This window comes from Hemiscyllium ocellatum, chromosome 13 (genome assembly GCF_020745735.1).
Source record: "Hemiscyllium ocellatum isolate sHemOce1 chromosome 13, sHemOce1.pat.X.cur, whole genome shotgun sequence".
Lineage (NCBI taxonomy): Eukaryota > Metazoa > Chordata > Chondrichthyes > Orectolobiformes > Hemiscylliidae > Hemiscyllium > Hemiscyllium ocellatum.
In genome coordinates this window covers 41,274,217-41,418,395 of record NC_083413.1, presented here as the reverse complement: position 1 = coordinate 41,418,395, position 144,179 = coordinate 41,274,217, and positions in this window count along the sequence as shown.

The window sequence follows — 144,179 nt, the reverse complement described above, 5'->3', positions numbered from 1 at the left end:
AAGAAGGAGGCCATCTGGGCTGTACGGTATTGGAACTGGTCCTCCTGGGAGCAGATGCGGCGGAAACGAAGGAATTGGGAATATGGGATGGAGTTTTTACAGGGGGCAGGGTGGGAGGAGGTGTAGTCCAGGTAGCTGTGGGAGTCAGTCGGTTTATAGTAGATGTCTGTGTTGAGTCGGTCACCCGAGATAGAAATGGAAAGGTCTAGGAAGGGGAGGGAGGAGTCTGAGACAGTCCAGGTGAATTTGAGGTTGGGATGGAAGGTGTTGGTAAAGTTGATGAACTGTTCAACCTCCTCGTGGGAGCACGAGGCAGCGCTGATACAGTCATCGATGTAGCGGAGGAAAAGGTGGGGGGTGGTGCCAGTGTAGTTGCGGAAGATGGACTGTTCCACATATCCTACGAAGAGACAGGCATATCTGGGGCCCATGCGGGTGCCCATGGCAACTCCTTTAGTTTGGAGGAAGTGGGAGGATTGAAAAGAGAAGTTATTCAGGGTGAGGACCAGTTCAGTCAGTCGAAGGAGGGTGTCAGTGGAAGGGTACTGGTTGGTGCGGCGGGAAAGGAAGAAACGGAGGGCTTTGAGTCCTTCGTGATGGGGGATGGAGGTGTACAGGGACTGGATGTCCATCGTGAAGATAAGGCGTTGGGGACCGGGGAAGCGAAAATCATGGAGGAGGTGGAGGAACGCCTCAGGTGTCTCCACCCCCACGCCATCTTTCGTCACTACACGTAACCCTGCCCTCACGCAAACCTTCGTCACCACGCATAACCCCGCCCCCACGCTGTCTTTCGCCACCACACGTAACCCCGCCCCCACCCTTACTTCCGTCACGACACATGACCCCGCCCCCACACCGAGCAACGTCACCACGTCTAACCCCGCCCCACGTCGATCTCTGTCCCCGCCCCTAACCCCGCCCCCACCCCCAGCTCCAGTCCCATACCAGGTCCTAGCTCCCAACCTTGCCGGATCTTCACCATCCCTCCAGACCTCCCCCTCTCTAAGGATGAAAGATCAGTCCTCAGCAGAGGCCTCACCTTCATTCCCCTATGCCCTCGGATCAATGAGTTCAACACGGGGTGAGATATTGAACAATTCTTCCGCCGCCTTCGCCTCCGTGCCTACTTTTACAACCAAGACTCCCGCCCACCCTCTGACGACCCCTTCTCCCGCCTCCAACATACCTCATCCACCTGGACACCCCGTGCTGGCCTCCTACCCGCCCTCGATCTATTTATAGCCAACTGCCGCCGCAACATCAACCGACTCAACCTGTCCACCCCCTCACCCACTCCAACCTCTCACCCTCAGAACGTGCAGCCCTCCACTCCCTCCGCTCCAACCCCAACCTCACCATCAAACCGGCAGACAAGGGAGGCGCGGTAGTAGTTTGGCGCACCAACCTTTATACCGCTGAGGCCAAACGCCAGCTCGCAGACGCCTCCTCTTATCGCCCCCTTGACCATGACCCCACCTCCCACCACCAAACCATCATCTCCCAGACCATCAATAACCTCATCACCTCAGGGGATCTCTCATCCACCGCCTCCAACCTCATAGTCCCACAACCCCGCACCGCCCGTTTCTACCTCCTGCCCAAAATCCACAAACCTGACTGCCCCGGCTGACCCATTGTCTCGGCCTGCTCCTGCCCCACCGAACTCATCTCCCAATACCTCGACACGGTCCTGTCCCCTTTAGTCCAAGAACTCCCCACCTACGTTCGGGACACCATCTGAGGAGAGGAGAATTGACGGTTCGGGCGTAAGCCCTTCATTAGGATTGACAAAGCTTGACAAGAAACATAACATTCACCAGTAGTCTGGAGATGTCATTGATTTCCACAATTCACAGTAACATTGTCTGCTATTCTTGTTTGTGTTGTCAAGGTTTTCTTGTGGGACTATCTGTTCCAGAACAGACCAAATGTACTTACAAGCAAGATTTGCAACAGACTAGTTATTGAATTATCTTGTTCTTCAAGCTGCATTGAATAGTTCAAATATTCTTGGCGATTACTATTGTTTCTGAAGAGGTTCCAGCTCAGTTTGAATCTTCTGGTTTTTACAGACTAGACTCCAGTAATTCTAACAAAATGTTAACCTTCTGTTGGTCCACTATATGTTTCTCGTTCATAAGCTGCTCCAATAACCGTCCAGTTTCATCAACTTTATTTTCTTATTCTTTTTATTGAAATTGGGGTCTGTTCTATTTGCTGCTTAAGAGGTTGTTTAGTTTCCTTGATTTTATTCTTGAGTTCTTTTACTGCATTATTATTGCTGGCATTTATTTTGAAAGGACTATTTTGTGAGTGATTTGCAGCTCCTTGTGTGTGCTGTGCATCTTTGCCTGCTTTTAGGGCTTTATCATTTTCTCCAGCACTGCTTTGAGCTCAAGCCAATGTTTTTGTAGCTGCTTCTACTGAACCTCAGCCTGATCATGTGAGTTGCTCCTGATCTTCCTGTGGACCCATAATCTTTCCAGTGCACTGATGATACAGACCTTGCTGTTTATCCTGCTCCAAATTACCTTCTTTCAGATTTTTGTTCATGTTTGTGGGCTGAACAGATGTTTTCCATTAAAAACCACATCATCTCAGTAATGGCGTGATCAAATCTGGATTTATCCTGAGCTAGTAATTCAGCATGAATTTGTCTCTTGAAGTTTCATTCTTCTCTCCACAGCATAGAGCTGAGATTATAATTCCTCTAATGCAGAAAAAAATTGAAATGCTCGATTCTTCTTTCATTTTCTGTTCTCCCCAAGTGTTTCATGAAAAGTGTTCTTCAGTTTTATCGAACTGTGATGTTATCTGACTGAGTTAAATGGATTGTGAGTCATGTAAAATCATGGAATGCTGGGATACCTGTGATTTCTGGTCCAGAAGCTACTACAATGAAGGGCATCTGCAACATCCAGGCAGATTGACTATATCTGTACTTTAGCTCTTTTGATCCTGTACATGAAATCAGTGCACCATTTTATGCTGAAAAGTTTTGCGTTTGTAGATTTTGTCATGGATTGATATGACTGTTGATATATATTTTGTATAATTTACAGAGGTAATATATTGGCACTCACCCCTCTATCAATCTTAGCCAATATTGAATATTAATCAAGTTTCTGAATTTTTGCAAATACTCTGTGATGACATTGATTTTTTTTCCATGAGATTAATATATGAAACATGTATCCACTACACATTGTTAAAAAAATTGAAATAAAATGCCAGACCGGCAGTGTCAACATTGTTTTTCTCTCTCCACAGATTTTACCAGATCTGCAGAGTTTCTCCAACACTTGCTGTTTTAATTTCACTAATTTTTGTCTCATTGTGTACTTCATCAGATTCTGGCATGTTGAACTAGTCATGCGTGTACTTTTTATGGGACACCAGATGGCCTTTTATTGTTGCTTGAAGGTACTCCTTGAGTGCTGGTTGGATGGCTGCATGGCCTTTTGTAGTTACATTAGTCTTTGCCTTCATGTCATGTCTCTATTGATGAATGTATTTGTCACAAGCCTTGAAAAATTAATTTGACATCCAGGTATTTCTTTAGTACATGCAGACCTTCCAGAGACATCCACACTTTCTATACATCTCAGTTCATGTTTGAGTGTTTCAGTGTTTGAGTTTGTCCTAAGCACCTGTATGCTTTGTCACTCTACAAGGATCACTTTCTGCTTCCATTCATCTTTCATTAATTGTTCAAACCTATAATGCTTTCATTTGTTTCATAAATCTACTTAAAAGCTTTCATGAAGATGGATGTGATCACCAGCTCAATAATTCAGTTTCGTAGCTCCCATCTGAAAAAAATCGCAATGTGTCTTTGGCTCTGTAACTGTTCACAAAGTGGTCCATGGATTCTAAATGGCATTCATGTCTAAATGACATGAACCCCAACTAATGAATATAGAATTTAATCTGACTCTGTATTGCTCTTTTAATGTGTTCCATATCTTCAGCTGTTAATCCTAATATGTTAAGTCTCTGAAGATAACTTGTCTCCAGTAATTAAGCAAATTTAATATTGACTTAGCTGTTTCAGATGACTTAGGATGCCTTGCTCTGTATTCTGTTAAAACATTTGAATTCGCTAAGGAGGTCTGTTGTGTTTTAACTTAAACTGGGAGTCATGTAGCCATTTTGATAATATGCCTTTGACCTTACCTTGCTTATTATCAATATGATAAACACTGTAATCACTTGCCTTATTCAACTGAGTTAAATTGACCTCTCATTAAGAATTTGTCTGCTTACTTTTCTACCATGAGTGCAACAAAGTATATGGGCAAAAGGGAAAAAGGAATCAATTAAACCCTTTCTGGCTGGACTATATGTGACTGGGTTGCCTGTGATTTGGTGTTATAGTTTTTGAACTCACTGTCAGAGGAATTAATGACCAAAGGATAGCTTCTCTTTATCTGCCAGCATTCTGCATTGGCTTTCTAGTGCTGCTTCTGAGAGCCTCCCTCTCTCTGCTGTGTTATTTGATCAAAAACATACTGGTAGAAGACTGTTCAACATCTGCTTCTTCTAAAATGGTGCTTACATTGGAAACCATTGATATAAATTAATCAGCCATCATGCCTCTTTTCAAAATTTGCAGTCAATTTGGTTTATTAACACCATTCCTTTCCATGCAGTACTCTGCCAAAGGAAGGCCTTCAGCTCGTTGTCTATTGATGCTTTGTCCTGGCCACTTGGCAGTTAGTTTCAGTACAATTACCTTCCATTCTTGGAGCAAAGTGCAGAGGCTGGTCTCCAGTCTTTCTTAGACAAAATGGGAATCAAACCTGCAGTGCTGGTATTATTCAGAACCATACATTAAACAATGCTAACTATCTTAGCTCACTGAACTAACCACACCCTCCCTGAGATGATATTCACTTGCTTTTATTTATAACACAAGACCATTTTACTTTTGACAAGCTGCAGGCTTTCTTTCGAGCTTAAGTGAGTAAAGACGTCTGTTCCACGATTCATTGACATCATTCAATGAGGTTTTCTGTCTGATGTCATCTGTACAAACAGTAGAAACACTGAATTACTGTTAGAGAAAGGAAATTGACTATGATGTGATCCAGAAATGCATGTGCATGAGGCATTTCTGAGAAGCTACATCATGTGTTTTATTTTTAGAATTGATTCCTAGGCTGGGATTTTGAGTTCACTCCAAAGTGAGGAATAGTGACAGTTTCTTGCAGAAGTTGCTGATAGCTGCAATACACAGAGTGGACTTTTTTCATTTGTAGTTACAGTGTTTTGTTGACTGAGTTTCATGACACCCAATCAGCCATGGCTTGGAGCAAATTTTCTCAAGCAATCTGCTCCTCTTTACTGTTTTAATATTAGCAATTGCACCACCGCCCCCCACCCACCCACCCCCGCTGTTGCCTTTCTTGAGAAAAGACATAGTTGGTCTGTTCACCACTGATGGGAACTTTCAGCATTCTCATATGGTTCCCAACACCACCACCCCCAACACATGCACGCGCACGCACACTTCAGAGACAGGGACTTTGAGGTGCAGGTGGATAGGAAAGGATGATGAAGACGAGCACCAACATCTTCCAGCTAACTGCCACATATAGTAATATGATATACAGCACAGAAACAGACCCTTCGGTCCAACTCGACAATGCCAACCAGATATCCAAACCCAATCTAGTCCCACCTATGCTATCAGACCTATCCATGCTGGAACCAGTTAGCAGTCCAAAGAGTGAAGCAAGATGTCCAGAAGTGTAGAAAGGGGTCAATGATCTTCAATTTGGAGATGCCGGTGTTGGGCTGGGGTATACAAAGTTAAAAATCACACAACACCAGGTTATAGTCCAACAGGTTTAATTGGAAGCACTAGCTTTCAGAGCACTGCTCCTTCATCAGGTGGTTGTGGAGTATACAATTGTAAGACACAGAATTTATAGCAAAAGTTTACAGCATGATGTAACGGAAATTATACATTGAAAATTATCTTGATTGTTTGTTGAGTCTTTCATCTGTTCAAATACCATGATAGTTTCACTTCTTTCATGTGTAAATCACAAAACCTTTTTTTAAAAAAGTTGCATTCTCGGGTTAGCTGTTAACAATGGTGATAGCTAGACAATATGTTGAAGGTGTGAGCCCCTGTGTTCTCTGTCTGTGCCATAATGTTTAGATTGATTCTAACCTAAAAAGTGAGATAACAGAGTCTTACATGAATTCATGCAGTTTTTGAGCAAAGCACAATGTAACTCTGCAAGTACAAATTCACCCCACAAACGTATATGTATATGTGTGCATGTGGGTCTTTATGTGCGTGTGTCTGTCTGTCTGTCTGGGTTGGGGGGTTGTGAGTATGAGAGAGAGTGTATATGTGTGTGTATGTGAGTGTAGGGTGTCTTAAGTCTGTAAGGGGGTGCATGTGTGAGAGTGGGAGTGTGTGTGTCTGTCGGAGAGTGTGTGTGTCTGGGGTGGGGGGGGGGTTGTGTCTGTGAGAGAGAGTGTATATGTGTGTGTGTGAGTGTAGAGTGGTCGAAGTCTGTGAGAGGATGCATGTGTGAGTGTGGGAGTGTGTGTGTCTGTAAGAGCGTGCGTGAGTGTCTGTGTGCATATCTGTGTATACATGTGTCCGTGTGTATGTGTGTGTATAGGAGTGCCTGTGGAACAGATGTCTTTACTCACTTAAGCTCGAAAGAAAGCCTGCAGCTTGTCAAAAGTGAAATTGGGCAAAAAGGGCTGAGGTTAGTGTCAGAGGTGGGTATAAATTTGTATACACCCACAAGCAGAAAACATTGGATTTGGCTGGGGAAGAGCTTGACTATTCATCTGAAGGGACACTTCAATGATCAACCAACCCAGAAATCACATCACACTAGGTTACAGTCTAGCAGGTGTATTTGAAATCTTGGAAAGCTTTTGAAGTGCTGCTCCTTCATCAGGTACTACCAACATGAACACATTTTTAATCTGCACAAACATTTATCCCTCTCAGATAACAAATTCCCTTTCTTGATTTGTGTAGGTGGTACTGCAGGTTTTGGGAAATTAACAGCATCAGAGACTTTCAGCTCCATCTTTAACTATGAGCAGGAAGTTACTCAACAACAGAGGATGTACTGGCAAAGCTTTTACCAATGCATTACACCAAGTCAGACTTTTTCACTTTAGTGAACATTCAATCAAGGTTAGACCCAGGATTCAATGTAGGGAGCACATCACTGACAAATCTCCACAGCTGGTCAAGGAAACAATGCCCCAGACCTCTGGCACTCAGATAACTTTGTACAGTTATTGCACAGTTGACATTCAATCTGTCATGGAGGAGAAAGTGAGGACTGCAGATGCTGGAGATCAGAGCTGAAAATGTGTTGCTGGAAAAGCGCAGCAGGTCAGGCAGCATCCAAAGAGCAGGAGAATCGACATTTCGGGCATGAGTCCTTCTTTCCTGAAGAAGGGCTCATGCCCGAAACGTCGATTCTCCTGCTCTTTGGATGCTGCCTGACGTGCTGCGCTTTTCCAGCAATACATTTTCAGCTTTCAATCTGTCATGGCAATATTCCAACCAATAGCAGTCTTGGAAAAGCTCATGTCTGAGAATGACCATCATTATATTATATCGCAGAGGGAATAGTGACAGTGAATGAAGGAACATTCCATATTGAGCTCCAAGAGGATTTTTTTTCTTTTCCTCACTGACTACAATCAGTCTGGCTTCTGTATGTAAAAGATATAAGGCTGATGAGGGTCTGGAAATTTTTAGTCTTGAGTTCTGAGAATAAGCTAATTGTAATACAAAGGGGCTCAATAGAAAAGTGAGAAGAGGCTAAAATGTCATCAGGACTACAACAGAAAAGGAAACATGAAGGCTGGGGGCAAAATCTTGTATCGCAGACAGAGCCTACAGCTGGCTCACATGGACATGAATTTGGAATGTTGCTTTGTCGGATCAAAAGTCAACTGCACAAATTGACTGACAGCATGTGCGAAGTCGGCAGAATAAGTTACTCTTTATTTCGCTGGAGCGAAGTAAAACATTTGGTATTTGAGGTCCTGCCAGAGGCAAATGCAGTAATCAAACCTCCACTGATTCAGTACTGTCACCCATCTGGCTACACTTTGCACTTCATCAGCAGGTCATTCATTGTCCAAGAATGCATGTAAAGAATTATGGCCTCAGGCAATCCTGAGCACACAATGTGTGCACTAATTTTATCCTCATCATGTCAGCTAAGCAAATATAATCAGACAAATGGATGAAAAGTATCACCTGAGCCAAAGTGAAGCTGACAGTGAGCCTCCTTAAGATGAGCTTTTGATACCTTGACTGTTTTGGTGGAGTCTTACAATGTTCCTAAAACAGAATATCCCTGATGACTGTGGCATGCCTCACAACTAGAGCTGACAAATATGAGGACAGGATGACCTGGATACGGCTGAAATTGAGGAATGACAACCATCTACTGAGGATGAAGATCAAGGCTTTGAGGGGGCATTCAATGCATGATGAGAAAGCAAAACATTGTTAACCATGAGAAGACAGAGATAACTTCTTTAAATCCTGGTTCAAAGATGAATGAGTTGGGTTTGGACTTTGTTTAATGGAGTGGCATGATGGCCCCATGGTTAGCATTGGTGCTGTGCAAAAGCACATGTGAATCCAGTTAAAATTGATGTAGTCCTTGATATTTTGTGTTGTTCTATTCCATCCTTGCATGACTGTGTGCAGTTTGCACATTCTCTCTGTGTCTGTGTGGGTTTCCTCCAATTTTCTAGTTTCCTCCCGCAGTCCAAGGATGTGCAGGTTAGGCACCATGCTATAGCGCCTAGGAATAAGATGGGGGAATGGGACCTTCTTCAGAGGGTCAAACTAGGTTTGATGGGCTGAATAGCCATCCAAACTGTAGTGATTCTACGTAATTGTTTAACATTCTGCTGATAATCTGAGAAGCAGTCCCTGTGCTGTGCAAAAGTACATGTGGATCTAGTTAAAATTGATGTAGTCCTTGATACTGTGTGTTCTATAAATGTCTCATTATCCATCTGATTGATACGTTTGATATCACTGGGTAATCACATTTTACAGCATACCTTACATGTTCTACATACTGTTGGGCAAAAAGCTATACATCACAAAGTGTGAGTTACCGTAACATGGCATATGGTTTTGGAGCTCTTAAGACTTCAGTCAGCACATCATATCCAAGTGACATCCCTCATAATAGCCAGCAGATTATAAAGAATCCTGAAGAAGTTCCTTCAAGCCTTCCATCATTGGTAACACTTCAATGTTTGAGTGTGCAAAAACTGTTAAGTTGACCTTGTCTCCCCATCCTCACAGCAACAGACAATCCTCTTCCCTCATCAAATTGAATATTTTCTCCTCAAAAGATGGGAGAAGGCTTATGTTTGATGGCCCTACCAGTCCTGCTGTCTCAGCCCAGTAGTGGGCAACCTTTTCCTGCATTGAAACTAGGAAACCTTGAGTCTAATTGAAGAGAATGAAAGAGCAGTTAGTTGGTGGTGCAGGAGTATGAGAGATAGTGAAGTGCTCCCATTCAGTCAGTAGAAAGCATAGAGCACAGGAACGATGAGCAACTTGGGACAATGAGATGGGTGATAGCCATTGAATAGACATGATGCAGGCAATAGTAAGAATTGTAATCCATGAGTTTTAGTGAGATGTGTGTGCAATTGCAGAGTTAGAAATAGTGGTGGTCCTGAGAGTGAGGTAGCAGAGAAAACATCATAGCTCTTATTCCTGTGGAATGCAAGCCTCCTTCCTGTACTTGTGCGTCTCTTTTAAGTTGGGACACAATCCTAACTGGACTGTAATCTGTATCCAGATTTACTGTGTCTCATGGCAAGGCCATTTTTCTCAGCCTGCAGAAAAAGAGATAGCCCTCTTCTCCAACATCCATCCACCAACAGCTGCGGGGCCTGATTTGCAAAGTAAAGTGCTAACGTGCATTTCTGGTTTAAGTCCTTGTAAAGAGTGAAGGACGACAATGTGAGAGCGAATTCCTGGCTTCGAACATCTGAAGTAACTGGATATAGCAACATTAACATCAGAAGGCTCCTGTTTTAACCTCGCCAACTACATTATCCCATAAGAACTTTGCCAAGAAGTCGGGTTGCATAGGCAGTGAATGGAAGAGTGGAACATTTTATGAGAAAAGCCATTCCATGCCATGTTGACTGGGTGCCATGCATCTTACTTGACAAAATGCTTTACACAAAATGGGAAAACACCACCCTTTGTGCCTATATTCAAAAGGGAAAATCTCCCAGAAATTGTAGGGAACTGAGGGATTTGTGAAAATGAAAAACTGAAAGAAATTATTATTAATAGAGAGGTAACATTTTATCAAACTGCTATTGATTTTTTTAATGCCCTGGACCCGATAAGCTATCTCCCAGAAGTGCCTACAGAGATAACAGATGACTTAGTGGTTAACTTTCAAAATGCTTTAGATTCTGAAAGGGGTCCAGTACACCGGGGAGTGGAAAGGGTAATGTCACATTATTTAGGAAGGGAAGGAGAAACCAAATAGAACTACAATCCTTTTAGTTTGACATCAATAGTAAAGAAAATGGTTGAATCTATTACAAAGGCTATGATGACTGCACAGTTTTAAAATAATGATATGATTAGAAAGAATTAACATGGATTACAAAGGGGGAAACATGTTTGTGAAACCTATCAGATTATTCTGAGGATGCTACTTGTAGCATGGATGAAGCAGAGTAATTGGATTCAGTTTATTTGGATTTTCAGAAGGCTTTTGGTAAGATTGGAAGCTAACACTGTAGGTTAGTAAACAAAATTCGAGCACATGTGATCAAGTAGATATTTTAGAATGAATTGAGAATTGGTTAATTATCAAAAAACAGAGTAAGAATAAATTGATCATTCTCAAGATAGCACACAAGAACATAAAAAACAGGAGCAAAAGTAAGCCATTCAGTCCCTCGAGTTTACATCTCCATTCAATAAGGTCCTGGCTGATCTACCCCATCTCTTCAGGGCAGCTCCTTGTAGCCCACACCTTCTCGATATTTCAAAAATCTATCTCCTCTTGTGGTCTTGCCTCAACAACTCTCTGGGCACATTCATTACCCTCTGAGAAAAGAAATTCTTTCACATCTCAATTTTTAATGAGAATCTCCTTGTTCATTAACTATGTCTGATAGTTCAAGATTCACTTCCAGTGGAAACATTTTTCAAACATCAAACTTAACCATCAAACCCTCCCAGAATCATGCATGTTTCAATAAGGTCAGCTCTTATTCTTCTTAACTCTGATTAATAAATAACTAAATTGTTCTGTGTTTAATCAGACACAGAAGCTGTTTTTACATCCAGGGAATTATTTGGGTGGAACTGAGAAATAAGAAAGGGAGGATCACCTTATTGGGATTGTATTATCGACCCCCTACTAGTCAGAGGGAAATTGAGAAACAAACTTGTAAGGAGATCTCAGTTATCTGTAAGAATGATTGGGTGGTTATGGTAGGGGATTTTAACTTTCCAAACATAGACTGGGACTGCCATAGTGTTAAGGGTTTAGATGGAGAGGAATTTGTTAGGTGCGTACAAAACAATTTTCTGATTCAGAATGTCGATGTACCTACTAGAGAAGGTTCAAAACTTTACCTACTCTTGGGAAATAAGGCAGGTGTCAGTGGGGGAGCACTTTGGAGCCAGTGAGTATAATTCTATTAGATTTAAAATAGTGATGGAAAAGGATAGACCAGATCTAAAAGTTAAAGTTCTAAATTGGAGTCAGGCCAATGTTGACGGCATTAGGCAAGAACTTTCGAAAGCTGATTGGGGGAAAATGTTCACAGGTAAAGGTGGCTGGAAAATGGGAAGCCTTCAGAAATAAGATAACGAGAATCTAGAGAAAGTATATTCCTATCAGGGTGAAAGGGAAGCCTGGTAGGTATAGGGAATGCTGGGTGACTAAAAAAATTAAGGGTTTGGTTAAGAAAAAGAAGGAAGCATATGTAAGGTATAGACAGGATAGATCGAGTGAATTCTTAGAAGAGTATAAAGGAAGTAGGAGCATATTTAAGAGAGAAATCAAGAGGGCAAAAAGGGGACATGAGATAGCTGTAGCAAATAGGGTTAAGGAGAATCCACAGAGCTTTTACATTAAAGGTAACTAAGGAGAGAATAGGGCCCCTCAAAGATCAGCAAGGTGGCCTTTTTTAGATTAGATTACTTACAATGTGGAAACAGGCCCTTCGGCCCAACAAGTCCACACTGACCCTCTGAAGAACAACCCACCCAGACCCATTCCCCTACATTTACCCCTTCACCTAACACTACAGGCAATTTAGCATGGCCAATTCACCTAATCTGCACATTTTTGGACTGTGGGAGGAAACCAGAGCACCCTGAGGAAACCTATGCAGACATGGGGAGAATGTGCAAACTCCACACGGACAGTTGCCTGAGGCAGGAATTGAACCCAGGTCTCTGGCGCTGTGAGGCAGCAGTGCTAACCACAGTGCCACCATGCCACATTGTGTGAAGCTGCAGAAAATGGGGGAGATACTAAATTAATATTTTGCATCATTATTTACTGTGGAAAAGGATGTGGAAGATATAGACTGTAGGGAAATAGATGGTGACATCTTGTAAAATGTCCACATTACACAGGAGGAAGTTCTGGATGTCTTGAATCACATAAAGGTGGATAAATCCCCAGGACCTGATCAGGTGTACCTGAGAACTCTGCAGGAAGCTAAAGAAGTGATTGCTGGGCCTCTTGCTAAGATATTTGTATCATCAATAGTCACAGGTGAGGTGCCGGAAGATCGGAGGTTGGTAAACGTGGTGCCATAGTTTAAGAAGGCTGGTAAGGACAAGCCAGGGAACTATAGACCAGTGAGCCTGATCTCAGTGGTGGACAAGTTGTTGGAGGGAATCCTGAGGGACAGGATATACATGTATTTGGAAAGGCAAGGGCTGATTAGGGACAGTCAACATGGCTTTGTGCATGGGAAATCATGTCTCACAAATTTGATTGAGTTTTTTGAAGAAGTAACAAAGAGGATTGATGAGGGCAGAGCAGTAGATGTGATCTATATGGACTTCAGTAAGGCGTTCGACAAGTTTCCCCATTCAAAGTTTGTGAAAAGATTTGTAGCTCGGGTGCTCATTGTTGGGAGACTGATTAGCAAGGTTAGATTTCATTGAATACAGGGAGAACTAGCCATTTGGATACAGAACTGGCTCAAAGGTAGAAGACAGAGGGTAGTGGTGGAGGTTTGTTTTTCAGACTGGAGACCTGTGACCAGTGGAGTGCCACAAGGATCAGTGCTGGGTCCTCTACTTTTTGTCATTTACATAAATGATTTGGATGCGAACATAAGATGTACAGTTAGTAAGTTTGCAGATGACACCAAAATTGGAGGTGTAGTGGACAGCGAAGAGGGTTACTTCAGATTACAACAGGATCTTGACCAGATGAGCCAATGGGCTGAGAGGTGGCAGATGGAGTTTAATTCAGATAAATGAGAGGTTCTGCATTTTGGGAAAGCAAATCTTAGCAGGACTTATACACTTAATGATAAGGTCCTAGGGAGTGTTGCTGAATTAAGAGACTTGGAGTGCAGGTTCATAGATCCTTGAAAGATGAGTCACAGGTAGGTAGGATAGTGAGTAAGGTGTTTGGTATGCTTTCTTTTATTGGTCAGAGTATTGAGTACAGGAGTTGGGAGGTCATGTTGTGGCTGTACAGGACATTGGTTAGGCGACTGTTGGAATATTGTGTGCAATTCTGGTCTCCTTCCTATCGGAAAGATGTTGTGAAACTTGAAAGGGTTCAGAAAAGATTTACAAGGATGTTGCCAGAGTTGGAGGATTGGAGCTATAGGGAGAGGCTGAGGGCTGTTTTCCCTGCAGCGTCGGAAGCTGAGGGATGACCTTATAGAGGTTACAAAGTTATGAGGGACATGGATAGGGTAAATAGGCAAAGTCTTTTCCCCGGGTTGGGGAGTTCAGAACTAGACGGTATAGATTTAGGGTGAAAGGGAAAAGATATAAAAGAGACCGAAGGGACAACTTTTTCACACAGAAGGTGGTACGTGTATGGAATGAGCTATCAGAAGAAGTGGCATTTGGATGGGTAAATGAATAGGAAGAGTTTGGAGGGAAATGGGCCGGGTGCTGGTATGTGGGATTAGTTTGGGTTGGGATATCTGGTTGGCATGGACGGTTTGGACCGAAGGGTCTGTTTCCATGCTGTACATCTCTATGACTCTCTGACTCTATGACATTTCTGCACCCCAGGAATCATTTCAGTAAATCTCTTTTGAACTATCTCCAATACCAGAATGTCCTTTTAAATATGGAGGCAAAAACTGTACATGATAATCAAGATGTGGCCTCCCCAACATCCTATACAGGTATAATAGGATTTCACGATATTCTAGCTCTGTCTCCATGATAATAATGGCCAAAAGTCTATTTGTCTTCTTAATTGTTTGCTGCATCAGCATGCTAACATTTTGTATCTTGTGCAAAAACAAACCATGTAGATTGCTCTGTATTGCATAGTTGTGGAGTGTCTTTCCATTTAAATATTAGCCTGCCTTTTGATTCTTCCTCCTAAAATGTTTGACCTCACACTTTCCTATATTAAACTCAACTTGCCAAGTTACAGCAAGGATCAGTTCTTGGACCATGGGCTGTTCTCAATCTTTTTCAAATGATTTGGATATGGGGACCAACTGTAATATTTCCAGGTTTGCTGAGTGGATAGGAATATGAGGTATGAAAAGGTTCCAAGCATGCTCAAGGAGATTTGAATGGTGTAAGAGAATGGGCAATCACGTGGCAGACTGAACGTAATGTAGAGTTATTCAGGTCATAAAAGCAGATAGGTGGAGTATTACGCAGTATTGACAGGCTGGGAAGTGTTGATGTCCAAAGGAACCTGGGAGTCACTATAAACTAGGACAGAGGTACCTCAAGCTTTCATTGCATGGGGATTTAAGTAAAGAAATAAAAATGGCTTGCTGCAAATATGTAATGCCTTTGTGAGACAGCGCCTGAGTTATTGTGTACAGTTTTGGTCTCCTTATCTAAGGAAGGATATACTTGCCATAGAGGAGGTAGAATAGAAGATCGCCATACTGATCTCTGAGCTTATTTAGAGCTGCTACCTGGCCAACTACAAAGTAAATGACAGGCGGAAAGGTCAACTCTGAAAAGCCAAAGGAATTCTCTCCAAAACTGCAGATCTAGGCCCAATTACAGATTTTCCATGGACAGCAGATTGGGTGGCTCAAGAAGATTAAAATTATAAAATCTTTTCAGAAGAAGATCTGATTCTCCAAGTCCCATGACCATGGGCCGCCATCATCCGTTCCACTACCTCTTCCAATCCCCAGGTATGATTTGCCTGCTGAACTACAGAAATCTGTTTCAGTCATGCCAAGGATCATGGTTCCCTGGAAAGATCTTCTGCTCGTCAATTTCAGTGCCCTTCCAGCCACTTCCCATTGACCTCCTGGACTGTCCAATTGGCAAGCAGCATGCTTAATGTGATCTAGCTTCTAAAATCCATATGCCTTCCAAATCAAAAATACCAAATTTCAGGCTACAACTTAAAGTCAAGCCTGAAGATCTCTCAGCCTTATGAGTGATTGATAAGGTTCACTTTGACTTATGAGAATGAGACAGTAAATAAAATAAAAATAATGAGCATTGCTCCAAGTTAAATTATGATTACAAGGCTAGGGGACAGTGTGAAATATTCAAAGATATGTTCATGACTGAGTTGGGGAAAAAAATCCCCATACAATGAATCAGTAATGTCAGGAATGGTTTCACTGATAAGGTACTGATGTAAAACCCCTGGAATCATTCAAGAGCTGGTTTGCTGCTATTGCAACCTCACTAAAGATGAAAAATTGTGTAATAGCTTAGGAAATCCATTTGGATGAAACATTGTTTATTGTTTAAAAAAAACATTTAAGAGGCATTTGGATGGGTATATGAATAGGAAGGGTTTGGAGGGATATGGGCCGGGTGCTGGCAGATGGGACTAGATTGGGTTGGGATATCTGGTTGGCTTGGACGGGTTGGACTGAAAGGTCTGTCTCCATGCTTCCGTAGTGTCATCTTTATGACTCTATGTTGACCATCAAAATGGAGCTATGATTATGGCGTACACAGGCTAGTCCAAGCCAAGACAAATTTATCTCTGGTTTTGCTTTATTTTTGAAAATTTTATTCAGAAGTGTTCTTCCACACAACTGAACATTATTTCTTTCTCCCCATCACTAAATCACCATGATTTTTTTGTTACACCTTCTATAAACCAACATAGTAAATCACCCGTGTAGCCAAATGGATATTTATATGCAAAGCCAACTAAAAGCAAAGCAAACCATCAAGAGGTGAGGCAGATGTAGGGAGAGCAGGAAGGGACTAAATCAAATGGAGTTGGAGAGGGCAATGTATTGCCGTGTGGTGCCCAGTTCTCTCAAAAAGTGGGTCTGCTTTTTGAGTGTGTTCGTGCACAGAGACACTGGTCTTTGTCCTGGTGCATTTGTGGATGTCATTGTCTGGAAAGAGCCATTGTGCTAAAATGATCTTTGTTGGAAACACAAGGAGCAAAAAACGTTCTTATGTTTCAGAAGGATTATTGGTGGCTGCCTAGACCTGCAAGTGAGGGCTGCACATACTCCTCCCTTTATTGATACATGCTGCATCCCAGTAACAAGGACTGTGTCTCCATCATTAAGTCATCTTCAGCCTCAGCTTTTGCACTAACCTGGTGGAGGTGCCATGCCAGTTCCTTTCCATCCCAGGCACACATCATTCATTCAAGTTTTCATTGCATTCAGGGCAGACAATTATTACAAATGTATAACACATGAGAAAGGAATGGTCTCTGCCTCGCACAGCACCCTTGGAAGCTACATGAATAATGGTTCATCTTTAAACAGCACTGTATTCCTTTTATGTCATTGCTGCTAACTTTAGCATCATTGAGTTGCCAGTGTTTATTTTACAGGAAGCAATGTCATGATGCAAATCGCCTTTTAATTTAGCACAATTGCAGATGCATGCAGATTGAATTTGCTTAAGGTTCCAACACTGATCAAAGGTGATTGTAGCTGTGGGCTTGCATTGTCTACTTCATGTATTTGCCCTTTCAATATCCTAATGTCCAGAAGATATGGAAGCTGTGCTTTCACCCTTCAAAAATGATTCTGACTCCACATTCTCATGTCATTTCCAGTTCCACTTAACATCTAGAGAATGGCAATTGATGGGAGGGAACGCATCCTGCCAAGGGTACCATCAGTACGGGGTTCTGCATGTCTGCCAGGGACTCCCAGCCCCACCATATTCTTTTATACCTCACAGTCTCCCAACAATCCATCTCCACCCATCCACCATGTGAACACTACATTGAATTTCAACTCCAAGTGCCCTCCCTGCCTCCCTCTGAACCCCAGCATTACATTTTAATAATGCCCACCCTGCTCCTCCATGACCCCACTGTGAATGGCCTGGTGGTAGTCACTTCAATAACCTCAATTCCTGTAGCTTACCATACTCTCTGATGCTCTTCTGCATACCATGTCCTGAAACATCTTTCTTGATACAAAGTCTCCATCTTTGTCCCCATGTCTATAAATGCCTCTCTTCCTCCATGCCTTGACTCTCCACCACTTGTGGCAGCGATTCCCCTGCAATCCCTTACAGGCCCTTGAACTCTTCTTAATGATCTATGTACTGACCCTTCACCTCAGACAAATCACCAAATAAATCAAGAGGCCTGAGGACATGTCTAACCAAATCCTTAGCTGCTGATGATACAATTCCCCTGATTGCTGGTGCTGACCCCACAGGATTAACCATTGCCCACTCCCTTTCTGTAATTGGACAGATTTCCTGACCATGAAGACTCTGAATGGATGACTGACTGTGGCAAAGCCTCTGGTCCTAGTGTGGACTGTGCCTGTGACCTCTGTTACTGGGATCCTCTTTACTGGACTGAGGACTAGCCCTCACCCAGATACCGACATAGCCATTTGGTTGAAAAATGTGCAGTAAAACAATGTCACCCATCCGAATAGCCACAGATGCAGCTGTACCCACGGTAACCACCACAGACATTAGGTCGGCCTTCTTGAGAGTGAACACACAGAAAGTGACTGGCCCAGATGGAGTCCCTGACTGTGCACTCAGATCCTGTGCAGACCAGCTGGCCAGGGTATTCATCGACATCCTTCACCTCTCTTTATTATGATCTGAAGACTCCAACCACTTCAAGGAGACTACTATCATCCCAGTGCGAAAACAATCATGTAGCATGCCTCGATGACTACTGCCCACTGGCTCTGATCTCCATAATTATGGAGTGCTTCAAGAGGTTAGCTATGCCTTACATCAACTCCAGCCTACCAAATTACCGGGGCAGCAGGGCCACAGCAGAAGCCATCTCCCTGGCCCTACACTCATCCCTAGAATATCTGATTAACAAGGGCACCTACATCAGGGTCCTGCTTGTTGGCTACAGTTCTGCCTTCAACACCACAATTGCAATCAAACTCATCTCTAAACCCTGAAACCTAGGTGTTGGCTCTGCTCCTCTGCAAATGGATCCTTGACTTCCTAACCCATAGACGGCAAACAGTAAGAACATTTCTTCCATGATGATCCTCAATGCTGGTGGTCTGCATGGCTGCATTCTTAGCCCATACTATACTCCCTACATACTTACAACTGTGTGATCAAATTCCATCCCAACTCCATTTACAAGTTTGCTGATGACACCACTGTTGTCAGTTAGATCTCAAACAACAATGAGACAATACAGGAAAGTGACTGAGTGCTTAGCATCATGGTGCAAAGACAACAATCTCTCCATCAACATCAGGAAAACTAATGAGCTGGCTATTGACTGCAGGAAGCGGAGTGGAGGGTACACCCCTGTCTGCATCAATGGTGCCGAGGTGGAGATGGTCGAGAGCGTCAAGTTCCTGGGAGTGATGATCACCAACAATTTGTCCTGGTGTACTCACATTGATGATGTGGTCAAGAAAGCAAAACAATATCTCGAATTCCTCAAGAGGCTAGGGAAATTTGGCATGTCCACAAGGACTCTTATCAATTTTTATAGATGCACCATAGAATGCACTCTATCTGGATGTAACACAGTGTGGTATGGCAACTGCTTTTCCCAAGACCGCAAGAAACAGACAGTTGTGAACATAGCCCAGTCCCACTGCCTCATGAAAGCAATCTACATAATCAGAGACCCTCTGACCCCAGTTATATTCTCTTCCAGCATCTTCTGTCGGAAAGAAGATATGAAAGTTTGACTGCATATACGAGTAGATTCAAGAACAGCTTCTTCCGTGCTGTTATCCAACTTTTGAATGGACCTGTCTGTCTCTGCACTTTCTCTGTGGCTGTAACTTATATTCTGGAGAACCTCCTCGACTAAGTCTGAATGACACAGATCTACCAATGTTATCTTCAGGTAATGTAAATAGCTATACTAACTGTGCATATTATTATTCTCAGCTTCTGGATCTAGCCATTGCCTTTCTTCAGTCTGCCAACAATATATCACAAGATTCATCAACTACATCTGAGCTTGGGCTGATCTGTGTCTTTTTATATGCTTTTAATTAGGTTCAGTCTTCCTGGAAGCTTTTGTTTCCAACCACAGTTTGTTTTCGTTTCCTAAGAAATACGGCAGGTCAGTTTATCATTCTCTGGTTCCTTTCTTTTGTTTTTTTCTTCAGTTTGGGTCAGGCTTAAGTAATGCAAGCTTGAAACCACAGATTCCAAGGCAATGCAGTGATGCAGAAAATACATAAGGAATTTTACTGGCCTGCATGAGGTAGAAAAATCATGCTGGGGGTAGTGGGAAAATGGCAGGGAGACAAGGGAGATCAGCTTCTGGTTATTTCCCACCATCACTGAATTTTACTGATACTGGGAATGGGACCAGACAGGCTGCTTTCCACAAGGAGACAGGAAGACAGTTTAAATACGTAAATGCCCTATTAATGACCATTTTATCAGGCTGTTGGTGTCTGCTAATGGCACATTGATCTCTCTCATGTGGGAGTCTGCCAGTTAAATATAGGTGGTCTGTCAGGGGAGAAGGATCTTAAAATCAAAGAGAGGCCTGCAAATTGGGAAGGTAGTTCCTGCAGCCCCATTGATTTCCCAAAGGGTTTTTGCTCCAGCAATTAGCTTCACTATTTTGTACATTATACTGAATATAGCATTCGCTGCAATACCACCATTTCTGATGGTGCTGCTGAGCTGTACAAGAGTCATTGGCTCCTGTTAAAATATTCTGTGCATCAGAGTAAAAGTTGTCATTGTGTTACCAGATCATAGGCCTACTCTCTCACTTGAGAGAGATAGCTGCTGGTGTGTTAAACAGAGGGCCACTACAGGGAAGGGGAGAGACTGAGAAGCTGGTGTGGGAATTGGACCCATGCTGTTGGCATCTCTCTGCAAACTCTGAGTTGAGGAGCCAACTGAGCTAACTGACCTCCTGTTAAACATCTACTGTAGCTCAGTGGATGCTTCATGCTGTTGTCAAAATGCTGATTATAGTGAAGGTGTTGCTTGGTCATCTTGTATATGGCCATTTCAGCCTTAGCAGGCAGCTGTCAGGGGTGGGCAGTTTTAACTATTGCTGTAAAATTTGAAGGAAAGTCTCACTGGACATCTGTGTATTTTAGAGAGATGGACTTCCAGCCAGAGCATCAGCAGAGTTAATTAAATCCTGCACAATATGTTTCCGTAGATGGATGTATTCATCTGCATTTTTCTTTGTTCTCAAACTAAATTCACAATGTATTAGTTCCTGCACCACACCTTTCCATCAGCTAATGTGCCAGTGCTCCTTTGTGTGGTACCACAGTGCCACCCAGCAGTCTTCTCTTAGATATTTCAATATGCTGATAGAATTACCATTTAAGTGAATCTGTTATTACCACTGCTAGCAATAACTGTAACAGAACTAGAGAGAGATTAGAAATTAATCTCCAAGTATTTTTTTTAAAAGGTAAATAAGAAAAAGCAAACTCAGATATAACTGTTACATTGCTATTGTGGAACTCATGAAATGCACCCCTCTTTACCCAGAAAGATATTCCTGTCTCTATATTACAGGTTGGCATGCACACACAACTACATAAGCAACTAAATGATAATAGGCTTTTTTTACTGAGTTGAAAAATATCAGGGAGACATCGCAATTTAAGTATTTGACCATATAAAACACAAAGTGCTCTGCTGAAAGAAATTTGCTAATTCCATTTTGAAAATTCATATACTATTAGTTACTAAAGAGTCTATAATTTTAATATAATAATACCTAATCTAATTCAGTCCTGTACATCTGATATTAGTTATAGATCCTGCACTTAAAAATAAAGTCCCCACGGAGCTTAGCTAAGAAAAAAACATTCTCTGGAATGATTGTTCTAACCTTGTATCCTGCCTAACCCTGGATAGTTTGTTATAGCAGAATTTTACACACTTTTCCCCTTTGGGTATCTGGGTACTTTGTTTTGCAAAGTTTCCGATTACTTGGGTCAATAATGGTAACATATTCTGACAAATGTGGCACAAGCACATGTATTGTAACTCAAAGTAAATTGAATCCCTCTGAAACTAAAGTGCCACAACTCACAGTATGTTCTAAATCATGAGCAGCTCTTTTCCATTATCACACCCATGAAGTCAGGCCTGGACATTGTTTTCACAGCACTTAGAGCTTCCAAAGACAGTCATTTCAATGTTTTTCTCAAGTATTGTTGGAAGAATGATCAGGTTGCAATAAATTACCCATCTCATTAAATTCATCCAATGTTTAGTCACATGATTACCTAACTAAGCTATTCATACCAATCCCTAAGCAATATCATGGCCACATGAGCCATATCTTTAATTCCAAGTGAGTCAATCCCAAAGTATTTCTCAGAGTTTATGGTGATGTTTAAAATCAATCTATAACTACAGACTTCCTAAGTGAATCCCAGAAGACATCAAGGGTAGTCTCAGAATGGAGACATGTTGGCAGAATGCTCTTTCATTACTACTTTAGAATGCAGGCATGTTGGCAGTATGCTCTTTCATTACTATTTTTGCAGTGATTGGAGTCTAATACCTATGGTTTTAAAACCAAACAATGTCTGTCCTCCATAAGAGAATTTTATCAATTTTCACATAGGTTTTGAATGAATTATGTTTGGATTAATTTTTGATTGGGTTTAATTACCAAACTGGAGAAATAAAATTCTGTTTTATAATAATTAGGATGTGCAGATCTAAGAGCAGCTGGGTGAAATATGAGCAGTTATGTAAATTCACTCTATAGCTCCAGTCTGTTATCAAAACCAAGCTGTGTCGATACAGTGAACATTTCTCTCCTAGCTATAAGATACATATATGGAATTAATTTGAAGAGTCTTGGTATATAAGCACACATCAAGTGGATAAACTAGCCACAGTTCAGTATAAATCATCAATAAATTACCAGTTCAACTGGAGACGGCCATAAAGATAACTGGCATGAAAATAAAGTATACCAGATACAAAAGATGAGATTAATTTTTGTTGCAGGATCGATTGGAGGAACTAATACTGTTTATTGTTTACTGTATCATTTAAATTATGATTAACAATAGGCATTCACTGGATGACAAAATAGAAAAAAAATCCATTGCCCTCCTTACAGCAGTTCATTTATTTATAACCATAAATGGACACTAGTTTCAGAAATAAATATGGTGAATGTAATTGTAATCTTGAATTGAGCATAACTGACAACTAAAAGTGTTTACAAAGTCCAGATCATCTTTCAGGATTCCTGTCTGCTCGTCACTTCCTGGATTCTCAAGTTGTGTTTTTGCTTTTGGCCGACTTTTGTTCCAGTAAATTGCCTCTTCCATGCAGAGGTAACTATCCCAGGGAACTCTGGAGCAGTAGCAGTCTCCTGCTTTAGCTTTGGTGTGGTATGTCCTAACTTCAGCTTGTTGATCTTTGCCAGTTCACCAGCTCTAGATTTCAAAGTGCCAATAGCACTACACCTGATTGCTGATAAGTCACAGGTTTGCTGCCTGCTTTTGCAGCTGGTTAGCCTGATTTTTTTTTTAATATAAGGTCTGTGTCTCTGTAAAGGAACTGAAATCACTTGGCTATTCAGCCACACTCCTTCAGCAAATTCAATGGTTGTATTTCAGAAAGGATCATCATTCTGAAACTTATATGTGTTAAAACTCCCACATGACATTTACAAGGCCAGATACACCAAGGGGTTGTAGCCAGAGATCAGATGGTCACCATGTGAGGACTCATTTGTCATCCTTATAACACCAGAACAATGTGCAGTGTCATTCAAGAGGTAGATCCTGCACTACTTTATTGTTAGAGGTGACAGGAAGAAGCCCTTGATAGACCATTTATGAGTCTCCATTGGCCTCCATCCAGAAGGGACATCTGCCAACATCTCTACTACTTGCAAGATTTCATGCCACCCCTCTGCCTCTCCTCCATTTTCAGGAACCCCAAACCTCCCAGTCCATTCTCACAGGGCTAATAGAATCCAACAGTTTTTTGATGGAAGAGGTGGCATCATGGTAATTGCATTGGGCTGATAATCCAGGTCCCCAGACTAATGTTCAGGGGGCATGGATCTAAAACCCATCCAAACAGATGGTGAAATTTGAATTCAATAAAAAATAATCTGGAATTGAATGCTTGTGTAATGGCAACCATGTAACTATCATCAATTGTCATAAAATAATTGGGTTCACTCATATCCTTAGGGAGAAAAATCTGCCATCCTTACCTTTTTTTGGCTATGTGCGACTCCAGACACATAGTAATGTGATTGACTATTAACTGCCCTCTGGACAATTAGCATGGGTAACAAATGCTGGTTAGTTAGCCACATCCACATTTTAAACTGATAATCTGTTATCATTAAATGTCCAAATACAAAGCATTGATCATCCTTGTTCACCCTTTGTAATTTTAAATCTTTTAAATTTTTCTGTTCTGCTCCAAATAATATGCTAAGTACATTCACAGTATCTCATACTTCTCTTCAGAACTACTTGGGACAAAGGTACAGAAGTGAGAGCTTGGGCTGAATTACACTATATGGCCAAAATACTTGTCACTACTGAGACCACCTGGAATTCATGCCCCGGCACTATTTTTAAATGTAGGTATGCTCCAGATCATAGAGTCGTACTGCATGGTAATAGACCCTTTGACTCAACCAGTCCATGCTGAATATAATCCTAAACAAAATTAGTCCCGCCTACATGCATTTGGCCCATTTCTCTCCAAAGATGTATTTATTACCTATCCAAATGTCTTTTAAATATTGTAACTGTACTCACATCCAACACTTTGTCAGGAAGTTCATTCCATACACCAATACTCTGTGTAAAAATATTTCTCCTAATGTCTATTTCAAATCTTTCTCCTTCCACCTTAAAAATATGACTCCAGTCTTGAAATTCTGCACCCTAGGGAAAAGATAGCTCACTTATCCTTCATTATTTTATAAACCTCCATAAGGTAATCCCTTAATTTCCTATGTTCCAGCGAGAAAGGTTCCAGCCTATCTCGCCTCTCCTTCAACCTCAAGCCTTCCATTCCCAGCAACATCCTAATGAATTCTTTCTGAATCCTCTCTAGCTTAATAATATCTTTCTTATAAGAAGGATGCCAAAACTGCACATTGCATTCAAGAAGAATCTTCACCAACATCCTGTACAACCTTAACATGACATCCCAAATCATATTTCAAAGGTCTGAGCAATGAAGACAAGTGTTATAAATGCCTTCATAACATGTGGTGGAACCTTCAAAGAATTATGGGCCTGAACCCCTCAGTCTCTCTGTTCTATAACACTACCCAAGGCCCTACTTTTAATTGTACAAGTCCTGCCTTTGTTTGTATTACCAAAGTGCAATATCTTGCATGCATTCAAATTAAATTTATATCTGCCACTCTTCAGCCCATTGGCCCTAATGATCAAGATCTCTTTGTAATTTTAGATAACCTTCTTCACTATCCACAATGCCACCAGTTTTGGTGGCAAACACAAACTTACTAACCATGCCTTTTATATTCTCATCTAAATCATTTATATAAATGACAAACAAAACTGGACTCAGCATTGATCCCTGTGGAATGGTTACAGACTGGTTACAGAATGATTACAGGCCTCCAGTCTGAAAAGCACCCTCCACCACTACACTCTGTCTCCTGCCATTTAGCCAATTTTGTATTCCCATTGGCAAGCTCACCCTGAATTCCATGTGATTTAACTTTACTATTAGCCTACCACTCAGAACCTTGGTAAAGAGTCAAAAAGTGTGGCACTGGAAAAGTACAGCTAGTCAGGCAGCATTTGAGGAGCAGGAGAGTCGACATTTCAGGCCTACGCCCTTCATCAGGCCTTCCTCACTCGCTCTCTCTTTCTCTCAGAATCTTAATAAAGGCTTGAATAAAGTCCAAATAAAGATCAAACTCTGCCAATCAGGAGCTGCCCTTTGCAATGCACTTAGTGGATAAGAACATAAAGGAGAAGCTTGCAAGGGGACATAAGAGGCATGGATGACAAGTCATTGCAAACACAATTTCACATTTGTAAATGTGTTGCTATTGTGCATTATCACCTGACTTATCTGATGTCATTGTATATGCAGCTCTAAGAATCAAACTACACAGACTACCCATTCTTAGCATTATCTTATCTTGCAACTCTTACTAAAGGAGTGCTAAACTTTTCACTCTGCCCAGAATAGCATAAAATCTCATTGTTCACTGTAAAAATATCACATACTGGAAAGTCTTCAAATCATTGAAAATATTCATTTCTATTTAGCAACAGCAAACGTGAAGAAATGGCAAGCAATGAAAATGTGTTATGTCTTAGACCATACAGGGACCATTTGTTTTTTGCGCGGCAAGAAATTTGCAGTCAATGAATGATCACTTCACCAAGCTCATATCCATTGGAACTGAAAGTCAATTAAGCACTGCTAGGCTTTGAGTGCACTGCTCTGTCATGCTGAAGGTGATGTTCCTCCTGTTCGACGCCAAATTTTCTTTCTCAGAAGACTGTTACGATGTTTGCAGCTCTTCAGAGTTCGTCATTCCTCCTCATTGCCTGCTCCAGCTGTATGCATGCTAAGATATTATGGCTCACCCTGTCTGCCATGTGTTGCATGCCTCCACTAACCCACACATTTTCAGTAGACCTATTGTCCACTCCACCAGAATGGAAGTGGAAGAATGGACTGCATTCTATCTATGCTCAGCCTTAGTCAGGAGCTCACAGAGTGGAGTCATCAATCAGGGTTGGAGAGGGAGCCCATCAGTAATCTGTGTAAGGTTTCTGGCTCTTGAAACAAAGCTGCAATGTGGGAGTTCTCAAGGATATAGTTATTGTGGCAGCTTCCTAGGTACCTGGCACCAGTATCTGAAATGTCATACTGATGATTACATATACATTGTACATTGATGGAACTGATCCTTTTCCTTTGATGAAGTCTGCTGTGGCATGGTACGGTGCTTGTTACAATGTACAATCTATAGCACTCTGACCCTGGTGGAAGCCACCATTGTTGGCAATGTCTACTGCCTGGGGTGCAGCATGGCGAAATTAGATGAAATTATGTTATCTGGCTCAAAGTATATTGGTAATAGTCTTAATACTTTTGTGAATTGAGAGCTGTGAAATTCCATACAGGTCACCAGTGGAACATTGGAAATAATAAGGTACGTAAAATTTTACCAAATCTGTCACTTTGATGGTCACTGGCAAAGGCTGGCACTAACCTCTTCAGGTCACAGGACCTGTTGCAAAGGTTAGCACAGTTCTGAGATGGTCTCAGTCTGTGGCAACACTCCACTTCATTCTTCTGGAGGAAACAGCATCAAAAACAATGGGATCTAGGCTGCCTTTACCTCCTCTGCATTCTGAGGGGACCTTTAAGGGAGGAAACTGGAGCACCCAGAGGAAACTCATGCAGACATAGGGAGAATGTGCAAACTCCGTACAGATAGTCGCCTGAGGCTGTCTCAGGTATGATCCATGAGCAGCGATCAACTGCACTAATTTCTCCATGCATGTATTTCTCCATGTGGACATTGCTTGCCAGCTGCTGGAGATTGCTATTGGTCTTGGATTTTTTGGAGCATCTGTTCCACCTCTATTTTTCTACATCGATGTTGCACCATGGCCACAGCAACAAGAAGACCTACTATAGTTTGATCCATTGTTCACAGTTCAAAGTGGGGAATATTAGAAACAGAATAGGTCTTTAGTAATGTGAGCTGCCAGCATTTACATCATACACAAATTTCAGTTTAGCATAGCCATCAATAGAGCAAGATAAGACAGAGCTTTTATGTTTGGAATGAGAAAGCAAAATGTAAAAAGCCAAGACAAGACAGAGTTGTTCTGACCATCCAATTAACTACAAACTGAATGAGAGTAAGTGAACAGTCCGAAGGTACATTTGAACCATTCCATGAGATGAGTGCTTATCTAAGTGAGCAAAGTAGCCCAGTAGTGGCATTACAGTGAAAGGTGCTGCTGAGCTCAAAAGTGCAGTATTGACTTGGAGAACTGTATTGTAGACAGGCCGGAGATATGCCATGATGATTTGCTAAAGCCTCTAAGTGTCTGATATCAACCTCTGTTGACATTTAGTGCAGTTGATCGCTGCTCTTGGATCATACCTGAGACAGCCTCAGGCGACTATCTGTACGGAGTTTGCACATTCTCCCTATGTCTGCATGAGTTTCCTCTGGGTACTCCAGTTTCCTCCCACAATCCAAAGATGTGCAGGTTAGGTGAATTGACCATGCTAAATTGTCCATAGTATTCAGGGATGTTTGGGTTAGGCGCATTAGTCGGGGTAAATGTAGAGTAATAGGATAGAGGAATGGGTCTGAATAGGTTATTCTTGGAGGGTCACTTGGTCATTTGTTGGGCCAAGTGGTCTGTTTCCACACAGTAGGGATTCTATGATTTTATACTGGAGACTGCTATCCAAGTTGGAAGTTTAGAGGAGCAAGCAGCAAGCTGATGCCACAAGGTACTTACCTCAACTTTCATGTTGAGAATTGTCACTGCCTAGTTTCTATCTGGTGTGTCGATGAATAGAAAATGCATGCCCTTGAGACAGGAATAGGTATTAATGAACAGTAAATTATCATCCAATAGGCTTTTTGACACTCACTGACAAGATTCTCATTTCACTAATCAAAACTTGGTTGCACAGAGTCTTTGTTCCTTGTTGCAATGTGTTCCATGAAGACAGTAGCTTGGCTGCTGGAGTGAAGAGAAAGAGGGTGTCTTGATTATAGCAAACATTAGATACAATCCTAAAGGAATACAAAATCTGCCATGAAGCAAACTAATTCAAAGGAAAACCTGTGAGAAACTGTCTTCTTTAAAGTTTAAATGATATTCAAATAAAGCTGTTAATGTTTCACTGATTACTGAGAACTAAATCAATCTCAAATTCTCCCCCTGAAGGCTGCCAAAATCCATAGCAATTTTTGTTTCTGTACTTTTCCCTGCCTTTAAAAACCTGCTTGAGAACATACTCCTGCATGTTCCTGTTCTTCTTCACCTTTGCCCTTTGTAAAATTCTCCTAGATGTCTGGCACCACAAAGGGGTATCATATGATGCAAGTAATCATTGTTGTTGCTTTTGGCATAGCACCAATATAAAATAACTGATGGAAAATTACCCAAAATTAAGCAAAGGCTTGAAGAACTTCAATACAAAAGTTTAATCTATCATATACATTTGGACAGGCCATATTCATGGAAATGATAATTAGGTACTTATGAGCATATGGACATATGAATTAGGGGGCAGGAGATAGCCACATTGTTCCTCGCTGAAAATGTGTTGCTGGAAAAGCACAGCTGGTCAGGCAGCATCCAAAGAGCAGGAGAATCGACATTTCGGGCATAAGCGCTTCTTCAGGAACATATTGTTCCTCGACCATGCTCAGCTATCTAATGAAATTCTGACTAATCTTATTACTCCATATCGCCAATAACTTTTGACATCCTTGTTTATTGAAAGTATACTCATCCCTGTCTTAAAATTATTCAAAGACTTGCATCCACCAGCTATTGACAATGAGTCTTCCAAAAACTCACAACCCTCAATGAGAAATACATTTCTTCCTATCTCTGTCTTAAATGAGCAACCCCTTACTTTTAAACAGTGATACATATTTCTTCATTATCCACCAAAGGTAATCATGGTTTCTACATCCACCCTCTGAGTCAAGAGTCCTCTGAAATTTATACTTTTCAATTGAGAAGCCTCCTGATTGAAATTATTCTGAAACTCCAGTGGATACAAGCTTCACCTTTCCAACCTTCCCTCAAAATCCATCCATTCAATCTATTAATCCAGTAAGCCTTCTATTAATGGCTTCCAAAGGATTTACATCCTTAAATAGGAGACCAGCACTGTCGAGGACTAAAATTACATGCAAACAAACATTTTGTGAGTTCTGCGATCTCATCACTTAGATAATATGCTGCTTTCATATGTTACCCCTACACCATGAGTTTCTACTTTCCACAATCAACCTTTGATTTGACATCATTTCAAATGTCTTTTGGAAGTCTAAATACAATATATCCACCAGGTGTCATTTATGCAAAGCCCAAATTGCTTCCTCGAAGAACTTCATCAAATTGGTTAAATATGATTTCTGTTTTGTAAAGCCATGTTACTTTTCCCACAACAGATATTAAGCTAAATGATCTATGATTTCATATGCAATGTTTCCCTCTTATTGAATGAATGAATTACATTCACTATTTTCCAGTCTTGCATCTAGAAAACTTTGGCAAATTAAAAGCATTACATAGACTAATCATTAGTCACTTACTTTAGGAACTTAGGGTGAGATTCTTAAGAACCAACGAATTTGTCATCACGTTGCTCTAAAGATTTGCTCAGTACCATTTTTCTGGTGATTTTAAGTTTTGTGATTCCAACTTTCCTTCGATCATCTTTCTACAGTTATTTCTGGGATGTTATTTGTGTTGTCCACAGTCAAAACTGATAGAAGTACTTGTTCAATACATCTGTTGCCTTTTTATTTGCCATTATTGATGTTTCTGACTCATTTTCTATGCAAACAACATTCATTTTGCTAACTATTTTCTTTTTAAAATATCTATAGAAATTCTAACCATCATATTTAAAAATGTTTTTAATTAGCTTTCTCTAATATTCTAAGTTTTCCCTACTTGTACACCTTTTGCTTATTCTTTGGCATTTTCTATATTCTTTACCTTGCCATCCATCATTGGATGATAATATGATGACTGTTTAAGTCTGAAAATATCTTTAAATTGTTGGTTAACCATGAATGATGTGTCCTCATCTTGGAGTTTTTCTTTTTTGTTGAAATGTACCCATTCTGCTTGTTCAGAAAGATTTCTTCAAATGTCTACCACTACATCTCCATTAATCTATCCATTAACCTAGTTTGGCAGTTCACTTAAGCTGGTTTTCCTTTCATTTCCTCATAATTGTCCTTAACGAAGTTCAGAATTTTTGTCTTTGGTCCTCTCTTCTCTTCCTCAAACTAAATGTAATATTCTATCATATTATGACTAGATTCCATACAGTATGGAAACAGGCTCTTTAGCCCAAACCAACCCTCCATAGAATAACCCGACCAGACCCATTCCCCTACTCTATATTTATCCTTGACTAATGCACCTAATACTATGGGCAACTTAGCATGGCCAATTCACCCGACCAGTACATCTTTGGATTGTGGGAGGAAACCCACACAGACACAGGGAGAATGTGCAAACTCCACATAAATAGTTGCCTGAGGCAGGATTCAAGCCCAGATCCCTGGCACTGAGCCACCATGCATCACTGGGTGCATCTTCATGTAGGGATCATTGTCCTACCTCATTGCACAATATCAATTCTAGTATATATTGCAGTCTGGTTAGCTCCCATATGTGTTGTTTGAAGTAACTATCTTGAAACATTTTGTGAACTCATTATGTAGCTTACCTTTGCCTAGCTGACATTTCCATCTATATGTGGGTTGTTTCCCTTATGATTATCATCAAGCTTCCATTATTTCTTTCTTTTATGTTCTAGTCAATCAAGTGGTTATGGTTTGGGGGCTTGAATACCACTGTGAAATGTAACTTTCTGCCTCTATCATTTGCCCATCTCTTCTCTCTCCCAGGTTAATGACTGAGAAAGGTGTGTTCCCACACTATTATCTTATCTTCACTATTTTCAAACATGACACTTTCATTAGTTTGCATAATATTTTTAACCAAGACAATTTTCATAGAGACACTTTGATGAGCCTAAAAGTTCACTGGTAATGGATCATGTTACAAGTTGCAACAATATATTACTACAACAAATTCACAGATGCACAAAAGGGTAATGTTACCATAGAGAAAGTGAGGATTGCAGATGCTGGAGATCAGAGTTGAGAGTTAGTGCTAGAAAAACACAGCAGGTCAGGCAGCACCTGAGGAGCAGGAGAATCAGCATTTCGAGCATAAGCCCTTCATTAGGAATTCCCGATGAAAGTTTTATGCTCGAAACGTCGATTCTCCTGCTTCTCAGGTGCTGCCTGACCTGCTGTGCTTTTCCAGCACCAGACTCTCAGCATTGTTACCAAGCCTACAATTATTGTAAATTTTTAAAATATTTATGTAGATACATTCCTTATTTAAAAATCAGTTCTAGTTTCAATGATTTTCCTTTAATTTTATTGCAGAATACGTAGAAATTATAATTGGATATAAGATGTAAAAATGTATTATACTTAACTTCACAAAACAAATTTAAGTTCTATTACCTTTGATGCAAAATGTTAACTAAAGTGTGCTACCTTTTCATTTGATGATAGTCTCACAAAAGACTGTGATCACCTGTCCTGCGGATGAAGAGCTCCCACATAAGGACACAAATGATTAATGAGTGGTTGATGCTGAACCAGTTAACTTCACATCAATAACAAATAACTGTTACAAGGTAAGTGAGTGTACCAACAGACTAATAACATGAAGTAGAATGGGTTCAGAGAGTGAAGCTGCAGTCTGTCAACATAATTTTCTTCTTTGAAGGATATCATTGATGACAAATAGTGACATTCCTTATGATAAAGCTCCTTTGGACTTTCAGAGCCTTGGTAAACTTTTAGTTGAAAAATGTCCGGTTAAACAAAAAGGCTGGTGTTTCATATTAAAATGCGGAACACTGTATGAGAATATTTCCCGGTTTAAAAACACATATAATACCTCTAAGCACTTCAGCTTGAAAGGTTACTCCAATAATGATTTCACAATTTAGCATCATATTAGCTTTGTTTCAAATTGAGAAACAATTCAATACTATTAAAAAAAAGTACTAAAATTCTATTCATTCATCAGTTCATGTTTACACAAGCTTATTTCCACTAAGGTTGTATTTACATGGCATCATAAATGTGAAGCTTATAAATTTCATGAAATTGCTTCCTGCTCACTGTCTCAATTTATTTAGACAGGATGAACTTGCTAATGGTTAACAACAAGCCATTATTATCTGGTCTGCCGACCCTAGTGGTGATGTATGACGACAATCAGAAGTGAGAGCTTGTAGGCCATGCTGTTATTTAGGAACATCCATTTGTCATGCCGATGTGAACTCTCAGTAAAAATGAGAGATTATTCTGCCCTTTGGCTGTGAGCCAGGAGTCACTGCTGAGCGCTCCAGAAGACCCGCTTTCATGTGGAACTGATCAGTGTATTTCTCTTGCTTCTTGACATTTCCTTGATATTTTGATTCCAAATATTTCAGCAAATTTAGGAAGATAAAAGGTTTGTGAATGCTGCTGTGGGATGATTTTTTTTAAAAGCCTTATCTGTTCAAAGTAACCAAAATTGGATCAGATTCACTGAATGTAATTCATTTAAATGATTTCAGCATGTTGGATTAAAAAATGCATTGACGTGCTTTATAATATTTTGTTCATTGCCATCTGTCCTTTTGGTCTGTGTACGGCAATAATTAAACAACAAAACACAACAATGGCTCAAAAACTGCTCAAAGAACAACCACAAGTTTATAGCACTCAGAATTATTGCCCAGTAAAACATAAGAATTTGTAAATCACTTCTTTGCAATGTGTGTCTTTCCATTATAAACCAAAGGTGAAATCCTTATGGAGCACTGAAGTATGGCCTGTTTGCCAGATAGCTAACAAAAAACCGTCACTGTTTTCTTGGGAAAGCAATCCAAGCCATGTGCCACGGGATGAGTGTCAAGGTCACCAGCAGGCTTTCTCTGGATTCAGAACCCCTACAGGTCCCACCTATCAAGAACTGCTAGCCAATCAGAGACCAGCAGCTCTTGGGCTCAGCAGCGTCGGGGAGGGCATGGCTGCTCCTGGAAAGACGGGCTTTGGAGTCCCAAGATCATCAATTTATCCGGGCCACTGTTAAATAACGTGGGGGAGAGAAGGGGTTAAAGGGATGGACATTGTGGGCAAGGGGTGTTGGCAGCAAAGAGATGGAGATAAATCTCAAAAGCAACATCTTCAAAAGGAGAATCAGCCCTTAAGGGACTACTAATTGACTAATAATGTCCTCACTTAGTAACATGGCAGGAAAATCAACAATGGGCATCCCCCACTCATAATATTTGGTGAAGATGGAAGTGTAGCAGGGTTGATTTATGTCAATATGCTACTGAAATTAAAAATCCTTTCTGCTTTAAGTTTCACTATCAGAAACAACAGAGTTTCTTTCTTTATGAGTTGCTTCACCTCAGTTCATTTACCTTCCACTTTCAAACTCTGCTTCAGTTTAAGATGATTCTGACGTCCAAGTGCAATGCTCCTGCAGATAGGTAGCTCTGACTGAAATTTTCTATCAACAGGATATAAAACAAATGAACTAATAACAGACAAGTAAATGTATTTTGACCCATCCAGCCTCTCCTATGACTAATAGTAACAAAGCTTTAAGCAGATGACAATTTTAAGGTAAAACACACTTTAAATAACCCCCAATACACGTTTTGTCATAGACAAAAGCTCTTAAGGGTTAATATTCACTTTACATTGGCTTCAACCATTCAACAGATATGACCCCCAATTCAATTGTAAAACAAATAAATCCTCACCCTTCTACCTATTTTGGCTCTTTTTGCCCTGTTATGGAATGTTTCTTCTGCAATGAGAGATGAGGGGATTGAGTGAGGTGGAAGTGGTTCTCAGAGTTGCTAGCGCTGGTGAGGAATTCGAGGTGGGTGAGTGTGTAGTGGAGTGGCCATGCACATTTAGTAGCCTGGGGTGTTGTGGAAAAACGAAAGTGGGTGAGGGAAGATATTGCATGCAATACAAGTGCCAGAGCATGTCCCTTGGTGTAAGGTTTGCAATAGCAGAGATAGAGTGTGAGGTATCAGATCGAAAAATGTAACACTTACCCTCTACATTATGTAGAGGTGACAATGGCAACCTCAGAAGCCTCCAGATCACACTTTGTGAGGGCATAACATGAGACTTCATCATAATGGATGTGAGGGTTGGTGAGTTCATTCAATAAACTTGCATCATTTATACTCCACATGTTATGTACTCATGGATTTCACATGATGATCACTGTTACAAATATACTAGCATCATGCTCCAAAGGTTCCTAATGTGTGAGGCTAGCGACAGTCAGATAGTTAGCTGCTTGTGAGAAATGAGCAATGTATGGCTATTATGACCTTTTTCATCCTTGAAATGTCTTAGCAGGTTGCCCATCTCTTGCATTGGTGTGATTTAATCAATTCCTATTGTGAAAATTACACTAAAGCGGTCATTTTAACAGCACAAATGTTACCTGTGCCATCTATGTGCCCTGAGTAACCATTTTCTTCCTCTACCTCCTACTAACTCTTAGTGCAGTCCTGACCTCCACAGCTAGGGTGTTGGCAGGCTGCTCAGAATTTGGCGCAGTTGGTAAGTTTTGCATCATCCTTGAATGCATGTGGGCCTCGTGGCTCTGAGCCTGTTGAGAGCATCCTGCTCATCGCCCCCAGCTTGAACTTCTGAGGTAGATCCTTATCGTCTTTTTTTTATTTCACATTCTCCTCATTTGGCTGTTTGATGTCCTGTTTTGTCCCTGGTCACCAGATTTGCAATTGCATGACTTGGAGATCTGTTTCTTCCTTGTACTAACAAGACCAAAATTACAGATGATTTGCCTGTGGTCTTTTTGAGAGACTGCTTGTCATCTCAGGACACAATTGCTGTTTATTCCAGCTTACACACGATTCTTTTTACTGGTTTTAATCTAATCGAATGTTTAAAAAGCCACTAAAGAGATGCGAAATATAAAGCACATCCTTATGGCAATAAAGATGCCACAAACATTAATGCACTGAATGTCATTTCATATACTATATACACTGTAACGCCAATGAAGATTCCCTTAATATTAGAATAACTAGCAGTATGCTTTCATAATAAAGGTATAAAGGCTGCATAGACATTAAAACCTATATTAAAATGATGTAAATATTAGCAGAGATGGCTTAAACTATGTTTAGAAACTTTGAAAAGAGGTGTGCAATCTGTTTCGAACAGTAATAGCAAAACAAACGTTGTAAAAATGTTGAAGCTTCCTGGTGCATGGTCTCAATGGATGAAATCTACCAGATGGGCAATTTCGTATTTAAATTTCTACTTCAATTACAGCAATAGAGAAAACATACATTTGGGAACTCATGAAATTTCTAACAATTTTAATCGCTTCAGCAAAAATTATGCTCATGGCAAATAAAGAACAGAAAGTGCCGGAACAATTCAGCAGAGTCAATTGACTCTTCTCCAGAAGGGTTTGGAAGAAAATTGATTGGACTCAAAATGTTAACTCTGTTTCTCCCTCCACAGATACTGCCAAATCTGCTGAGTTTCTCCAACACATTTTGTTTGGATTGCCAGAATCTTCAATATTTTGCTTTTATTATGCTCATTACATCTTATAGAATCATAGTCATATTCTTGGTTTCTAAGAGTAAGGTAACATATATTAGAGAACCGCATCATAAGTGCAAGAGTTCTTTTGTTAATCTTCAATCGTTAATGTAAGAAAGTAAAGCTCTTGTTAGAAGACAATATTTAAGTCATATCAGTTATTTATTTTTGGCTTTAATTTCTTTGAATGCAGCCTGGGATATGTGCTATCAATTACAGCAGAATGATAAAACTGAAGCTTCTGATTAACAGATATGTTTCATAAGTTCGTTAAATTGTCATTTCCTGCCTTGGAATGTTTAAGTAGCTGTTAGATCCAAAGGATTTCCTCAGGATTAACAGCAATTCCTGGCTGGATTTTAGGATGGAGCGTACTGAGTAATCACAGCAGATTTAATTAATTTAATATATTTATTTCTTCCAGTACATCATATCTCATGTTGAACTAGTCAAGGACAACAATTAAAAATTTATCTGCTTTGAACAGTTATTTCCAAAATTGGAAGTGGGAACAATAGACAAATTCTAGTCTTGCACCCTCTTCTCCATGCCACCACCATCTTTGGACAAGAATTGACTGGTTCTCTAACTTGTGAACTGAGATAAAAGTTAACATCCATCCTCTTTGACAATGGAATCTTTATTTCAATTTACAAATTTCAGACTCAAATGCATCAACCTGCCTGATGACTCCTGGTGGGTCATTAGAAATGAACACATGATTAATAGGTCGACCATACAGTCAAAAGAGTAAGGTTTTTCTGTCTAATGCCAACTTGGAGAATTTTAAAGTTGAAAACCTTCCAGATGAATTCATGTAGATTAGGGTTTTATTACTTCACTATGACTTCAGTGACATTTTAACTGTAGCTTGAGCAAGGAAGCTTCAAGTGAAAAGGAAATCTTCCACATAGGTCAAAAAATTTCCTTTGCAATGTATGTTTGGAGCAGGGAGTTGGTTGGTTGCAAACAATAACAGTTCAGGTGGTCTAGACCCACTTGTTTTCATGAGGTAATACACAGGGAGGAGCTTTGTCAGGATTCTGTACTTTATGACTCTGTGACTTTGTGACTCTAGGATCTCATAAGTGGGAAAAAGAGAGGCTGCAGACACCATTCTATTCTTATGAGGCTCAGAGAATCACTCAAAAGCTTTAAAAAAATTATTAGAAATACTTATCAGGTCAGGCAACATCTATGGAGGTGAAAAACAGGGAGGATGGACAAATGTGGGTACCATCTTGGTTGGAAGAGAGTCCTCAAGGGCATAAGGACATACTCCTTTCTATTGCCCAGCAGGCTATTGAGTGAAAACTGCACAATTCACCATGTTCCTTCTGCTTTTCCCCAAAAATCACAAATTTGCAGTGAAGGCAGAATGAGGCCCTTAAATGACGACTGATTGACCACTTCCGGGCCTCATTAGGCTAAGGGATATGGGGGACAGGTCAGAGTGGACAGGAAGGCAGTGCACTGACAACCCTTCAATCCTACAGGGTGAGACTGTGTCATACAATTTGCCACTACTTTTTTGTATCTATAGATGCTACTGTCTTCATTATAGCATGAGACCACAAACTACACAATGTACTGATTTGCCCACTGGAATGACATAAATGCTTAGTACAATGAGCTTCCATGAGATGAGCTGTCCATTTCCAAAAGGTCGCTACAGGTCCTCCTGCGGCGGATGTTCTAAGTCTACAACAGCCTAATTTAAGATGAATATGCTGAAAAGAAAAGTCTTGTTTTTACCATATCAAGCTGTGTGTGGAGAAGTGATAAGCAGGAACAGAATTGTAGAGCCTTCATTGTTTGCCTGTCAAAAACACTTCATGTTTTCAATTGTGCAGCACATTTGGAGCTCCCAAATGAATACCAGTCAGACTTTGTATGGTGCAATTTAAGTCGGTGCAAGGATAAGATTATTTAAAGGTTGAAGCAAAATATTGACAGGAAAATAACTATAATACCAGTAGATTCTCCAACAAAACAAACAAATATATGGAACAAAATGTAACAAACTCACTTTAAACAAAATTAAAAAGTGACTTAGTTCACTTGGCAAGGTAAATGTATGCAGTCTGATAGCAATCTCGACTTAGTGCTTGCTGACTATACCACCCTGTCAAGGTAGGTTTTGTCCATAAAATGCACAATAAATCTAACCTGGCCAATCAACTTCCTCTCAACCATCAGTAAAGTGATGGAAAAATTAATAAATCATGATACTTATTCACCAAAGTTGTACTCACTCATGTTTGGCTCGAGTTCCAAAACAACTCTGCTCAAGCCCTACTTAAGCTTTCATAAGGAAAGGAATGTAAGAGAAAACGTAAGTACTGCAGTTTCTAACATCAATGCAACATTTGACCAACCATGTAACTGTCACAAATTTAGAGTTGATGTGGGTAATGAGAAAACTGTGCGGAGAATGAATCTGACACATACAAAGATGGTTGTAGCAGTTACTTTCCCAAAGTGTAGCTATAGGACAACATTCCTGGACTAACCATCATTATCATCAGCTGTTTTATCAAAGACCTTCCCATCGTTAGTATTGGAGCTTCTGATGTTCCTGCGGCATTCAGCTCCATTCTTAACGTCTCCAAAACTGGGATAACCCAAGCAAGCCTACAGCAGGATTTGAACAAGACCAAGGTTTGGACTAAAAAGCTGCAGATCATGTTCACACCACTTAAATGTCAGGAGTTAACTGTATGTGATTGGAATATTTATCATTTTTATGCATGACACAGTAATGTAAACATTCAAAACGTTCAAGATCATTAAGGAAAGAAAATAGGTTTGATTTTTACCCTTGCCACTGAATTCAAATTCTTCCTATCTAACACCAGCATTAAGATGGCTGCAGAATGAACAATGTATGTATTCAACAAGTTTACAACAAATTGAACAAAAATTGCGTGAATATAAAGTCATAAGAAATGGAAGGCTATTCGGCCCTTCAAGCCAGTTCCACTATTTATCAAGATCATGGTTGAGGCTCAGGCATCAGCTTCAGGTTCCTATAACAGCTTGGTGACCTACTGCAACAAACTAATTAAAATTCAGTTGTAGTGATTGGAATGAGGTCAGGAAGGTAGACTTCATGGAGAATGAGCTTCCTGATTGGGGCTGTTAATCTTGTCCTATCAGGGATCTCTGGCTGGCAGATTTAACCAGGAGTGTCAGAGGTTTTGTTCACTCTGACAGCTCATAGAGTCATAGAGTCCTACAGCACGGAGACAGGCCCTTTGGCTCAAACTGATCCATGCCGACCAAAATATCCATCTACGTTAGCCCTATTTTTCCACTCTTGGCCTATATCGTTCTGGTTCGGGGGGAACTCGGTCAGTGTCAAGGACTTTTCACATGTAAATAAAGGGGTAAATGATGGGAAACCAGCCTTTGAGGGGTAATTTTACCAGTGAAAGTAAACATTACTCTTGTATTGAAGCCAACATTATTCAGGATTTCATAAGTCAACTCAGCCGTTATCAGGTATGTGCTTTGTCCTTTCCTATTAGTTCATTTCCCATTTCTTGGGAAATGGGAGCAATTGTGTTGAAGAAGATCCTGGATTAATTTAGAAATGATTAGTTGTTTAATTTAAATTTATTTTAAATGGACTGTTGTGATGTTATTTTCAGATTGGATGTTCAAAATTGATTAAACATCTATTACTCATACAAACAATGTGCATGCATTTTTTATTTATGCTGTACCCCCAAGATTGAACAAGTTGATAGGACTATCAGGAGAGAGCAAGGCAATGAAACTGCTTAGATCACTCTCTCAAAATGGCAGCCAGAAGTAAGATGAGCTAAACAATTTCTTTCTGCACTGTATCTATAAAATGTGCATCCGACAAGTTTGTATTCAGATCTGGCCTTTGAAATTGAAGTAGGTTGAAACATGAAAGCATTTTAGTTTCGTATTTGTTAATGTTTACACTCATCTGAACTCTTTGCTGCCTATTGGACAGAAAAAGAAGAGATTTGCAGTCAATTACTGAGGCAGCCTGCAAACTAACTGGTTCAATGAAAATGTACTCCTGGATTCCTTGATCATGCTCGCTGTCATCTGCTCTTGACAGTTCACTTTCTAATTAAGATTCAGGATGACTGGTAATGCTCAGCATCCAAGTGGTGCAGTCATTTTGACTTAGATACTGAACAATAGCTTACAGTGAAAATATTACTTTTTGCAGGCACTGGGAAAGAAAATACTTCATTGCAGTTCACTGCACCAAAGATCAAAGCATAAAAAGCACCTTGTACTGGTGAGTCAGAACAGCTAATTTTCTGATCTGATCAAGTCAGCAGTGACAATGTTGGCATATAGGCACTGTGCCCATTCAAGGGATACAAGGCTGACCTTGATGAAAATGGAAGAATTGCATCTAACGGGTCCTCCACCATTTAAACTACCCCTTTATTATGAGCGGACTGTTTTGGGAACAGTGCACTTGACTCTGTTGCAGATGTTTAAAGGTGTTTTTGAAAGAAAGGCTTTCTGTTACACATCTCCAGAGATGTGTGTTAGAATGCCAAAATGTTACAACATAGCAGGACAAGCACCTTTGAAAGAAAGGATACACAGAAGGATTAGTTTATTTGACACTCCCTTTTCTCTTCGGAAGAGATTTTCCAATTTGAGGATGCTGTGATCGAACATCCATAAGATCTGACTTCAAATGCAGAAATTATGTAAAACCCTGACACAATTAGCCAGCGAATCAATCCAAATTTACTCAGAGAAAGTAATTGGGAAAAACAAGCATAGCAGAAAGTGTGTTTATTTAAATGTCAGCCTGCAAGCCTATTCTGCTGCATGGCATAAATTGTAGCTGCAGTTTTTCTGGGAAATGTTCCAAAGCAATGATGTATGTGCAAGTACGCACATCAGTGAGTGTATGTTGTGATTATATAAATGAAAATTGAGGATACATGATTGGGTGTTCTTTTATATGCTGCAGCTGCTGCCAATGTCTCGATATTATTCATTTGCTAAACAGGATAGGGTGAGACATCACAGAAAGAAACAGACATGCATAACAAGAGGAAAATCATTGCTATAAAGCAAGGAAGGTATTGGGAGATGTTAAAAGTTTCTTGAAAGTTGACAGCATGTAAAACAAAATCTGAAGGGGACTGATGTAGCCAGATTTGGACATATTGACCCCTTCTCCTTCAGTAGGCATAGTTCAAGAGGCAGTGTGATATCTTGTGTTTTCCAACAAACCAGTTTCTCATTTCAACTAATGGTGCTTACTTGATACATTGTAAATGCAAGCTAAACTATACCCACCCTGGTGAGTTTGAAGACTTTGATGGGAGAGTGTCTGACATTAACTGTGAGTTGGTATCTGCTGAGTAAGTACAGGTATAGATTCTGGTGATAACAGAGGAGACACAGGGAACTGCTGCTTGAAGAGGTGAGCTTGTGTCCATCCTCAGCTGACAAGATCAGGAGACCCACGTGGAAAAGAAAGGTAGCATCTGAGCAGCAATAGTTTACACAGTTGTTTGAAAGTATAGAAAGCACTTTGAGAGTGAAGTAAATAATGCATCACCTGGCTCCTTCAGCAACAAGTCATTTTATTGCACAGACGCTTGCAGTGTCAGGGTCAAAGGCTATCAATATTCAGTGGTCACAAGATAGTCTATTCAAAGGCAGTCAGGCTTCTTGAATTCAAATACTCAGTGTTAAGGGCAAAGGCACACAATGTTCAGCTGCTCATGAAAAGACCATTGATAGACAGTCAGACTTATTACAATATGATTATAAAAAATGTTAGGCCTTTAGCCTGCACAATTTAGGAATCTCCACTGCCTTAATAAAAAAAATCTGACTGGGGCAGTCAAGTGTGCCTTAACTAACAAGAGAAATGAACTTAAATGACCCCATATGTGGTGCAATTAAAAGGGGCATCAATTTTTAAAAAATATAAGGCTGGTCAACAGGAAAGGAAAGAAAAGCAACTTAAGAGGTGTGGTTGTCAAGGGCATTGGAACCATCCTTGGCAATGGAAATAGCAAATTGAGACTGAGGGGAAAGAGACAAAGTAATAGAGGCAAGTGGGGCAATGAAAGGTGAGATCGAGACATGAATTTAGGGGAGGGAAGGTGGTCATTTGGTGAACTAAAGAGACAAAAAGAGCAGTGGAATTGAATGAAGGGCTGAATTGGTGAGGCTGGGCATTTCTACAGGGAAAGGTCAGAAAAGTAATGAGGGCTAATTTAAAAAGTATTGATGAAACAGAGGGGAAGAATGGTGACATGACTAAGCCAAAGTAGTACAGGATAAAAGTCACAAGAAAAGGGGAGGACAGAGGAGAAATAATCTAAAGAAAAGCCACCATCTTTCCAAGACTCCAACGCTAAACCAGGAATTCTGACAATGCAACATGCAGAAGGGAGGCGCCCAGATTTCTTTGCATGTGGTAAGGCATAGCAAGCATATTTCCAAAAGAAGCAATCAAAACAAAATTGGAAGTATAGATTGCATGAGCTCGGTGTTAATGAATTTGTATTGAAGGAAAGCCATCAATGCAAATTAAAGACAAATATGGTGTAAAAGCTACAAACAGCTCCCTCTCCACCATGTTGAGTTAAGTATTAAGCTTTTGCAAGAAAGGTAGCCAAGATTCACCAGCAATACTAATGGTTTTATTGGGGGAGATTAATTAACAATCAGCCATACAGAACCAATCAAAGGCCCCCGCATGTGAAAGTTAACAACACCGTAATGAAGCCTTTGTGCTGCCTGATCATTCCAATGTGCAAGGATTAGATCACAGGTGATAATGAAGGAGAAATAGATGCACATTTTGCTGTTTGGCCCGTGTATGCAAAGCAATATGATGTGAAGGGAATTTGTGGCACAGTTGTAGTGTACCTATTTCTGGGTTAGGTGGCCCATCTTCAAGTCCTATCTGCTCCAGAGGTGGTAATAACACTTCTGAACAAGTTGATTTGAAAAAAAATCTACAATTCTGGAAAAAATTGTTAATAGATCAGAACTTGGGAAATAAAACTTAAGCCCCACGTCAATGGTAGGGAAACTATTGGGGAAAATTCAGAATGAGAGCATTAACCTCCATTTGGAGATGCAAGTTTTGATCAAGAATTGTCAACACAGCTTTGTCAGAGGGAGCTCTTGCCTAACAAATTTGATTGATTTTTTTTTGAGGAGGTGACTAGCGTGTAGATGACAACAGAGTAGTTGACGTAGTTTATATAGGTTTCAGCAATGCTTTAACAGGTTCCACATCAAAGACTGATAATGAAAGTAAAAACACATGGGATCTAGGATAACTTGATGAATTGGATCTAAAATTTGCTTAGTGATATGAAACAGAGTGTAGTGATAGAGGGCTGTTTGTGTTACTGGAGACCACTGTCCAGTGATATATTATTGGGATCGGTGCTGGGTCCCTCATCGTTCATGATATATATATATTATATATATGAACTATACAGGTGAAAATGTAGGGGAGTATGATAAGTAAGTTTGAGGATAACACAAACATTGGCCGGGGGATTGACAGTGAGGAAGAAGGTCTCAGGTTACAGGATCATCTCCACAGATTGGTCAGATATGTTGGTCAGGTGGAATTTAACTCTGACAAACGTGAGGTGATGCACTTTGGAGGAAGTAACAAGACAAGGGACTTTTTTTTTGGTAATGAACCTGGTTCCTCTCATCATGTGCTGCTTACTTATCCACAGCTGCAGCACCTTGAACTTGTGTCTCTGATTCTGCTGGCATTGATCTTGTCTTCTTCTCCTTCTTTCCCTTCTTAGTGTTATCAATGCTAAAACTGCTGCTGAGTTCAGTGGTTCCAACATCTGGTATGGGATTACTGATATGTGAATACTGAGCAAGAATTATGTAGAGCTTTGCACTTGACATCTTATCATAGTCAATGACAACTTTGGGCTATTAATCAGTCTGCTCTGTCTTAAGCGAATGAAAGGGCACGAGAAGGCTCAGAGGACCAGAGGGATCATGGGGTGCTTATTCACAGATCTCTGAAGGTGGCAGGACAGGGTAATGATGTAGTTAGAAAGGCATACAGGACTCATGCCTTTATCAGTCAAGGCATAGATTATAAGAGCAGAGAGGTTATAGAGTCATAGAGTGTTGGAGCCTTGAATAGACCACAGCTTGAGTACTGCGTTCAATTATTGTCCCCACACTACAGGAAGGATGTGATTGCACTGGAGACATGCAGAGGAGATTCACCAAGGATGTTGCCTGGGATCGAGCAGTATAGCTGTGAAGAAGACTAGGTAAACTCGGGCTGTTTTTTTCAGAACAGAGAAGATTGAGAGGTGACCTGATAAAGGTGTATAAGTTTATGAGGGGCATAGATGAGCTGGATAGAAGGCAGCTGTTCCCTTTGTTTGATGGGTCAATAACAAAGAGGCATAATTTAAGGTGGAAGGCAGGAGATTTATAGAGAATTTGAGAAATTTAATTTTTATTCAGGGAGTGGTTGGAATCTGGAATGCTGTGCCTGGGAGGGCAGTTGAGGCAGGAAAACTTACAAACTGCAAAAAATACTTGGATGATGATTTGATGGCTCATCTATTGGAAAGTGGGACTAGTGTAGATCTAGAATAGCTTTTTGTTGTTACAGACTTGATGGGCCTCTTCTGTACAGTATGGTGCTATGAAGAGCACCGTGTTAGGAAGAGGGAAGAACCAGTCATGGGTTATGTAGGCTGCATCTCTCCATGTACAGGGGGCAGTAGAACAGTCTGTCGCTTAAGACAGAGCAGACTGATTAATAGCCCAAAGTTGTCATTGACTATGATAAGATGTCAAGTGCAAAGCTCTACATAATTCTTGCTCAGTATTCACATATCAGTAATCCCATACCAGATGTTGGAACCACTGAACTCAGCAGCAGTTTTAGCATTGATAACACTAAGAAGGGAAAGAAGGAGAAGAAGACAAGATCAATGCCAGCAGAATCAGAGACACAAGTTCAAGGTGCTGCAGCTGTGGATAAGTAAGCAGCACATGATGAGAGGAACCAGGTTCATTACCAAAAAAAAGCAGTCAACAGAGAATGGATGCACAGAAGTGATCCAGCTACATCCAAATGAGCGAATGGCAGTGGAAGAGACAATTTCACTTGACTAGACAGGTTGTCATCTATATCTTCCACCTGCAGCAGGTAAATCTGCAGACAGTGGAAGAGTTATGCCCATGGCACTGAAGATCACAATGGCCTGGAGCTTCCTAGTTCCTTTCAAAGTTCAACTGAAAACACGGTGTACCATCTTCCAATTGGTAGACCACAAGTGCATTTGTGTGGTTACTAATGTCCTTTACAGGAGACCATTTCAGTTTGTCCAGTTCACCATGGACCCAGATAGCCACGCTGTCCGAGCTGTGGAAGTTACAGCTAATGCTGGGTTCCTTCAGGTGCAGGGAGCCAGTGACTGCAATAAGTTTGTGCCATATCATCATCCTGTCAGATCCCTGATCAGGAAGAGTTTTCAGTCAACGCTTTTGTGATCACAGGCAACAACTCCAGCAGATGTGCACCCATTACCCATGGAGCTGTCATACACTTACATACTGAACAATTTCCCAGACACTTTCTCCACTCAAATCATCTGCAGGGCTGGCTCATGGATGACAAGGTACACCCCAATGCAAAATCCTTAGATTAACCATTAACAATGCTGCAAAGCAGCACATGCATCATTGAGCAAACAGTTGGTCTTATGAAGACGCATTTCCATTGCTTGGACTATTCAGGAGGAGCACTCTAATACTCACTAGAAAGGATCTCCAGGATCGTGAGTATTTACTTTGCACTGAACGACTTTGCTCTACAATGGATTGGAACATTGAAGAGAAGGAGATGGAGTACCCACCTGCATTCCAGAATGTGGAAAAAAGAGAATCTGATTGTTGCAGAAGGTGTTAATACTGATGCTGAGGTTGGTGAGGAAGATAGCACAGTAATAAAACCAGGTAAATAAGCTCAAGAAAAACTGATAGCAGCAGGATTTGAGAACAAATTATTTGTGAACACTAAAGATACATCTGACATGCTGTGATGTTCAACATTTTCTCAAGGAAATGTTCCTTTTATAATTTAAAAACATTATGCAACTCTATTTGCCTTAAATTTTACATTCTATTGCTCCCTTTGTACCAATAAACTCCTTTTGAGTTTGCTGGCCAAAACATCAGTACAGAGTTCTGACAGCTTAAATGGAGCCTTGCATGGATAATACAAAGTGTAGTGCACAAGGGCCACTCATGTGTCAACGACATGTAGAGAGTCTATATCTGTCCTGAAGCACAGTCATGTAGTTTATGCTCCAGCTTTCTAGAGGCTAGGTTTCTCTCAGCTGACAGCTCTGAAATGAACCTCAAATCTCTTCATAATGAGTACCTGATGTGCATATGAGAATAAAGGGGCAGCATAACCCTCTCAAAGTAGTCTACAATGAAATGATAAACAGTTAGAACTCTTAGCAAATTGAACAAGATCGAAGTAATGTAGATAAGAGTGTTATGTTTGTTTCCAATGTAATGGTTTGCAGTAGGTTTACACCCATGCACCTGAAGTGACTTCAATATTATATATTCTTTCCTTTCTTGACAATACACTGGTGCTCTGTTGGCAGCCATAGTAGAGTCTGCGGCAGACTATTGATTGCTATGCTGTCTTGCATTAGGTGACTTTGGCCAGCACTCACTGGGTCCAGTCTACTGGGTTCTCCTGCTTTGCCTGATGTTGGTGCTACCTCCTTGGGTGGAGCTCATGGAGGCACCTCGGTCTCAAGCAGAGTGCAAATAGAATATCAAAGTACCTCTAGAGTTTCTTGAGATAATAATTCCTGCAGGCTTGTCTACTGTTCCTCCTCCCTGCGGCGGGGGTAGCTGGAGGGTGTTTAATATCCCTCAAGCCTTGCTCACTGAACCAATGAATAAATGCACCCTAGGTTCAAGCACTGGTGTGAAAGTCTGTGTGTATATCCAGCAGATCAGACAGAATAAGAGCAGACCCCACTACCCTTCACTCCAGTCTGCACATGAGCTCTGGCCCCATTACCAAATATTCCAGCATTTGCTTTCACATCTCTGTCAACTCACTTTTGTCACCAAGTTTAGAGTCTGTACTCAGCCTAGCAGAGGGTTGCATCCAGCAGTTCTCTGTGTGGTATGCTTGCAATGTTTGGCACCTGATGAAGGAGCAGGCTCTGAAAACTAGTGCTTCCAAATAAATCTGTTAGACTATAACCTGGTGTTGTGAGATTTTTAACTCTGCTTTATGAAAGCATTAATATCAAATGTGGGCCTCATAGCACTTTTAATATTAAAAACTCAAGAAAATCTTTTTCACCATTTTTATTTTAAAACAGCTTTTGAAGAAATAAATTTATTTTCCATTCAAGCTCTTTTATTAATCAGTGACTTCAAATTGTGTGGCAAGTCCCAAACTTGACATGAGAGGGTGAGGAGTGGTTACAGTTATCCTCATTCTTAACTTCTTCTTGGTCAATTGTAACAAATGCCATGTCTTTCTTTTTTTAACATGAAGTTATCACACTTCAATAAACTTAGCTACCCAAATCAGAAATGAAGCAGAACTAATTCAAAGATTTGCTAGAGTGAAACAAAGAGTTTTTTTTAGCTGAAAGCAATAATAAAATGTGACAAAAAACACATACAGATACAGATAGTAAGCTTGCAAAGACCAGACTGAAAGATAGAGGCAATTGCAGTTTGCGGAATTTTTTAGAGCCTTTGTCTTTCAGGAATAAAAGCTGAGTCCAACTATTTAGCTGCTGTTTTGTTTCATCTTTAATGGTGAAACTACAGATGTCCAGATTTCTCAGTGAATCACTGCTGTTGTTTCAAGTTGCTTTTCATTGGCTGGCGCCTGACCTTGAGAGAAAGAGAGATTTCCAGCTTTTGTTCACAAATCCATTTATCCTTGTCTCTCTTCTGCTGCTCAGAAGCAGTTGTTGATGAAGGTCCATTTGTATATTCATGAGTTTCAGTGTTTTCCTGAGTGGAATATGCCACAAACAACCTTTCATCTCAACCTGTTTACTTCCAGGAATGTGTGAATCAGCCAGGAGACATGGATCGGAGTATCAATGTCCTTCTATATGTTAATTGTGAACTCAAACTGATCCTTGTTCAGGGATAAGTTAGTCAGGTGATCACAGGAATCCTTCTCAGTCAGTATTTCACTGAATCACAAAAATGATAGCACAGAAACAATCTATTTGTTCTACCCTGTCTCAACTGGCTCTTCCAGTGAGCATCATGACTAAATGCTATTCTCCTGCCTTTTTCCCAGACCTTTGCACATTAAATAATTATCTCATGCTGTCTTGAATGCCCCAGTGGGAATCTGCCTCCACTTCATTTCTATAAAGTGCACTCCAGATTCAAATCACTCATTCTTCCTCACATCTCAACTGCTTCTTTTCTAAATCACTTTACACTGTGTTCTCTCATTCTTGATCCTTTTATGAATATGAACAGTTTCTCAGTTTTCAATCTGTCCATCCCCCTCATGATTTGGAAAACTTTTATAGATCTCCTTTAAGCCTTTTTCCTCAAGGAGAGCAGTCCCAAACTCTCCAATCTATCCTCTTACATTTCCCAATCCAGGTACAATTTTTGTAAATCTCTTCTGAAGTCTGTCCAATGCATACACATCCTTCCTATAGTGTGGTACCCAGAATTGTTCACAACACTCCAGCTGAGGTCTAACAAGCATTTTGTATATATTCAGCATTACTTTTTATGCTCAATGCTCCAATTGATAAACCTGATGACACTGCATGCTTTATGAACTGCTCTCTCCACCTGTCCTATCATCTTCATCGACCTATGCAAATATACACCCAGACATTCTGCTCCTGCGCCTCCTTTATAATTGTACTCTTTATTTTGTATAGGCTGTTCATGTTCTTTGTACCAAAATGCATCACCTCTCACACTTCTTCACATCGAACGCCATCAGCCACATATCCACCCATTCCATCAACTTGTCTGTCCATTTGACATTCTACATTTTCTTCCCCACTCACAAACTTTGTTTCACCTGCAAACATCGAAATAGTTTAGATTATTAACATATATCAAGTTAAGCAAAGATACTAATACTGACTCCTGGGTAACTTTCTCCAGCCTGAAAATATTCATTGATCATCATTCACCATTTCCTATTACTCAGGCAATTTTTTATCTACATTATTGCTGTTCATTTGATTCCATGAACTATAACTTTTCTTGCAAGTTTGTTGTGTGACTCTGTACTGAGTGCCACATCAACAGGGTTACCCGCATCAAACCTTTCTGTTACTTCTTCAAAAGACTCCAACAGGCCAATTAAACATGATTTCCCTTTTAAAAATCCATGGTGGCTCTTTCTAATAAACGTACCTTTCCCCATATAATTATTAATTTATTCCCAAATAATTGTTTCAAGAAGCTCTGCACCCACTGAAGTTAAACCGACAGCTCTGTAATTGCTTGGCTTATCCGAATGAAATTATTTAAACAAGAATGTGATAGTTGCAATTCTACAGTCTCAGGCACCATGCTAAATCAAGGAAAGACTTTATTTTAAGGGCTAGGGCCCCTACAATTTCCATTATCACTTCCAACAATACCCTGATATGAATCTCTCTGGTCCCAGAGCTTTATCAATTCGTATTAGAAATAATCTATCCAATACTTCCTCCTTATCCATTTTGAACCCTTCTAGTGATGAAGTCTCCTCCTCTGACACAATGACCTGGGAAGCATCTGTCACTTAGAGAAAGACAGATGCAAAGAAGTAATGTTACATCATAACAATATCTCTGCCTCCATTTGTAAATCATGTTTTGGTATCTAATTGGCCCTACTCTTCTTTTTATTTTTCTCTTACTATTATATCTCCTTTATGTCGTCTGCTAGCGTTTTGCCATCATTTTTCATTGCTTCTCGAACATACTTTTTTCACCTTCCACTTAACCGTCCGTGTCCTTTTGGTTCTCCGGTGTATTTTTTACATGACACCTGTCCGAAGTAACATTTTTCTTTTTTATCTAAATTTTTAACTCCTTTGCTTTCCAGGGGGCTCTGGATTTGTTTGTCCTACATTTTCCTTTTGTCAGAACATACTTTGAATCTGGTGACACCATCTGCTCTTTGATGCCCATTGCTCAGTTACATGTTTTCTCTCCAAAATTTCATTCAGGTCTATTTGGCCAACTTCTGTTCTTGCTCCATGCAAGTTGGCTCTCTGCCAATTGATTTTTCCAACTCTGGGTTAACTAATTTCATTCTCCATCTTATGATGTAATGATCACTATCTCCTAAATTTTCCCCTACTGACAGTAATCTTCATTTATCTTTCTTTTACTATTATATACCTGTAGAAAACATTGAAACTCTCCTTTATGTTGTCTGCTAGCGTTTTGTCATAATTTTCCATTGCTTCTCGAACATACTTTTTCACCTTCCCTCTTAACTGTCCGTGTCCTCTTGACTCTCCAGTGTATTTTTACGTTTCACTTGTCCTAAGTATACCTTGTCTTCTTGATCTCACCTTGTTTTCAAGAACCAGGTCCAACAGTTTCCTGTTGTTATATATTGCTGTAGCAACATCTCCTGAGAACAATCTAAGAACACTTACACCTCACTGCATCTTACAGTACCATATCTCAGTACCATAAATTTTAGATAATTGCAGTTCCCTGTTAAAATTACACTGGAATATTGGCATCTAATTGTGATTTTCCTGTAGATTTGTCTTCTACATTCTTAGATGGGGGTCTATGGTCTACAGTGAACAATGTACTTGCACCTTTTTTCTTAGCTCTAGTCAAATCGATTCTGTCCTTGAATCCTCTAAGACATTCTCTTTCTCCAGTATTAAAATGCTCTCTTTAAACAATGCTGCCACCCCTCCTCCCTTCTTATCTAGTCTATCTTTTCTGAATAACTCAAACATTTAACACCTAAGCTTGCCTTTCCATGGGCTAATTTTCTGCTATCACAACAAATGTGGTTCAGGTTTTTCGAAGAGTGGCAATCTCAAGCAGATATTTTTTACAAATGTCTCCCCATTTCTTACATGAAATTCCAATCAGGGATCTTTCAGAAGTGCAGAACTATACTTCCATTCTGACAGTTTTATCATTGTGCAGTCGGTCAGAGGAAGGCACTGCCTTTTCCATAGCAACCAGTTACTGAATTCTTACATTTAACAGATCAGCATCACTGATGGTCATGTTGACAGTTGCTATCAAATGGAAAGTAAATAACAGGTGTGAGGTTAGGATCCCAGCTGAAGTGTAGGATGCCTGGTAAATTTGGTGTCAGGTGGAATAGTATGCCAAGTAGATCGGGGGTAGTTTGCTAGAGGGTAGGGTGACATGTGATAGGTTGTCACATGGGTCAAATGTCAACTCGGTGGGATACTAAGTGAGTAGGGGCCAGGATGCCAGATAAGTAGGATACAAAGTGACTACGATACCAAGTAGGTAAGGGATGTCAACTGGGTGGGATGCCAAGTGTATAGGGGCTAAGTACCAGGTGGATAGGATTTCAAGGTGCAAACTGGGAAGGGAGCCTGATTAATGTGGCAGTAGGGTAAATTGCAGGTGACTGGGAGAAATAAGATCTGCTGAGGGTGTATGGGAGGTTGGGTGTTGGGTGTCCGGTAGACAGAGTGGGGTTGCTTTCCAAGGGAGCACAGAGACTTACCAGAAACAGCATTGGGGAAGGGAAAGTGACGGCTTCAGAACAGCGGAAAGGGTTAGGGTGGACTGGAGGGGGAAAGGGAGGGCAGTTCCCGTGGGAGGAGCGTGTGAAAGCAGAACAGGGAAAGTGAGTACTCCCAAGTAGGGGAGGGGGCAGATCCCATGTTAGGGTTAATGGAAGGCAATTCCCAGGGTGGTGGGGGACAGATCAAGCTTGAGACTGGTGAAGGGAGTTAAATCCCAGGGTGGGAGAGACATATCAGATCTGGAGTTGGAATGGCAGATCCCCAAGTGGGGGCAGAGCATACAGAGTCCAGAGCAGGGGAGAAGGATATAGTGCACTTAGGGGCAGGAGACTTATATTAGGTCCAGAAGTGGGGTCCAGTCATGGTGCTGGGGGAGGCAGGATGATAGGTCCTGGGGGAAGGGAGGTGGATGTCAGGTCAGGATCTGGACGATGTCAGTTGTGTAGGGTAGCATCGTTTGGATTCTGTGAGGTAAGTATGAAGTATGTTTAATAGTAATACCGAAGTTAAACTATGCACTTAATTGTACTACTTTTCCTGAGTAATCTTGTATTTCATATCTTTAGGACCCTCCAATGCACCCAATGTAAGTAGATACATTCAGAAGGTTCCAAGTGTGGAGGAATTGCCTCAGAGTCTGTTATAATGGCAACAACTGTCTGACCATCGGAAAATCTGGGTCATTATATTTGCTTGTGGCAATCTAGGCCTCAAGCTGCCCAATTATATTAACTGCACTGCATGCACATACATGCATGGTAACCCTGAATTAAACTTCATTGCTTTCCCTCTTACTTCATGTATTAACATTATATTCTCTACCCTATTGCTATCTTTCTAAGTCTTTGTGCACCCTGGTAATCTTCTTGAACATTGTCTCTTGCCTCCCAGGCATCTGCCAAGTTAGTTTAAAGCCCTCCCAACAGCACGAGCAAAACAGCCTAGAGACAACTCTGTCTCAACTCTGTTTAGATGTATTCATTCCATCTTATACAGATGCCATACTCTCCAGAACCAATCCCAATAGCCCAGGAATCGAAAGCCCCACTTCAGCACCATCTTTTCAGCCATACAGTCAACTGCCTTCTCCTAATTCTGTTTTCACGTGCATGTGTTACTATGAGTATTCTGGATTATCACGTTCAGACGCAACACTTTTGATGATGAGTCAAGACATTAACTCTGTCTCTTTCTCCACAGATGCTGCCAGATCTGGGAAGTTTCTCCAGCACATTCTATTTTTATGTCAGATCTCCTGCATCCATGATAATTTGTGTTTATCAAATTCATGCTGTTTGTTGATTTGCATGACTGTTTTCTGAATAGAATTCAACTCATCTCTTTCCTTGGTTGCACCCATCAGCTGGCTGTCTAGCATATTAAAAATTCCAATGAATCATCAGCATAACTTTGGGGCATATTCTCTCATTTTATTGACCCATGTTGAAAAAGTCTTGAAACTTTTTCCTCACACAGCTTCCAACAGCCACAATCCACTTTCTCTTAAAAGGTATGGCCACCTCTAAGTAGTGTTAGCCATTGCAATATTGGGTCCCATCTCTTCCCTATATCTCAATGAAAAAACAAGGCAGCAAAAGTCAGTACTTCACCCTGCACTTATTACAAAATAATTAGTGAGTTATTAAAGGGTTAATTCAATAAAATTGAATAATGATGGCTTGCAATAATGATCTACATTGGAATTCCAGTTTTCATTAGATTTCTGAATGAGAAAACTGGCTGAAGTCAACATATTTGTCCATATTTCTGATTGCAAATAATTCCAACATCAACATGCAATTTGGAATTCCCTTCTTCATTATTATATCAGAGTGTTAACATATTTATTTAAAACAGGTGAACACCACTGGAAAACTTTCTGTGTTGTGTTTGAATGTTTGTAAACCACAGCATAATTTCAATTAAATCATCAATTTCCCTTTAATTACATACCAGATATAAATTTAATGTTAGTACTTCTAGTCCATGGCTAAAACAAGCGTGGCTTTTTGGTGATATTAATTCTGAGTTGTTATTTTGTTATATTGTTAGTTTTCCTCCAACTAATGTTACTTGGATGCTATTCTTTAAAAGGTGGATAAAAGTGCCTCCTGTATCCACCTTTTAAAGAATAGCATCCGAGTAACATTAGTTGGAGGAAAACTAACAATATAACAAAATAACAAGACAGAATTAATATCACCAAAAAGCCACATTTGTTTTAGCCAAGGACTAGAAATACTAACATTAAATTTATATCTGGTATGTAATTAAAGGGAAATTGATGATTTCATTGAAATTATGCTGTGGTTTACAAACATTCAAACACAACACAGAAAATTTTCCAGTGGTGTTCACCTGTTTTAAATATGGATAAATATGTTGACTTCAGCCAGTTTTCTCATTCAGAAATCTAATGAAAATATAATTCCAATGTGGATCATTATTGCAAGCCATCATTATTCAACTTTATTGAATTAACCCTTTAATAACTCACTAATTATCTTGTAATAAGTGTGGGGTGAAGTACTAACTTTTGCTGCCTTGTTTTTTCATTGAGATATAGGGAAGGGATGGGACCCAATATTGCAATGGCTAACACTACTTAGAGGTGGCCATACCTTTTAAGAGGAAGTGGATTGCCTTTGGGTGAATATCAGTTCACCAGTTTTTTTTTCACTTTTTCTCTCCAAAACAGCAAAATGAATGAGTAAGTCAACAGTTGACTTACCAGAGTTGAAAATTCTTCAGTCTACCAGAGTATTGAAGTCACACCAAACTGTTATTAAATATTCAGGAGGGTATAAAATAAGAACTCAAAGTCATAGGATAGCTTTCATATTCTTAGAAGGCTTTGAAGTGCTGCATCGTGAATGAATTACTTTGAAGTGTTGCCATTGCTCTTAGGAGGTAACGTGGGCAGTCAATTTGTCAAGAACTCAAAATCAACTGAGGTAAATGCACAGCTGCTTCAACTCAGGTACAGAATTCTGCAAGCCAAATCTGAACATCATTTAGTTTCTAAATTATAAAATAATTACTGTTATTTTGTTTTTTATTAGACCCAAAGATGCTGGGAGAAGTTGAAGTGTTAAAGTTTAAAAGTTCATCTCACACCAATATCATGCTTACTGCAATCAATTTGAAGCCACCCAAAACCTTCCCCCACACTGCCCCTTTATCTGCAGCTCCCCTTACACCCACTCCCAGTCCTGAAGAAGGGTTACACCCAAAATGTTGACTTCTCCAAATTCTGATGCTGCCTGGGCTTGCTGTACTCTTCTATCCACCTCCTTGTCTGCCTTGGACACCAGCATCTGCAAGTTCTTTTTGTCTCTCACAGTAGTGAGAGCTACCCTTTTTCAGTTTTACTTTGGACAAATCAATCCACATTAATGCCTTAAATTAGTTATGCCATAGGCTATTTTGAACGAAAAAGCATTTAAACATGCAAACAAAATTGGCACCTTGAAGGTTATTGTACTTTAATATCATACCAAATATTTGTATAATTTTTATTTCAAAAAGACTCATGATTGTCATGCAAAAATATCAAGGATGAAGGCTTTAGCTTGTAGTGCTCTTTTCTTGTTTGAGAAAATTGATGTTAATCCAAAATCATTCACAACATGTAAACATGAAACAAAAAAGTCAGATATCATTGCTACCTGAACTGTCACATTGAGGACTATTCGATTGATAAACCATGCAGATTCATGACAGAGTGTTTTCAAAGTAATTTGGGTGCGGTTTTGTAGCTCCCTGCACTTGGGAGAAGTCAGTGATGGTAGGGAAATCACTGCCCAGGCTTCTGAACACTCTGCATCACAGGGGAAGGATATAAAGAGATGGAATCGAGAGAAAATGGCATCAGAGGCATCCTAGATTTATTTGTAGTCCAAGAATTGGGAGAGACCACATCTTTCCCCATTTGATCCTTGACATGAGCTGCTGGCATAAAAATTCAATGCAACTTTAATGTTAATGGACACGAGGATAGGATGGCCACCCATTCCTTCCTGAGAGAAAGTCCTGCTTTAACAGATGTTTGATTATGGCAGCCCTACATATCCTTAGTGTTCACCTACACGGGGGTTTCTGAGAGTTGTAGATAATAACAGTGAAGTCTGTAGGTGCCTGGTCATGTCAATCTTCTTTGCTTTTTTCGGGAAACTTCAACTACTGCTCTCTCTCTAGGTGCTATCTTCACTTCAGCAGCAACATCACAAGGAAGCTGTCTACTGAGAGGTCCATGTCAGATGCATCAGCAGATAATTTGAAGAAAATGTTGAAAAGAGAATAGCATTCCCAGTTACGCTGCTCCTGAGCACTCATATCAATTGCAATAAGGCCCTACGGTCTGACAGTATACCATGGTGGCTTTGTTAGGAAGCCAACATTATGCTTCCATAAGGAGTTTTGAGCTCTATAACCTTATCCAGATATATGTTGCAGAATCAAAGTGCAAGTGCTACATTCAAAGATTGCAATTTAGCATTAATCCACTGGAATCCCCTTTCAAAACAAGCCCTTTGGACATCACATGCTATGTCCTTGCATTCTTACATTTCAAAGTGTGAATGTAGCAGCATGAAACATTGTCTTCCAGTATCAGGTGTGAAACATGATTCTGGAATAGCAAATTCAGGTAAGATTTTTGAGTTACTTATCTGCCTATCAGTCATGATAATATGGTGATTAATGTAGATTGTGCAATGGCCATGATTGTTTGAGAATATAACTTATAATGTTAATTCTTGTAAAAAGAATCACCTGCTGATGAAATGCATTTTGATGTCAGGTAGCTTTACTGAATCAGTACCTGAGTGCTATAATGACATTAGAGTAAGTAAAATATAATGATTAATGCAATTGCTGCTAGTATGATGACAAATTCAAAGAATTATACCCCTCCAAGAAATAGCAGTAACTTATTCTGCCCACTCTAACTGCAGTGACAGCCATTTTCTCTTGTCATTTACTAGAGATTTTAGAGGCAAGGTTTCTAATTCCTGTCCTCATGGGTGCCTTGCAACTTCTGCCTGAGACATAGTTTGATCCCTGCCTTTTATCTTGTCTCTTGTGTTGCTGTCCCTGTAGCTACAATGACTTTTCACCCTCCCCACATTTTTGTTCAGCCCCTATTAATGACCCTAATTTACTCCCTTTGCCCATGACGTAGTGAATTACAATGTGCTATTTGGTCATACCCTCTGCTCTTGTTGAGGCCAAAAAGTACAATGAGCATGAAAGCCTTCCAATGGTCTCCTCCAATTCTCTATGAGATCCTACTCTTTGATCATAAATTGCCCCTTTCATGCCAGTCATTCCCTCAGCAACCCAGTGCAATGGATCCCAATCTCAACAATGATCTTGCACATTTCCCAGCACTCCATAATAGGCCCCCTGACTATTAATGCCCAAAGCCCTTGGACTGACTGTGGCCCACCTTGAGACTCACTTGGGCCTGACTAAGATCAACCCTGACTGATGTCTTGATAGCACTCTGACTAATATTGATGTAATCCCCAAACTGAGTACACTTGATCTGGAGGACTGAGTATGGCCTAGTTGCCAGATTGCAAAGCTATGGACCTCCAGATTATAGTAAGACCAAGCACCTGGCAGATTGTAGGAAATCTCCTGGATTGGAACTGGCTGAGCACCATGATTAGGGCAGCATCTCCTGACTAAACCAAGGTGGACAAAGTTAAAAATCACACAACATCATTTTATAGTTCAGCAGGTTTATTTGGAAATATCTCCAAATAAACCTGTTGAACTATAATCTGGTGTTGGGTGATTTTTAACTTAAACTGTTGACCCCCTTGACAATAGTTGCCTCCTTTTGATTTTCAGATGTGGCTATTTGGTTGAAACATAAATGGTATGTTTGCCATGTAAATGACTGGCATGTGTTGTAGGTGCAACCTTGACATTTCAAGGTGCTATTAGTAATATATCCTTCCTTTTGACTGTTCAGTGCTCTAAGCTATGACAAACTGTTTAGTTGCAGTACAATCCATGGAAGCTGACAATTGTAACTTAGCACTAAAGAATGTATGTGCTGAAATACAATGCAAGGCAAGAGGCTGTTAGCTTTCAAGTAAGCTCAAAGCGAGTGAGCACTAAAAAAGTTAAGAGCCATAAGATATATCCTGTACAGATGCACGTGTCTCTGCATGCAAAGCAATCCAGCAGAAGCTGGCAAGTCATAAGTCTCCCTGATCTCCAAAGCAAAGTTCTGGAGGTTGAAATGCAGAGTGAGTTGGCCAAAAAGCAGGTTGAGGCTGGTGAGTTGCCGATGCCAAATTGTCTGAATAAATGAAGGGTGGGAGAGGGCAAGTTCACAGAGCACTGTGGTGAAAATAGATTTGGCTGAAGGCCCAGACAGACATCTGATCAAGTTGCTGGCACCAGGTAACTGCTCTGATTTTCATGTCAGAGACTGATGTCACCTAGTTTATTTGGGAAGGAGATGAGAATTGGAAGTTGCAAAGAAATTAGGAAAATTTTGCTAATAATGAGCCACTCATTAGTGGGATTCTGAACTCTCTGCTTAAAATGTGCACTAGAGATTGGAAATTTTAACTTTGGAATCATGAATCTGATCGTTTCTTTTTCCCTATATTTTTCCAACTTGCTCATCATTACCTGTGTATCAAGGGATCAATAAACTCCACTCCAGTTCATAACCATTTGTCCATTTCTTCTGGAATGGAGTATCATTCATGGTTCTGTTGTTGTTATTTCAACCTCCCCTACAGCCACACTTTATTTTTTAACTATCTCATTGCCACCTCACTGTTACCTTACACCAGAAAGCAGATATATCTTTAGCAAAACGTCAATGGTCTGGTAAAATGGCTCTTAATAAGGCCATTTTTAACGTAAACTGTCTGAAGCTAGTCGTGCCATTAATTGCCTGATAATGAAACATGTTATGATGATAATGAAACATGACCTGATCTGACATGACTCACAACAATTTTACCAACACCATCCTATCTCCATTCCCACCTTCCGTGGGTCAGGAGATTTCTGCACATCATCTCCATAGCTATATTCTCATTCTCTTCATCATTTTAAGGAGCAATATCAGGTCACCTCTCAGCCTTTTCTAGAGAGAAGAGGGTTTAATCTGTTTAGATTTTTGTAATAGCTCTTGTACTATCCTTGTAAATGTATCATGCGCCTTCAGAAATGTCTTCATTTAATTTTATTTCTTATCTTATAAGATCGGGTCTGACCAAATTAGTGAAGTCACCTTGAAGTTGAGGTCTCTTACTCCGAGTTGTAATGTAGGCTGCATTGTGGCTCCTTCCATAACTAGCTAACACTGAAATTAGTGAGAATTTCAACTTCTCTGCTCTTGCATTGCTGACAACTCAAAAAAAATGTATACCTTGTTCAATCAAAAGTAACTGGGTTTTTAACAACGGTATGTTTAATCATTTTGGTGAACAACAGAACTTGTCCTGAGAAAGTAATTTTGTGATCGTGGATCCTATTCTAACTTAAGTTTGTGTTTTTATTTTAGATTTCTCATGGTTGCAATGTTTTACTTTGGTTTTAGAATTAAGTAAAAATGCCAGTATATTTCCCAATGATTTGCTTGTTAATTTCAATTTTGTCCAATTAAACTCAAATCCTAAAGTATCTGTGATTAATTTTGGAAACAATAAGTGTCTAGTAGTCTGATCTAATTAATTTGATCAAAATTGCAGTCCGTAGAAACTTGGTATAAGTAACACATTTTTGTATTTTCTTTTATATGTGGAATAAGCTTCTGACTTCTTTTTCCAAAAGAAAATAAAAATTATTTTTCCATTCTGCAGTCTGCATATTTTAATTTTATGTATGCTCAATTATAAATAACATTTTTAAAATATGTTCTGAATATATATGTATACGTTAGGGCAATTATTAGAAAAATATATTACTTTTGTGGATGTCAAATCAAGAACTTGATGGAATTGGTGACCTTCAAACTAATCTCATGCTATGGAAACAATGTTGCACATCTAGTGAAAGCATTCCATGAACAGCTGAATATCTTTTGACAGCTGAGTGTCTCAGTATTCAGTGATATAGGTGACAAAGCAGCTGTCATCTCTGGGTTATGTAATTCTTCCATTATGAACTTGAATTGCTCTTTACAGTTAATAGATTGTAGCAATAATGCATTTATATGATGAGACTGATGATAATTTTGGTGACAATTCTGTATAGTGAATAAGCCATTACTAATGCCTCTGGCAATATTGAGTACATTCTCAAAATACTTTGCCTCACACCACCAAAAGTATTGCACTCCACAAGCAAACCCAAAAGGGTGTCATTGTATACTGGCTCCAGGCTGGCCTACTGTAACTTAGCAGCAATATTGTTGCTATATGGCCTTCTGTAATCCAATGTTGCTTCTATATAGATTTTCCTAGCCGTTGGCACATTTCTCACTGAGAAATAAAAATTATAATTGTATTTCCTCCAATTTTCTTCCACTTTTTTTTTCTTCCTTCTCGGTCTTATTCCTGAAGGCATTGATCGCTTTTTCAGGGACAGTCCACCAGGAACTGTACATGCCTTCTGAAATGTAAAACTAGAAGCTATTCCTTTTGCTGAGTCTAACAGTGAATGTCAATACATCATTCAAATATAGTAGACAGAACATCTTAGCTTAATCCTGTCCACACAGCATGGACTACCCCAGTGAATATGGTTATGCAGTTTAGAAACAATTTTCCCTTTCCTAATTCACGGCTGCTGCAAATTACTGCATCTTTCATATGTTTGTTCTTTGTTCTAACTTATCACAGGTTGAGGATTGAGCCTGAGTTATTCCATATCAATACAGAATCACAGAATCATACAGTACAAAAGAGGTTCTTTGGCCAATCAAGCCTACACTAACAAAAACAACTCTAAATTCACACTAGCCCCACTTTCCAGCACTTGGACTTAAACGTTGTGACTTCTTAAGAGCTCATCCAAGTACTTTTTAAAGGTTGTGATGTTTCCGGTCTCAACTATTCTCCCAGACAGTACATTCCAGGTTACTAACACCCTCTGAGTGAAAAAGGTTTTTCTCAACTGCCCTCCAAACCTCTTACCTTTCATCTTAAAATTTGGCTCCTGGGTTATTGACCTTTCAACAATGGAAACAACTGTTTCATATCCACCCTGTCCATGCCCCTTATAATGTTATTGCAACAATAGTTTTATATTAACACAGTTAAATAAAATCTAATTTCAAATATTCACAAGCTTTCAAATAAAATAAAAATTCCTAATCACAGTCTTGGTTGAACCTGCTATATGCATACAATCTTAATTAGTCATCAGAACATGTGAAACTGAGAAACGACTATGTAGTATTCCCAAAGATGCCCTCTCATATCCTTTCTTGTAAATAACATTACAAATAACAAAACCTCTTAATATACACTCACCTGAATGTAGACATGATCTTATTACGGAACTCTGAAGACTATGCATCCTAGTTTTCAATTCTCCAACCAAGAAACACCCTGTCAGCACCCACTCAGCCAAGGCCATTAAAAATGTTATATGTTTCAATTGTATGACCGACCATGCTTCTGCATTTTTAGATTAGATTACCTACAGTGTGGAAACAGGCCCTTCGGCCCAACAAGTTCACACCGACCCGCCAAAGCCCAACCCACCCAGACTCAGTCCCCTATATTTTACCCCTTCACCAAACACTAGGGGCAATTTAGCATGGCCAATTCACCTAACCTACACATTTTTGGACTGTGGGAGGAAACCATAGCAAACCCACATAGACACAAGGAGAATATGCAAACTCCACACAGACAGATGCCCGAGGCAGGCATTGAACCCGGGTCTCTGGTGCTGTGAGGCAACAGTGCTAACCACTGTGCCGCCGTGCCACCCACCATACTGCTAGAGAGCATTGATCCAGTGTACTCAATCTTTGCTCATGGGACAACTCTCTCATCCCTCGAATCAATCCAGTGAACATTTGTTGCCTTGCCTCCAGGATATCCTTCCTTTGCAATATAATGTATTATATACATAATTATATATGTATTAACTAAAGAAAGCCAAACAAATATCTGCACGTATTAAAACAATTTAATTTGTCTAAGCATGTAGTTCGATCACTGCACACCGAGACTGCAATGCATAGAAGTTGCAATTTACTCCTGGCTCTTCAAAGTATTTACTTTAGGAATCCCTAAAGACTTCTGTTTTAACTATAGGATTTGCCAATATAAACACGAGAAAATAATCATGCACTTGTCATCACTTTACAAATTTATCTCGAGGTAAATCATGTAAGACTAGGAATGTAAATCATTTGTACACATGGAAGGGATATCATAATGTTGCTACAGCTACTAGGGGAAGTTCACCCTACAAACATAATCTATGGTATTCTAATAAGCAAAGAAAAGGTTTGGTTCTAACAAGCAAGCTTGAGTTTTGGATTCAAATTTGGTACAAGTCTTGCAGTATTTTTTTCTTGAAGCGTGAAAGTAATACCATATTTTCCTTACTAAATTTAAATATTTAATCAACAGCCATCTGCCTAAAAGTGAAAATGAATCAAAATGCCTTTAGGAAACACAAGAAATAATTGCTTTCAGATTTTAATATATTCAACCGGAAAATAAAGTATAGTCATCTATTCAGACACCTTAATCCAATGATGGAATCTTTAATTCAAACCTTGTAAATCCTAACCTCATGCTTAGATCTGATCCAAATGGAGAACTGCTGATGACTTCAGTCGCTCCATCTCAACAACAACTTACACTAATATTGCACCTTTAAGGCAATTAAATATTCCAATGTGTTTTGCACAAGCATGTCAAAGTAACATATGATACCAAGCCACATTAGGTCAAAGGACCAAAAACATTGCCAAAGAAGTATGCTATAATAAGTGACTTAAAGGAGCCAACCAAGGTACAGAGGCCAGGATGGGACAGGAGAGAATTGAGGTGTAGGCAGTTGAAGACATGGTCACTATTGGTGCAGTAATTATGAATTGTGAATGTTCAAGAGGACAAAGTTAGAACAACGTGGTGTCTGGGAGGGTTATGGAAATAGTGGAACTTACTGAGATAGGGAGCAACAAGGCCATCTTCCACTCAACATTCCATTTAACAACAAAAACAATAAAATTTTAAAAATTAATTCACTGAATTTCAAAGTTATGGGTGGGAGTTTCCACAGGTATGGGGGAGGTGGTGGGAATGTGGTAGTTACAAAACAGACAGTGCCTATGAAGTCAATGGAAAGGAAATATTGGTTTTGTGTATAATAATTGACTGATCCATTACATGCCAGTATGGCCCAACAAAGTGAAACAATCCATTGTAGAACAGATAAGAAGGTCATTCAATGCAGGCTTGGACATCAGCTCACTCTCCAACTAAAGATGGATACTCTCAATCCATTTCCTACCTCTTTCATGAATTACCTTCTGATAATCATGTTATATATTTGCTCTTTAACCTTCGTTCAAGCAAATTGTTACTGTATTCTTTCCATGCTTATAATATTTTAACTGATGCACCAAACTTTTTTAACTGTAGATTAACCAATGTCTCAGAAAAAGTTCAGCACCACTTCTTTCTTTTTATTTTAAATGTGCAACATCTTTTCAGCTTTCTCATGGCCTTTTCAATCTGTATTCCTACTTGAAAGAACTTTTAGAATTCATTTTAACTCCCTGTGCTCAGCATATACAGTGCTTTAGAGACCTGAAAATAATGTCAGGCTACATACTGCCCAATTTACATGAAGAATTATCTTGATAGAGGTGCTGGCAAGGGTAGTCAGAGAAACTAACAGTTTCAAATTGGAAGTGCACATGTAACATCTTAACTGGGGTTTTAGGATATACAGATAATCCCAATTGCAATTTGAATTATGAGTAGGAGTAACACTTTCCCTATTTGCTTCAGATATTGAGCTCTCTAACCAAACAGCCCTTAAAGTTCAGCTGAAATTAATCTCAGCTGGAGAAGGTGTGAAGGATGATGTGAGAAAAAATCTTTTTCACACAGAGAGCAGTTAGGGATACAATGTACTACCTGGAAATGTGGTAGAGGCAGTTTCAATTGAGACATTCAAGAAGGCATTGGATAAACATTTGAATAGAAATGGTGTGAAGGGAATAGGTAAAGGCAGAAGGTTGGCACTAGGGAATAGAATTGGATATAAAGGGCAGATTAGCCTCATTCTACACATTGATAATTGTGATTCTAGGCTCTTTCTGGACCAATACACAAAATAAAATAACTTCCAGAATCAACACTTATCCCAGATCATGGACTTGCTAACTAATAAGGAGGAACGTAACGGGTACCTGGAAGAACTCAAGGATGCCCTCATAAGAACAGGGAACGATGCTCAACTTGTCGACCACCAGTTCCGCTGAGCCACAGCGAGAAACCATAATGACCTCCTCAGAAGACAGACATGAGGTGCAACCAACAGAGTACCTTTCATTGTCCAGAACCTCCGAGGAGCCAAAAACTATGCCATGTTCTTCGCAGCCTGCAACACATTATCAATGAGGATGAGCACCTTGCCAAGACCTTCCCCACAACTCCCCTTCTCACCTTTTAAAAAAACCACCAAACCTCAAACTGATCATTGTTCATAGCAAATGCCCAGCTTTCAGGACAACTTCATATAATCTTGTCACAGTGGACGCTGCAAGACGTGTCAGAATGTCGACACAGATACCACCATTATGCATGGGGACACCTCCCACACGTATGGGGCATATACTCTTGCGATTCAGCCAACGTTGTCAATCTCATACACTGCAGGCAAGGATGCCCTGGGGAATGGTACATTGGCAAAACCAAGCAGAGGCTACAGCAACGGATGAATGCACACCACACAACAATCAACAGACAGGAGTGTTTCCTCCCAGTAGGAGAACACTTCAGTGGTCCGGGACATTTAACCTCAGACCTTCAGGGGACCGTCCTCCGAGGTGCACTTCAGGACAGGCAACAACGAAAAGTGACCAAGCAGAGGCTGACAGCCAAGTTCGATACCCATGGGGATGATCTCAACTGGGACCTTGGGTTCATGTCACACTACAGGTGACTCCATTGCATTATACAGACAGACAGACAGACACACACACACACACACACACACACACACACACACACACACACACACACACACACACACACTCTCTCACAGACACTCTTAACCACCACATCTCCCCCTCCCAAATACACACCCCACATGCACACATATACGTACAAGTTTGTGAGGTGAATTTGTACTTACAGATTTACATTTTATTTTGCTCAAAAACTGCATGAATCCATGTAAAATTCTGAATCCTTTTTTTAGATTAGAATCAGTCTGACTATTGTGGCACACATAGGGAAGCTCACACCTTCAATGTATTATCTGGGCTGACATGACATCAATTGTTAAAGTTCACTTGAGAATGTAACTTTTAAATGTTCTGCGACTTACATATGAAAGAACTGAAACCAATATGTTCATTCTAAAAGATGAGACACTTAACAAACAATCCAGGTCTTTTTCAATATATAATTTCAGTTACATCACACAGTAAACTACTGCTCTAAATTCTGAGTCTTACAATCTTATTTTTTACAACCACCTGATAAAGGAGCAACACTCCGAAAACTAGTGCTTCCAAATAAAACTGTTGGACTATATCCCGGTGTTGCGAGATTTTTTAATTTTCCAACTAACCTCATCATGGCACCTCTGACCGACTCTTCATTTTTACTTACCTTACCAGGAATCATTTCAATAGGTTCATGGTGGTAGCCGGATCAGCCACTAATGATTTGTTGACACCTAGACTGCTCGCCATTCCTGATGAAGGACTCCTGCCTGAAACGTTGATTTTCCTGCTCCTCGGATGCTGCCTGATCTGCTGTGCATATCCAGCATCACTCTAGTCTTGACTGCTAGCAATGGTGTGAAGTGCAAAAATAATCAAAAAGGCATTTACCTTAAACAGTTTACATTTAAGGGTGAACATAATGTTTCAATTGTACAGAGCCTCAATCAAACCTCATCTATTCTACTGCGTTCAGTTATTGTGAATAAAGCAAAAGAGTTAGTCACCTTGCTAGGAGAACTGAGCAGATTCATTGGAAAAATACTGAGTTCAAAGGACTAACTTATAAGGATGGTGTATAAATTGTTCCATTTATTCCTTTGAATTGAGGAAGTTGAGGGGAAACTTACTTGAGGTATTCAAAGTGATAAAGAATTCAATAGAGAAGGTAAAGGCAAACATTCACTGCTTCTAACAGCCGCACAATTGTTACAATACACACTGTTTACAAATGCACAAATGCAAGCCACATTTTCTTCAAAACCACCCTCCAAATATGATCCTTGTGTCACCTAAAGTAAAAAAGCAACAGCATACTGGAACACCATCTAATCTCCCCTCCAATCTATACACCACCCTTTTTAAATAGTGATAAATGGTGATACTGGTGCAATATCTATTTTACATTTAAAAAATTTACAAACTATTTACTGTAGTGAATAAAATCCAGAGCAAAAGATATAATCATAAGATTAAACTGAGCTAGTTAGGGATAAAATTGAAAGGAAATGTATTGCACAATGAGTAGTTAAAAAAAATTAAAACTGTATTCCCAAAAGCCTGTGGATATTGGGTCAATTGAAGGATTCAGGACTGAAAACAACAAATATTAACTAAATAAATGTATCAAGGAATGTGGAACAAATATGATGAACAAAAGTAAAATAATGGTAACTATGATCCTTGAGAGTATAACTGCAGCTTCTAGATTAGAGTGGTGCTGGAAAAGCACAGCAGTTCAGGCAGCATCTGTTCAGGCAGTTCAGGCAGCTTTTTGCCCAAAATGTCGATTTTCCTGCTCCTCGGATGCTGCCTGAACTGCTGTGCTTTTCCAGCACCACTCTAATCTAGAAATCTGGTTTCCAGCATCTGCAGTCATTGTTTTTACTGTATAACTGCAGCTCAGTACAAAGCTGTCCTATCAGATGTTTCATCTGTAGTAGCAAATGGGCTTGGAAGGATTAATGTCCCATTAACCTCCTGTTGTGATAATGTAAGAAATCACATGAAAGAGAGAGATTCAGCAAGAGAAGCATCATTACTTCAGTAATGATAGTCATACTTCTATAAAGCTTTATGTTGTTATTTAATGTGTTAAAAACTAGTTCAGCTTATAACTTACTGAAAGCTTAATAGTGTCTCCTAATTGGACTAGCCAAACATATAAAACTCACGGAAGATGTTATACTGTGATCCATGACAGTTTTTAAAGAGCAGTAGAATTCATCCAGTGCTTAACCAATTTCTCACCCATTAAATCACCTTATCTGGTTACCTAGCTAATTGCTGGTTGTGGTATCTTCTCAATTTCTATATTACAGTAATAATAGGAAGCCCCAAAGGTACTCAGTAAGTGCTTTGGGACATTTTGAGGTCATGAAGGACACAACATAAATGCCCATTCCCTTTTTTGGCTGAATATAAGCATGGATCCTTGTCTCCCAAATGCCTGTCTACCATCTAAAAAGCACAATTAAGGATTGGGATGGAATACTCTCCACTTGCCTGGATCAGTGCTGTTCCAACAAGAATCAAGGGGCTAGGCCTGAGTGGAACTCTATCCACCTTCAAGGTTCATTCCCTTCATTACTGGTGTACAGTAGCAGCATTGCACACCACTTCCAAGATGCACAGCAATAATTCACAGTGATTCTTTCAACAGCACTTTCCAAATCTGTGACAACCTCAAAGGACATGAGTAGCAGATGCACAGTAACACTGACACCTGCAAATCTCCTTCCAAGCCATACATTATCCTGACTTGGAACTGTAGTTGCTGTTCTTTCTATTGTTGGAACACACTCTTGTAACTCCCTTCCTAACAATAATGTGGGAGTACTTACACCCCAAGGACTACAACGATTTAAGAAGGTAGCTCACCACCACCTTTTTTTTTACACAATTAGGGATATAAAATAAATGTTGGCCTAGCCAGTGACACCTACATTTCAAAAGTAAATAAAAACAAACATATTCTCCTCTCAAAATGTGTCAAAATTGAACCAATACAGATATTTGTTAAAATCCAATTTCCAAGATGTTCTGGTGCTTCAGGAGTTACTCTCCTACTGTTAATGTGATCCTTCTACTTTTGCATGCTCTTTATGTTTTACAGTAAGGCCTGTTGTAAAACTAAGTTATGGATTGTGCAGCAGATGTCAGTGCTTCCTGAATACCTGAACTGCAATACACCCCATGATCTGTCAAGACTGTGAAGTGTTGCTTCAGGATTCCAGTTGCATGCTCTATAATTATCCTCACAACAGCATGAATCACATTGGATCTGCACTCTGCATCTGTCCGTAATTTGGCACAAGTGTAGTTTTGGTCTCTCATGAGTCATAGTTCAACTCTTCCTTTCTTTTCAAATTAGGCTAGCACAGATGATTGGTGTAAGATAAAAGCATTGTGAGGCCATTTGGAAAGTATATAGATTCTGCACTTGTGACTACATATTGACAACACACAGATCGAGTAAAAATCCTTCTGGTTCATATAAACTACAGCATTAGGCACAGACAGCAGAATGACCATTAGTGTGCAATGATTGATCCTCTGTACTCATGATTAACCAGCAGACTGGAATATTTTGCATCCCTTGTCTGATGCGGTTACTGGCCAGTGAATTGCATATTGAAGTTGTTGACTAAGTTACACAACTACAATTTATTTGATGGATTTGAATATGGAAAACAAATTGATTTTGCAAAATTCACAAGTGCTAACCAAGAACAAATTATGAATGTTTACAAACAATGAGCTACGGTGGGCTTAATGTTTTTCAAATCTTCCTGTACGAGATGACCATGTATATTTTGCAATGCAAATGTAACTCCGACTGGCCAGGATATCCATTCAAGCAGAGATACCTTCCAAAACTAAACAAAGTTCTAGTTCTGGGGTTACTTAAATGCAGATGATTTCCAAAGCTCTTACCAGGGAGTCCCACTGTGTAGATGTTGGAGTATGGTGAGCAGTTTCTAGGAGATTAAAACAGATGAAGGCTTAACTCAAAGTTAGCGCAAATCATTAACTATCAACTATGTCCTGGAGCATTTCAGATCAGGCTTTTGCTAGTGCCTTGTACCATCAGATTTCAGTCCCACATGACCTGATATCATCAAGAAATTGCGACCAATCAAATTTAGACAACCCTAAACTCCACCTGTGACAAAGTTATCAACTATTCCCACCAGCAGAATTCTATAGGATATCTAGCAGAAGGATATCCATGATAATCTGAAGTTCCAGTTTGGTAAATGTGGATTAGTTGAATGTATGTACACTCTCAAATGACCACACCAACCAGAATGGAGTCAGCTCATACTAGTGCGCAAAATCACTGGCAAGCTTGCAGTGATAACTGCAAAATGATCTCATCATTCCTGAATGCAAATACACAAAAACATTTTTAAAGTGGATGAAATTAGACTGTTATCAGAACGTTCTTTAATGTTTAAAGATGAAACATGTAGCAAACAGTATAGTGTGAAGTAAAGAATCTGAAACTGCTATGATCTGTTCCTACGCAGATGGCACCAAAACACTATGGCTTCTCCTGATGGGAAAGTTCAAAAATCCATGGTACTTTGCAAATGTCAAGACACTATCCACGTGGTTTGAGAGTTGCAAAACTGTCTGGATGACTTCCAGTATTGTTGAGGCAGGACCGGGAAAGTAGATAAAATGTATCAATGCAAGAAAAGAAAAATTATCACCATGATGACCCAGAAAAGTCCATTACACTCACCAGTCTGTTTCACCATTTGAAGCTGAAAAGGTCAAACAGGATTTCATACACAACTCAAAAATATGGAAAACATGTTTGACTACATTTATGACATGAGCGAATGTATAGTATTCATCCAAAGACAGCATGCTACACAGAAAATGATTACTGTGTTTTTCCAGCTGCCTTTTGATGCCCCTTGCTGTACAATGTCAGATCAAACGAAGCTTGAGAAGCACCGTGAATCTTGCAGCTGCTCCTGGGACTGCAGGCTCAGTTAAAGATTTATTATAGTTTTTTTTAAATTATTACAGTCATTATAGTTTACTAATATAAGATTTTAAAAATAAATTTGGATAGATACATGAATTGGAAAGGTTTGGAGGGATATGGGCCAGGAATAGGCAGGTGGGATGAGTTTAGTTTAGGATTATGTTCAGCATTGACTGGTTGGACTGTCGGGTCTGTTTCCTTGCAGTATGACTCTATGACTCTGACTGTATAGTATAAGACGTGAACAAAGTAAAAAATAGAATAAATGAACTGTATCTGTGAAATCACGAATAGTGAATTCACCTGATTACGCCCAACGATCATATATCCATGGTATTTTTAATCATTTTAATCTACGTTTAACAAGTTCCATATTTTCGAATTTCATCATTTGTAGGAGTTCTCAGGAATGGAGCCCTTGCGATTATGGAGGCAGGACTGTCAAGATATTTTTCATATATTTACTTCATAACTGTTTTTGTTTGGTTTCTTTTTGACAAAAAGTGTATTTGCAAGCAAATCATGTTACATTGGTACGTCATTGACTATGAGGAGAAAGTGAGGACTGCAGATGCTGGAGATCAGAGCTGAAACTGTGTTGATGGAAAAGCGCAGCAGGTCAGGCAGCATCCAAGGAGCAGGTGAGTCGACGTTTCGGGCATGAGCCCTTCTTCAAGTGTGTCCAGCAGGCTAATATAAAAGGTAGGGAGGAGGGACTTGAGGGAGGGGTGTTGGAAATGCGATAGATGGAAGGAGGTCAAGGTGAGGGTGATAGGCCGGAGTGGGGGTGGAGGCGGAGAGCTCAGGAAGAAGATTGCAGGTTAGGAAGGCGGTGCTGAGTTCGAGGGGTTCGACTGAGACCAGGTGGGGGGGAGGGGAAATAAGGAAACTGGAGAAATCTGAGTTCATCCCTTGTGGTTGGAGGGTTCCCAGGCGGAAGATGAGACGCTCTTCCTCCAACCGTCGGGTTGCTATGGTCTGGCAATGGAGGAATCCAAGGACCTGCATGTCCTTGGTGGAGTGGGAGGGAGAGTTGAAGTGTTGAGCCACGGGGTGGTTGGGTTGGTTGGTTGGTCCGGGTGTCCCTGAGGTGTTCTCTGAAACGTTCCGCAAGTAGGCGGCCTGTCTCCCCAATATAGAGGAGGCCACATCGGGTGCAGCGAATGCAGTAAATGATGCGTGTGGAGGAACCCCAAGGGATCCTTCCATATCTTCCGCCTCAAGGTTTTCTTCCACATCCACCCGCCCCAAGGGATCCTTCCATATCTGCCAATTTACCTGGACCTCTCAGACTCCTCCCTCCCCTTCCTAGACCTTTCCATTTCTATCTCGGGTGACCGAATCAACACGGACATTTAGTATAACCGACCGACTCCCACTGCTACCTAGACTACACCTCCTCCCACCCCGCCCCCCATAAAAACGCCATCCCATACTCCCAATTCCTTCATCTCTGCTGCATCTGCTCCCAGGAGGACCAGTGCCAATACAATACAACCCAGATGGCCTCCTTCTTCAAAGACCGCAATTTCCCCCCAGACATGATCGCCAATGCACTCCACCGCACCTCCTCCACTTCCCACTCCTCCGCCCTTGAGCCCCGCCCCTCTAATCACCACCAGGACAGAACCCCACCTACCCCCCCACCAACCTACATATACATCATTTCATTCGTCATCGTTTCCACCACCTCCAAACGGACCCCACCACCAGACATATATTTCCCTCCCCTCCCCTATCAGCATTCCAAAAAGACCACTCCCTCCATGACTCCTTCGTCAGGTCCATACCCCCCACCAACCCAACCTCCACTCACGGCACCTTCCCCTGCAACCGCAAGAAATGCAAAACTTGCGCCCACACCTCCCCCCTCACTTCCCTCCAAGGCCCCAAGGGATCCTTCCATATACGCCACAAATTCACCTGCACCTCCACACACATCATTTACTGCATCCACTGCACCTAATGTGGCCTCCTCTATATTGTGGAGACAGGCCGCCTACTTGCAGAACGTTTCAGAGAACACCCTGGGACACCCGGACCAACCAACCCAACCACCCCATGGCTCAACACTTCAACTCCCCCTCCCACTCCACCAAGGACATGCAGATCCTTGGACTCTTCCATCACCAGACCATAGCAACATGACGGCTGGAGGAAGAGTGCCTCATCTTCCACCTAGGAACTCTCCAACCACAAGGGATGAACGCAGATTCTCCAGTTTCCTCATTTCCCCTCCCCCCACCTTGTCTCAGTCAAATCCCTCAAACTCAGCACCGCCTTCCTAACCTGCAATCTTCTTCCTGACCTCTCCGCCCCCACCCTCACTCCGGCCTATCACCCCCACCTTGACCTCTTTCCACCTATCGCATTTCCAACGCCCCTCCCCCAAGTCCCTCCTCTCTACCTTTTATCTTAGCCTGCTGGACACACTTTCCTCATTCCTGAAGAAGGGCCCATGACCGAAACGTCGATTCTCCTGCTCCTTGGATGCTGTCACACCTGCTACGCTTTTCCAGCAATGTCCTTGACTATCTCAAAGCTCCACTTAACACAAGTTTCAGGTTAGGCCCCCTGAGATTTGACTTATCATGATTTTACTCTAACTTCTCATGAATATGTTTAATAGCTATTATTACAATATTGGTACTGGTAACCCTTTACCCTGGAGAGTTAGGCTAGTGAACAAAGTATGAGTTATCCTTCATATTGCTGTATTATCAATAATCATCTAGCTACCAGTGTCAGAACCTTTTTTCATTTTTTCTAAATTATTAATGGCTTTTCAGAGGGTCTATGCATGGGAGGACTTTTAAAACAATTGCTTAAAACACTTCCGGACCTCACAGAAGGTCCCTGCTGGTGGCACAGAACCAGCGAAGTTGGATGGCAGCAGAAACTAAGGACGTATTTGTGTGACAGAGGATGGAAGTCAGTGATAATCAAGGTAATTCCAAGTTTCGATTTGAGGGAGACCTCCAACATTCCCCACCTTTCTACAGCCTGAATATGAAATAGCTTGAGTATCATTTCATCACAATAACTGAGTATTGTTGATTGTGGGGCCATCCTGTCCAATAACTTTGTTCTAGGAATCATGTGTCACTATGTCTTAGTAACAGAGAAGCACAGGTAGAAATATATACTGTTGGAAAGAGAATCAGAAATAAATCTTTGTTACTGAGCAAACATAAGACCTAGGAGTAGGAGTAGACAGTTTCACGCCTCTAGCCTGCTCTTCCATTTCATACGACCATAGCTGATCTCACGTTCGCCTCAACTCCACCCACATGCCCACTCGCCATTCCTGATGAAGGGCTCTGGCCCGAAACATCAAATTTCCTGTTCCTTGGATGCTGCCTGACCTGCTGTGCTTTAACCAGCAACACATTTTCAGCACTCTCCATAACCCTTCAACCCATTACAATTAAAAATCTGTTTATCTCCTCTTTAAATTTACTCAATGTCCAGGCTTGCACCACACTCTGGGGTAGTGAATTCCATAGATTCACAATCCTTTAAGTAAATTATTTTCATCACTATTTTAAATCTGCTAATCCTTAAACTATGATCTCGCATTCTAATTACCCCACATGAGGAATCATCCATTCTGTGTCTAATTTATTGATCCCCTTTAGCATCTCATTTTCTCAATTAGATCTGCTTTCTTCTAAACTCCGGAGGGCATTTAAACTAAGGAAAACCAAAAGAAAACCAAAATTATACACTCAAGGTATAGTCTCACTGAAGCCTTGTATAGTTGCAGTAACACTTTATGTTCAATTATTTTAGCAATGGACAATCAACAATGGAAATAATTAGATCATGTAGTTGTGATGGTAAGGAAAGAAAGTAATATGGACCATCTTAGCAAGGTTACAAATTGCTCAACATCAGGTTCTAGTCCAACAGGTTTATTTGGAAGCACTAGCTTGTGGAGCGCTACTCCTTCATCAGGTGCAAGAAGTTCACTCTCTTAATGCAACACAGAAACACAAAAACTGGATTCAGGAGGAGTCATTCAGCCTTTCAAACCTGCTCCATCATTCAACATGATCATGGCTGATAATCCAATTGTCCCTGTTTTCTCCCCATACCTTTTGATCCTTTTATATCTAACTCCTCTTAAAAATAATTTTTCGCTCAGTATTTTCCCTCCACCCATCACATTTAATGTTATTGAAGTAGTCCATGCAAACACATTATTATCCATGACCAACTACCTTCACATTAACTATTATTTGTGGTAGTGTGGCATGGTGATTCAGTGGTTAGCAATGCTGCCTTATAGTACCAGCCTTGAGCAACCATCTGAATGGAGTTTGCACATTCTCCCTGTGTCTGTATTGGTTTCCTCCCACAATCCGAAGACATGCAGGTTAGATGAATTGGCCATGTTAAATTGCCAATAGTATTCAGGGATGTTTAGGTTAGGTGCATTAGTCAGGGGTAACTATAGCGTAGGGGAATGGTTCTAAGTGGGTTACTCTTCGGAGGGTCCGTGTAGACTTGTTCAACTGAATGGCCTGTTTCCATGCTGTAGAGTTTCTAATTCCCCTAAAAACTAAATCAATGCATGTGAAACCCTTAACTCTCATTTTTCTACCAACATATTCCATGACTACAAATCTATACTGCTTGTATTTAGGACTTTTTATAATAATTGTTTGCATTTTGATGTTTTACTTGTGAGAAAAAGAAGTCCTGACAGGTATAGCTGGAAACTACACATTGCTAATAATTGTTATCTTGTTGATATTTGCACTCATCAATTTTCAGATTAATCCAATTGTAATAAAGCCCAATTTCAACCCAATTTGCAATTTTCAGCATCCAAGCTTAATAACTGTGACTTTTACGGATTAAATCAAGATGAGATGCTATCATAGCAAAACAAGGTTTAGGGTGACTTTATTTAGAATGTAAAAATGGATGTAAATAATGTAAACAAACTATTTTACTCAGAAAAATAATGTTTTGTGGAAAAATAAATTAAATAACTCTGATGCAAATATTTAAAAACATTCTCAGCCACCAGTAAAAATTCCTGTAGAAAACAAAATGTATTGAAAAAGTGTTTTTATCAATTATTCTGTTTTAAAACATTAGCTAAATGTTAGATTGTAAATAATGTAAAGTTTATGTTCAAACACAAGGTAGGGGAAATAAGGTGGAAATGAGGAAGATAGATAGGTGTATTTCAATTTAGTTCAATTGTGTTGGTGAACAGAGAGCATTTTTGGAGAACTTTAGCTCAGAATATTCTCTCAGTTCATGAGAGAATCATAGTTACATGATCTGTAGAGGAAACAGATTTGAAAGATCAACTGGTCATTCACATTCCATACCTTATGCTAGCATGCTAATTCCATGAGATTTTCCTTGTTTCTGCTTCCAGTTGAATACCTGAACTCCTGCAGCAGCCCATTTACTTATCCAATTAGGGTTTCTACAAACATCTCTGACATGATGATGTCTGATTGAAAGATAATTGAATAAATTCCCAGGAGTGATATCCATTTGTTAAACTCATGGGTGCTACATTGGAACACTTTTCATTGGTTGGCTTTGAACAGCAAGTAACTCTCTCAGATTGTTCATGCCATTTTTCTATTAATCACCAACCTCATTTTTAGAGGTAGAAGTGTTAACGTTCACAGTAGCTCTTTTGTTAATACATTTCAATGAAGGCACAGAATGTTATTTGCATAATCATCTGTTTAGGCCTTCTTTCAGCACTTTGTAATTTTATCCTCAGAGCTTCAAGTTTGAATTCATGCCTATTTTGTATTTGATTTGATAAAGTGAAAGTGACAAAAGTGCATACACCTTCATTAGTGGGGAATTAATGAACTTCAGTTTCCTATCTTACTGATGTGTAGAAATTCACTAATGCATTTTGTGCTCCTGCTCTTTTTAAGAATTTCCTGCAGCTTTCAAGTTCCTAAGTCGAAACACTGCAAATTAATTTTTATGACACATTGAACCGTGGAGAGCCAAATCTTTGTGATCTCATAAACTGATCAAGCTTCCATTCTCCTTATTCTGCAAAATGGACATAATTCTTTATCTTAGAAGATTGTATTATTTCATTAATAAAGTGCATTTTAAGTAGGCATAAATTAGAATGAAAAAAATCAAGAATTCAGTCTGTATCAGTTCCTGGAACTTACAAATGGGAACAAGTGTTCTGGTACATATCAGTTTCCTTCCTGTTCATCTTTACTTGTTTGCTGGAACAATTTATACTGCTGTTCTATTTTCATAGTTCTTCGCTAGAATTGCAACTCATCAATAACTGTACCCACAAATAAAACCACAATCAATCTACACACTTTCATTTCTTACAGATGTAAAACCTCAATATATGACTGTGTTCATCGGTTCCAAATCTTTCCTCACATCATTAATACCACTTTAAGCATTCCACGCACACATGCAATGAACATTTCCTTTCCAACAAAATTACTCTGACCAATTATCTATGAGACTTTCCATTGTACTTACAACAGAAGTCAGTTCTATTTACATATATGTTAATCAACTGCCATGAATTTTGCAATGAATATGGAATCTCCTTCACATTTGAATAATGCAATACAAGACATCCAATTGGAAAAATACAGTGGGTATGCTTTATATTCCATTGTCATTTCATGTAAATCTATTGTGAAGACAGGTAAATTAATCTTTTGTGAAATTTTCATACCAGTCAGGTTCATTTCACATGTTTGACAAGTTCTTTGTCTCTTAGTTCCTTAATAAGAAAAGGACATAATCAAATTAAAAGTAAATTTTCTAACAGCCCACATCTTAGACACAGCAGATGGTCCATTGGAAAATCACATATGGCCTGCATACCATTACATTGGAAAAGGATTAAGCTATTTAGCCTCTCAAGCTATTCTGCCAGTTAAATAAGACCTTTGAACTACCATCTAATTCCACACATTCACCTTTTCTTTATACCACCTAATTTGTTTGGTTGAAAAACTGTTCATCTCAGATTTAACAGTTACCCTCTGTAAGAATAAGATGAACATTTGTACCACCTTTATGTGTAGAGTGTTTTATTCATATTTGGGATGTGGTCATTGCTGGCTGGGCCAGTATTTATTACCTATCCTTAGTTACCCTAGAAAAGGCAGTAGTGAACTGCCTTCTTGAACCACTGCAGTCCAATTGCATTCTGGGAATGAAGCAGGGTAAAATGTGAATAGAATTGGATGCGAGGATGGCATAGTGGTGGGGTAGGTAGTCAATGAAGCAAATTTGGTAATATAAGCATTGCAGTAAAAATCTCCTGAAAATCTCAATGCATCTTGCACTTAGCCTGGGAAAGTATGAAATTCGGTGCAGTAAGTATACTGTATATTTAATAATTACCAATTTGTGAAGTGATATAAAGAATAGGCCACCACATGGTAAAAACAGTACATTTAAATGTGGAAAGAAAGTACAAAATTTAAATCCTGGAATAGTGCAAATAAAAAAAAGTCAAAATGAGAAGAACCTTGTAAAAGATGCTTGAAAGAAATTTAAAAGTAGATGTAAAGATAGAATAATTAAAGATTGACTAATACATCGTAAAACATCTCATGATGAAATATTATTCATTGGGAATTAATTTTTGATTTGCAGCAATAATATGCCATCATTTACATTACTGAAACAGATTAGTGAATGATACCTTGGTGCTCCAGCTGAATTGTTTTGGCACAAACTTTTGTCGTTAGTTCTGTAATGATAATTCACTTGGTTTTAAGGTCACTGCCTCACTACAATGAGAGTTGGAATGGTGAGTGGTCTTGGATTCCCTGTCAAAGTAATAAAGGATTGCAATCACTAACTGAAGGCTTTTTCGAGGAATGTTGCCATACAAACGTCTGGAATCTTCCAGCAAAATTAACAGCGCTCCCTGGAGGTCTGGTACTGGTGCACAGTGATCAATTTCATTGTTTAAATAAATTAGCTTGCAATGTGCAGCATCTGCAAAACATACAATTTCTGTTCATTGTTAAACTAAGCACATTTATAAAATTCACGTATTCATACATTCAATTTAAATTCAGCAGTAAGGTTTAGCAATATCGACAATGACAAATTACATTGTTCAAAATGACAGTGGAAAGAAGATGACTCAAAAACATTTTATTTGGACTGTATCTTTTTTCAGAAATGTCCTTTTAATTTACTTGTTATTTCTTCCCTTTCTATACCCTTTTCAATTGAAGGCATAACTTGTCCCCAGCATTTTGTCAATGTCCATCTCCACACAAACCTAACAGGTGCAGTTTCACAATGACATTCTTAATATTTTCCTCCCATATTTTGAGGATGTATTTGCCTTCAGCCTGTCATTTACAACAGATGGTTATATTGACATTGTTCAAATTCACAGTGAAGAACATTAAGGTATCAACACCATAGGCCTGCCAGCTTTTGTTAATGTTGATTTAATATGGAAGAGTTGCATTAATTAAAGCTACATCAGAGATGACAAACATTCTCAAAATCTATCACTTTTGCAGTTGATCAATCAAGTGCTGCAAATCATTTTGCAACTAATTCACAGAATTTATAAGTAGAGAAAACATACTTTTACTGTAAAGAGTTCCACAACCTTCTGGAACAAGACCTGTTGCCTCTTCGACCAAGGTGCCATGCTTTACCACTGATTATCATAGTCACCACCACCCTGCCACAGTCTCTTCTCCCAACAGGAGACATACATATTGTTCTGCAGTGTACCAACATGTGAAGCAGATGTAATACTCCCTTTGTCATTTTCACAGTAATTGTTTTCTCTCACATCCAGAGCATTATTAACTGTGCACATGTTGCTAACAGGATCCAGAGTACTAATCTTTATAAATGGGAATAGCTACCACTGCTTTTATTTCCAGATACAGAAGAAGTGTAATACAAGCTTGAGTCAGGCTCCTATGCAGCTAGCTTAATACCTTACATTTGCAATTCATTATCAATGTTCTTGATATCTGATTCTTGAAGGAAAGTTATGGAACATCTGCTGTGAATACTGATTTATCACATCCTGTACAATCCCAACAGATCTAAACAATACACATTCTAGCGACTTTTGTGAAGATTTGTAGCTCAAGTTGATGATATGGATGTAAGTTATTTTCAGACGTTTCATCACCATGACTAGGTGAGAGCCTCTGGTGAAGCACTGGTGGTGCGTCCCGTCCCACTATTTATAGATCTTGATTTCATTTCCAGTTCTTTTTTCAAGGGAAGGTAAGTGGGGTATGAATCATTGTGTTTATTGATGGAGTTCCAGTTAGAATGCCAGGCCTCTAGAAATTCCTGTGCATGCCTTTGTTTCACTTGTCCTAGGATATGTATGTTGTCCAGTCAAAGTGGTATCCTTCTTTGTCTGTTTGTATAGAAATTAGTGATAATGGCTCATGTTTTTGGGTGGCTAGTTGGTGTGCATGTATCCTGGTGGCAAGTTTCCTGCTTGTTGACTGATGCAATGTTTTTTACAGTTCTTGCATTATAAATGATGTTAGTTTTGCTGGTAGTACTTAAGGGATCTTTGAGGTTCATTAGTCATTGTTTAAATGCGTTGGCATGTTTGTGGGCTACCATGATGCCAAGGGGTCTGAGTAGTCTGGAAATCATTTCTGATATATCTTTGATGTAAGGTAATGTGGCTATAGTTTTTGGTTGTGTTGTGTCTGCTTGTTTGGGTTTGTTTCTGATGACTCGGTGGATTGTGGTCATTGGGTACACATTTTTCTTGAAAAGATTGTATAGGTATTTCTCTTCTACTGTTTGTAGTTCTTGGGTGCTGCAGTGTGATGTAGTTCATTGAAATAATGTTTTGATGCAGCTCCATTCGTGGGTGCTGGGATGATTATTTCTGAAGTTAAGTATTTACTCTGTGTTTGCTGTTTTTCTGTAGAAATTGGTTTGAAGCTCTCTATTAACTGTATGTTCAACTGTCACGTCTAGGAATGGAAGTCTGTTGTCGTTCTCCTCCTATTTTGTGAATTTTATGCCTGTCAGGATATTGTTAATGATGTTGTATGTTTCCTCTAATTTGTTCCATTTTGATGACAAAGGTGTCATCCACATAGCGGACCCAAAGTTTGTGTTGGATAGATGGGAGGGCTGCTTGTTCTAGTCTCTGCATAATTGCTTCTGCCATGAGTCCCGATATTGGTGATCCTATGGCTGTTCTGATGATTTGTTTTGTAGGTTTTGTTATTGAATGTGAAATGGGTGGTGAGGCACAGGTCCACTAGTTTGAGGATGTTGTCCTTCCTGATGAAGTTGGTGCTGTCTGGTGTTTGTGGTCCTGGTTTTCCTTGTAGTGTTGCCAGTGTTTCTTTGGCCAGGTCAATGTTAATTGATGCAAAAGGGGCGATAACATCAAAGGAGACCATTATTTCATCCTCTTCTATTTTGGTGTCTTTGATGGTATTCAGGAATTCATGCATGGAGTGAATGGAGTGGCGTGATTCTTCAATCAGGTGTTTTAGTTTTTGCTAGTCTGTATGTTGGTGTAGCAGGTAAGGAGATTATGTGTCTGAGGAGGGTCCCAGGTTTGTGTACTTTTGATAATCCGTAAAAGTGTGGTATGTTTGATCCATCTGGTTTCATATTTTGGAAGTCAGTCCTGTTAAATTCTCCTGATTTTTGAAGTCTGATTTTCAAGGATGAGATTTGGTTTTCTCGTTGTGGGGTCAGGTCTATCGCCACCTACTGATAAGTTTCAGTATCTGCAAGCAGAACATTTGCATTTTTAAGATAGTCTGCTTTGTTTAAAATAATGGTCACGTGTCCCTTGTCATTTTTAAGTCGTTCAAAGGTTTCATTTTCTTGTGAGTTGAGTGTGTTTCCTTCCAGTTTTCTGCCTAACGTTGGTGCAATTGATTGTCTTACCACTTTGACTGAGACTACACACACATCCAAGGACAAACAAAACAAAGACACACATGAGAATTCCTAAAGGCTTGGCATTCTAACCAGAACTCCATCAATAAACACGTCGATTCAGATTCCGTCTCCCTTCCCTTGAAAAAAGAACCGTAAATGACATCACCCACCTTTAGAAACCAAGACCTACAAATAGAGAGGCGGACATACCACCAGCGCACTCAGACATACCAGAGGCTCTCACTGATGATGTTGCCTAGTCATGGTGACAAAATGTCTGAAAACAAACCTTCCAGCTCAGTGAGCTAACTTATATCCAAGACACATATTGTCAAAGGCATGGGACTTCCAGGACCATTATAAAACACACAATTGGGCTCCTCAAACCAAGGTTTGTATACTGTCTACAATATGGTTCATAAAGAATTGCCTGCATCATGGAGTGCAGCACCTTGAACAACATTACCAACAAGAAAGGACTGTTTCTGAAGCAGGCAGAACAGCAGCAGCAGTCTTCATCAGATAATAAAGATCTGGGGGGGATGTGAGAAAGCAACAAAAGTTGGAGGACCGACAAACTGTAGCAAGAGAAGTAAGAGATAAATTAGTTACTGAGCAATCCTGCAGTCCTGTTTCTTGTCTGTCCTGAACATTATCGGACATAAATTCCCAATCCTACTGTGGTCAAACAAAGTGTGAAACATTGGATTTCTAAAACTTGTCAAACTTAAATAAAGCCTTTGTATGTTTTATCAGTTGAAAATTGAGGGTGTGATCATTTACAAATTAATTGTTACATGCTGAGGACTTCTCAGCTATCTGACTCCCTTTATTTCTTTATATTGACCATCTGCATATAATTGATCAGTAGAGGAGAAACTGAGGACTGCAGATGCTGGAGATCAGAGCTGAAAATGTGTTGCTGGAAAAGTGCAGCAGGTCAGGCAGCATCCAAGGAGCAGGAGAATTGACATTTCGGGCATGAGCCCTTCTTCAGGAATGAGGAGAGTGTGTCCAGCAGGCTAAGATAAAAGGTACGGAGGAGGGACTTGGGGGAGGGGCATTGGAAATGCGATAGGTGGAAGGAGGTCAAGGTGAGGATGATAGGCCAGAGTGGGGTGGGGGCGGAGAGGTCAGGAAGAAGATTGCAGGTTAGGAAGGTGGTGTTGAGTTCGAGGGATTTGACTGAGACAAGGTGGGGGGAGGGGAAATATGAGTTCATCCCTTGTGATTGGAGGGTTCCTAGGAGTAAGATGAGGCGCTCTTCATCCAACCATCATGTTGCTATGGTCTGGCGATGGAGGAGTCCAAGAACCTGCATGTCCTTGGTGGAGTGGGAGGGGGAGTTGAAGTGTTGAGCCACGGGGTGGTTGGGTTGGTTGGTCCAGGTGTCCCAGAGGTGTTCTCTGAAACGTTCCGCAAGTAGGTGGCCTGTCTCCCCAATATAAAGGAGGCCACATCAGATGCAGCAGATGCAGTAAATGATGTGTGTGGAGGTGCAGGTGAATTTGTGGCGTATATGGAAGGATCCCTTGGGGCTTTGGAGGGAAGTAAGGGCGCAAGTTTTGCATTTCTTGTGGTTGCAGGGGAAAGTACCGGGAGTGGAGGTTGGGTTGGTGGGGGTTGTGGACCTAACGAGGGAGTCAAGGAGGGAGTGGTCTTTTTGGAATGCTGATAGGGGAGGGGAGGGAAATATTTCTCTGGTGATGGGGTCCGTTTGGAGGTAGCGGAAATGACGACGGATGATACGATGTCTATGGAGTTGGTGGGGTGGTAGGTGAGGACCAGTGGGGTTCTGTCCTGGTGGCGATTGGAGGCGCGGGGCTCAACAGTGGAGGAGCGGGAAGTGGAGGAGATGCAGTGGAGGACATTGTCGATCACGTCTGGGGGGAAATTGCGGTCTTTGAAGAAGGAGGCCATCTGGGTTGTATTGTATTGGAACTGGTCCTCCTGGCAGCAGATGCGGCGGAGACGAAGGAATTGGGAATATGGGATGGCGTTTTTACAGGGGGCAGGGTGGGAGGAGGTGTAGTCTAGGTAGCTGTGGGAGTCAGTCGGTTTATAATAAATGTCCATGTTGATTTGGTCGCCCGAGATAGAAATGGAAAGTTGAAAATGTGTTGCTGGTTAAAGCACAGCAGGTTAGGCAGCATCCAAGGAATAGGAAATTCGACGTTTCGGGCATAAGCCCTTCATCAGGAAGATGAAGGGCTTATGCCCGAAACGTCGAATTTCCTATTCCTTGGATGCTGCCTAACCTGCTGTGCTTTAACCAGCAACACATTTTCAACTGTGATCTCCAGCATCTGCAGACCTCATTTTTTACCCATAGAAATGGAAAGGTCTAGGAAGGGGAGGGAGGAGTCTGAGTGGTCCAGGTAAATTTGCGGTCGGGGTGGAAGGTGTTGGTGAAGTGGATGAACTGTTCAACCTCCTCGTGGGAGCATGAGACAGCACCAATACAGTCATCGATGTCGCAGAGGAAAAGGTGGGGGGTGGTACCAGTATAGCTGCGGAAGATGGACTGTTCCACATATCCTACGAAGAGGCATGCATAGCTGGGGCTCATGTGGATGCCCATGGCTACTCCTTTGGTTTGGAAGAAGTGGGAGGATTGGAAAGAGAAGTTGTTCAGTACCCTTCCACTGACACCCTCCTTTGACTGACCGAACTGGTCCTCACCCTGAACAACTTCTCTTTCCAATCCTCCCACTTCCTCCAAACCAAAGGAGTAGCCATGGGCACAAATTCACCTGCACCTCCATACACATCATTTACTGTATCCGCTGCACCTGATGTGGCCTCCTCTATATTGGGGAGACAGGCCGCCTACTTGCGGAACGTTTCAGAGAACTCCTCTGGGACACCTGGACCAACCAACCCAACCACCCCAGGGCTCAATACTTCAACTCCCCCTCCCACTCCACCAAGGACATGCAGGTCCTTGGACTCCTCCATCGCCAGACCATAGCAACACGACGGCTGGAGGAAGAGCGCCTCATCTTCTGCCTAGGAACCCTCCAACCACAAGGGATGAACTCAGATTTCTCCAGTTTCCTCATTTCCCCTCCCCCCACCTTGTCTCAGTTAAATCCCTCGAACTCAGCACTGCCTTCCTAACCTGCAATCTCCTTCCTGACCTCTCCACTCCCACCCCCACTCTAGCCAATCACCCTCACCTTGACCTCCTTCCACCTATCACATTTCCAACCACCTCCCCCCCCCCAAGTCCCTCCTCCCTACCTTTTATCTTAGCCTGCTGGACACACTTTCCTCATTCCTGAAGAAGGGTTCATGCCCGAAATGTCGATTCTCCTGCTCCTTGTATACTGTCCGACCTGCTGCACCTTCCCAGCAACACATTTTCAGTTATATTTGATCAGTAAGCAACATGTCTCTTTAATGACAGTGATACCCATTATTCTTCCATGAAGCATTGTTTTCAAAGTAAACCTTTGTTGTCCATCCCTAATTATACTTGAATAGAGTTGGCTTGCTGTGACATTTCACAAAGCACTTAAGCATAAACGACATAGTTGCAGATCTCAAGTCACATATAGGCCAAGCAGCAAGGAAAGCAGTTTTCTTTCCTTGAAGGGCTTTAGTGTTAAGGACAGAAAGTGGAAGAACTACTTGTTATCTGCCTGGTTCCAAAAGAGAGTGAAGTATTTTTGTTTTACATTAAATAGATCCAAGAGAAAGGTTTTTGTAGTTTGGCATGAATTTGAAAAAGTTTGACATGAATTTCTAAGAAAAAGCCCCTTTTCATTTGAAGTCCCTTTCACAAATAGTTTTGCAATCAGAGGTAGTTAGTACTGAGAATATAAAGGACAGCCTTCTTCCAGGCCTGTTTTATTCTTTCTTAAGATGTATATATCTTTAACAAGACCAATATCTGCTGCACATCCCCAGTTCCAGTTCACCACTTCTCCTACGCTGAGCACAGTACAAATCAGAGACTCACACATAAATCACTGAAGTTTAGAATGACTAAGAATAGTGAAATGTCAAATATTTTATTTTCCCTTCAGAGGTATGAGTTTGCACTCTGAAAACTGTGAACAACACACGGCCAAATTTCGTTCATTCACTGCCAGGGGCCAAATCTCTCTACTGGTGGTAGAAATCTAAGACACAACACTTCCTGTACTGAAAAAGTTACATTTTATTTTGAAGGGAATTATAGCTCTCTTACTAGAGTGACCTTTTGGAAAATCTGGAGAATTAATAGTCGGTATTTCTATCAAATATTCATTCAATTAATTCAATTAGATATTTGTAGTAACTTGATTGAATGCTTTAAACATGCACCTCCTTGTTTCATTCATCCACTTTAGTATTCGCCCTAATATTTTTCTTTATTTTTAATTATTCTTAAATATTATTCAAGTACTCCAACTTAGGTTTCTTCATTTATCCATCCTACTACATGAGCCATTCATGAGTACCCACCGCATCCCCAAGCTTATTATTTCAACCTCTGACCCACAGCTTCATTCCAGTTGACACTGGCATGTGTTTGGTTTAGATGATGTCCATCCTGCTGTGCAACTGTCTTCTGCTCCAGAACAAATCAAATGCCAGGCAAATCTAAAACGCACCCTCTTAAAACATTATCCAAGCCATTCATTCAGTGATTGAACTTACCTCTACCTATCTGGGGTTAGTGAATACCACAGGTATTATTCAGAATGTGAGGTGTGAGATGCTTTTGAGTTTTGTTTCCAACTCCTGAAATTCCGGAACTCTTTCCTTGATATTACGACACGGGGTAAACTCTCCCTGCTAATTTAAACCAGCAACACAGAAAAGATTTACACTGTGGAGTAATCCATGAAAATTCAAGAGGCCAAGACTATCTAAAGTAAAAATTAACAATTTTATTTCTTGAAATATAAACAGAGAATAATTAACTAACAACTAACAACTATTTACAACTCCTTCCTCTGACCTATCATTTACTTTCCCTTCTATAATGCTAGTCAGATAAAACCTCATGATTAGATTTTACCAAAATTTAAATTTCAAAACCAGACAGCTGTCAAGTCTTCTCTTTATATCTTCCTGCAGATTTTCTTCTTAGGAATTCTCTTTCACAGGTCATTGATAAATAACTGTACCTTCAAGAGAGCTGTGTTTTGGACGCTCTGTACATGCTGGTGTCTTGGCAGTTCTGCCCAAACTGTTCAATTTTCCCCGGTCTTATAGCCCCAAAGTATCAGATTGTGTCATTGTCTCTTAATATTGTCAATATATTAAATTAAAACTTGATTGGAGTTTGTTATTTTTTGGGGGTGGATAGGCATAATTTAAACTAATTGGCCAAATTCAAATTTGTTTTTGTCTCTGGACAACCAGCTACACTAACTGCTAGACCAAAAGGTTACATTGTATCTTGTTTAGAACACTTGGTGCTATCTGGTAATTCTGCTTGCTTTTAACTTCCTTCAAGGTACAGTACACCCACATGTTCATAAAAGCTCCTCCCTTTAGAAAAAAATGAACTATCATAATGAAAAGATGGCTTTTTTTCCTACTCTTTAAACACATTACCCTTATATACAGATAACTTTAATATAAGTTCACTTTAGCTTCTTCCCATATACATATATATATTATATATATACACACATACACACATATATAGCATTAAATAAATACAAATCTCATCTAAACTCTATCAGCTAAATCCACGATAATGCATCTGCAATTATATTCTTATGACCTGCACCATGAATGATTTTAATATTAAAAATCTGTAACATAGGACTCGAATGAAATAGTCTCATATTCTTGTCTTTAAAGTGTTGAAAGAATTTAGGATGATTGTGATCCATGTACACAAACATTTCCGACACATTGTTCATGACATATATATTAAAGTATTGTAAGGCCAGTACCAAGCCAATAGTTCTTTTTCAATGGAGGAGTATTTCCTCTAATGGATGTTGATCTTTTTCAAAAAGTAACCAACTGGCAATTCAATTCCATCCTCAACTTCCTGTGGGAGTACAGCTCCAACTCCAATGTCACTCGCATCGATGGCGACTTTAAAATGTTTTGATAAGTTTGGTGCAGCTAAAACTGGTTTGGTGTTAATATTGATTTCAAATGGTTGAATGCCTTCTGGCATTGTTCTGTCCACCGAAGCATTGTGTTCTTCTTCAGCAAATCAGTTAATGATGCCACTACACTGTTGAAGTTTGGAACAAACTTCCAATAGAATCCGCTGAGTGCTAAGAATGGAAGCACCTCTTTCTTGGAGGTTGGTTTTGGAAATTCCTTGATGGACTTTGTCTTTACATTCTGTGGAGTCAACCTTCCATGACTGATGTTATATCCCAAGAACATCACCTCTGCTTTCAAGAATTCAGTTTTGTTTAAGTTTATCACCAGTTTTGCTTCTCGTAGTCATTCAAAGAGCTCGGCTACCTGTACCACATGATCTTTCCAGGCCTTACTAAAGATCACTACATCATCCAAAGAGACTGCACGGTTTGTTAACTCAGCCACAACTCTGTTCATGTGTCTTTGGAATGTGACGGGTGCAGTCCTCATTCCAAAGGGCATCACTTAAAACTGATATAGCCCTTTTGGGGTTACTAACATAGAAATTTCTTTTGCCATCTCTGATAAAGGTACCTGCCAGTAACCTCACATTAAGTCCAACTTGGCGATGTAACTGGTTTGTCCGGCTCTCTTGATTCAGTTGTCTGATCTAGGAATTGAATATGAGTCTCATTTTGTAACACCATTGACCTTCCGATAATCCATGCAGAATCATTGAGTCCCATCCGGTTCAGGAACTGAGACAATCAGTGAAATCCACTTGTTCTGGCTTGGGTCGATGATGTCTTCATCAAGCATGGCTTCCACCTCCATCTGGATCTGTCTGGCTTTGAAAGGATTAAGTGATAGTGGCGTTGTTTCATTGGAGCAGTGTTCCCTATGTCTATTTCATGTACAATAACATTAGTCCTCCCCATCTGATTCTTACATATACCCTTATACTGCAATAACAAATCTTTCAACTGCATTCTATAGCTTCCTAACCTTTCTCACTATCCATTTTTAAATCTATTTTGAGGCACCTCAAAATCCACATCATTTGGATTTGATTCCTCACTCTACGGGGCAGGGCAGTGCCTAACACCTGTTTCTCCAGTTCTTTCTCTCCAGTGTAATATGGTTTCAACTTGTTCACATGACATATTCGATAGTTTTTTTTCTATCTAGCATCTTTGCTAGATAGATCAACTGACTCACCGTTTTCTCAATTTGGATGGGACCAATAAATCTAGCTGTGAAGGGATCACCTATCACTGGTAACAGTACTAACATGTCAGCCCCTTGGGAAAACATCCGAGTCTCAGAGCTTTTATCTGCCATCTGCTTCATTCTACACTGTGCCGTCCTTAGGTGCTGTTTAGCTAACTCACCTATTCAGTTTAAGCTCTTCCTCACCTCCAATACATAATCTAAGTGTGAGATCTCTGATTTTGGTCCTGTAAGATTTTCTTTAATTAATTTCAAAGGGCCTCTCACTTCATGACCGAATATTGACTCAAAGGGAGTAAACCGTGTAGATTCATTTGAGGCATCTCTAATGACAAACAATATGAATAGGATACCTTCATTCAAATCATTCAGGTAATCTTGACATTATGCTCTCAATATGGTCTTCAAGGTCTGATGCCACCTTTCTGAAACTCCCTGGGATTCAGGATGATATGCACTGGATTTAAAGTGCTGCATACCTAAGCTATCCATAACCTCCTTAAACAGCCTTGCAGTAAAATTTGACCTTTGATCCGACTGAATCTTTCTGGGTAGCCCATACCATGTGAAGAAAGCTATTAACTCCTCTACCACCCTTTTTGTCTTGATACTCCATAACAGAATTGCCTCCGGAAATCTGGTAAACGCATTGATTATAGTTAACAAGTTCTGGTTCCCACTTTCAGTTCTCGGGAATGGCCCTACACAATCAATTATAACCCGCATGAAAGGTTTTTCAAATGTGGGAATTAGCAACAAAGATGCTGGTTTTATTAATGCCTGTAGCTTACCTATCACCTGGCATGTATGACATGTACAGCAAATGTTAAACGCATCCTTGTGCATTCCAGGTCAATAAAAATGTTTTTGTACCTTAGCCTGAGTCTTTCATACTGCTAGGTGACCCCCTACAGGTAGTTCACTTGCTATCCAAAACACCACCAGTCTGTATGCTACCGGCAACACAATCTGGTGCACTTCAGCTCATTTCACCTCAGCACTAACCTGCCATGATCTCCATTTCAGTCTTAGGATTCTACCTTTCAGATAATAACCCTCCAGAATATTCTCTGTCTCTTTTTCGGAGTACACATCCACATATGTAGCTTATTGTCTTGTCTTGCTGTTGCAAGTCCCTTAACCTTTCAGGACTAAACACTTCTGTTGACCCCCTGCCTGTTCAGGTTTTTCCTGCATCATTATGTCAAACAGGCTATCCGCTAACTGAACCTCAACTCCTTCACCTTTCTCTTTACTTTTCGCTTTGTGCTGTGACTTATGATAGTGGGAAATGCTTTCTACACAGTCTGGGAAAATACCAGGATATTTCTGTTTTAACTCCTCAGTTTCTTGGTCTTCCTTGGGCTTCTCCACAACAAGGGGTCTCACTCCCACCTTGGATCCTGCCAAATCATTCCCAAAAACAAACTGAATTCCTGGAACTGACACACTGTCAATCACTCCCATTGCAATTTCTCCAGTCTTGAGTTGGCACTCCAACCTGATCTTACAAAGGGGAACACTAAATTTCTGTCCATCGATCTAAATTGCCACAATCTCCAGTAACAGATCAGAAAGAGTGCATATTCGCTCATCCCATACTGTCAGTGATTGGTTCGATCCTGTAACTCTCAAAATTGTATCTTCTTGTCCTTCTCCCCTTGTTCTTTCTGAGTAAGCTTTACCCACAGATGTAAATGCTTTGTAGAGATCAGGTACTAACTCCATACCCAGCCCCTGCTGAGGCTGTGCACTCTCCTGCGGCTTCTAGGCTCTTCTTTGGGTCTCTTTTACTCCCCTCATTAAAGTCACTGGCTTAGCTTCTTTTACCACATCTTCTCCACTGGCACTGTAATTTGCTGCATCGCACTCTATTACAGTGAAAACACCCAAGACCTTTCACCTCCTGTCCACCTTCTTGGGCTTCTTTTTTATTCTGTGATAAATTCTTACCAGTGCTCGCGACTCCTAGTTTTGGAGTGTAGGATCTCCCGTTCTCCCAATTTCTATCCCTCACAGGACAGACGTCTGGCCGGAAGCTTTTCTTAGCACCAGCATGTATTAATCTGCTGATTCTGCTGCCCTTCTCACTTCCCGAACTTTCTGTTCCTCCACGTGAATTCTTAACATCTCCGGAAGTGAGTTTTTAAACTCCTCCAGCAGAATAATCTCTCGTTGAGCCTCAAAGGTCCTATCTATTTTCAAAGCACACACACACATTAGTCTGGTTCCTTCTTTGTGTTTCTGAATCACTATCTATATGCTTCTTGTACCAATTCACGAGCACTCAAAATAGCCTGTTTAACCTCTTCATAATCTCTTGACCCCTCATCTGACAGCGTGGCAAATACCTTACTAGCTCTGCCTACCAGTTAGTCTAAATTAGCATTACCCATTAATCCTTGGACCACTCCATCTGCTTAGCCAATTTTTCAAATGAAATAAAGGTTTCAAATTCTTTCTCTTGACATATTTGTATATTTCACTACAATTGCTTTTAATCTCCATACTGTTAACGTGACTTTACTGACAAAGTTGCAACTTCTTAAGCTCAAATTCTCTCTCTTTTTGTTGCTCTTTTTCTTCTCTCTCTCTTTCTCTCTCCCTTTCTTCTCTCTCTCTTTGTTTCTCACTTCTCTCTTTTTTCTCAGCTAAGAACATCCTCTCTTTCATTTTCCTCTCTCCCTCTCTCTTTTTCCTCTCTCTTTTTCCTCTCTCAATCTTCTCTCTCTTTCTCTTTCTCTCTCTCTTTGTTTATCTCCTAATTCCATTTTCCTCAATTGTAATTTAAGTTTTTCTACCTCTACTACATTTGTCTGTTTCTCTGACACAGCTAAGCGTTTGAGTAATTCCCTTACAATTTCATCTTTACTTTTGTCTTTGGTTGAACCCAAATCTAATTCCTTTGCTAATTCTAGAAGCATGGCCTTTTTTTTTCCTTCTAAACTTCCTTGGCAAATTTGAGAATCATTTTCAAATCCCAAAAGGTCTTTAACAATTTTAAGAGCCATTTCTCTCAGTTTTAAGATAATCAACCACAATCACCAAAATTAAACAAATTGTCTCACCTGAGTTTTATTTAAGGATCTAGGACACTAACCTGTACGTTTTTGGGATTTTTTGTCCCCTCAAAATCTATTCAAATCTGCCTAAACCAGTTCAAATCATAAATCCAAGACCCAAACTATTCAAATCGTGGACAAACCACCGCCCCCCCTCCCCAAACTATTCAAATCCCAGATGAACCTTCAAATTGTTATGACACGGGGTAAACTCCCCTTGATAATTTAAACCAGTAACACAGAAAAGACTTACTCCGTGCGATAATCTGTGAAAGTTCGAGAGACCAAGACTATTTAAAGTATAAAGTATACTTCTTAAAGTATAAAGAGAATAATTAACTAACAGCTCTTTACAACTCCTTCCTCTAATCTATCATTTACTTTCCCTTCTATAATACTAGTCTGATTAAAAACCCCAATTAAGGTTGACCAAAATTCAAATTTCTACTCCAGACAGCAGTTGAATCTTCTTTTTGTATCTTCCTCTGGAGATTTTCTTCTTAGGATTTCTCTTTGATAGATAAATGCACCTTCAAGAGAGCTATGTTTCATGCAGTCTGTACAGTGGAACCACGATTATCCGAATATCAATTATCTGAAATCGGATTATCCGAAGGAGATCACAAGGTCCCGATGGAAACATTACATCAAAGACGTGTTTCCAATGGTGATCGCGTCTTTTGTTTACAGTGACTAAACAGGCACTGTCTCCAAATGACTAACATCCCACCCTCTCTCTCCCCACAGTTTCACTGGAGTTCTAAGAGGGGTGCACCCTAATGCCCCCACCTACCCCTCACCCCCCTGCTTCCCCAGATAACATTGTCCTGTACAGGGCAAATGTGGAACCTGTCAAAAAGTTGCAGTAAAAAGATATCTGTATGGCTTTGGCTGTGTGTGTGCTATTTGGAGACTTACCTCACAAAGGCGGCAACAGCAGCAGTCTTGTTATGGTGTCCCATCCAGCTGCCCCAGAGAGGGGGTGGGGCATACGGGGGGGGGGGTAGGGGGGTGCATGGGGGTGGGGGTGGGGGCCGGTGTTGGACGGGAAAGGGGGAGGGAGGGCAATGTTGGACGGAGTTGGGGGGGGAATGACAGGGGTAGAGTTGCAAGGGGTTGGTGGGCGGGGGATGAATCTGGATACGGTTGGGGGACAGGGGGGTGATGTTGCACAGCTTTGAGGGGTGGGGTTGGGTTGAACATGGTTGACGGGTGGGGGAGAAAGTGAGGACTGCAGATGCTGGAGATCAGAGCTGAAAATGTGTTGCTGGAAAAGCGCAGCAGGTCAGGCAGCATCCAAGGAGCAGGAGAATCGACGTTTCGGGCATGAGCCCTTCTTTACGAATGAGGAGAGTGTGTCCAGCAGGCTAAGATAAATGGTAGGGAGGAATGACTTGGGGGAGGGGCGTTGGAAATATGATAGGTGGAAGGAGGTTAAGGGGAGGGTGATAGGCCGGAGTGGGGGTGGGGGCGGAGAGGTCAGGAAGAAGATTGCAGGTTAGGAAGGTGGTGCTGAGTTTGAGGGTTGGGACTGAGACAAGGTGGGGGGAGGGGAAATGAGGAAACTGGAGAAATCTGAGTTCATCCCTTGTGGTTGGAGGGTTCCTAGGCGGAAGATGAGGCGCTCTTCCTCCAGCCGTCGTGTTGCTATGGTCTGGCGATGGAGGAGACGAAGGACCTGCATGTCTTTGGTGGAGTGGGAGGGGGAGTTGAAGTGTTGAGCCACGGGGTGGTTGGATTGGTTGGTCCGGGTGTCCCAGAGGTGTTCTCTGAAACATTCTGCAAGTAGGTGGCCTGTCTCCCCAATATAGAGGAGACCACATCGGGTGCAGCGGATGCAGTAAATGATGTGTGTGGAGGTGCAGGTGAATTTGTGGCAGATATGGAAGGATCCCTTGGGGCCTTGGAGGGAAGTGAGGGGGGAGGTGTGGGCGCAAGTTTTGCATTTCTTGTGGTTGCAGGGGAAGGTGCCAGGAGTGGAGGTTGGGTTGGTGGGGGGTGTGGACCTGATGAGGGAGTCACGGAGGTAGTGGTCTTTTCAGAACGCTGATAGGGGAGGGGAGGGAAGTATATTCCTGGTCATGGGGTCCGTTTGGAGGTGGCGGAAATGACGACGGATGATACGATGTATATGGAGGTTGGTGGAGTGGTAGGTGAGGACCAGTGGGGTTCTGTCCTTGTGGCGATTGGAGGGGCGGGGCTCAAGGGCGGAACAGCGGGAAGTGGAGGAGATGCGGTGGAGAGCATCGTCAATCAGGTCTGGAGGACATTGCGGTCCTTGAAGAAGGCGGGAGTCTGGGTTGTACGGCATTGGAACTGGTCCTCCTAGGAGCAGATGCAACGGAGACAAAGAAATTGGGAATATGGGGTGACGTTTTTACAGGGGGCAGGGTGGGAGGAGGTGTAGTATAGGTAGCTGTGGGAGTCGGTCGGTTATAGGGAGGAGTTGGATAGGGTTGGAGGGTGGGGGCGGGGTTAGAGAGCGGGAGGTGATGTTGGATGGGTTTGGGGGGCAAGTGGCAGGGCTGGGGTGTGGAGGGAGAGTTGGATGGGTGTGGGGGGGTGAGTTGGGGGGACAGGAGGTGGTGTTGGACGGGGTTGGGGGCGAGGCGGGTTTGATTGGACGACAGCAGTGTTGAATGGGGTTGGGGATTGAGCCGATGTTAGGCAGGGTTGGGGGACTGGGAGTGGTGTTGGACAGGGTTGGGGCGAGTTGCAGTATAGGACGGGGTTCAGGGGCAGGGGCAGTGTTGGACTGGGTGGAGGGGTGGGCGTCGGGGTCGGGCAGTGGGGCGGTGTTGGACAGGGTTGGAGGCCAGGGGGGCAGGGTTGAGGTGCGGGGGCAGGTAGAGGGGCGGTGTTGGATGGGGTTCTCAGGGCGGGGGGACGGTGTTGGGGGTAGGGGCTCATGTGCTGTGTGCTGCTGCAGTCTCCTGAATGGGGAGCAGACTTTAAAATCTCTGAGTCCCAGATCAAAGGCATTTAATCAATTAGCAGCCAACTTCCTGCTCCTCAGATGCTGCCTGAACTGCTGTGCTTTTCCAGCACCACTCTAATCTAGAATTTAATTAATTAACCAAGTAATTGATTATCCAAACAAAATAGTGTCTGCCCATCATATTCGGATAATCGAGGTTCTCCTGCACATACTGGTGGCTTGGCAGTTCTCCCCCAACTGTTCAATTTTCCCTGGTCATATACCCACAATATTGGCTTTCAATATTGTCAATATGCTAAATTCAAACTTGACGGGAGTTTGGTTTTTTGGGGGTGTATAACTTAAACTGATTCGCCTAATTTGAATTTGTTTTTGTCTCTGGGCAACCAGTTACCCTAGCTGCTGGACCAAAAGGTTATATTATATCTTGTTCAGAGCACTTAGTGCTGTCTGATTGTTCTGCTAGCTTTTAACTTTCTTAAAGGCACAGTATACTCACATCTTCATAACACTTAGTTCTGCCAACATCATTTGTATAAAATAGTCATTCTGAAAGGGATAATGATAGAAATTGCATTAAGCCTCAACCAATGTGATGATGTGATAAGGACTTGTTTGCGAAAGGCTGAACAGTTTAGGGCAAAGAACAGATTTTTTTTCTGAAGTATCCTCATAGATACCTTAATTAACCTGTTCAGACATGTTACAACACACCTCTGGGACATGTACCTGGGCCCTTAAGCCCAGAGTATGGATACTTTTACTGCATCAACATAGCTTTGTAACAATGTCTGATTGCTATCATGCGATAAACTACATAGGCTTAAGACAGGACCCACTTCTCATTACAACAATTAGAAAAGGGGATGGTGACAGTAATCTATGCAAATACATGTTGACATGTTTTGCATTGCATATGATTTAGATTGCTTACAGTGTGGAAACAGGCCCTTCGGCCCTACAAGTCCACACCAACCCTCCAAAGAGCAACCCACTCAGACCCATTCCCCTACATGTACCCCTTCACCTAACACTACGGGCAATTTAGCATGACCAATTCACCTAACCTGCACATTTTTTGGACTGTGAGAGGAACCCGGAGAAGACCCACGCAGAAACGGGGAGAATGTGCAAACTCCACACAGGCAGTCACCTGAGGCAGGAATCGAACCCAGGTCTCTGGCGCTGTGAGGCAGCAGTGCTAACCACTGTGCCACCATGCCGCCCAATATGTCTTAGTGTCAGAAGTGTGTGGAGTTTGCACGTTCTCCCCGTGTTTGCGTGGGTTTCCGCCGGGTGCTCCGATTTCCTCCCACAATCCAAAGATGTGCGGGTCAGGTGAATTGGCCATGCTAAATTGCCCATAGTGTTAGGTAAGGGATAAAAGTAGGAGAATGAGCGGGTTGTGCTTCGGTGTGGACTTGTTGGACCGAAGGGCCTGTTTCCACACTGTAAATAATCTAATCTAATCAAAGTGGCCATTTGAAGGTTTGTTCTAGCTGCATCAATAGGACGTCTTATTTCCTTGAGGATCAGCAAATACTCCATCTATTATCATACACCTTGATCAAGTTTATCTAGCAACAGGATGGCAAACCATTAGAATTAGACCTGGAATCCCTACAGTGTGGAAACAGGTCCTTCAGTCCAAAACATTCATACCGACCCTCCGAAGAGTAACTCACCCGACCCATTCCCCTATCTTATATTTGCCCCAAATAATGCAGCTAAACTACACATCCCTATGGGCAATTTAGCTTAGCCAATTGACCTAACCTGCACATCTTTGGACTGTGGGAGGAAACCAGAGCACCCAGAAGAAATCCATGCAGACAAAGGGAGAATGTATAAACTCCATTTTAGATGATCGCCGAGGCTGGAATCAAACCTGGGCCCCTGACGCTGTGAGGCAGCAGTGCTAACCACTGAGCCACCGTGCCGCTCCATGGTAGCTCACTGCTTAGCCATACTGAATCCCAAGTCATAGCCGCAGGCTGACGTGTTAAATGTCTAAATAATTGATATTCCCATTATTGATACTGTCTCCTATGCACACTGAATACCAAGGTGACCAACCACATCAACGGATTTGCATTCCATTAAATGACACCAAGTCTCTACTTTCATTCACAGCTTGATTCTCAATTTACCTGACATTCTAGACAGAGGGAGAAATAGCCTATGCCAGCTGACAGCCTCCTCACCTTGACTCACTTGAACATCTTCCTGTTCAGATCTGCTCAAACCACCGAATGTCTATAAACAGCCTGTTCATTGGGTATAATATTGAGATGCTTCTCAAGTTTAACATAGAGTCATAGAACATAGAACATAGAAAATACAGCGCAGTACAGGCCCTTCGGCCCTCAATGTTGCGCCGACTGAATCCTACCTAACCTACACTAGCCCAATAACTTCCAAATGCCTATCCAATGCCCGCTTAAATGACCATAAAGAGGGAGAGTTCACCACTGCTACTGGCAGGGCATTCCATGAACTCACCACCTGCTGTGTAAAGAATCTACCCCTAACATCTGTCCTATACCTTCCACCCCTTAATTTAAAGCTGTGTCCCCTTGTAACAGCTGACTCCATTAGCGGTAAAAGGTTCTCAGTGTCTACCCTATCTAAATCCCTAATCATCTTGTACACCTCTATCAAATCTCCCCTAAACATTCTTTTCTCCAATGAGAACAGCCCCAAGTGTCTCAGTCTTTCCTCATACGATTTTCCTACCATACCAGGCAACATCCTGGTAAACCTCCTCTGCACTCGTTCCAATGCCTCCACATCCTTCCTATAGTATGGCGACCAAAACTGCACACAATACTCCAGATGAGGCCGCACCAGAGTCTTATACAACTGCAACATGACCTCAGGACTCCGGAACTCAATTCCTCTGCCAATAAAGCCCAGTACACCATATGCCTTCCTCACAGCACTATTTACCTGGGTGGCAACTTTCAGAGATCTGTGTACATGGACACCAAGATCCCTCTGCTCATCCACACTACCAAGTAGCCTACCATTAGCCCAGTAATCCATCTTCTTGTTACTCCTACCAACGTGAATGACTTCACACTTAGCTACATTGAATTCCATTTGCCACCTTTCTGCCCAGCTTTGCAACTTGTCTATATCCCGCTGTAACCTGCCACATCCTTCCTCACTATCCACAACTCCACCGACTTTTGTGTCATCCGCAAACTTACTCACCCAGCTTTCAAGCCCCTCCTCTAGATCATTTATAAAGATAACAAAAAGCATTGGTCCCAAAACAGATCCTTGAGGTACACCGCTAGTAACTGCACTCCAAGATGAACCTATACCATCAACTACTACCCTCTGTCTCCTTCCAGCCAGCCAATTTCTAATCCAAACCTCTAATGCACCCTCAATGCCATACCTCCGTAGTTTTTGCACCTCGTCCACCTCTTTAGTCACCTGCTCAAAGAACTCAATAAGGTTTGTGAGGCACGACCTGCCCTTCACAAAACCATGCTGACTATCCTTGATCACGTTATTCCTATCCAGATGTTCATAAATCTTATCCCTTACAATTCTCTCTAAGACTTTGCCCACCACAGAAGTCAGACTCACTGTCCTATAGTTACTCGGGCTATCCCTACTCCCCTTCTTGAACAAGGGGACCACATTCGCCATCCTCCAGTCTTCTGGTACTATTCCCGTTGACAATGACAACATAAAAATCCAGGCCAATGGCTCTGCTATCTCCTCCCTAGCTTCCCAGAGGATCCTAGGATAAATGCCATCAGGCCCAGGAGACTTATCTATTTTCATCCTTTCCAGTATTCCCAAAACCTCTTCCCTACATACTTCAATGCCATCCATTCTAATCACTTGTGACTCAATATTCACACCAGCAACAGTGTCCTGTTCCTGAGTGAATACTGACGAAAAGTATTGATTTAGTGTCTCTCCAATCTCCTCCGCCTCCACGCACAACTTCCCACTACTATCCTTGACTGGACCGATACCTACCCTAGTCATCCTTTTATTCCTGACATACCTATAGAAAGCCTTTGGATTTTCCCTAATCCTACCAGCTAAGGACTTTTCATGTCCCCTTCTCGCTGCTCTTAGCTCTCTCTTTAGATCCTTCCTGGCTACCTTATAACTCTCAATTGCCCCAACTGAACCTTCACGCCTCATCTTTACATATGCCGCCTTCTTCCCTTTCACAAGGGATTCCAATTCCTTATTAAACCACGGCTCCTTCACAAGACCCTTAACTCCATGCCTGACTGGTACATACTTATCAAGGACACTCAGTAGCTGTTCCTTGAACAATCTCCACATATCATTAGTATTCTTGTCTTGAAGCCTGTTTTTCCAATCCACACATCCTAAGTCATGCCTCACCGCATCATAATTTCCCTGCCCCCAGCTATAACTCTTGCCCTGCAGTGCACACTTATCCCTCTCCATCACTAAAGTAAAAGTCACCGAGTTGTGGTCACTGTCCCCGAAGTGCTCACCTACCTCCAAGTCTAACACCTGGCCTGGTTCATTACCTAGAACCAAATCCAGTATAGCCTCACCTCTTGTTGGCCTGTCTACATATTGTGTCAGGAAACCCTCCTGCACACATTGGACAAACACCAACCCATCTAACGACCTCGAGCTATAGCTTTCCCAGTCAATATCTGGGAAGTTAAAGTCCCCCATAACAACCACCCTGCTACTTTCACTCTTCTCCTGAATCATCCTCGCAATACTATCTACTTCTCTCAGACTATTGGGAGGCCTGTAGAAAACACCTAACAGGGTGACCTCACCTTTCCTATTTCTAACCTCAGACCAAACTACCTCAGATGGCAAGTCTTCCTCCATCGTCCTTTCCACCGCTGTAATACTATCCTTGACAAGTAATGCCACACCTCCCCCTCTTTTACCCCCATGTCTGACCCTACTAAAACATTTAAACCCTGGAACCTGCAACAGCCATTCCTGCCCCTGTTCTACCCACGTCTCTGTAATGGCCACAACATCGAAGTCCCAGGTACCAACCCACGCTGCAAGTTCACCTACCTTATTTCTTATACTTCTGGCATTGAAGTCATTGAATCATAGAGATGTACAGTACGGAAACAGACCCTTCTGTCCAATTCATCCATGTTGACCAGATATCCTATCCTAATCTAGTCCCATTTGCAGCAATTGGCCCATATCCCTCTAAATCCTTCCAATTCATCTAACCATTCAGATGCCTTTTAAATGTTGCAATTATACCAGCCTCCACCACTTCCTCTGGAAGCTCTTTCCATACATGTGCTACCCTCTGCATGAAAAAGTTGCCCCTTAGGTACCTTTTAAATGTTTCCCCCTCTCACCTTAAACCTATGCCTTCTCGTTTTGAAATCCAGGACTCCAGGGAAAGGACTTTGCCTATTTATTCTATCCATGCCCCTCATGATTTTATAAACCTCTATAAGGTCACCCCTCATCCTCCAAGGCTCCAAGGAAAACAGCCCCAGCCTGTTCAGCATCTCCCTGTAGCTCAAATCCTTCACCCTGGAAACATCCCTGTAAATCTTTTCTGAACCCTTTCAAGTTTCACAACATCCTTCTGATAGGAGGGAGACCAGAATTGCACAGAGTATCCTAAACGTTAACAACTCAATGGAAATCTGCGTAACCCTGCTAAAAAATCTTTGCCTATCATACTGTAGGCATTTCACTTGCTCCACAATGGCACACACTCATTTTAATTTGCTTGTAACTTAAGCTTTAAAAGAAAAATCATTCAAAATGTTTCAAATCTGGGCATTTATCTTTCACAAAATATATTTCTGTAAGATCGCAGCAGTAAAAATATACTGACATAGAAAATCTCACCCGAAATCAAGCTTTATAAAGAGCAGCATGAATCATAAAAATGTCAAGATAATAATCCTCATCACTGAACCTAAGCAACCTCAGTTAATCTTTCAAACTCAATTAAAAATAGATATTTGATTGTGAAACTAATTATAATGCATTTTAGACTTTTATATTGACCTATAATATCAAGAAGCATGGTTAGTAAGTTTGTGGATGACACAAAGACTGCGGATGTAGTGGACAGTAAAGGAAGTTATCTAAGATTACAAAAAGATCATGATCAGTTGGGTCAATGGACAGATGGAGTTTAATTTGGATAAATATGAGGTATTGCATTTTGGTAAAACAAAAAAGGGCAGGACTTATACAATTAAAAGTAGAACCTTGGATAATATTATAGAACAAAGAGACCTAAGGGTTCAGGTACATAATTCTTTGAAGTTTGCCTCACATATAGATAGGGTGGTTAAGATGACATTTTGCATACCTGCCTTCATTGTTCAGACCTTGCAGTACAGGAGTTGGGAAGTTATGTTGAATTGTATAAAACGTTGTTCGGCCTCTTCTTCAATACTGTGTCCAGTTCTGGTTTCCCTGTTTTAGAAAAGATATTATTAAACTGGAGAAGGTTCAGAAGAGATTTACCAGGCTGTTGGCAGGAATGGAAAGTTTGAGTTAAAAGGATTTTCTTCACTGGAGAATAGGAGGTTGAGCAATGACATTATAGAGGTTTATACAATGATATGGGGTTAGATAAAATGAATGACAGGTGTCTTTCCCTTAGGGTGAGGGATTTCAACATTAGAGGGAATATTTTTAAGGTGAGAAAAGAAAGATTTAAAAAAGACATATGGGCATTTCTTTTTACACAGAGAGTGTTTTTTGTGCAAAATAAACTTCCAGAGCAAGTGCTGGATGAGGGTACAGTTTCAACTTTGAAAAGACATTTGGATAACTACATGATTAAGGAATGTTTGGAGGGATTATGGGTCAAGCACAAGCAGGTGGGACTAGTTTAGTTTGGGATTATTGCCCACATGGACTGGTTGGTTTGAAGGGTGTTTCCATGTTGTGTGACTGTGATTCTATAATAACTGCATAAACTTCATTGAACAAAACAAATATTAGGTCATAATGCAAATTTTATGACAAAAAATACAGTGTGATTTTACAAATAAAATTAAAATACCACTGTTACGGCACTTCGATCTTATAACTGCAGACCTGCAGAAAATATTGGTCTTGGAACTGCCCTTATATAAAATCTGACCTCAGCTAAAACTCATTAGAGTCAATATTGGCCATAACTGACAACAAGCTGTACTTTTGGCTGTGAATGCTACCTGCCAGTTGAGCAAATTTTGAACCACACCCAAAATGCCTTATTAATAACACACAAGTAAAAAATTGTCAAGCATTCAGCATGAATCAACTTGTAAAAAGGAAATAACAGTCAAGGTTAGCTGCTATATGTAAGCCACTGAGGATTCATTAAAAGTGAGTCCACAGAAAACTTCACAGAAAGCTATACACTCTGTAAGAACAAACGTGGTAGTTAGCAGGTAAATATGTAGGAGAAGATAATAAATAGTCAGTGACACAAAATGGGATGGTGGAGAAATGAGAACTGACAGGAAAATGGTTGGCTACAATATTGAACATTGTTTTATTATGGAACATTTTCAAAATTAAAAAAAATAAACAGAGCTAAAATAGAGTTCAGATTTTAATAGGTTTGCTGAAAAATGTTATTTCTCTGAAGAGATATGAGTTGTAGAAAATAACTTACCGGTATTTACAGACAAGTGCAGATTATTTACCAAAAAGCCTTCCTCTATTTTTAGTGATCACCAGGGACATTTGTAGAACTTATCCTCAAAAATAAAGTCACAACTTTGGTGAATTTGGACGGAATGTTATAGATGTCTGAGCGATGGGGGCTATTGTGAACCAGAGTTATTGATGGCTCCACCAATTCAATTTCCACCAGACACTGCTCAAGTAATGTTCCCCAACCTGATTTTGATTTCTTATTCCTTCTATTCTGCAGATCAGATGAGACCTAGTACCAAAATTTGTCAAGAGGTGAGAGGGAGGAGCAGAGGACTGCTGGGAAGGTAAGTAAAACCATGTTAAAAACTTACCTCAGGCGCTGGGGCCTCCATTTATCAAGAGGTGAGAGGCAGAATCACACACTTTTTAAAGAAGCAGCAGAGGGAAAGGCCTCAACGAGGAGCAGAGGACTGCTGGGTATATATTTGTGCAGCGGCGTTTCAATTTATATTTCTTGATTGATGTAATTGATTAAAATTACTATCAGTTGGTTAGTTGAATAAGACCATAGAGAAGTACTAGAAATTATTTAACTCATAAACTTATATAAATTAATTAAATAAGTAGAGATGTCTGGACAGGTGATGTGCTGTAGCTGTATGATGTGGGACCTGGCTGATCCCATTGTGAAGGGCAGTGACAACATCAGCAGAAAGTGTTGGTTTCCAGAACTCCGGATCAGAATTGATGATCCAGAACCTGAGCTTCAAACACCACGCCATGTCCGGGAGGGGGAGAGTTACCTGGAGGCAGTCACACCCTGTAGATTAATTGATTCAAATTCAGTCAGTGATCAAGGACAACAGGGTGTGACTGTAAGTGAGGCAGATAGGGGGATTCTGAGTTCAGGAGTGGAGGAGCCTCAGCCACTGACCTTGTTCAACAGGTATGAGATTTTTGTCCCTGTATGGATGAGGAAAGGGGCTGTGGACAGGATAAGCCAGCTGACCATGGCACCATGGTACAGAAGGCCATTTAAGAGGGGGGAGCAAAAAGACAAATCGTTGTTATAAGGGATTCTATAATTAGGGGGAACAGATAGTATCCTTTGTGAGCCGGATCGGGAGTCCCGCAGGGTGTGTTGTCTGCCCGGTGCCAGAGTGCAGGGCATTTCCGACCAGCTTGAAAGGATATTGGAGTGTGAGGGAGAGGATCCAGTTGTTGTGGTCCACATTGGCACTAACAACATAGGCAAGGTTAGGAAGGAGGACCTGTTTGGGGATTATCAAACACGAGGAAGGAAATTGAAGAACAGGTCCTCAAGGGTCATAATCTCTGGATTACTGCCCAAACCACATGCTAATTGGCACAGCAATAGGAAAATTAGGGAAGTAAACATGTGGTTAAGAGATTAGTGTGGGAAAGAGGAATTCCATTTCATGGGACATTGGCAACTGTTTTGGAATCGGGACGATCTGTACCGATGGGACGGTCTCCACTTGAACCGATCTGGAACCTGACGAAAAGGATAAATGGGGTGGTCATTAGGACTTTAAATTTGTGAGTTGGTGGTGGGGGGAGGGGGGTTGAATGTTGGGGCTGCAGCTGTTCACTTTTTATATATAAATGATCTACATGAAGGGACTGGGGGCATTCTGGCAAAGTTCGCCAATGATACGAAATTAGGCGGACAGGCAAGTAGCACTAAGGAGGTTGGGAGGCTGCAGAAAGATTTAGACAGTTTAGGAGAGTGGTCCAGGAAATGACTGATGAAATTCAACGTGAGCAACTGTGAGGTCTTGCACTTTGGAAAAAAGAATACAGACATGGACTATTTTTTAAACAGTGAGAAAATTAATAAACCCAAAGTGCAAAGGAATCTGGGAGTGCTAGACAAGGATTCTCTAAAGGTTAACTTGCAGGTTGAGTCTGTGATTAAGAAAGCAAATGTAATATTGTCATTTATCTCAGGAGGGTTGGAATATAAAAGCAGTGATGTGTTTCTGAGACTTTATAAAGCTCTAGTTAGGCACCATTCAGAATACTACATCCAATTTTGGGCCTCACACCTCAGAAAGGACACACTGACACTGGAACGTGTCTAGCGGAGATTCACATGGATAATTCCTGGAATGGTAGGCCTAACATATGATGCTCAGCTAAGGATCTTGTGATTGTATTCATTAGAGTTTAGAAGGATGAGAGGAGATCTAATAGAATGTATGGCTTAGAAAGAGTGGACGCTGGGAAGTTGTTTCCATTAGGTGGGGAGACTAGGACCAGTGGGCACAACCTTAAAATTAGAGGTGGTCAATTTAGAATGGAAATGAGGATTCATGTCTTCAGCCAGAAAGTGGTGGGCCTGTGGAATTCGTTGCAGTGTAGGTCGGGACATTGCGTGTCTTCAAGGCAGAGATTGATAAATTCTTGATCTTGCAAGGAATTAAGGACTATAGGGAAAGTGCAGGTAAGTGGAATTGAAACGCCCATCAGCCATGAATAAATGGCAGAATGGACTCAATGGGCCAAATGGCCTTGCTCCCACTCCTATGCTTATGGTCTTAAAACCCTATAGCAGCTCCATGGCTAGCCAATTTCTCAAGCTGGTTGACACCACTCAGGAAACTATCAAAAATGGGAATGAGATCCCGCTATTAGAATCTTTAAGTTTTCATGACCCTAAAGCTGCCTGGCCCCAGCAAAGCACCCTGCCTCACTGTGTCCTTTGCCCTTCCAGTGCTCTTTCCTGTTAATATCAAGGGATTTATGTTCAAATATTCAGCTCAGGCAACATAAGAAAGCCCGAGCTCGCTGAAGTTGAATTAATGATGGTATCAGTTGCTTGTGGTCTGTGAAAGAATGAATTTGATGGGCAACTGTTTTTTTAAGGTATTTCACGCTTTCTTATGTTCTTTATTAGTAAACTATAACATATTTTCAAGCTTAACTTTATCAGTAGATTGTAAATTGGGTTTGTGTGTTATTTTAATGAAAAGACTTTAACAGAAATGAATCTATGCTTGTTAACCGCTTCCTAAAGGCAATATGATTTATATCTGGATCAAACACTGGAACTGGTACTAACTTTTGCCCAAATTAGAAATTGTATCCAAATCAAAATGATCATCACCCATAGATACTAAACCAGCAAATGTCTGTTCTTTATTTGCAAAATCTGCGCAGGGTGAAAACACTTTCAAATTATAGAGCTGTGTTTGACTACTTGCCTAATCTGACAAAATGTAACAATGAATGGTGGAATCAGTCTCATACATGAACTTCTATAAATGATATGAATCTCTGAATAGTAGCTATCCAAGACTTTGGCCAGTAATTCAATTTCAGAAATAATTACTCACTTCCACATATAGAACATAACCTGCCACATCCCCACCTGATCTCTGCTATTGCTAAACCCTTAAGGCTTGACTTCTATGCTCTCTTTGTAGACTTCCTGGGCTTCCGCACAGTAATGTAAACTAATCTAGAGCTTTGCAGCCTGGGCATGTTCCCAACAACTACTCCAGCCCTGCCTCCCACATACTTAATGCTCTTCTAGCTTTTTAACTCAGACCCACTTAGAGGCAAACGTTCAGCTAACAAAACCCTATATTTGGGAACTCTTTTCACAAACCTCTCAGCTTTGATACTTCTGTCTGTTTAGATTACTTACAGTGTGGAAACAGGCCATTCGGCCCAACAAGTCCACACCGACCCGCCGAAGCGCAACCCACCCATACATTTACCCCTTACCTAACACTATGGGCAATTTAGCATGGCCAATTCACCTGAACTGCACATCTTTGGACTGTGGGAGGAAACCGGAGCACCCGGAGAAAACCCACGCAGACACGGGGAGAATGTGCAAACTCCACACAGTCAGTCGCCTGAGTCGGGAATAAATCTGTTATTATCTTGTAAAATACTGAGGATCTGAGTTACAGGGAGAGGCTGAACAGACTGGGGCTGTTTCCCTGGAGCTTCGGAGGCTGAGAGGTGACCTTATAGAGGTTTAAAAAATTATGAGGGGCGTGGATAGGTTAAATAGACAAAGTCTTTTCCATGGGGTTGGGGAGTCCAGAACTAGAGGGCATAGGTTTAGGGTGAGAGGGGAAAGATATAAAAGAGACCTAAGGGGCAACCTTTACACGCAGAGGGTGGTACGTGTATGAATGAGCTGCCAGGGGATGTGGTGGAGGCTGGTACAATTGCAACATTTAAGAGGCATTATATATGAATAGGTAGGGTTTGGAGGGATATAGGCCGGGTATTGGCAGGTGGGACTAGATTGGGTTGGGATATCTGGTCAGCATGGACAGGTTGGACCGAAGGGTCTGTTTCCATGATGTACATCTCTATGACGATGAATATAATTGATCAAAGGAAAATGCCATTAATGAGAGTTAGATTCGATCCTAGAGATAAAAAATGTTTTAACAAAAAATCCTTGTAATCTTTGAGGAAGTTAACCTAATGCTTTCACATTGTTTGATATGTGCTTTCCATACCTATGCTAACATTTATGGCTCTAGCTAAATTAGAAAAAACTCATAGCACAATCAGAGAGAGTTAAAAAATGGTTTGTGAAACAGAAATCATATTTTATAACTTATAAGCATATTATGTAAAGTAAACAAGTAGACGTATCGCGTTTGGATTTACGAAAGGCATACAATTAGGGTACCCCTTCATAAGGTGAGGTCTTGTGATTTTGGGGTGACATTTTAATATGGATAGTGATTGGCTTACAAATATGTAACAGAGTGCGAGGATAAAATTGCAATTTTCAGATTGATAAACTGTAATTAATGTAATACTACAGATTTATTCCTGGGATCTCAACCCATTTATGATCTACACGAATGTTTTATATGATGCAAATAATTGCATTGTAGCTAACTTTGCTGATGATATACAAATAGATAGAAGAACAATTTGTACGAAGTACACAAAGGATATGGACAGGCAAATGACTGAGAAAAAACAGACAAATGGCAAATAAAGTGGGAAAATGTGAGGTTGTCCAGTTTGACAGAAAGAATAACAAAGCAGAATATTATTGACATCAAGAGAGATAACAGAAATCTGTGGAACAAATAGATCTGGATGAATCATAAAAGTTTAGTATGCAGGTACAATTAAGCAGTCAGGACAGCAAATGGAATATTGATTTGAATGCAAAGGGGATCAGTTATAAGATGAAGAATGCCTTGTACCACTTTACAATGCTTCGTGAGACCACATTTGGAATACTGTTTACAATTTAGGTTTGCTTATTTAAAAAGGAATATTCTTACATACTGGAAGATGTGAACACTCATACATACTGGAGCATAATCAGTGCTTGCTTATTTCCAGGATCTTCAGCCCATATAGAGATGGTTTCTGGGTGACAGGGAGTCCCTTGTTTAGTACAAAGGATATGCCTAAATTTTGATATGCTGTTCTTGACATTTTGTCTTACAGATTAAATGGTATGTTATTCATGTTAATGTACAATTATATCTTCAGCTGAACCAGTGTTAAAAAGTAGCAATTTGTATCCTGTTCTGCATCACTATTAGGAAGAAAAGCAGCAGTGAGACTTTGCTTTGCATTTCAGGAAAGTTGGGAAATTCTGAAACCACTTGTACAACTTGGACATACATAGGTTTATTGGTAACTGTTTCTGTCATGAGACCTATAGGTCGAAATAAATCCTGTGGAAGCTCTTTTTGACCCTTCTATTATGGGTGTCTTTTCAATGCTTCAAAGTGAGCAGAAAATGTATAGTTCCCTTGATATGTTCGAATATCCTCTATGACTGTGTAATCTGCAGCAGCAGTGCTTGGTTTAGCTTTTCTCTAATGACTGCTGAGCTATGCAGAACAGTGGACATGTGAGCTGACAATCAAACATCACATAACTTTGAATTTCACTGCATTCCCCCAGTAAGCTCATACACAGTGTCAACATGTCCTGGCTGAGATGTTTGACATTGGCAATGATTCTGCACTCTCATAAATGAGAAGAGTTTGTGCAGGCCTGACCCTGACACATACAATGGATTTAGCATTTACCTTCACTGTCCTCTACATTGACATGCAACATCTCAATAGGTTTAAGTAAAGATTTGATGATCCCTGATGTATGAAGACATCTACAATCAAAAGCTTGTTTGTTTGTGAGATATGAGCAATGGTTGGAATCCTTGGGATGTAAGACAAAGCTCCTTGTCTCGCATGTGGGTCTGACTTAACTGTTCCTATTGAGAAATTAATACTACAGCAGAAATTGTAACAATACAGGTAAAAATATATTGACACAATTGATGGATCATTTACATGGATGTATCACCCATAGCAATGATGTGCCTCACTGGATATTTTTCTTCCTCTTACTTCTTACACCTCTGGTTGCAGAAAAGACTTTTGTAGTTAGCTGTAGGGAGTCTCTTTGTGCTTACCTTTGTTGACTGAGAAGACTTAGGTGGTCATCTTCTGGTGCTTTTGGTTCAGAGGGCCCAAGCATGCAGAGAGTCTCCTGCTCAGATGCAGGCTTACACTCCAACTTGAACAGTTGCAGGCTTTAGGATCATAGGCACAAGGGAGCCAGAATAGGCATGGCACCTTGGGAGTGTCCTGCAAAGAAGCAACGAGGGACTGGTACCCTACACGTGCTTCTGAATCCTAGGTTTCCATGTCCCTCCTTACCTTGACGTTTACACTGACCATAATGTTGAGACTGATACAGAGCAGATCATAGTTCTTCTCTAGCAACCAATGAGCATTCTGCTCCTCCTAGGTTTCCAAGGAAGCCACCAACCTGTCCATGAAGACAGCCACGTACTGACATCCTCGAACCACCACAGTAGTGGGAAGATTGAAGGATTCCTCCATCTTTTGTTCCAGCCTACTGCCTGATGCACCTGCCTGATGTTCCTGTGCCTGGATCTGCAGGTTGATCATGTCATTTATGACCAGGACCAGGAGCAGAGCTTATTATTGAGCAGCTGCCTGATATCTGGCATTCCTTTGAGTGCCAGAGACACCAGGCTTTTCTTACTCTTCCCAAGTTTAATCAGGATTGAGTACCAAGTGAGGTGAAGCTGGTGGAAAGTGCAAGTGAATGCCTTGTTGATGCAACCTTTGAGGGTTCAGAAGCTTCCTTTTCCAAGATGGAGCTGTTCAGGCTCTGGCCTCTACCTTCAGGGGCTCTTTTGGTGCTGCTATTGCCTCTAAAGAAGAGAGGGAATTAGTTGGAGAAAATGGAGAAAAGCTTGTACGGAAGAAGAATGAAAAGGTGCTGGTTGTAATGGGAGAGGAGCATAACCACACCGTCCATTATCATCTTTGATCCATTGCCACTGTTTGTTGTCCTTTGGCATCTTCCTAAAAGCATGTGAGCCATCCTCATCTTCTCCAGGCAGCCTAACTACCTTCTCCCTAGGGAGTGAGAAGTCCAATATCCACAAACCAGAACTTCACCAGTTCTGAAGAAGGGTCACTGGACCTGAAACATTAACTCTGCTTTCTCTCCAAAATGAAAGATGACCTACTCTCCATCACCTTTGAGATCAATCATTGTGAAGTGGAGAGCAAGCCTAATTTCTTTCTGTGACATCTGGTCAGAGTTTAGAGATGTTTCAGGTTAGTTCTTGGTTTGCAGCATCTGCAGTGGTGTCCAGGATGGTTAAAACCTTGGAAGTCTGTTCTTCTGTATTATTTGCAGTCCAATTCACCAAGTAACACACACGACATTTTGCATGCATAAATAATGAGGGGAGAAGTGGTTGTTTCGATGAGATAACCCAATCTAGGCCACGAGGTAAATAACACCGAGAAATTTGCTTGCCTTCAGTCTAACTTCAAATGGGAAAATCTCAGTCCATATCTCTGCAAATTAAACACGCTCAGATTTTATTTCACAACAAGCGAGTGTATTGTCCTGATTCAAAAGGAAGGCATTCCAGGAACAATATGGAAACTTCAGAACTGATTAAAAATAACAGCACTTCTATTTGTAAATAATTGCACCTTAACTTAATCATTATATAGCTTTCAAGGTGAATTTTGCTGATTAACTTTATATGTCATAATTTCTATGCAGGGTATTATGTAATCAATTAAGCTCAGCCTAAACTTGCATGATTTAAAATGAATTTGCTGAGACAGAGTCAAGTACCAACAGTTCCAATAAATCAGAAACTGCTGAGGGATTACAAGGTTAAGGCAATCATTAGAAGTGGTACAGAATCTGCTCATTTCATTACAAGATTACGACTAATTAGCATTTCAAATCTGTCCTTATGTCAACATCCTTTAAAGAAATGCAATTAAAATAATGAAATTTAACATTTTCTCAAATATTTTAGCCAGTTTACACATTAGCCAAGAAATGTCAGCGTTACAAACATAGAGAATGCTGGAAAAACTCAGCAGGTCTGGCAACGACACTTTGAGTCTGGTATAGATTAAATCTTTCTTTCTCCACAGATGCTGCTAAACTTGCTGAGTTTCTCTAGCAATTCTCTGTGTTTCTTTCAGGTATCCAGAATCCACTGCATTTTGCCTTTCTTCAAAGTCAATGACTATGTCAAAGAAATAAAATGAAGAAACTAAAGAAAGATTAAGAAAGAAAAGGCACATTTAAAAATGCAGTGCGGACAAACAAGAATGAAAATGAAAGTTTCTGTTCAATCTCACTAGGCTGCTCTTTCTTGTATGCATAATTGTTCTGCAAGAGAGCAAGGTGAGTCAGTGTTATCCGGTTAGATGTTTTGAAGGTGTACATGTCAAAGTGGAATTGTGTTGTGGTTGGAAAGATGACCCAAGTATGAGGTCGTGAGAGAATTAATAATAGGGAGAAGTGCTGCAATGATTACAGGTGAATGATAGACATGAGGGAGGAATGGTTTATGAATCATAGTTCCTAACTTAGTTCATGAGCTTCGTTTGATCCTAAACCTGACCAACGTAGTTGTACTTATTGCTATCCTTCAATAAACCAACTTGTTATTTGATAACACTGCCTGTCCTGTACCAGTACTCCAGTACTCCACATGTGTACTCTACCACAACTCATGAGATAGGTCCAGATCAAACATAGGCAAAAGGGATTGTTTGCAAAAACCCACCTCAAACAATGCTAACTAAGTACCACATAGTGATAGAGGTGGTAAAACCACAAGGTACCGGGATTGGTCAACTGGGAAAATACCAGGCGGAGGTGGGTACTGCGGATGCTGGAGATTAGAGTCAAGATTAGAGTGGTGCTGGAAAAGCACAGCAGGTCAGTCAAAAGCTCTTCATCGGGAATGGGAGCATTGGGGGTGGAGAGATAAATGAGGGGGGTGGGGCTGGGGAGAAGGTAGGTGAGAGTGCAATGGGTAGCTGAAGGTGGGGGTAAAGGTGATAGGTCGGAGACGAGGGTGGAGCGGATAGGTGGGAAGGAAGATCAACAGGTGGGACAGGTCATGCGGATGGTGCTGAGCTGGAAGGTTGGAACTGGGGTAAGGTGGAGGGAGGGGAAATGAGGAAACTGGTGAAGTCCACATTGATGCCATGGGATTGGAGGGTCCTAAGGCTGAAGATGAGGCATTCTTCCTCCAGGCGTCAGGTGGTGAGGGAGTGGCAGTGGAGGAGGCCCAGGACTCTCATATCCTTGGCAGAGTGGAAGGGGGAGTTGAAATGTTTGGCCACAGGGTGGTGGGGTTGATTGGTGTGGATGTCCTGGAGATGTTCTCTGAGGTGCTCTGCAAAAAGACACCCAGTCTCCCCAGTGTAGAGGAAACTGCATCGGGAGCAACGCATACAATAAATGTCATGTGTGGAAGTGCAGGTGAAACTTTGATGGGTATGGAAGGCTCCTTTGGTGCCTTGAACATAGGTGAGGGAGGAGGTGTGGGCGCAGGTTTTGCAATTCCTGTGGTGGCAAGGGAAGGTGCCAGGTGGGGACGATGGATTTTTGGGGGGTGTGCACCTGACCAGGTCATTACCAAGGGAATGGTCTTTGCGAAAAACAGATAGAGGTGGAGAGGGAAATATATCTCTGGTGGTGGGGTCCATTTGGAGATAGCGGAAATGTCGGTGGATGAAGCGATTTGTGTGGAGGTTGGGGGGTAGAAGATAAATACCGGGGAGTTCTGTCCTTGTTGCGGTTGGAGGGGTGGAGTTTGAGGGCAAAGGTGCAGGAGGTGGATGAGATGCACTAGACAGCATCATCAACCATGTGGTATGGGAAATTGTGGTCTTTAAAGAAGGAGGCCATCGAGTGTGTTCTGACTTGGATCTGGTCCTCCTGGGAGAAGATGCAGGGAAGGTGGAGGAATTGGGAATACGGATAGCACTTTTTCAGGAGGTAGGGTGGGGAGAGGTGTAATCCGGGTAGCTGTGGGGAGTCAGTGGGTTTGTAAAAAATATCAGTGTCAAGTCGATCATTGTTGATGGAAATGGAGAGGTCTACAAAGGGGAGGGAGGTGTCAGGGATGGTCCAGGTGAAGATATCACATTAGCAGTGCAGGATATTAAACAAGCTTGTTAGAAACGTTATCACACTAACAGCACATGTCATGCTGGCAACTCTTCTGTTCCAACTAACTAAGTCGGAGGATAAATGTGGGCCCTTTATTAGGTCCTTGTGATAGGCTACACAATCCAAGGACAGCATCTAGATGTTTTCTAATCAACCTGTTCAGAAATGTTATTGCGTACCTCTGGAGCAGGTGGAACTTGACCCCAGGCCTGCTGGCTCAGAAGTACAGACACTACCATTGCACCACAAGAGCTCTAAGTGCAGCATCAATTCTATTCCTGAAAATGGAGTTTATTAAATAACAGGAGAAAGCGAGGACTGTAGATGCTGGAGATCAGAGCTGAAAATGTGTTGCTGGAAAAATGCAACAGGTCAGGCAGCATCCAACAAGCAGGAGAATCAACGTTTCGGGCATGAGAAGGGCTCATGCCCGAAACGTCGATTCTCCTGCTCCTTGGATGCTGCCTGACCTGCTGCGCTTTTCAAGCAACACATTTTCAGTTTTATTAAATAACAGGTTGGTTTAACTGCAGTAGTTCAAATATGTAAACCAGGACACTCTCCTATTTCATTTTTAAGATTAAATTTGATCCATTATAGTTTTGGGGTCAATTAAAATTTATGTTCAGGCTGAGTGCAAAAAGTGAGAAGTAAGACTGTATTTTGCAGTGGATCAAAATATTATCAATTTCTGACTGTAGATCCTGGTTTTCTATTCAGCCCAGACTGATGTGATTAAAAAGTTTCCTATCTTACAGCATGTATAAAATGAGGCTGCAGTCTTACTGCAGTTCTTAGTGTTTGTGGAAGCCACAACAGAAAACCAGACCTAATTTAGTGGTTTCATTCACAAACGTCACAAATGTGTTTGGTGTAGGAAGCATCACACAGATAAAGTAGGACATGTTTCTTTGAAGCTGAGGCAGAAAAGAAGCAGCTTTAATCTGCATCTGACCTGAGCTGGGAACCTTGATATTGATGTTGAAGCCTTTAATGGGAAAGTGTTCTATTTCACAGGGATAATATCCTTCATCTTGATGAGCACAAAATCTGACAGAAAGCTGAGAATTCATTCCATACTCCAGCATGGACGTCACTTACTTTGATGAACAGAAAATTTGTGAGCAATTAAAAAAGTGAAACAACAAAATTGAACTTTCATCTGTAGAAGCTAGGGAAGTGATTCAACTCCTTTGAGGAATTACTAAATAGCATTCAGAGATCAATATCCTCACCAACAGGATGCGATGGTAGAGAGAGCATTGACAGGTTAGAAAATTCTACCATGGTGTGTGATCACTGGAGAATACAGGCTGGAAATAGATTGCATGAATCAATGACATCAAAATGAGCAAAAGAAAGAGAATCAAAATTTTCTGGATTCAAAATGTACAATTGCTTTTGCTAGATTACATTTTTGGGAAACCTTTTATTTTCAACCACCCAATATCATTATGTTTATAGGAGCACACAAACTTACATGTTTGATTTAACCTCTCTCGCCATTGCTTATGTTTGGTCAGATGGATGGTGTGAATGTTACATATGGGCTAGTCTCCTCTGGTAAGGACACAGACTCTGGGTAGAATCTTACAGAGGTCTAAATGATGAGGGCTAAAGCAAGACATGTGGCAAAATCAGGTGATGAGTGCCTTGAGGCCTACCTCCATGTCAGGAACATCTCACACAAATTTTATGTTTTTCACAAGTGACATGGTGAATTTCTCATCAGCCAGCAGTGAGTTGCCAATTTAAGGAGATTATTGCTGATTAATTGCTTTTTAAATTAACTAATTGCTAAATTAGAAGGTAAACTTAAGGTCCATAGCAGTTTTATTGTAAATTACCTTCTATGCTAATGACCAAATGGTTAATGCCATTTGCATGAAATAGGCAGTTGCCTATGCTAAGTGCATACGGTTTAAGTGGTAAGAAGGAAATGCAATGAGTGTGCCGCAACGCTGTGAAAATTCTTTTTTGTGCTTTTTAATATATACAGTTGGTTCCGAACTAACTTGATAGTTCCATCATGTGCGATCCCGTGTTATAAGAAAATTGTGCAATAGCAGCACCATTTAAACCAATGGAGTCAGAATCACATGATAGCCAATACAGAAAGGAAAGTGTGCATTCTACAAATAATGGTCTAAATTATTCAATCACGTTATAGCCAATTTGCATTGAAGAAACACGCATTACTATAGAGCTGACAGTACTGTTATCAGGGTCACAGGTCTGCAATAAATGAATAAAGCAAGATTTTATGATTTCTGAGTCTGATAAACTTGAACTTTCCATATCTTTGAGAATTTGTGAATCAGTAGATTTGATCATTTTTGATGCAGATTTTCTTACAATGCTAAAACTGAAAACATATGCTAAATTGCCGCAATGCTATTTCTAACTTATTAAAAATCTTATTAGTTCTCCACTTATGATAAATCAAGTTAAGAGCTGAAGTCATACAATATTCACCATCCAGAGGGAGGCATTACGTGAATGGACATATAATGTTGTAAACGTTAACCTGCAATTATCTTAAACCATCTTGACCCTTTCTCAGTTTTGAGATTTTTTTGTCAGTTTTATTATTGTGTGTAATCTATGAATTCAAAGCAATACAAGCTGCTACATTACATATTGTAAACAGTAAGTCAGAAATGCAATAATTTTTCTCATTTCTTTCGGTGGATCAGAAAAGCATTGAATCAATTAAGCATGGTAACATTGAAATTCTACCTTATTCAAAAGTTCTGACTATGAATGAGACTGAAACATTTATATCAAACATTGCTTTGCCCTTCTACACTTCCTCCCAAAGTAGATGCATATCAATTTACTCATGAGTGAAAAATTATTAACAAGTAAATTAGTTATTCAAGTGCAGTATATATGTTTATTACATGCATTGTTTTAGTGAGGTTCAGCACTTTGGGTAAACAGAGTAAGTTTAATTTAAATTCCGAAAATGATCTCATAAATTCAATCGGCTCTAAACATATGGCATGGTAATATTAAAATTGAAAATCCCAGATGCAAGAAGTGGATATTTAAAGATCCTAGTTGCTTCAACTTGCAGCAATATTTCATTTTAACAACTGGGAGATTAAACCTGATCATGGAGCAATAAAATTATATTCCTGCCAGACAACTTTGATCAATGTTTTGAAGTCTAAACTGCAAAAGAATGAAAACTGGTTTGAAATGAAGGACCATCACTATTGATTTTAATAGGGTAAAAACTATGCTAATTACCTTATGTTACGACCTGGTGGTGAACCCTTTTGCTAATTAAATGAAACGCCCAGAAAAGCTGACCTCGCCTGGTAATCTGTTAAAGTATGAGTGACAAAGTATTCCCAACTTTCACTATTTAAAGAAAAAAAATCAATTTATTCTTTAATTCCAAAAATGAACATTAAACAACAACTATTTACAAACCTAAACCTCCTTTCTCTTAAAGATTTGTTGTCTACCTACAATTCTAAGCTGAAAATGTGTTGCTACAAAAGCGCAGCAGGTCAGGCAGCATCCAAGAAGCAGGAGAGTCGACGTTCGGGCATGAGCCCTTCTTCAGGAATGAGGAAAGTGTGTCCAGCAGACTAAGATAAAAGGTAGGGAGGAGGGACTTGGGGGAGGGGCATTGGAAATGCGATAGGTGGAAGGAGGTCAAGGTGAGGGTGATAGGCCGGAGTGGTGGTGGGGGGCGGAGAGGTTAGGAAGAAGGTTGCAGGTTAGGAAGGCGGTGCTGAGTTCGAGCGATATGACTGAGACAAGGTGGGGGGAGGGGAAATGAGGAAACTGGAGAAATCTAGATTCATCCCTTGTAGTTGGAGGGTTCCTCAGCGGATGATGAGGCGCTCTTCTTCCAGCCGTCATGTTGCTATGGTCTGGTGATGGAGGAGTCCAAGGACCTGCATGTCCTTGGTGGAGTGGGAGGGAGTTGAAGTGTTGAGCCAAGGGGTGGTTGGGTTGGTTGGTTTGGCTGTCCCAGAGGTGTTCTCTGAAACGTTCCGCAAGTAGGCGGCCTGTCTCCCCCATATAGAGGAGGCCACATCGGGTGCAGTGGATGCAGTAAATGATGTGTGTGGAGGTGCAGGTGAATTTGTGGTGGATATGGAAGAATCCCTTGGGACCTTGGAGGAAAGTAAGGGGGGAGGTGTGGGCGCAAGTTTTGCATTTCTTGCGGTTGCAGGGGAAGGTTCCGGGAGTGGAGGTTGGGTTGGTGGGGGGTGTGGACCTGATGAGGGAGTCACGGAGGGAGTGGTCTTTTCAGAATGCTGATAGGGGAGGGGAGGGAAAAATATCTCTGGTGGTGGGGTCCGTTTGGAGGTGGCGGAAATGACGACGGATGATACGATGTATGTGGATGTTGGTGGGGTGGTAGGTGAGGACAAGTGGGGTTCCGTCCTGGTGGCGATTGGAGGGGCGGGGCTCAAGGGTGGAGGAACGGGAAGTGGAGGAGATGTATCATCCGTTATCATTTCTGAAACGTCGACTCTCCTGCTCCTTGGATGCTGCCTGACCTGCTGCGCTTTTCCAGCAACACATTTTCAGCTCTGATCTCCAGCATCTGCAGTCCTCACTTTCTCCTACCTCCAACTTTAAAACAATATTGTTCCTCCAAAAGCCCCTATTAAAATTTCAGCTACTTAATTTCAAAACCAGACAGCTACTGTCATCTATGGTGTCTATCTTCTTCTGGCTGTAGATCTCCCTGGGTTGTCTTTGGTCTTTGGTTGCAAAGATGTTTCATATGAAAAGGTATCCTTGATAGAGAGTATTTTTCTGGCAGATATACTGACGATGGCAGTTTGTTGCTCTCTGGCCCTCTCAAAATAACTATTTCTTTATACCCCAAACTTTGGAGAGTCTCATTGGTTCAAGGTTGACAAAAACAACAAATTCAAATTTGATTGGATTTTAGTATCCCAGGGCATAATTTAAACTGATTGGTTAAATTTGCGCTGTTATGAAAACAGCTAAATGTTACATATTTTCAATTTTCCAGTAAACTTTGAGACTGCTATTCAGTCACATGACAAGCGCCTGCAAGCTCTCAGTGCAAAACAGCTCTCACTCTCTCTTGAAGGTACAGTGCGTGCCTTCAACTTCATAACAGTTTCAAAAGGTGCAATAGCAGAATTGTGCAATCATTCCAAGAAAATATGTTATTTAATAATTAATAGTTTAAGTCACTTACTTCATAAGTTCCTCGATACAATCATATGGCGCATACGATCATTTGACCCAGCATGCCTTCTTTCTTTTTGCCAGTCAGTCAAAGAGTTCCATGATTTACATGTGCTGAACCATGTACATGCATAAATCCCAAGGAAACTAAGTCCCAAAGTGGTTGTTCACCTATGTTATGTTACACTTGCATTTTTTAAACATGCAACCAACACAGAAGGTTGGTAGGAAGTTATTCCAGGTTGTAAGTAATGAGAGAGTAGGTACATTCCAATGCTCAGGAATGGGGAGGTTGCTTTGATTTGGATGTTTGGAAGGTTGATCTAAACAGGAGCTGGGTGTTGTACAAGTGGATTTGAAGATTTTTTGAAATGTGAAGGAACATTGAGGCCTTTGTAATACAAAGTAGAGAGATGGACCTTATGGAATGCATAGTGTACACCTCAGGTAAACATAAGTTTCATTCTATTTTGCATTGCCAAAAATGAGGAAATAAAATACCATTGTTGATAACTTGAGTAGCCATAGTATTGTCCTTCACATTTGGGTAGTGTTTCAGAAGCAAACAATATACTATTTCTACTGAATAGATATTTTAGGAAAGAGATACAAATGAAAATGAGCTTCTGGATTTCACTACCGACTTAGTGGATTCTGTTGACCCTAAGAGCTATGGATTACAAGGCTTTGTGTGTGAACCAGCAGGTTCACAGAAAATTAGTGGTACTGATGTTGGGCTTCTCTTCCAGTGTCTGGCAGACTATTATTTTTCTAGAAAAGGCAAAGTAAGTGACTGTGTAAATTATGTTAATTTCCCCCTAAATTCTTTGTGGTTCCTTCCCTGTAAAATACTTACCTCACTCACATTCCCAATCCTGTAGCAACTTTGTCAAATAATCAGCTGGGTGTGTATTCCTAAAGCTCTTTTCAGCTGCTTATATGCACTTCAAGTGTTATCACCCATGTCACTTTCAGCCTGATCCATGAAAACTCTAATACGTTAGTTTAGTCGACAAACTGATAAGAGTCAAAACTGGCAACAAACCAAGTATTTGCAATTTCCAAAATCTTCTAATAAATTATAATTACTTCCTGGATTGTGTGCCAGTGGTAAATACTAGGGTGAAGTTCTTCACTACAGCAGTATACTTCTCTACTTTTCAATGGAATGAGCATAAATTGTCTCAAAAAATATTGCACCATACAGTGTTTACAGAAAAGATCCAAAATCTAGATTAGATTCCCTACAGTGTGGAATCAGGCCCTTCGGCCTGTTAACACGGATGAAATGATCTTCAGTCCGAGCCCAGAGTGCGGTTCGACAATCAGTAACTTTATTAAAGTATGTAACGCCGACGGAGACCAACCGAGGTTTGAATCTCGATTGCTCTAACGTTTCCCGTGCGATGTTACAAGTTATATACTTCATGAGTCAGGATGTAGGAGATTGGGTATGAATGAGTGTGAATGGTGGTACTCATGGCTGGAGTATGTGTGAATGTCAAGCTTCCTGCCATCCTCAGAGAGTCGGCAGCATACACAAAAGGTATGTTGTTTATTTTTATATGAATGGGTCCGGGTGCTATCTGCTTGTCTCTCCGTGAGGGCTGGAGGCTAGTACCCCACTTTCTTACTTCCAAAGTGTTAGGTTCATCCTTTTGTGTAGGACTGTTTTGCATGATCAGGTTATGGGTGTGTGTCAGTTGGAGCCTTGACGAGATTATAAGGTGGGTTTCGATCTGTGAGTCATGACCATTGTCTGGAGTCCTGACTAGTATCTGGTCTGGTGTGTATTTGGATCTGTCTTTGGGTCCCTTCTCCCGATCACGTGGTCAGGCTGGCAGCTGCTGTCTTAAAATGAATACTGTTTGCTTTAAAATGGATACTGCTGGCTTAAAATGGATACTGCTGGTTTTCCTGATGTGGGCCTTGCTCCACGGTAAACACGGGGCGGTTTATGCCCGCCTTCAGGCCCAACAAGTCCACACCGACTCTCTGAAGAACAACCCACCCAGGCCCACTTCCCTACATTCAGCCCTGACTAATGCACCTAACACTATGTGCAATTTATCCTGGCCAATTCACCTGATCTGCACATCTTTGGACTGTGAAAGGCAACTGGAGCACCCAGAGGAAACCCACACAGACATGGGGAGAATGTGCAAACTTCACACAGACAGTTGCCTGAGGGGGAAATTGAACCTGGGTCTCTGGCGCTGTGAGGCAGCAGTGCTAACCACTGAGCCACCGTGCCGCATGTCTAGTTGAATAAAGTGTGGAGCACTAAGAATGCTATACATATTTTTCCTGGTTATGTGCCAGTTAATAACTGATATTCTTTTTAAACATATCACATTATTATCCCTTATCACCTCCTCACCATCATTGAGGCCTAAACCTTTTAAACCCATAAATGTAGGGTTCAATCCTTGGCCTTCTTTGCCTGTATGCCTGTCTTTCCACCTCCTTAGTCACACTCAGACACCCCTCTTAATATCTTTTTCTTGTACTCCTGTCAACTAATTGTTGGATTTCTGCTGATAGTAAAGTCTCTCAAGATATTTTTCAATGTTACATATGTGAATTGCATCACTGTAGATAACATTCACTATGTTTTGAATTGGTCATGTGAAAATGTGCCAAGAGAATTGAATAAAGGTTAATCAACATTATATTTATTCTTAACTAGAAAATGCATATCATTAAGCTGCTTGGACTAGGAGCTGCATCAACTTCTTTTCAGTTGAAGGTCCTGTGGGAGATTCCAGCCATGGCATGCATAACACATAGGGGGTCTACCCTTGATTTATTAGACTGAAAACGAGACCTACCGGTGTCATTTTTCAATAGCTTCACCTGGATGCCATCTATCTAGAGTAGCAAACCAATCCCTAAAGGGTAATATTGACAGTCGTGAAAATTGACAGTAACCCAGCTGGTAACCTCATTTGCGATCTAATCACCCAATTGCTCAGGGATCCAGAGGTGACCATTTGAATCTTCTAAGTAATAGCATTGCATCCCTGCAGAGAAAGAAAACAGAAAATGCTGGCCTTGTCTGAAAATAGCTGGGCAAAACAAGATTTTACATTAATCTTGGAAAATACCAATTAATATGCAAAATAAAGCCAAAGAAGTATTATAGGACAGCATAGTAACATCAATATTTATAGGGTGTTCAACTTTTTTTGTTGATAATTACACCTTTAATCATAATACTTCCTCAAAAGATATATCAACTGATTTATGTGAAGATTTTTGGATATGATTATCAATTTTATCTGATTGTCTTTATCTGTTCTATCATGTGCTTACAGGGATAAAGTAAATGAGAATACAAAGTGTAATTTTGCAGGAGCCAATTGTCATTGCCATACATCATACATATTGAAGCAGCTATTATACTTTAGAAATAAATGAAAAACAACATTTATCTGGAGACTGGAAATGCTACAGTACCTGTGACCTTCTATTTAATTTTTCATAAACTAATAACAATTAGTTAGAGACATTTTGTTAAGGGTCACAATAACCTCACTAACCTTTACTTATCTAAATGGAATGTAAATAACATTCTGTCTAATATGACACATGACTCGCATATTTCTTGAAAGTTTCCACTCATTGTTGAGAAATGGGTGTTTCAGAAACTGCCATCCCTTTTCTTATTTTTCAATACAACCTCTTCAAAGTAATGCACCAATTGGATTAAAACAGCACTTTAGAAAATTGAATGCACCTGCTAACATTTGTGAAATTATGTGACACTAATTTAAAATTCTATTTATAAAACCAAGTATGTTATTGCTACGTTGATTTACTTTAACAACTCAGAGAGATTAAAATAAGAATCCAACACCAGAGTCATCTTTCAGAATTTAAATGCCACTTACAATGACATATTTTTAAAAATGGTGCAAAATACTCTTGTATTTTTACACCTCATTAGCCACAAATAATCTTCCAATTCCATTTTCACACAGAATGCTGCCTTGGAAGACAGTGCACTAGGAATTGAAACATTATTTCAGTTATTGTATTCAACACTGCAGAGCAGTTTGTGTTGCTGAATAAATATTACACACCCAATTTAAATGGATAACCATTTCACTTCTACCATTGATAATGGTCTGGCATTACCAAACAAATCAAATTTTGATTTCACTTTGACTTTAATAAATACTAAAGAGAGTTATTTCATTTTAAAGTTATATTTTGTAAAAGAAATTACATTAGCATGTAGTGATAAATAAGAAAGTGTTCTCTTGCAAATAAGAAATTGTTCTCTCTGAAATAAAGTTACTGTAAAATCACACTTCTCTTCTAATCCAACTGCAATAAATTGTTTCTTTTTGTAAGATCATCATTGTTCCTGAGTCCAAACATCCAGGGTGGAGTACAGTCTGCCATGATCTATATTGGTCAGGAATTCCACCCCTCGCAGCTTTGGCATAATTTCTCCAAACAACAGAAGATTTATTGTGACAGATTGGCTACCACAACAGACACCGAAACTGTTCTCTTGTGACCTTCCAAAATGACCTCCGGACTGATTTTGAAAAATCTGGAGCTTTTTTTAAAATATAAGCAGTTATCTCACAAAAAAAAATCAAAAAAAAGACCTGTCCAATAATTTTTAAAATTTTAATTATTACCTGCCAAAAAATGTGAATATCTAAATACTAAGCTGAGCCAAGTCTAAAAGTAATCTTATGCAAATAATAATGCTCTATGCAGAGGAGGCAAGTACACTCCTTTGGCTTGAGTTTTGAAACAAGATCTTCAGCTGTCCATCTGCTAATTTTTTCAGTTGAACTAGAAGGGAAAGGAATGGAAACAGGAGAGGAAAGAATTGCACAGCAACTTTACCTATTCTCACACCCTGTTAACTTGCTACTGAAAGTGTTATGTGATGCATAATGTATCAAGCTATATTGAAATCATGTGCAAATATTGGAAATCCATCACCCCTTGTCTGCTTCATTCTCGAATCATCAAAATTTATCCCAAGGAAGGGATCCATTCTATTTGGTTTGTTTGCACTGATTCTTTTAAAGAATTATATAATTTAATACCACACTCCAGCATTTTCCTTAAATCTGGAAAATCGTTCCCTTCGAGTATATGTCCATCTAATTTGAACAATACAACGAATATGATTCTATCACACTTTCACTTGTTTAGATTAGATTACTTACAGTGTGGAAACAGGCCCTTCGGCCCAACAAGTCCACACTGACCCACCACCGACCCATACCCCTTACCTAACACTAGGGCAATTTAGCATGGCCAATTCACCTGAACGGCACATCTTTGGACTGTGGGAGGAAACCCACGCAGACACGGGGAGAACGTGCAAACTCCACACAGTCAGTTGTCTGAGGCAGGAATTGAACCCGGGTCTCTGGCGCTGTGAGGCAACAGTGCTAACCACTGTGCCACCATGCCACCCATTGTGCATTCTAGATCTTAGTAACCTGCTGAGTGAAAGCATTTTATCCCCTATTAGGTCTGTTGGCAATGTTATTAAATTTTTTATTTGTTGTCAATCAACTTCCAAGGGGAAAAAACCCCTTTCAAAATTATTCAATTCAAACTCCTCAATTTTAAGTCAGTCTCCCCTTTTCTGCTCTGAGGAGAATAATCAAAGAATTTCCAATCAACCTGCTCATGGTGTGATCTCAGTAATTGCTCTCAGCAGCAAATCCAGAACTTTGAAAGCTTTCTCTGAAAACTAGCCAATGATTTATAAAACATGCCTTCTCAGCTTTTGCATACAAAAGGCACATATTCTTTATGATTTCTTAACATCTTTACTGATTGTTTTGAAGAATCCTCACCACAGTTTATCATGGTGTCAGATACATATACGCGTTACTTCTACACCCTCTCTCACAGTAAGGATCCATAGGCCTTGGTTGGTTTAGTGTGGTAGAGGCAAACCAGTTGGTAGCCTATTAAGAAAAAAATGTTCTTGGCTTAAAGAAGATGTAATTTATTGTCCCGCATTCCATCTTTTATACTTTTCGGAAGCTGCGTGATGAGATTCTCACTCGGCAGCAAGTGACAGGATTAATGCTCGTTGAACACTTTGTTAGCACACAACTGATTAATATTCAGAATCACATCTTACCAAACCTGCCAAACAAACTAACCATCGGGAAAACTCAGCAAGAAAGCCAGAGCACATGCCTGCCGGATTCAGCCTATAACTTGCTCCAAAGCATCTCTATATGGATCACCAACCTACAACATCTGTGAGCAAATTATTTGGGCATTGGCTGAATGCACAGCTCCTTCGTGTATATTTGTATCTGCCTTCTGTCAACCCATCACAACTATCCTGGTGCACTTACTTTTCTTTGCCAGCATGTTCTGGAAGTACTAGCTCTTTGCACTGAAAGGCTGCAGTGGGGACACTATGCTCCCAGCGACAGCACCCAGCTCACAGACTGTATGTCAGTTCTGTTCACTTTGTCTCTTTGTGTCTACTAACTTAGCATCTACCTGCTAGCTCACACCTTGCCTTGCTGTGCCGTGCCATGCCAATTAATGCAGTCACAGCTTACCTTGCTACAAAGCAGCCCTCAGGCTATGGAGCACACAGGTTGCTCCACAGCAACATCCTGCATCAATCCCACATTTGCACAATTTATCAGCTGCCTATGCAGCAAACAAACCACACATGCAGCGAGAGGCATTTTTCCAACACTTAGGGGAGTCCATGGAGCTCCCAGCAGTCAGAGGGTCCCGGCACAACAAATCAAGCAGAATCCCAACCAGTCCAGAGGATTGGACATGGTCAGGCATCTAATCGGGGACTGTCTCAGTTAGGGACCAGTGCTTCTGCCTTCCAGGGAGTGGATCATAGGTCAGCCTAGTAGCTTCATAATGGCTAGACTGGAGGTAGGGCGAATGCAGTTGGGGCATCAGTTAGCGGTCAATGTATGAACATTCCAGGCATGGTCACCTCATATGCCAGGGTCTGGGTGGGAAGGGAAGGCAGATGTAGTTAAATGGGGATGGGTTGTTTAGGTTCATTGCCAAGTGTGAGTCCAATGAGGTTGATGGCTTGGGCCACTAGGAAGGGGATGCATATTTTTGGGGCTCAATGGCACAGACAGACTGAGGCTAGAAGCTGCTGGAAGAGGAGAACTCACTGTCACCTTCCACCATGCTCAAAATCAAAAAGGTAGAATGGGAGGAAAATGGCCATGACCAAACTCTGAGTGGGCAGATAAGCTTTTCAACCAGTGAAGGAGGAAGCTGCAGTAATGACCACAATAGAGCTTTTACAGGGGAAAAGCAGAAGTTACAGACCTAAGAAAACTATAACACACAGAGACGTAGGGTGCCTTACTCGCTGGCCCATCCTGCAGCATCGACTCATCCTGTAAGTGGCACTTCCCTGGGACAGCCACTGGTCAAATCTGTCTTCAAACATGCGGCTTTCAAAGGGAGCCAAGCATGAGTGATGTAAGACCAGGAGGGCTATAGGTGCCAGCAGCACCCAACTCTGCACCATCTTGACTGGAACTTGCCAAAAGACCTGTGTGTGATTTCACTTCTTTCTGGAAGCCTCCTGGCACTGCCCTGTCTCCTTGTGAGAATTGGGTACCTGGAGTGGGCTCAAGGTTCCCTGACTCATGTTGCCATATATTTAGTCCTGGGATCAAATGTTGGGACAATGGAGTGAAGATGTGTGCCCCTCTCCACTAGATGTGGTTCTCAATAGCAACAACCAACCTGTCCATGGAGGCAGATAGATGGTCACATGTCTCACTGCATTGATGCAGCTTCTGGGCAATGAGGACTGTTTCATCCCATGTACCTATCTGCCGTCGCTACTCCTGCCATCTGTATTTGAGTAAAGTCTGTAATTGCTGACAACACCGGTTCCTCTCCTGTGTGGGGCTGAGCAGGTGGAGGGTTTCTGGCCATCCTCAGAATGTCACTTGCCTGAGCCATTTCTCCTCAGCTGGTGTGGAGCTCTTGTGGTGAAGTGTTCAGTCGGTTGTGTACAGACAATCCCTGTATCTACGGTTCCTCGATGTGTCAGTGTCTGGGCTTCTTCAGAGGCCTCAGTACTCTCACACTCAGAAATCCAGGAGGGCAATTCCATCACAGACATCACCAGATGGCTTGCAGGTCCTGGAAAGTAGAGAGAGAGATTGCAGCATGGTCATTGGTTGCCAGTGGTCTGCAATGACTTGGAGTAATAGCATGGTTAATGAGAATGCAGAGTGATACCTACTCATTTGGTGACACATGAATATTTTGACATCCACAAGGGATCAGTCCTAAAAAAAACTTCCCTTGCAAGGGTCAGGATTCTCTCTTCATAGGGACTGAGGCCACAGATGCTGAGTGCCCTCTATCCTTACATGCTGTCTCTTTAACCTGTTATATTCCATGTTCTTCTGCAATGTGAAAAAGAGGGGAAATAAGTGAGATGACAGTAGGTGGCAAGGCTGTTCATGTTGATACACAGAGGGAAAGACACTAAGATATTCTGAAAGACTAAAAAGGCAGTGAAAAGGCGTGCAGGACGAGAGGTGTGGGAGGCAGTATGGGAAAAATGGGGGAGAAAATGCTGATCAACCAGGAAGAGGATTCCTTTCCTTTACAACACACTATTCACCAGAACCTCCAGGTCTCTGCTGGAGGAACACAATGTTCCTCCACCATGTTCTGATTCCATCCACCAGCAAGCAGGGCAACTTGAGAATGCCAGTGAATGCCATGTCTGGGTGAACAGCAGCTTTTTAAAAATGGCGTGACACAAGGGATTTAGATTAGATTATTTACAGTGTGGAAACAGGCCCTTCGGCCCAACAAGTCCACACTGACCCGCCGAAGCGCAATCCACCCATACCCCTACATTTACCCCTTACCTAACACTACGGGCAATTTAGCATGGCCAATTCACCTGACCCGCACATCTTTGGACTGTGGGAGGAAACCGGAGCACCCGGAGGAAACCCACGCAGACACGGGGAGAACATGCAAACTCCACACAGTCAGTCACCTGAGTCGGGAATTGAACCCGGGTCTCAGGCGCTGTGAGGCAGCAGTGCTAACCACTGTGCCACCGTGCTGCCCACTGGATGGATATCCAGTGAATGCCAAGATCTTTCAGGAACAGCATGTGATAAGATAGGGTGGAAATCAGACATGTGAGGTCCGTTAGGGTGAGGTCAGTCATCAGTGAGGTGACTTTGGTAAGATAGGGTGAGAAAACCTATAAGGCCTCGTGTAAATAAAAACTATAAAAAGCTTGATGCAACACAGATATTGCCAAAAACCAAATAAGATTCAGCACTTGGTACTTGGGTTTGATGGATGTTGCTACAAAATTGTGAGGGAGAACCTTGATTTTAGGTCTTACCCTCTCAAGGTCCAATGCTGTTCTCCTTACAAATTCCTAAGGCACCATATGTTGGTGCTTAATGCACTCCTCAGCATTAACTCTTTCAGAACTTTATACATCATTATCAACTTTCCCTGTCACTCAGATTTGTAAAGATGCATCTCATTCCTTTCACAAAGTCTTCCAAGTATCAACATTATTACCTTCTCAAAGAAATAGTGAATATTAGACATCAGTTTATTCCAGCTCTTCAGCAGTGCTATGGTGGCAATTTTGTCAGCAGACGGAATCCTTGAAGCCAAGTTGAGTTTAATGCTCACCGATTAATGATGTACAACATTGTTTTTGTCTTTTTGCAAGTCCATAAGAGATTTGTACTCAGGCCACAGCACTGAAGATTAGCTACCCACAGGCCCTCACTTGTTCTGAACCAGTTAGGGACCACTCACACTGTTGTAGAACAAAACCTGCCATATACCAGTCATAGTATGTCACAAGGAATTAGTTAGTGAATTCTCATATTTTCCACTCCCATTTCAATGAAGTTAGGGAGGGATGAGGCGAAGCATTTCATTATTGACCTCCTAAGAAGGATATAAATATTCATTAGCCTGCAGACAACAGGAGCCAACAATACCCAATCCTGAAATATTTCCCTGATGTTAATTGGGCCAGTCATTAAAATATTTCATTGAACATGAGGCCAGTTTTTTTTATATAACAGTCAGAATTACCAATAATCTGGAGATGCTCAAAAGACTAAATATTAAGGTCATGATGTTTTCTTTGCTATTGATGGAAGTTCACTGAAAACCTGAATAATCTAGTGTTTGGCTTAGTTTTTAAATTATTGAACAGTTTTCTGAAATGCATTTATAGATGTAAAGTCAAAAGTGAGACTAAAATTACAAAGCCAAGGACTGACATTATTCATTTGTCATTATTCATGCTCTTTAATGCATCTTTGACTAATTTAACACAGAATGACACACAGCATGGTGAACAAATAGTAATTACAGATTAAGTCTGATGTCAGATGCTGAGAAGCAAGTTCAAGCAAAATATTTAATTACTCAGCTGCTCAGGAAGAATCCTTAGTATCAGTCAAGTCAAGCAAGAAGTAATTTTCAAATAGTCTGAATGATATCAACATCATCCATACTATAATCACCAAATGTGAAGAAAGCATCCGAATTAAGCTACAACTTGAATTACAGTCTACATGCTTCAGTACAGATTTACTGGAAGACTGAGAATTCATGCAGATTGAAGGTGTGGTACTTACAACTTCATGGAAATCCCTTTAAAGATAAGACGTCGAATGTCCGCAGATTCAAGATACATATGATTCCTGAAGAAGGGCTTATGCCCGAAACGTTGATTCTCCTGCTCCTTGGATGCCACCTGACCTGCTGCGCTTTTCCAGCAACACATTTTTCAGATTCAAGATACAGTCAAGCTCAAATTACTTGGTTTAGAGATCCAGATTACAGAGAGAAAATTGTCTTAACCAGTAATCTGGAATCAAGAAAGGAAGGAAGTTAACGGAATGAAAGATCCTCCAGATCCAGTATTAAAATAGAGAAATTGTCCATTTCACTGGATAAGATGTCCTCAGTGAAGGAAATCCAAGAGATAAAATGTCCTCCAGTTGAAAGCAACTTACAGAGCTCACACTGTCAAAAACAGTATCAATGTCAACAGGCTTCAGCACAGAGACCAACTAATCTTCCAAGTTGAAAGAGATTACATTCTGGGATAACAATAAAATCTCCAGAGCAACTAAACTTATAAAATCATGAAGTTGGGGAGTGTTGGGGGAGTGGGGCGAAGAGATGACTTAGTGATAAAACAATTGGAGACACAAAATGTAAAAGTATAAACCATGGCAAAAAGAAATGTTGCATAAGGATGTAAGCATCTAAAGTATTAATGCTGAGGAGTGTTTTAAAGACCACTCACTATGATAAAGTTAGCTCAGGAACTCAGAGGAGCAAGACCTGCTATCTGGATCTTTCTCTATCTGTGTAACAATGTATGTCATATATGGCATACTTAGTTGCTTTTATGAAATGAAACACAACTTGTTCAAGACTACAGGCAGCTTCCTTCTAATACATGAAACCAAGCAGGCCTTCTCAACAAAAAGCAGATGGAGTGGCAGCAAGTCTCCCAGATAGCTGATGCAAAATGATGAGCATTCATGTGGAGTCATTTGACAGCAGGTGGCAAGACAATTCAGAATATCAATATACATAACAACCAATTTTTATTTCCATTTTCTATTACACTTAAAGGATTGTTGATTCTATCAACTGTTTTGTGTTAATGGGGCTGAAATTGGACATTGCCAATGTGCTCAGTACAATTCTGCTTTGCATATTCACATAGAAATTAATATTTACTCCTTATTTCTGGTGCCTGACAAGGCAAAATTAAGTTCAATCATCTGCTTATATTGCTTTTTATGTTAAAATGTTAAAACATGTTAGAAAACACAATATTTTGACTTATGACAGATATTTTCAACCCCAACTCCACAGGATGACTGTTCCATACATTGCATCCAAACTCCAATATCACAAAAGTTTTGTGTTACACTCTCCTGTCCACTTCAAATGAGATAACGGTTGCCCAAGCTCATTTAATTTAGGACCCGGAGATTAAAAGGACACTTTCATTTCATAAATCGGAACAAAATTCAATTCCAGGCTGACAGGAGTGAAAAAAAAGTGTTCCAATCCACCCATACTTCTGGTCTTCTCCATGTGATTGGATTTTCAAAATCTAAACAACGCAATCAAATCACCGTAACCTAAATTCTAGCTCTCAGATTCAATATTTCAAAGCCAAATTGTATAGCTTTCACTCTCACGTTCTGTGGCATAAAGCAATGCTGCAACACTTGCTCAAACTGTAATTCCTTATTTGAAATGAAGGAAACCACTCAAATTTTTTTTACGCACGTAGGTAAACAGAAATGTCAGTTCTTAGCAAAACTGAAATGACAGAGCAGAAAGCAAGATTTTTGGCTAATTGAAACTAATGCAATGTTTTTTGTTGACCATATTTTAAAAAAAACAAAATATGCAGCATATTAACCATGAAGTAGAAGAGAGATATGATAATTAAAATTATTTAATTGAATTGAATTAATATTGGGGTTAGAAATTTGTTTGCATTTCACCAAATCCCAAGCATGAAATCATCATTTCACTCACCAATTAAAATGTTTAAACATGGAATCTATGTTCATATTAGGAACCCTTTGTGAGAAATGGTGTGCTCTGTGGAGAGGAGGGTGGGGCACACCTGTGGGAAAAAAAACATACCACAAGCATTGAACAAGCATAAATATTTAAAAGGACCGCTGTCTCCATTCGTTTAACATTCTTAATAGAAATTTATTGTCACTGAGATTTGTCAGTTTTAAAATCAAATTAGTTCTTGAATAGTTTTGGCTGCTGCTGCACTCTTATGTCTTCACTTCTTACAAGAATTCTGGAAAAGATGTCAATATTGCTGAAACTGGTATTGAGGCAGCCAAAGCAACAATGATCTTTGAAGGCTCAAAGAAGACATTGGGATTGTGGACTGGATACATCAGGCTTGTCAGGCTTGTCCGTCTGGAAGAGAACTTGGGTTTTTAGCCATCTGTTCCAACTGATTGAGATCCCACAATCACAGTCTATTCCTGATAAAAAGATTTGTCCTTCCCATTAACTGCAATTACTTTCTTCCATTTTGGAACCTGAAACTCCAGATCTTAAAGCTGAACCTGAACACGTGGGTGGCACGGTGGCACAGTGTGGGTGGCACGGTGGCACAGTTGTGGGTGGCACGGTGGCACAGTTGTGGGTGGCACGGTGGCACAGTGGTTAGCACTGCTGCCTCACAGCGCCTGAGACCCGGGTTCAATTCCCAACTCAGGCGACAGACTGTGTGGAGTTTGCACGTTCTCCCCGTGTCTGCGTGGGTTTCCTCCGGGTACTCCGGTTTCCTCCCACAGTCCAAAGATGTGCGGGTCAGGTGAATTGGCCATGCTAAATTGCCCGTAGTGTTAGGTAAGGGGTAAATGTAGGGGTATGGGTGAGTTGCGCTTCGGCGGGTCGGTGTGGACTTGTTGGGCCGAAGGGCCTGTTTCCACACTGTAAGTCTAATCTAATCTAATAAAAAAAAGAGTAAGACATTCTTCCAGATGACCTAAACAAGCATGAGCTTAGATACTGCCATCCTATTTGATATGGAAAGCAAGCAGGCATAGACACTGAAAAATTCAAGAAGGACAAGACCAAAGGGTACAGGATAGACAGACAGGTTAGCGGTGGTATGGTAGTAAGATAACTTTACATTAGAGTGTTGTTGCAGAGGCTGGAGATGAAAACTGTAAGGATTTAGCTTATAATACGGAACTGACAATTGTGCAGTACACATGTCTAGATGCACTGGATAGATCGCTAATGACCTTCTGCATTACTAGCAGAAGACATGAATACGTCCAACCTATCTGGAATCTTTGAACAAAGCATCTACATAATTCAGTCAGCTGTGGTTCAAGTATCCAACTCTGGGAACACTCCATTGGGAGCCATAATGTTAAAGAATTGGATGACAAATCTGACAGCTTTAATGGAAGATCAGACTGCTGTTTTCTTGCTCCTGGCTTCCAGTGGAGTTTGCAAAGCATAATAGAAAACGTGGCTATGAAATTTGAAGTATATCACTCCTACAAATTGTTTTCACACATTAGGACTGCATATGTGTAATCCCAGAAGAGAATAACAGATTCCATAGCAAAGGGATATTCTGTTCTCAGGATGTCAGTACACTTGGGCCTTCAGATCAAACTTCATATCTGTACCATCACGGTCCCTTTAAGTTCTTGTGTTTTAACTTCATGGAGCAGCTTATTATGTGACGCTATATGAACTGTCTTTTGGAAGTCCATGTTGACCACACCATTCTTCCTTCAACAAAAAGACTTAAGCAAGTTAGTTAAACATGATTTGCCTTTAACAAACCTATGCTGGCTTTTCATAATTTATTTGCTTATGTTCAAAAGGCTTAATTTTGCCCTGCATTATTGTTTCTAAACAATCTCCTACCACTGTGGTGAAAATGACTGGTTTCTGATTGTTTGAATTATCCTCACATTTTTTGAAGACGAGAGAATAGAATTTGCAATTCTCCAGTGCTCGTTTAAGAATTGGATGATTACAACCACTGCCTCTGAAGTTTCTTTAATTGTGTTTAATCCAGTCACCAGGTTTTTCCAAAATGATATGCAGGCAAACTTTCTAACATTTCCTGTATGAGAGTTTAGCCACTCCAGTGTATAAACTAACCATTCTACCACCACTTTCACTTTCACTGGTGAATTTTCTTTGGGATTTTGAGGGACTGCATTAAAGTGAGCTCTCCAATGACTGAGAGTAAGAGTTTAAACTCTCTACCCAAAAAGGCATAGCCGGATGGCAAAGGAAGACTGCGGCAGAAGTGAGATCATTCCAGTCAGAGGATGTCACCTTCAAATGACATAACAAGCCAATGGCATAACACCTCCAGGTGCCATGCTGCACACTCTGAGCAGAATCTTAGCAGTCCCCTGGAAGTGGCTTTTGAGGCACAGTTGCTTGGAGATTTCACAATTTGTGAATCCACTGTTCTGCCTGATTCATTAACTCCTCTATGTATTTGCCAAAACTGAGCTTAAAATGGCAGTGACTGTCCAGCTAGAAGTCATGGAAAGAATTTCTTTTAAGGCAGTGACCTCAGCCACTGGTAGGGTCAAGCCTGTTCACCAAGAGGCATGTCTGGACTGTACAGTCATCAGGCAGCTAACTGTGATGGGGTTTGGGTTAGGATTAGAGTCAACTGCCTCAGTTCAAGGTTTCAAACTACACATTAATCAAATGGCCAGCAGTTCTTCAGTGCCAACAGCATTACCAAGAGCAGTGGGCACTGCTGGTACTGGAGTCAGTCAATGAGAAGGAATAGCAATGGAGGCTCGATGTGTCAGCTTCACCAGGGTCAGTCCACAATGCCTCAGGCAGGGATTAGCAACAACTCAGTCACCAAAGGATGACAAACAGATGTGCTCTTGCCACCTGAGGGGGTCTTCCTTTGGCAAGAGAGTAACTGAACAGAAGATGCCTATGAGCCCACAAGTATGCCTCCTATCGACCTCACTATGTGGCATGGGATTCCCACTCCATTGGTAAAATCTAATTAGCTGATGGAGTAGCATTAATTGCCCTCTTAACAGCTTCAAAGTATTTAAGGGGTACCAGGTCTCCAGACACCTAGGCATTTCTGGTAACAACCCAGTGGAGGTTGCTAGGTGATAGACAAGCCCTACCCCCAACAGATCATGCAAGTTTATACCATAACATCTGCCAGTCTGGTTTGGGAGAGATGGGAAAACTCCAACCTCTCTATCCATTATTGCCCATATCACTTAATATCTTTGGTTAGCATGAAACTATAAATCTTGACTTTAAAAAGAAATAAGTGACCTGAATTAACTGCCATGTGTGGGAAGAAAGTTTACAACTGCTCCCACACTTTGCATGTAGAATTGTTTCCAACCTTCTCTCCTAATAAACAGCCTGACTGTAAATTCAAGTAATGCCTTCCAAATTCCTCAGTCAGCTGGAATAATTTGGCTCAACTGGTATATTTGCCTTAATATCTTGAAACATTTGATTCAATCACCAGTGGATTGTTTTAAATCTGAGGGAATACAACCCTTATTTATATATTAATTATGAATGCGCAAGACATGCACAAGGGAGCAGTGGCCTAATAGTATTATCGCTGGACAATTAATCCAGAGACAGGGGCAATGTTCTGAAAACCTGGGCTTGAATCCCACAATGGCAGATTCTGGAATTGGAATTCAATAAAAATCTGGTATTAAGGGTCTAATGATGACTGTGAACTGGTCTAGCTAATGATACCCTCATCACATGAATGATTTTTTTAAAAAAATCTATTTTGGTAAGAATATCATGGAATATTATCCACAGTGTTTTATTTTCCTGCCAGTTTATAGCTAAATGTATATGGCACCTTATTTCTAGATATCTAAATGGTTGTCAGCCTGCAACAACTGTAATGTGACGTTCCTGACCGTCCATTTATGTAATTTCCCAGTAGTTGAATGGGATTTGAAAGAAATTTCTCAGGGATTTCCTTATTTATAGATCAGTATTTTTGCATAGATTCTGGATTGACTGATTCTGAATTTCAAGTAAGCCTACTAAAATCAGTATACGTAATCCTGTTAGGCAGATTAGGGGATTATAATAGATTGTGAAATATTGTAAATATCTGAATCAACTTTTAAAGCAGAATTTACCCAGCAAACAAAAGAAAGCTGAAATGTAGCACGTGGGGGATCCAATCTTCAGTGATTCACACAGATCATGCAAGTTTAAACTTAACACGTTGTCCTGAGCAGAGGAGATGGCCACCTGACAGAAGTTAATGGGGTCCTGTTTGAAATATATAAATCATGCGCTAATTATGCCATTAGGATCCAACTGCTTTTTTAACCCCAAGTCTCCATAGGGAATCTGCATGGGGTCCCTATGGAAAGAGAAATAGTGGCCAGCAGAGGTTGAAAACTATCTTTACTTGTTTACTTTCAACATTGTGGGCCAAGATGAGAGGAATACTTTACAGATTCTTTAAGGAAATTTGCACTCCCCACCAGCCACAACATCTCCCTCTCCCCCCACACCCTCCAACCCTGCTTCCTTCATCTCTAGTCCATCCATCCCTCCTTAAGGCCCTCCCAAAACCCTCAAAACTGACCAAAATGCTAGGGACCATATTTCTTCAATCCATCTACCATATGAAATTGTTGTCCCACCAGCCAGCCATCAATTGCCACTGGCATTCACAAGAGACACTACCTGACGTTGTTTATTGTCACCCACGTTTATTAGCCCATATGGATTCTTGTCGAGTCAGGTACCTTGAAGTTTGTTTACAAAGCAAATTATTTACAAGGCTGCATTATCACAGACATACATAGAGTCTGGGCTGCACTATCACAGACATATGCAGAGTCTGAGTTCTATACTTACAGATGTTACTGTACATTCCACATACAGGGTTCTGAATACACTAATTCCATAACACGCAGAGTAACTGTGAGGTGGATACCTTTACAATGGAATATCACATGTCATGATGTAATGGAACTGTCTTAAACAAAGACAGAGAAAAAAAAACTGCAGACGCTGAAATCCAAAGTAGACAGGCAGGAGGCTAGAAGAACACAGCAAGCCAAGCAGCATCAGGAGGTGGAGAGGTTGACATTTCGGGTGTAACCCCCAGTCCTGAAGAAGGGTTACACCCAAAATATTGACTTCTCCACCTCCTGATGCTGTCTGTCTTGCTGTGTTCTTCCAGTCTCCTGCCTGTCTACTTTAAACAAAGACAGGCCTATCTCATCTAGAATCTATTAAATAATATCATGCTATCTTCCCTGAGACAATGACCTGTGAGGTAAAATATTCTGGCCTGAATCAGGATAGTTTCCAGAATGCCCATTTCACAATATGCAATTTTTACCACTAAGTGTACAATAGCAAATAATATTGCATATCTCTGTGTTCCTGTTCATAGCAAAATAAATTCCCTTCATATAATGAGAAATTTTACCTATACCTTGGTAATGTAAAAGACATTTACTTAATCAGTTTTGTAGTATAATTTGGCTTGGTCTGTACTCATCATTGTCAGGACATCCATTCTGGAATTAAGAGTCAAAGCAACTTGGTTATATCATCATGCATTTAATGTGGTATTATATTCATATATACTGCAAATTTATTAAGTAAAATACCTGTAACTTGAAAATGTGCTGAAAATATACATGTGGCTTTTGTGAAAATGTTCTGTCTAAGCATTCTACTGGATTCCTTCAGTTAACTTGAGCTATATGATAACTTATAGTCTGGAGCACCATTACAGAATGTTGTGTGATCTCGCATATGTGGTTGGGCTAAATACAACTTCCAAAGAGATATGAGTTTGTGTTGTGTAGAAAACAAGCATGTAAAATATCTGAAACCTGAAAGCAATTCATTTAATTGCAGTTTAATGGAGGAAGGTGCAGGAGTAGACAACTAATTAGCTCCTAGGAGATGGATCATTCATTAAAATATTTTAATAAGCTTGAATACTTCATACGTTTTCTCTGTGCTATCTCTAATGCTGATCATATATAAAAACTTTACTCCATTCTCTATCTCCTTTGAACAATTTGGACAATGTTACCTTCTTTCAGAACTTTGGAACTGGTACCTTTCCTTCTTGTCAAACAAGCACCCCCCTCCCTCACTGTGTTTAATAGCTCTGTTGATCATGTCCATTCTGTTTCAGGTCCTCAGTGCTTGCCACCTTCCCTTCCTCCCAGAATCCCATTGGGTTTGATATTGTCCTCACCTTTGGCCTCACAAGTACCTGTGTTCAACAGATTATGTTCTACCACTTCTGCCACATCCAGCATATTGCGACAACCAACTGCACCTTGCCACTTTTCCTTTTTCAGAGGGACAGTAACCTCCATGTCTTACTTACCCATTTTTCAATCATTCACAACGGCCATTACCTTCCCATTGCATTCACCCATACAAGCTCAGGGGATGTAACATCTGCTGTTTTATGATCTCTCTTCAACATCCAAGGCCTCAACACTCCTTTCAGATTAAACAGCAATTTACATTTAAGTTATTTTGTAATACTCACTGCTTATGTGTAGTCTGCTCTGTATTTGGGAGATGTCACTGGAACACTTTCATTCATTTTGCAAGTATGACCCCAAGCTACCAGTCTTATGCCATTTTAATTTGCCATGTTGTTATTATAATGACTTCCCTGTCTGAGCTCTGCTATGCTCCAGTGAATTCAATAAAAGCTCAAGGAACAATATCTGATTTCAACTAGACACTTGACAGTCTTATGAAATCAATAAATTCTGACTGCAGTATCTATCCCTATTCTAGTATCCTGCTCATTGCATTTTTCTGTTTTACCCTTGTTTTTGTATTTAGATGGCATCTGTTCAACATTGTACGTTCATAGCTATTGGACGAATATCTTTTGATTCTGTGTCTCTTTACTTGCCATCTTATCACTCCTTTTGGTCCTGCACAACAAACTCTTTTGTTGTTTTATTTCTTTTGTTTTGCATCCTTCTCTTTTAATCTTTTCCAAAGTGACCTCAGTATACTGGTTTGGAAAGTGATGATGGAGTAATGATATCACTGGTCTGTAATCCAAAGACCCAGACTAATGTTCTGGGGGTATGACTTCAAATTTAAGGAAATTTTAATTCAATTAAAGTAATCTGGAAGTAAGGAAAATTACTGAACTATTAGCAACAATATGGTCATTGGCAGTTGTCATAAAAATCTTGAGGGAAAGAAATTTATCATCCTTACCCAGTCTGGTCTACAATGACTTTCAGAAATGTGGTCTTAACGACTTCTGAAAATGATCAAAATAGCCAATCAGTTCAAAGCTAATTACTGGTGGGCAAAACATGCTGGTCTTCTCAATGATGACCACATCCCATGTGAAGAAAAAAGCTCTAACTTTACCTGGTGTGATAAAACGTCACCAACCAGGAACATGAGCTCAGTTTCTCTCTGTATAGGTGACTTCAGAGAGCTAAGCATTTCAAGTATTTTAAGCTTTATTGCTTTTGAAGACTTCCATGTTCATAATAAACCTGAAAAGCCAACTAATGGGCAACTCTTTCATGCAGAAGGTGATGTGCGTATGGAATGAGCTGCCAGAGAAAGTGATGGAAGCTTGTACAATTACAACATTTAAAAGGCATTATGGGTATATGATTGGTAAATGAATAGGAAGGGTTTAGGGGGATATCATCCAAGTGCTGGCAAATGGGACTAGATTAGGTTAGGATATCTGGTCAGCATGGATGAGTTGGACTGAAGTGTCTGTCTCCATGCTGTACATCTTTATGACTCTATGACTCTAATCACTTCAAGTATACTTTAAGACATATACTTTAAGATTCCTGATGGAGAGCTTATGTCTGAAACGTCGATTCTCCTACTCCTCAGATGCTGCCTAACTTGCTGTGCTTTTCCAACACCACACTTTCAATAATGTCCCTTTTTACCACACCTTGACTGACTGCAACAAGATCCCATTGATTGAATGTACTAACTCCTTGAGTGTTGAAACTATCACAAGTTGTTATCAAATAGACTTTCACCCCAGTTTATTGAAAAAAATGAAATGATACATGGGAACTTCTTTGAACCAAAAGATTTTTGATGATATGAATGAACGAGGGAAGGTCATAAAACGAACAAATACCAAGCTAGATTTAGAACAGCAGCAGTGAAAAAAAGGGTGCACAATACCCAAACTAATCACAACAAAAACCCTTTCTTCATCCACACAAAAAATGATTATTAAGGGAAGAGCTAATTATCTTTAAAGAAATGTCAAATATCACTATTCAGCTATTCCTTCAAGATCGTCAATGGAAGCATTGCAGGCCTGATAATTCTCTTGCTGCTTCTCTGAAAGAAAAATGAATTTTCTGGAATTGATTCATAATAATTCAATTTAATTCAAACAATAACAGGTTTCAGCATCTTGTAGCTGATATCTGTAGTCAAGTCGTTACAGTGAAACATATAATCCACACGTACTAGAAAAGCTCCTCTTCTCAGCCTGAGGTGGATTTTTACAAGTCAGCGACCTTTACCATTGAGGACAAGATGTTTTCTCTGAGATTCTTGTCCCAGACTGACAGAATGGGCCACCCATGTAGATTAATAAGGCATATCCTATCAAAGTTATTTCCTCACAAATGAGTGGCTGGCTAAGCAATTGGTCACACAATGGAGAAAGTTTGATATCCCAATAATGTTCTAACTATGAATAATCTCTGTTTTTGTGTGTAACTTCATATTTGTGGGACCAACACATCTTGTAGGAGGAAGTGGGTACTGCAGATGCTGGAGATTAGAGTCAAGATTAGCGTGGTGCTGAAAAAGCATAGCGGGTCAGGCAGCATCTAAGGAGCAGGAAAATCAATATTTCAGGCAAAAGCCCTGATGAAGGGCTTTTGCCCAAAACGTCAATTTTCCTGCTCCTCGGATGCTGCCTGATCTGCTGTGCTTTTCCAGCACCACGCTAATCTCAACATGTCTAGTAGGCTTTGTTACTTTGCATTCTATAAATTGAGATGAAAAGGGTGGTCATCAAAACCTGGGTAGGTAGAATGAACTTTAGTTAACTCTCCATGATATGTTCAGACATTCCCGTCATCATCTCAGTACAATACCCTCGAGAAGTCATCGGACTTAGAATCATAAAGTCATAGAGGTTTACAGCATGGAAAAAAGGCCCTTCAGCCTAACTTGTCCATGTCACCCAGTTTTCACAATTAATCTAGTCCATTTTGCCTACATTCGGTCCATGTCCCTCCATATCTATTTCATTCATCGACATGTTTAAATGTTTCTTAAATGATGAAATTGAACTCCCCTCCACCTTGGCAGCCCATTCCAGACACTCGCCATCCTCTGTGTGAAAAAATTGCCCATCTGGACCTTTTTATATCTCCCCCTTCTCACCTTAAACCTATGTCCTCTAATTTTAGACTCCTGTACAATGAGGAAGAGTTGTTAGCTATCTACCTTACCCATGCCTCCCATGATTTTACAGACCTCTATAAGGTCACCCCGCAATCTCCTGCACTGCAGTGAAAAAGTCCCAGGCTCTCCAACCTCTCTTTATAATACGAACCTGCCAGTCCAGGTAGCATCCTAGTAAATCCTTTCTGCACTCCTTCTAGTTTAATAATATCCTTTCTATAGTAGGGTGACCAGAACTCCACGCAGTACTCCAAATGTAGCCTCACCAACATCTTGTACAGCTGCAGTAAGACATTCCAATGCTCTTCTTAGACTTCACCTTGTCAAGGTAAATTGTTAGTATTCCATGCTCTATTTCCAAAGTAAAAAAAGGCTTATCATCTTCACATGTTCACTGGCATGGTGATTCAAGCATCATATTTGTAATTAATTATTCCGACCCTTGCATAAGCTACACAGTTACAGCATATATCTGGCTCACTGCACAAACAAAAGAAATCATTAGATATAGACCAGAATTTCCTGGAAACTATTATCATAACAATGACAAAAAGGACTGATTTGTGAATACTTTGCAAGGAAATTCACATATAACTGTTAAATGCAAGTTTTATGTTAAATCATCATTATGTGAAACTTATTCAACTGTTTATACTTCTTCAAAGATAAATCTGCTGAAACTTCTTGGCACTCACTCACATCATCATCTCCCTATGCTAAAAATCAACTCACATGAGATTCTCGATACTTCATGAATAATGCAATAGTATAATTCTATAATCAGAAGATCCTATGTGCACTTCTGTTTAATAACCTGATTGTATTTGTTTGTTTCATGATCTTTTCTCTTTCATTCCCATCATTTAAAACCTACACATCGAAAATTGTACTTCTGGTACAAAGAGGTTCCTGTGTTGCTCAACATGGCCTAAACTTCCTAGTATCAATCTTCCCTGACTGCTTGAAACTTGCTCTCTAATTTATTACAATATCTGCCTGTGCAGCTTTGTGCAGGAAGCTAGACCAAGAGAGGAAAATGGAATGTTTTAGTCCAATCAAGTTTGAAAAACGCTTAAATAGCTTTTAAAGACAGGTGTAACTATTTATTTTAGGTTTATCAAGCTTCAAAATCAGTTGCACATATTTGATCTTTGCCACAGGAGATGAGGATACATCCGGTATAAATAAACTGAAAAGAAACTCAATATTACTGCACAAAACTAATCCTTTGTCCAAGTGATTGAGAGCTCAGAACAGCAGCTGCTCCTATGTTTCAGAGATGGCCAAGGGCACATGCAGACCGGTTTAAGGTGGGTTGCCTAATTTTGGTACTTCAGACCACCATCGTCATAAATTACTAAAGCACCAATTGAGGCAGCTGGTGGTAAGCAGGCTGAATTCTGCGCATACTACCTGCAGAACTTAGAAAGAAATGAAAAGCAGACAGCATCAAGGTACTTAATGAGAAACCATCACTAAATAGACGATGTACAGCATTGTTGGTCCCAAGGATTAATTCCACAAAGTATTGCCTGTTCTACATATTCTCCTCAGCTCTACCAAGGCATTGTGTAAATTTACATCTCTTTCTTTATAGATCCTGTATGCCAGTGCCTAAGAAAACCCTGTTTGAACCTCTCCAATAAAAGTGTTTGTCTCTGCTGCACTGAAACAAACCTGATAATTTACATTCTGTGAATATAGTACCGCATCACTCCTCATTCTCTTTAGCTTCTCTGGGTCCTTTGACCTGTTAAACACACCAACCTATTCCCACTCCTCTCTTCAATGTTCCTGTTGAATTGCCTCCCCTTAACTAGTTTACCTCATATTAGTTACAACATCAGCACCAATGCGTTCTCTTCTCACAACGTTCCTGTTTCAATGTTCTATTTCCCCTCTACTAAATTTGTATGATGAGTTTCTTTGCTGAGAGTTTTTAATATGATCTGCTTCAACAAAAATATTCCTAGACTATTAAGGAATTCCCATTGATATATAACTAGTACACATGCATTATGAAAGGTTTAACTTTATTAACTCCCAAGATCATAAGTTAAAAATCATACAATGTCCTAGTGCTTCCAAATAAATTTGTTGGACTATAACCTGGTGTTGTGTGATTTTTAACTTTGTCCACCCTGGTCCAAAACCAGCATCTCCATATTAAGATCATAAGTGTATCATATGTAAACGCAAGTCAAAAATATTTGATTCACGCATGTAACATGAATCTTTCTGGGTCTGCCTTTGTAATAGTGGACATCTGGCAACTTTAAATAGGCAGACCATTAAGAAGTTTCTAATTAATTTCATTGACTTTAATTGGAATGACAATCAGGAGAGATTTACAACAAGTAACTGACTGGATTCTGAAAGTTAAAAATTTGCTCCAGTCCACAGATGTATTGATTGACATTTTGGGACATTTGAGTTTTAATTGGTACTAGTCACAGGGACTTTGATGCATCAAAGAAATCTCTTCAGAGGTTGCTGTGCAGCATTGTCTGTCAGGAGGAAAGTTTAAAACATAAAGTACCTGAGATCTTACTGAAGTGCAACTCAAATATTCATATAAGGTTAGGGTCTCAGCAGCACTTATTATAGTTTGATTCATAAATCAATTATCATAAATCATGCTTCTATACTCATGGGCTTTATCTTGGAAGACAATCATTATGCTCTACATTGGCTAGCTTCCTATTGCCAGCAGCATGGGTTCAATTCCTGCACTAGCTCAGGTTACTATGAAGGATTTTCTTTTTCAATCTCTCTTCTTGCAAGAGCTGTGGTGACTCTCAGACGAAACCACTACCAGTGATCTCTCTCTCTAGTGAAAGAGTAGCCCTATGGTCTGGTAAGATTATGGCAACTTTGCCTTTGTCTTTCAGTTCTGCCATGATTTCTTGTTTAATTTGACTGAGCAATCCACAGCATCATTGTGAAATGTCTCCAACGATATTTAATTGAAAACAATGTATATAGTTCTGATTTCACTAAGGAGTAAAATCAACAGCACATTTGTAAATTCTGGGGAAACTGTATCCTCATTCACTTTGGCAAGAAGCGCATACCATTTTACTCAAATAACTTCACAAACATATGACTAGAGGAAGAGTGCTCTTCTAACGAAAACTAAACTTACCTCATTGAGTGCCAAAGTAATCTGTCACCTTGAAATAGCCCAGGGTCATGCATTCAAACTATTAGCAGACACATAAAGCTATTGAGGTATGAAACATGTATTGATTTGAAAACACAAACTGAAATGTCGTGCTCTGTACTAAAATGATATATAAAATACAGAAAACATGGTAATACATTGTTATTCATAATTTTTGGGTAGTCTATTGATACATTTATGTGTAATTTAGCAAGGTGACAGCCCGTATGAAATTTGCATTTGTACCAACATCCCTGCAACATGTTAACAACTTAAATATTAACACGAGGATCCTGCATCTGAATAAGGTAATTTTTCTAAATATTTATGAGAGTCTTGGATCTTAATTTTGACAAGGAAATCATTACTTAAACTTGGGAAACAAAGTGCAAAAGCACTATTTAAAATGGATACAGAGCTCTATTAAGAGCTGTTGAACTGGAAAGACTATTGAAGAGGTTTTTGATTATTCATCAAGCTGAACTTTGAGAGCCATATGTTGGAAGTTTTAAACATTTCAAAATGACTGTATTGTTGGGACATGAATATTCTGTTAGGCTGCCATTGGTGCTATGACATGAGCAGCAAGGGAGGGAGCAGAAGGTTGCACAGGTTGGAGGGAAGCAGAATGGCAAATTCTTACACGGTGAGGGTGCACAGGCACCAGATTTCCAGTTTCACCTGAAGGGAGAAACAGTATCACGTGGCTCCAACTTGCCAGGGAGGCAGAAACTGAGCCCTGATGCTGCTCAATCAAGAGGTTTAATCCAGCACCAGGGCACTGTAGCACTGCCAGTGTCTTTGAAAGCCTCTGTAACTCGATCTTTGATGCACTAAGCTCCTTTCACAACAGCCAACAGATGTCATTGATTATGATCTACACATTGGAACCAAGGATGACACAGACAAGTTGTTGTTAGTGCCAGAAAATTCACCACTTTCCCAACAGAGTTGAGGATGGAGGAAATTGTGAGTTTTAAGAGTTGTTGCGTTTTTACAGATGCAGTGAGTGGACAAGTTCCCCTGCATGCTCTCATACAAGACCAAACTATTAAAACAATTGAGAAGGATTCTATTCCATAAATGTTTACCTGATCTGCTATCATAGATAACAAATTAAGAATACATATGCTTTTGATTGCAGTAGTGGTCAGGGACTTTCCTCCAAACCCCACCTATTTCCAACAAAGCCATCAAACACAAAGCTGGCTGTATAAGCATATGCTATCTCCTGAATTTTCTGTTCATGACTCCTGCTGGGAACTTCTGAAGAGATATGCAGTCTGAATACAATGTGTGCCACTCTACAACAAGTACTCTTCAAGTATCGCACCAGCAATGCAAACAAACATTTTCATGCCCTAACTGATTTGGATGCAGGTTCAATTTGGTTCAGGCTGTTTCAATAAGTGCCATTGTGCACTGATGCACCTCCACAATCTACATGGAGACTGTAGTTATTAGAGGTTAGTCAACTCAGGAGTTCTTCAAAGTACTGTTTGATGCCA